Source organism: Nyctibius grandis, chromosome 14 (assembly GCF_013368605.1).
Source record: "Nyctibius grandis isolate bNycGra1 chromosome 14, bNycGra1.pri, whole genome shotgun sequence".
In the NCBI taxonomy this organism is placed as follows: domain Eukaryota; kingdom Metazoa; phylum Chordata; class Aves; order Nyctibiiformes; family Nyctibiidae; genus Nyctibius; species Nyctibius grandis.
Window position 1 is genome coordinate 59337 of NC_090671.1, and position 140559 is coordinate 199895.

Genomic DNA, 140559 nt, shown 5'->3' on the forward strand with positions numbered 1-140559 from the left:
ACATCGCATTCGTCCTTTGATGAATAATCTGTGCCAATAGCTCTGTAACGAATCTGATCATTCTGAATTCCATTGACCAATTATTGCATACGGAATTTGCCTGTCAAACAAAGTGATAATTTGTATTTCCTGATTCAAATCAATACGATGTATAAATTTGGAATATAGCCTGCTTTCTATTTCTGTAATCAGTTGCTGTACCTCTGAAGTAGTGTGTCGTGATGCTGTTAAAGTTGTGTCCCCTGCTAACAATTGGAATATAGGCTGCAATTGTGACAACGTAAGCCCCAAGTACGGCCGTAGCCATAACTTGAGCCTTATGTTCCACAGTACCCACTTTTGCACATGCCTTTATCATAGCATTCAAATCTGTTTTTCCAGGTAAAGCTTCAATGATCTTTTGACAATCAGCATTAGCGTTATCCCTGTTTGCCACAGGTCCAAGGCTTGGCAGCCGCACAGGTTAACCCTGCATGGAAACACCAGTCCTGCGCTCCCTGCGGTTCGGGCTGCGAGTTAACTGCTTAGGCCTGGAACTGGTTGGGAAGATTCATTTGTGTCAGCACACGGTTCCCCCCCCCCCGCGTTCTTTCTCCAGTTTCCCTGCACTCTGCAGCTGGTTGTTATCAGCTGACCTTGAGCATTATACTGAGACCTGCACAGCTTCACAAGATGCCCCAGCTTCCCACAGCAATGACACATCAAAACAGAGTTATTTCTCCCACTAGCTTCAACTTCTTAAGGCAGTTTTTCTTAAAGTGACCTTCTTGCTCGCACGTATAACAACGATGAACTACCTTAACTGCCGCCACAAAAATTTTTGCTAAATACTCCATCTGAAATGTGGTGTTTCCTACTTTCCCACAAGCATCCATCAGCTCAGTTAAGGTGGGGTTACAATTTGCCATTCCTGCAAAACTTTCCTGCAGTCCTCATCTGTGTTGTCCCTTGCTAACTGTAGTAACAATGCTTCTTTTACAATTTTCCAATCTAATGGTTGCCAAATATTTCTTCCCTCAGGACCCGCACCCACAATCACTGGATATGCTTGTGGAATTATAACTCCCTCTAATAACGCATCTCGAATGACCCCTTTCCATTTCACTCCTCCCTCACCTCCCCCCCCCTTCCCCTGTATACGCGGGCGGACGCTGACCCTCTCCCTCACCTCCCACGTTACCAGAGGGACGCAGACCTCCCCCCCCGCCCTGATCTAAAGGTGGAGTAGGGAGTTGTAAAGGAGGTTGAGGTGGCCCTAAAACTTGTCCCAAACACAGAGAGGGGTTTTGGGGGAGACATAGTCACGTGTCTCGAGGCGTTGGCTGAACGATGCTGCTGCAATTCCGTCTTTAATTCTTCCAGTCATCTACCAAGCTCTGTCATGTCAAGTTCGTGTCCATTTCGTGATGGTAACAGTCCTTTAAGTCCTTGTGACTCTGGTACTGCTGATTCCGTAAATGGCGAATCCAGTAAAGGTGGATATGAAGCAGGTTTACCCTCCTTCTTGTCCTCCTGCTCAGCCTCATCCGTAGAGAGATCAATGAGAGGAGGAGGGGGTTTCGGCCAAGTCTCCTGTTCAGCATCTGAATCAATTAGTCCAAATCGAGTTCGTGTTTTAGGGCGCACTACCGGTTCTAATGGATCTGTATCTATTTTACTCGCTCCCCGCTCCTCAGCTTTTTTCAGAGCCGTCCGTATCGACGGCGATAAAGGAGCTGCCACCAGTACAGCCACCGGGGCCGTGGGAGGTGTTGGTCCCGCAAACAGTGAGGGGGTAGTAGACGTCTGTGGTCCTAAAGCTATAGAAGCTGTATGTGTGACTTCTCTTTCTGCTTTTATTCCTTTTAACGCTTCGCTAACCAGCCTCCATGTAGCAGACAATTTAAAGGCTTCCTTATCACCACTTGACACCACATTCCAGAGAGAGTCACCAATCTTCTCCCATAAAGGCACTTCAAAGACATCATTAAAGGTTGTAAAATGTCCTTTATCTTTTGCCAAAAACAGTAACTGCTTTAACACAGCTTCGTCGTATTTAATTCCTCTCTCAGAGAGTATATGTTGGAGGAGTTTCACCACTGTCACTTCTGTCTTGGTCAGGGTAGACCCCATGTAAACACGCCCCAGCCGCATCCCATGTCGCCCAGTCCTCCCGCGCAGCCCGTAGCAGCCACAAGATAACTCCCCATGTTTTTAATTATTTGGCAGAACCCGCTGCCGTAGCTCGCTCAGCGAGCTTCATCAAACACCGCTCCCAGGTATTCGGCTGTAAACAATCAGCCGGTCCTGCCACTGCCCCCTCTTTAACGAGACGGTCCACACACTGGGCTACGTCTTTCGATTTCACAGAAATCTTAAATTCCCCGCCCAGTAACGAAATCACCTTTATCAAGGCTTCCATGGTTCGCGAACCCACTCCGACCGCCTGCGGTCCGCCAGCCCAGCAATCACGTCGGGGTCACCATTTGTTGCCGCTTGTCTGCGGCAAGCTCCGTTCGGTTGCTGGCTGGCCTGAGGCTATCCGCACCCCAGGGCCATTGAGCACTGACACCAATGTGAGGATGCAACAAATGGCGTTTATTTAACTGCGCAACAGCCTTATGTAGTCGTCTTGTCCTGTACGAACTCGCACGATACTTGCACATCCTGCTCCTTTCGCCACGCCTACCTTCCGTTACAGCCCGAGATTTTCCGGTCGCTGTACCCTAATCTACCTACACATTTTTCTCGCTCAGCAATGTCTAGAGACAGATGGACGACTTTTACTTCTGCACACTGACTCGACTCACTGTCTCCCTCAACTGCTTCTGCCACTTGTCACGTGGGAATCCACATGGCAGCTTTCCACTTTCGCTGCTTGCCTACAATGTGGCAAGATCCATCAGTGAACAAGGCATGCTTCTTCTCATTCTCTGATAGTCTATTGTGTGGTGGGGCCTCTTCAGTGTGCATGACCTCCTCCTCTGGCGACATTCCAAAATCTTTGCTTTTGGGCCAGTCCATGATTACTTCCAGAATTCCTGGGCAATTAAGGTTCCCTATTCAGGCCCATTGAGTAATCAATGCAACCCACTTGCTCCACGTAGCATCGGTTGCATGATGTGTAGAGGGGGTCTGTACTTTAAACATCCAGTTCAACACTGGCAATCTGGGTGCCAGGAGGAGATGTGCCTCAGTTCCAATTATTTCTGAGGCACTTCGAATGCCTTCATAGGCTGTCAGTATCTCTTTTTCTGTTGGAGTATAACAGTCCTCTGATCCTCTGTATCCCTGGCTCCAAAACCCCAGGGGTCGACCTCGATTCTCCCCCAGTGCCTTTTGCCAGAGGCTCCATGTAGGACCGTTCTCCCCAGCTGCAGTATAGAGGACATTCTTTACTTCTGGTCCCATCCAGACTGGTCCAAGGGCCACTGCACGGACTATCTCTTGTTCAATTTGTTCGAAAGCCTGTTGTTGCTTCCCCAAAGGAGGAAGGGAATTGGGAAAAAGAGAGGGAGACTCGTGGGATAAAGTTAACCAGATTTAATGAAATGAAGAAAATCAATATAAATGACAACACAAAACAGACAACAGTATACTCAGCCACAGATCACTGGCAGGCTGCTCCAGGAATCACAGTAAGGAACAGGGAGGAAGGAAGAGAGGCAAAAAGAGCAGTGAAAAATGCCCACCTCTTCCCAGCAAACCCTCTCCTTTATAGTGAGCTTGATGTCAATGATATAGAATACACCTGTGAGCCAGCCAGGGTCAGCTGCCCCAGATTTAACTGCTGAGGGCCTTGATCACCATGGCTGGCCACAAACTGAAACCAAATCCCAGTGAAACCAGGACACCTTCCAATTCTCTCCCTCTGTTGCAGAAATTTTCACATAAATTGTTATAGAAATTCTCACAAACTAAGAATAGAATAATAAATATAAGTCTATCTGATAAACACAGGTGGGCTTTCACAATCCGTGAATATTGTTCTCAAAGCTCCTTGTGTAATCCTGACCTATGACTGAACAAATCATCAATCAAAGCTTAATGAGTAGCTAAGCAGGAGTAGGCCTAGAAGTATTACCTTCTAATGATTTTAGTAAAAGGGATGTATGGTTAACCTTTTCTTTACTTTAAAAGAAATATAGGATACTTAGAAATAAGCATTAATAGAAATAAAGTTCTAAACAGACTTTAGCTATTTTAGATTAATACTTAGGAGACACTGGCAGTGGAAACCAGACTCTGGTCAACCCAGATCAATACGGGACACTGATTACAGCAAGAACATTAAGGATGGGGTGTCGACTGGAGCCGGAGTAGAACCAGAACATAAAGATCAGCTTGAAAAGAATGGACTTTTGTGGACTCCTGACAATGGACTTTTGTGGACTCTTGACGAAGGAAGAAAGAGGAATTGAAATAGTTAGTGGATTTTTAACAGAAGCTCGTGAGAAGTTTGTGATGTAACTACTTATTAGTTTCTATATAAACTGATAGTGAATTTGAGTCAGGTACCATTCACTGCGGTGGTGGTCCAACTCTGAGTTGCTTCAATAAAGAATCAGCAAACCTAGAGACGCGGACTCTGCCAATTTTCTTTAACACCCTCATCCCACAGCGGGGCAGTGAGGGAGTGGCCCTGTGGGGCTTAGTTGCCAGCTGGGGTTAAACCACTACAAAGGCTCTAGAGCTTCTCAGTGAAATACTTAGAAAATACTGTCAATAAAAACAGCCTCTTTTTCCACTGAAGCCCAAAACCCACACAGGGCAGTGAAACAGGAGCGGTTTTACAGCTCAATTTACTCTCTCAGGCCAATGCTCAGCCTGTGCAAGTGCAGTGGCAACTTTTAAGTGACCACCTTCATGGTCAGTGAAAGAAGGCAGGAGAGATAAGGAGCCCCCAGGGTCTGAATTTAGGGTCTCCTATTAACTCACTGGTACATGCAGCCATCAAACTGCAGGTTGACTTTTCAGCTTTAACGCGCTTACCTGTTGAAGTTGCCATACCGGATTTTAAATCTGTACACCAGCCTGCCTGCATGAAGAAACCTTGTCTCAGGCAGTGGGTATGTAAATGGTTTCAACGACATCTTTCGTTCTCCCTGAACGCCAGCCTAGGGAAGGAGGAGAGTCAGACGTCAGTCACTAAAACCCTTCACCAGATCTCATGCTGTCACACGAGAAGACCCCACGCCATTTTTCCTCCAGAGGACGTTTGCAGAGACAACAGATTTCCTGCCAGCACCTCCTCCAAGCCAGAGCACCGCGGTTCCAGCGCCCGGGCCAACAGAGACGGGTGTTTTGGAGCAGGATCAGGGGACAGACTCCGAGCCGACAGCTGCCCCGCCTTCAGCGCCGCTGCTCTGGCCATGTCACCGCAGCGGCCCTGAAGCTGTCCCGGCCTCTCGCCCCGGGGGCTGGCCAGAAAGCCCGGGCAGGGCCGTGCCGCAGCCCGGGACTGACCCCGGGCCGTGAAGGGCCCCCCGGCTGAGCGGGGCCCCGCAGCCCCCGCGGGGACGGCCCGGAGAAGCCCGTTTCTCCCCACACCCGCACGGCCCCCGCTGCCCCCCGGCCCCGCCGGACAGCCACCGGCGGGAGGCAGCCCCTGCAGCCCCACAGCCCCGGGGCGGGCGGGAGGCGCCAGGGCCGGCCGGGCCTGCGGGCAGAAGGCCGGGACCCGCCGCGGATCCCGGCCAAGCACCCCGGCCTGCCCCGAGGGGAGATACCTCCGCCGCCACCGCCGCCTCCTCAGCCCCGCTGCCGGCCCCGGGCAGCCACCGCTGCGGGGACGGGCAGGAGCTCCCCGAGCCCGCGCTCCCCGCCGGAGCGGAGCGGGACGAGGAGCTGCAGCACCCGGTGCGCGGGGCCGAGGGGCCGGTTCCCGCCCGCCTTCGCCTGCGGCGGGAGGGGCCGCACGGCACCCGCAGGGGGCGCTGCCCGCCCGGGCCGGATCGGGAGCGATCGGGGGGACTCGGCTCAGTTCGTCGGCACCGCTCGGGTGGGCTCGGTTGAGTTCGGCGCGGCTCGGCTCGGCTCGGCTCGGGTGAATGCGGCGGGCGGCAAGGAAGGCACAGACTCTGAGATCGAGGATGCAAGGGCCTGAAGCCGAAAGGCCTAAGGCTTTTTATTGTTATGCTACTACCCTATTTAACTGCTACAATGCAGAAGCCAGACTAGGCAGTTCAAGATAACATCAACATTCACACGCTAAGCACTCATCACCCATCCTGGGAAGAGCCCACAGTGTCCTGGGCTCAAAACATCAACAACCATTCCTGTTTTCAGCTCTGTGTTCAGAACTGACCTTCAACACATGTTTACTTCTTTCATGCCTCAAAAAGCCCTGGGAACTGGTCTCGGCTCCTTTATCTTAGAAGCAAGCGAAAACTATTCTCAATGCAGTGTTCCCAAGCAAATCTTATGCTCCCCAAGTAAAGCACAGCTCTTTGCAGGCTGAGGGTCTTCCACAGGTGAACTCGGCTCGGCTCTGTTCGGGTAGACTCGGCTCGGCTCAGGTGAACTCGGCTCGGCTCGGCTCCGTTCGGGTAGACTCGGCTCGGCGCGAATGGGCTGAGCGCGGCTCAGCTCGGCTCGGCTGCGAGCTGTGCGGGCCCGGGCCAGGCCTGGCAGAGCGTCGGGGTAGGTGTGGGCGCGGGGGGGGCAGGGGCCGGGGCTGCTCCCAGGGAGCGTGTGGGCCTTGCTCCCGGGGGGCTGCAGAGGCACCAGCGGGGCCCGAAGGGCAGGAACGCCCGGCCGACAGGCCCGAGAGGCGGGATGGGGAGAGGGGCCGGGCTGTGGCAACAGGCGTGCCGTTCCTGCCCGCGGGGCCAGGCCCAGGGAAGCCCTGGCTGCCGACGGGGCAGAGGCTGCGAGAGCCCCCCGGGGCGGGCAGGGTGTGCAGGCGCAGCCCTGGGCCCAGGGCACAGGCTGAGGCCCGGGCCGGGGCATGCTCTCCGGCTGCGAGCGGGACAAACGAGGCACAAACAGCAGCTCTGGCAGAGGAGCCCGACACTCCGCTTTTATTGCCTGCGCGGCCGGGCGGCGAGTGGTGGCTCCTTCCTGAGGGAGCATCGCGCCTGCAGCCTTTCCAAGCAGACCGTGGTTTGCACAGGGCAGAAGACCCCCAGGTGGCCTAATGCGTGGAGGTCCTTGAGGTTCCCCTGCCAACCTGGCCCAGGGGAGAGAGGTGCAGGGGTGGAGGGCACAGCGGGACTCCTGGTCCTGCGAGAGCAGGGGATCTCTGGACTGAAATGGCCCCGAGGAGCCCTGGCAAGGGGCTGTGCTCAGTGCTGCAGAGGAAGGCAAAAAACCCTCGGGGACCTGTGCCAATCTGCCCCAGGGGAAAAAATTCCTTCCTGACCCCAGACCTGGCGATCGGCTGTTCCCTGAGCATGTGAGCAAGACGTCCTGCCCGCCCCTCGGGGCTGACCTGGTTCCAGGTGACACCAGCACTGCCCAACGCCTTCCCTCTCTCCCCTGGAGGCTTCTCAAGGGTTTCCCATCATGGACACCTCTGGTAGGTCTCTGTAATCCCATGTAGCCACCAAGGGCTCCTCCAGACATCTCACTGAGATTTTCGTCCTCTTTTGGAGGAAACTCTCTCCTACAGGATCCACCTAAGACTCCCAGACATCTCCTGGAGACATCTTCTTTATGGACCTGAGATCCCAGGTAGCAGCCCCAGACTCCTCCAAGGAAGCTACCCGAGATGACTTTTCTTTTTCAACAGAAGTTTTCTCCTCCAAGACCCACCCGAGACACCCCCGAGGCATGTCCCAGCGTCTTTTGAACTCTTCTTTAGGGACCTGAGATCCTGGGTAGCAGCCACGGACTCTTCCAAGGGGGCTACCTGGGAAGCTTTTTCTTTTTTGGAGGAAGTTGCCACTGCAATTTCCCTACCTGACAGTGATTTTTAAGATGCCCCACTGTGCATTGGCCCTTCCTTATCAATTTCTGTTGTAACCTGAAAAGACCCAACTGTGAACCCCTCCCTATTGAATCACAGGATCACAGGGTAGTTTGCATTGGAGAGGACCTTTGCAGATCACCTAGTCAGGATCATCACGGGCAGGGACACCTTCCACCAGACCAGGTTGCTCCAAGCTCCATCCAACCTGGCCTTGAACACTGCCAGGGAGGGGGCATCCACAGCTTCTCTGGGCAACCTGGGCCAGTGTCTTACTAACCTCATCATAAAACATTTCTTCCTTATGTCCAGTCTACATCTACCCTCTTTCAGTTTAAAGCTGTTGTCCCTTTTCCTGTCATTACAAACTGTCATAAAAAAGTCTGTCCCCATCTTCCTTATCAGCTCCTTTTAAGTACTGAAAGGCCACAATAAGGCCTCCCTGGAGCCTTCTCCAGGCTGAACAGCCCCAACTTTCTCAGCCTTTCCTCATAGCAGAGGTGCTCCAGCCCTCTGAGCATTTTTGTGACCTCCCCTGGACCCATTCCAACAGCTCCATGTGTTTCCTGTGCTGAGGACCCCAGAGCTGGATGCAGCACTGCAGGGGGGTCTCACGAGAGCAGAGCAGAGGGGCAGAATCCCCTCCCTCGCCCTGCTGGCCACGCTGCTGGGGATGCAGCCCAGGAGCTTTCTGGGCTGCGAGCGCACGTTGCCGGCTCATGTCCAGCTTTTCATCCACCAGGACCCCCAAGTCTTTCCCTGCAGGGCTGCTCTCATTCCCTTCATCCCCAGCCTGACTTGGTGCCGAGGGTTGCCCTGACCCAGGTGCAGGCGCTTGCCCTGGGCCTTTTTGAACTTCATGAAATTCACATGGGCCCAGTTCTGGAGCTTGTCCAGGTCATAGTATTGCCCATAACCAGGAAAAGATTAGTAACAAGTAGCTGAGAAAATATTAGCTATGTACTTTATTGAAACACCATCAGTGAGCAGAGCAAACAGCCTCAAGACCGTAGCAGGGACTGCTGGCAGTGTAAAATTTCCCTGCCTGGTCCTAGATCCCTCTGGAGAGGCTGTGCCCCCAGGAAGCACACAAGGCGGACGGCGAGAGAAATCTCCCACCCCTGCACAGCACAGGCATGGGGACATTTGCTGCGATCCCCATTCACCTCATTACTCTGAGTCAGAAACAGGAGATTGTTCTAGTCTCTTTTCTAGTAAAACCTGGCACTAGACATACAAAGCTTCTTCAATCACCATCTGAACTAGCAACACTAGACCCCTGCCAACTCCCCGGCCATTCTGGGGTGCCATCAAACAGGCATTGGTGTGAGGAGGAGGACCAGCCCATGGGATAGGTTCAGGGACAAGCTGATTTCTTGTGTTAGATGAACTTGTGAGTCTCTTCTCTCCAGCTTGGAGTTTGCACTGAAACGGACTGGACTGCCACCTGTGCAGCAACCCTGTTGAGGAGGCACCAGCTGGATGCTCACCTAGGGAAAGGGTTGCAAGTGTGCTCTGCCTGGTGGAGCCCTCTGGGGCCAGCGGCACAGCCCAAATCCTCCCCAGAAGCCTCGTAGCCTCCATCCTGTGGGCACTTGCACAGCCACTGCGTGGGGCAGCCCCATGGCATGGCCGTGGTTCCCCCAAGTGCAACCTCAGGCCTCCCGAGAGGACGGCACATGGCCACGGGAGCAAGCGGGTGATGCCACCCACCCACTGCATGGGTCACCCAGCAGAGATGGTGGCTCTCAGGAATTGCTTGTCATTCATCCAGCAGAAAAAAGCCACCCCCAGTCAAGGTGGGAGTCTAGCCACAACCAGTGCAAGGGGATCCAGAGAGCTCAGCCAAGAGCCCCGGCAGCTCATCAGGGCAGGGCACTTGCTTGCAACAAAGCTAATGGCAAAACAGCTCCCAGCACAGCGGGAGAGCTGCTCCCCGCCCCCCCCACCTCCACGTGAGACAAGCCCACTTGCCCAAGCCTGGCTCTATGGAGTGCCTCAAGCCCCATCTGGGGACCTCACCTGCACCTGGGCTGGGTTGGGGACAGTGGCTAAGGCCTGGAAACAACACAACCCTGCCCTGGGCAGTGGGGCTGGGGCAGTGTGAAACTCTTCACCTCCTCGGAGCACCACCTCCTCTGCCCCCATCACAGCTCCAGGTGGTAACCAAAGACATCTCCATCTTCTCCTAGGGTCCACCTCATCACCCCACAGCCACGAGGCCTCAGGGAGCCCTCCTACATGCATGTGCAGCACAGCCCCAGGATGTCCTCAGTGGCACCAACATGTCTTCGCTGTCTGCAGCCCCCCAGCACAGGCATCACCGCCTGCTCACAAGCTGCAGCAGGTGTGGAGCACCCTTCCTACTCACCCCGCAGCCTCCTGTGACCCTGAGCTTCACACAGAATGGCAGCTGAGGAAAGGCTCTGCAGTGTTGGGCACACAGGACAGAGGATGAGGAAGACCCAGAAATGTCCCTGATGCCCAGGGAGGTCCTCTTGCCTGGCTCCCAGGTACTTACTGACCATGGTCCAGGGTTCCTGTCAGGGACAGGAACCACTTCACTTCCAGTGAGGGAAAAAACCTCTACTGTGTGGCAGTAACAACAATATGCACAGATGAGATTCAGATCAATGGTGTCTTTATTGCAAGCAGCATAGCTCTTTTTATATCGTACATGTTTCTACTGAATAAGCAAAGCTTTGTTTATTGTTCCATTCTATCTATTGATACACTTTGTCAGTTTATTTTGCAACTATGATCATAAGGCCACATACCGATTCAGCAGTTTCAAGTGCTCCTTTCTCCTATCAGCAAGCTGTAACTTTCTTTCTCTTTCTCATGCTAGCCTAGCACCTGCTTGGTAATCCTCATTGTAGATTCAGCATTTCTCAATCCCTTCTTTGTTATGTTGTAATTTACTTTTGCCCTTGATTTTTCCCGCTAGCTGTAACAATATTGTAACAATATCCCCCAACAATTCTCCCTTTTTTTTAAAAAAAATATCATGGATACATCTGTATTTTCTTCATTCCCATCATTTCCTCAGGCTTCATAGGATCAGCAGATCCCGTAAGTTCTTGAACCATCCATACCTTTTTTATAGCAGATTCTATCATGCTCTGTACACACTTAAGGATACATGGTAATACAAGCGCAATAACACAAAGCATAAGCAAGCCCTTCAATAGTATTTTAATTAATCTAGTGAGCCACCCTCCCAGTCCCAGGCCCTCTAACCACTCAGATAGTGGGTCTGTCTCCTTTGTGATATGTTTCTTGTTTTCTTTCTTTTGGGTCAATTGTTTGTGTATACTTTCTGAGTGGTCAGATAAGTTAAAGCAGCACATTTCCTCAAAATCTTCACAACCATGGTTTTGTGCTAATAGAAGAAAATCAATAGCAGCCCTATTTTGCAGCGTAGCATGTCTAACTGAGTCTACATCTAACAGCAAATTACTTAAGGCCGCAGAAGTAGCATTGGTCTGTTTTGAAAGCCAGCATTTCATCTTATTCAAGGTACTTAATGCTCTAGCAGCAGTTGCTCCAGGCACTAGTAAAGAAGCTGTAAAAATTTTAACCTTATTCCATAGGGTGACCTAGTCATCACATTCCTCAGTAAAGGCATGAATGTTTCTCTTGGTTCGTTTATAGCGATGCTGATAAATCGTAGAATTGTTAGGAGCCAAAAGAGTTAAGTGTCCTAAGCTATATGGTCCTCCTTTTATGTGAGAAGGTATGACCCCCATGCTCGATCTCCACATAGAAAAAATACTCCTGAGGGCAGAGCCAGGGGGATATTAGAAGATCTAGAGATGTTAGTAGAAGTGAAATTACACCATGCACTATCGTTCCTGTAGATAGCTAGACTCGAATTAACTCCCCATGATAAGGTTGATTTTTCCCTGTACAGTTGAAGTACAAGCAATAGTTTATTTTAACTGCCCTTAAAAGTTCAAGCTCCTGAGGTTCTAAGGGTACTCGAGGCAAATAAGGCACCCATGCATCCCAGGTATTTACCAATGATTCATTCGGAAAGATCCCTTTAACCTCTGATGGTACAGGTCACCTATCCAATGGAACACCCACAAAAGAGGTGGAAAAAGGATTCTTAGGGGATGTAGTGGTAAGACAAATAGTGTCCTGTCTTGTGACATTTGTTAATGTGACCCAGACATTGTTCTTCGATTGAGATGGTATCCATGCTGTAAGGTTTGCTATGAGAGTATATAGAAAAACAGCTATATACAACCCTCCCATCTTCAAGTGACTGTCTCCTGATTCTGAGTTACTTCTTTTTCCTTTCCCATGGTGGGACACACACACCTGGCTGGTATCCAACGAGGTCCTACATCTGTGGAAACACAAGCATAACCCTGTCCCCAGGTTAGTAGATCATGTGGTCCCGTCCACTGCCCGGTTTGCAGGTCTCGAATGAGAACTTTTACACCAGGTTCCATCTGCGATCGTCCCCTCATTGATCCAAAATGCATTACAACAGGAGGATCAGTTTTATCAGTTCGAATTTGAAGAAAGTTCAGTACATATACTGCTTTATCCAGTCTAGCTTCAGGTGTCTCACCACTCATTCCCCCTTTTTGTTTTAAAAGCATGCGTTTCAGAGTCTGATGTGCTTGTTGATGATCGCTTGTCCCGTGGGAGAATGAGGGATGCCGGTAACGTGAGTAACATCCCAAGCCTGTAAGAAGGCTTGCACCTTAGCAGAACGATAGGCGGGCTCGTTATCAGTCTCTATCTGTTTAGGGATGCCCGCAGTTGCAAAACCTTTTCGCCAGTGTCGAATGACGTGGCCAGCATGCTCACCTGTTTGCTCTGTAGCAATAAGTAAAGAAGAAAAGGTGTCAATCGTTACATGAACATATTTTAACCTGACGAATTCAGCAAAGTGAGTTACATCCGTTTGCCAAATGTCCAAGGCCTGCAGTCCACGAGGATTAGTTCCTTGTATCTGCATAGGTCGTGGTAGTTGTTGACAACCAGGATACATGGCCACGATATCCCGAGCATCACTGTGTGACAAATGAAATTGTCATTGCAGTGCCCGATGTCCTTGATGAAAAAATTCATGTGATATACGTGCCTGCTGTTTAATGTCCGGCATCTGTATAGTCATTGCAGTAAAATTTGTGGGGTCAGAAACCAAAGAGTCCACTCGAGCATTGCCTTCTGCAATAAACCCAGGCAAATTAGTATGACTTCTTACATGTAGAATATAAAACAATGCAGTTTGGATTTGAATTTCTTGCCACAGAGCTCGCAGCAATTCAAAAACACACTGATTACGTGTATGCTCTATAACAGATCTGTCTAATTGTTTTATAATGCCAGCCACATATGCTGAATCAGTAATCAAATTAAAGGGAATGGGAAAATTCTGAAATACTTCTAATACAGCTCATAATTCTACCACGTGAGGTGAACCCTTTTGTTGTACTACCATAGATTCCCACTTGCCGTCAGAATACCAGGCAAGGCCCGCCTTGCCCGTTTTCCCAGATCCATCCGTAAAAGTGGTAATTCCATCCACAGGAGTGTCTGCGCACAACACTCTCGTGGCAATTGGAAGTTCCGCACTCAATTTTACAACAGGATGGGAGGGCAAGTGGTAAACAACCTGTCCCGAGAAATTCTCCATGGCTGTTTGCAAAGCAAAGCTATTGGCCATACACCACTCAAAGTATTGAGCTGCAATAGGAACAGTTAGTGATGCAGGGATCTCTGGCCACAAGCTCCCGACATCGCATCCGTCCTTTGATAATAAGCAGTGCTCTGAATGCAATAAACCTTCATACCACATAAAAACATTAGAAAAAAATCATACAAGAAAAACAGTAAAACAAAAATTGAACCTGAGCTTGCACTACCAACTGCTGGAGAAAGGTAGAGCTGCTGGATGGTGAGAAAAGAAAGCACAGTATGTTTGCTCATCTTTCATTAATTTTTGAAAACTCTCAAGTCATACCACTATCTCATAGTCATTTTAAAGTGGCATATGTTACCGTAGCACCTGAGTTCTAATCGCAGCCATAACTTGAGCCTTATGTTCCACAGTATCCACTTGTGCACATGCCTTTATCATAGTATTCAAATCTGGTTCTCCAGGTAAAGCTTCAATGATTTTTTGATAGTCAGCATTAGCATTATCCCTAGCTAGTTGCTTAAATGGAGTATCTTGTAAACCAACATCAAAAACTTCTTTTTCAACTGCTTCTTGTAGCCTTTCAACAAAAGGGGCATGCATATGAGGTTGACCCGCTGCAGGATCATTAAAAATCACAGGGTAAGCAGAGGGACCATTGTTAGAGGACGTGACTTCACTTGTTGCACCTCCTGCCGATGCTGCATGTTGAACAACAATGCTTAGGCACTTTTTTTTCTTGCCTCTAATGCTAATACCTCATCTTCGCTTATAATCAAACCACATTCCTTTCGCATATCATAATCATCCCGTAATTGGAAGAACAAATTCACATATGGCGTCTCATCCTACTTTCCCTCTCGTCTACAGAATAGCATTAATTGCAGTATTGTGTTGTAATTTATAGTCCCATTCTTTGGATATTTCTCCTTATCATCTAGGATATACAAAGGCCACCATTGATTACAATATTCTACAAGCTGCCTCTGGGTGAGAGAGTGTCCCCCCACACACCTTTTTCCAATGTTTCAATATACATCCTAGAGGAGATTTTTCAGAATCCCCCTTCCACCAAGGGTTTTTTTACCCATTGCAAAATAATATCAGAACACAAAAGCAGTGTTAAAACACAGAGACACAAAACCAACGACTTAACACAAAATAACAAGATGCTGGGGACTCAAACTCCTTATACCATTTTCAGGTGACTCGAATCCCTTATACCACTTCCAGTGGGACTCTAATCACAGAATCACAGAATCACAGAATCACAGAATGTTAGGGATTGGAAGGGACCTCGAAAGATCATCTAGTCCAATCCCCCTGCCGGGGCAGGATTGCCTAGACCACATCACACAGGAACGCGTCCAGGCGGGTTTTGAATGTCTCCAGAGAAGGAGACTCCACAACCTCTCTGGGCAGCCTGTTCCAGTGTTCAGTCACCCTTACAGTAAAGAAGTTTTTCCTCAAATTTAAGTGGAACCTCCTGTGTTCCAGCTTGCACCCATTGCCCCTTGTCCTGTCAATGGATGTCACTGAGAAGAGCCTGGCTCCATCCTCTTGACACTTGCCCTTTACATATTTATAAACATTAATGAGGTCACCCCTCAGTCTCCTCTTCTCTAAGCTAAAGAGACCCAGCTCCCTCAGCCTCTCCTCATAAGGCAGATGTTCCACTCCCTTAATCATCTTCGTGGCTCTGCGCTGGACTCTCTCTAGAAGTTCCCTGTCCTTCTTGAACTGAGGGGCCCAGAACTGGACACAATACTCCAGATGCGGCCTCACCAGGGCAGAGTAGAGGGGGAGGAGAACCTCTCTCGACCTGCTAACCACACCCCTTCTAATACACCCCAGGATGCCATTGGCCTTCTTGGCCACAAGGGCACACTGCTGGCTCATGGTCATCCTGTTGTCCACTAGGACCCCCAGGTCCCTTTCCCCTACGCTGGTCTCCAACAGCTCTGTCCCCAACTTGTACTGGTACATGGGGTTGTTCTTGCCCAGATGCAGGACTCTACACTTGCCCTTGTTATATTTCATTAAATTTCTCCCCGCCCAACTCTCCAGCCTGTCCAGGTCTCTCTGAATGGCTGCGCAGCCTTCCGGCACATCAGCCACTCCTCCCAGTTTTGTGTCATCAGCAAACTTGCTGACAGCGCACTCCTTCCAGTAGACTGTTTATTTCCCATTTTACAAAGTTTCAAAATTAACACGAATACCCGAATAAAGTTATACAAGTACCACAATTACCACAATTACAAATAAATCTGTCACAGTTTAAAGCCGGACTGGCTGTTAAACCGGTGGCAGACAGCAAATGGCAAACGCCGCTCGCCCCCCCTTTTCCTCCTTTTTTCTCTACCACCTCCCACTCCCCCTCCTGAGCTGCCGATGATTTTACAGCCTCCCAAAATTTCCCAGGGTCCCGAGGGAACACAGTAATTCCCGGTAAGCTAAAGGATTTATCCGGAGGGGCGTCAATCTTAGGTCTACAAGAGGGGCCCTCTGTGATACTTAGCCAATTGAGTGCCTGTGTTAATTCATCTTTTCTAGCAGAAGAGCCTTCTGTGGAGAGCGGAGGTGCAGAGGGATGGGGGGGAGGGCGAGCATCGTCAACAGCTTCTGATATTACTTCGCTGAGCAGTCGCATCGGATTGGAAGGGGATGGTTGCTTTAGGGGTCGTGGTTTCTGAGTTATTCCTTCACTGTTCAAATTCTTGTAGTATTCGGCTGCTGCATGGGGAGCGGTAGGTACAGGCATCGTCACTTTTTCCGGCGCCACTTCTGTTTGTTTTCGCCTCTTGCCTGCTGAGGCACCAATGCCACTGATACATGGCACAGGAGGATTAGGAGACTCCGGATTTTCTCCTTTTTCCTCCTTATCTTGCTGCTGCTTTACCTTTTGTACAGTCTCTTTCATCACGCGCCAAGTTATTAATAGTTCTACAGCAGCTTTATCCCCGTGTGTCGCTGCCTCAAAGAGAGCAGATCCCAAGCCTTCCCACACTGCCGAACTGAAGGCTGTAATAGGGGATGCATCACACCCGTTCTTCTTTCCCCATATCAACATTTTCCACAACGATGGGTCCGGGAGACTTATCCCCCGTTGTTTTAATACTGACTGCCCCATAGACAAAACGGTACTCTCTTCCTTAGTTATCATACCCCCCATCGTGCCCCTGGTGGCTCACCGATTCCACGGTGTCTCCTCACCAAGTTCCCGGGTAAGCAGCTCTGCCCGCTGCTGTTCCACCAACAAAAACCTTCTTCCAAACGTGCCTCGCCGGCCGGATGATCACATCAAGGTCACCAATTGTGGCAGTAACGACAGTACGCACAGATGAGATTCAGATCAATGGTGTCTTTATTGCAAGCAGCATAGCTCTTTTTATATCATACATGTTTCTACAGAATAAGCAAAGCTTTGTTTATTGTTCCATTCTATCTATTGATACACTTTGTTTATTTTGCAACTATGATCATAAGGCCACATACCGATTCAGCAGTTTCAAGTGCTCCTTTCTCCTATCAGCAAGCTGTAACTTTCTTTCTCTTTCTCATGCTAGCCTAGCACCTGCTTGGTAATCCTCATTGTAGATTCAGCATTTCTCAATCCCTTCTTTGTTATGTTGTAATTTACTTTTGCCCTTGATTTTTCCCGCTAGCTGTAACAATATTGTAACAATATCCCCCAACACTACTGGGAGCAAGCCACTCACCACAGCCCGGCACTCCCTCCCTGCTCTTGGCAGCTCTGCAGCTGGCCACCTTGGGACTGAGACAGGGATAGCATCTTCTGCAAGGCTCTCCTCGAACAAGGATGTTTTTGTGGTGTGTCTGAGAGGAGGAAAAGAAAGAAAAGAAAATCTGTCTGAAATACAGAGACCGATCCGTAGGAAAGCAGCCCACTGGAGATAGAACTTTCTTCCAGAGCCCTCACAGATGCTGCTGGCTCTGGGGCTCCTGGCAATCCTGCCTGTTTCCCACCCTTGGCAAGGTTGGGTAAGGGAAGAGTGAGGATGCTTAGTGGGTGCAGTCTCACTGGGGAATGTGTAGACGCTTGACAAGGAGCCCTGCTGCTGCCGAACACTGCGAACCAGGGGGTGGCCCAGCACATCCAGCTAACCCAGCTGCAATTTCCAAAGGAAGCCCACGCTCTCAGCCACATCACCAGCCTTTCCTTCTCCCTTGCCTGAATGCAGCAGTGCTAAGAGCTCGTTCCCCTGCTCCAGTGCAGGCTCACTCTCCTCCAACGCTTGGCACTTAGGGATTGCTTTGTAGGAGGCGGCCACCTTCTCCTTATCACCAGATCCAGTGGGAACAAGGACCTGATGGCTCTTACAAAACAGTGGCCAGGACAGAACAAACTCACTTCTGCCTTTGAGAAAACATAGTAAATGTGCAGGTCTCTGCAGAAAGCAGCGAGAGGGACACCCCGCCACCTCTGCTCCATTCCTCTGTGCTTGAACAGGGAGGCGAGAGCAGGTTTGGTGCTGGAGGGATCCGCTGGAGGAAGGCATGAGGTGCTGGTCAGGAGGTGGGGAATGCTTCACGAGGCCAGGATGTTCTGAGGCTTGCTTCATCTCCTTCCACCAGACCTCCAAGCCCCACTTGGACAAGGCAGTACTGTCCAACACAGCAACACCAAGGAGTGCTTGGTGCAAGACTGAGTGCCGACATGCCTGGAGCAGGGACCTCACAGGCTCCCTTCGATGAGCCCTGCTCTGCTTCCCTGCCATGCTCATCAGGAGGCTTTTGCACCCTTTGCTTTCTGCATCCTCGGCTGCTCATCCTACATGATGAGGAGCGGCTGAGAGACCTGGGGGTGTTTAGTCTGGAGAAAAGGAGGCTGAGGGGAGACCTTCTCACTCTCTACAACTGCCTGAAAGGAGGGTGTAGCGAGGTGGGGGTCAGTCTCTTCTCCCAGGTAACAAGTGATAGGACGAGAGGAAATGGCCTCAAGTTGTGCCAGGGGAGGTTTAGATTGGAGACCAGGGACAATTTCTTCCCCCAAAGGGTTGTCAAGCACTGGAACAGGCTGCCCAGGGCAGTGGTGGAGTCACCATCCCTGGAGCGATTTAAAAGCCGTGTAGATGTGGTGCTGAGGGCCATGGGTTAGTGGCAGCCTTGGCAGTGCTGGGTTAACGGTTGGACTCGATGATCTTAAAGGTCCTTTCCAACCCAGACGATTCTGTGGTTCTATGCCTGGCACTCCACTTCAGTCTTCAGTTCCAATACCGCGCCAGGTGTGTGCTTGCCTTTAAAGGCTGCAGGGACGTGGATTTGGGGGGCACTGCAAGAGGCAGCGTTTTAAACCAAAATCCCCCCACGCTCGCCTGCCATCACTCCTCGCCCGTCGCCCTCAGTGCCCCGCGGGTGGCGTGGGGGGACTCCGGGCAGCTCCTGCCGTCACTCCGCTCCCCGCGCACCCCGGCACCAAGCCGAGCTGCCTGCCTGCGGGCATGGCGGCTGGGGCAGGGGGCTAGCGGGGCAGGGGGCAGCATCCGACGGGGGGGGTGGATGTTGCGCCGGGGTGGAGCGACGGTCCCGGAGCCGCCCCTAGAAGGGGGGTGGGGGGATGGCGGGGCGGGGGATTCCCCTTATAGCGGCGCGGCGGGGCCCGGGGGGCGGCGGTGGCGATGGAGTACGCGGAGGCGAAGGGGTACTACTACGGGGAGGAGACGGCGGGTAACGCGACGGGGGAAGCGTGCGAGTGGCAGGCGGACTGGGAGGCGTCCTTCTCGCTGCTGCCGCTGCTCTACCTGCTGGTGTTCGCCCTGGGGCTATCGGGCAACGGGCTGGTGCTGCTGACGGTGTGGCGGGGCCCGCGGGCTCGGCGCCGCTCCGCCGACGCCTACATCGGCAACCTGGCGCTGGCCGACCTGGCCTTCGTGGCCACGCTGCCGCTCTGGGCCGCCTACACGGCGCTGCGCTCCCGCTGCCCCTTCGGCGCGGCGCTCTGCAAGCTCCGCAGCTTCCTGGCGCTGCTCAGCACCTTCGCCTCCGCCTGCTGCCTCGGCGGCCTCAGCGCAGAGCGCTGCCGCCCCGCCGCCCCGCTGGCGGTGGGGGACGCGGGGCGGCGGCGGTCTGCCTGGGCGCCACGGCGATGGGCTTCGCCGCCCCGCTGCTGCTCATGGCCGTCTGCTACTGCTGCGTGGCCGCCGCCGTCCGCCGCCACCTCCGCCCGCGGCGGGCCGAGGCGGCGGCGCGGCGGCGGCTGCTGCGGCTGATGGCGGCGCTGGTGGCCGGTTCGCCGGCTGCTGGCTGCCCTTCCTCAAGAGCCTCTTCGCGCTGGCGGCTGCGGGGCTGCTGCAGCTGCCCTGCGCGCTGCTGGGGCTCATCGCCCGCCTGCACCCCTACCTCAACAGCTGCCTCAACCCGCTGCTCTACGCCTTCCTCGACGGCCGCGTCCGCGCCCGCTGCCGCCTGCTGCCGGCCCCGCGCCGCCCGCCCGCTGCCGCCTCCGCCCCGCTAAGCGGCGCCGCGCAGCGCTCCGACCTGCCCGCGGCCGCCACCGGGCTGTGGCGGCCCCGCCGCGCCGCAATAAACGCCCTTCCCGCCGCCGCTGCCTCCTTCCTCCGGCTCCGCCCCGCCACCGGGGCCGGGGGTGTCGGGGCGCAGCACCCCGGCCTGGGGTCACAGAATCACAGAATCACAGAATCACACAGAATCACAGAATCACAGAATGTTAGGGATTGGAAGGGACCTCGAAAGATCATCTAGTCCAATCCCCCTGCCGGGGCAGGATTGCCTAGACCATATCACACAGGAACGCGTCCAGGCGGGTTTTGAATGTCTCCAGAGAAGGAGACTCCACAACCTCTCTGGGCAGCCTGTTCCAGTGTTCAGTCACCCTTACAGTAAAGAAGTTTTTCCTCAAATTTAAGTGGAACCTCCTGTGCTCCAGCTTGCACCCATTGCCCCTTGTCCTGTCAAGGGATGTCACTGAGAAGAGCCTGGCTCCATCCTCTTGACACTTGCCCTTTACATATTTATAAACATTAATGAGGTCACCCCTCAGTCTCCTCTAAGCTAAAGAGACCCAGCTCCCTCAGCCTCTCCTCATAAGGGAGATGTTCCACCCCCTTAATCATCTTTGTGGCTCTGCGCTGGACTCTCTCTAGCAGTTCCCTGTCCTTCTTGAACTGAGGGGCCCAGAACTGGACACAATACTCCAGATGCGGCCTCACCAGGGCAGAGTAGAGGGGGAGGAGAACCTCTCTCGACCTGCTAACCACACCCCTTCTAATACACCCCAGGATGCCATTGGCCTTCTTGGCCACAAGGGCACACTGCTGGCTCATGGTCATCCTGTTGTCCACTAGGACCCCCAGGTCCCTTTCCCCTACGCTGCTCTCCAACAGCTCTGCCCCCAACTTGTACTGGTACATGGGGTTGTTCTTGCCCAGATGCAGGACTCTACACTTGCCCTTGTTATATTTCATTAAATTTCTCCCCGCCCAACTCTCCAGCCTGTCCAGGTCTCTCTGAATGGCTGCGCAGCCTTCTGTTGTGTCAGCCACTCCTCCCAGTTTTGTGTCATCAGCGAACTTGCTGACAGCGCACTCTAGTCCCTCATCCAAGTCATTAATGAATATATTGAATAGAACTGGTCCCAGAACCGACCCTTGCGGAACTCCGCTAGACACAGACCTCCAACTGGACTCTGTCCCGCTGACCACTACTCTCTGGCTTCTTTCCTTCAGCCAGTTCACAATCCACCTCACTACCCGATCATCCAGACCACACTTCCTCAGTTTAGCTGCGAGGATGCTGTGGGAGACCGTGTCAAACGCTTTACTGAAATCGAGATAGACCACATCCACAGTTTTACCATCATCTATCCACCGGGTAACATCCTCATAAAAGGCTATCAAGTTGGTTGAGCAAGACTTCCCGTTGGTGAAGCCATGTTGACTGCCCCTAATGATCCCCCTATCCTTGATGTGCCTAGAGACAGCACCAAGAACAAGTTGCTCCATCACCTTTCTGGGGATGGAGGTGAGGCTGACCGGTCTATAGTTACCCGGGTCCTCCTTCCTGCCCTTTTTGAAGACTCGAGTGACATTCGCTTTCCTCCAGTCCTCAGGCACCTCTCCTGTTGCCCACGACTTAGCAAAGATGATGGAGAGTGGCCTAGCAATGACTTCCGCCAGCTCCCTCAGCACCCGCGGGTGCATCCCATCAGGGCCCATGGATTTATGGACATCCAGATTGCTTAATTGGTCCCTGACCCAGCCCTCATCAACCAAGACAGATTCCTCCTCTATCCTGACTTCTTCTGAGGCCGCAGGGGTCCAGGGATCCTCAGGACAGCCTCCAACAGTATAGACAGAGGCAAAGAAGGCATTCAGTAACTCCGCCTTCTTTTTATCCTCTGTCTCCAGGGCCCCCACCTCATTCATCAGTGGGCCTACATTGCCTCTAGTGTTGGCTTTACCTGCAATGTATTTGAAGAAGCCCTTTCTGTTGTCCTTGACCTCTCTTGCAAGGTTTAATTCCAAGGAGGCCTTAGCTTTCCTAGTTGCCTCCCTACATCCTCTGACAACAGACTTATATTCCTCCCAAGTGGCCAGCCCCTCCTTCCACGATCTGTACACCTTCTTCTTCCACTTGAGTTTGCCCAGCAGTTCCCTGTTCAACCATGCAGGTCTCCTGGTACCCTTCCTTGACTTCCTACCTGTTGGGATGCTCTGATCTTGAGCTCGGAAGAAGCAGTCCTTGAACGCTAACCAACTATCTTGGGCCCCCTTACCTTCTAGTACCCTGTCCCATGGGATTTCCCCTAGCAATTGCCTGAAAAGGCCAAAGTTGGCCCTCCTGAAGTTCAGGGTTGCGATTCTGCTAGCTATTCTGTTCCTGCCACATGAGATCCTGAACTCTACCATCTCATGGTCGCTACAACCAAGGCTGCCCTCAACCTTCACCTCTTCCACCAGACCCTCCTTGTTAGTGAGGATCAGATCCAGCAGCGCTCCTCTCCTAGTTGGCTCATCCACCATTTGCATCAGAAAGTTATCATCAATGCACTGGAGGAACCTCCTGGACTGAGGATGGCTGGCTGAGTAGGCCTCCCAGCAAATATCAGGGTAGTTGAAATCCCCCACAACCACCAGGCCCTGTAATTGAGAGACTGCTCTCAGCTGCCTGTAGAAGGCCTCATCACCGTCCTCATCCTGATCCGGTGGCCTGTAATAGACACCCACAACAGTATCACCCCTGCCAGCCTGCCCCTTAATTCGCACCCACAAACTCTCAACTCGCTCCTGATCTGCCTCTGGACAGAACTCAATACATTCTAGCTGCTCACTCACATAAAGAGCAACTCCACCACCTCTCCTTAGTGGCCTGTCTTTCCTGAACAGGACATAGCCATCCATGACCACATTCCAGTCATGCGAGGCGTCCCACCAAGTCTCTGTAATTGCCACTAGATCATAGCCCCCCGACCGAACACGGATTTCTAACTCCTCCTGCTTATTCCCCATGCTGCGTGCATTGGTGTACAGGCATTTCAGGGAGCGAGCTGGGCACACCGATTTCATCCCAGATTCACCCCCTGATTTCACCCCAGGGGGATGGGGGGCCTCCTGGTCTACCTCAACACTAGAGCATTGCCCCAGTGGTGCAAGCCCAGCTACCACCCCATCCCCCTTCGAATCTAGTTTAAAGCTCTCCGAATGAGCCCTGCTAATTCCTGTCCCAGAACCCTTTTGCCCCTACGACATAAACCTTTCCCATGTATCACTGTCACGCCTGGTGACCTGGGTCACCTGGGTCACCTGGGGGCTCCGCCACCCTCCCCGCCCCGACCCGCGGCCACAGCGCCGATGCTGGCGCCGGGCCCCCCTGTGCGGCCCCAGGACCGGGCGCTGCTCCCCGCAGGGCTCTGGCCAGGACCGCCAGTTTGCCAGCCCGGGGGCAGCCCCTGTGCCGGTGGCCCCCGCCCCGTCCATCCCTCACCGCCGTCTGGGGACATGTTTCACCTCCACCGGCATCTGCTTGTGGCGAGGGGGCTCTGGCACGACCGCTGTCAGATTTCTAAGCCACCGCTCTCACGGTCACCCAGTCAGTGTCCCCTCTGCCCTGCCTGCCTTCGGGGCCCATCCAGCCCGTGTACAGCCATGTCTGGAGGCTGCTCGGGTCCTCTCCTCGCAGGCAGTAGCTCCTTGGGGGTTGTCCAAGACAACTGGGTGAGGACACAGGCGTGCTGCCATCCTCCAGACGTGGTTGTCCCCGAGGGGCCCTGCAGTCTGCTGCACCCAGCGTGCCAAGAGACGGATGCATTTTCCTTGAGCTCGTGTGAGCCAGCCTTTCCCCAGGCATGATCTGGCGCTGGAGGTGCCCTCTAGGAAAACCCTTCCCATGTCCAAGGGGTGACACCTGCGCCTCTGGGTGTCCACCTGCTGAGCTGCCACGAGGCAGGCAGCACAGGGGCACACTTGCGTCCATGCCTGTCACCCACTCTGTCCCCATGCCCTCCCTGGAAGGACCACTCTCTGTGTCCCACCCCAGCCCAAGACATGCTCGCTGTCCTCCAGCCTTGGCCCCGAAGCACCTGCCCCACACCAGCCCTGTGGGCTGGAGGGCCTCGTCCTGCACTCCAAGGACAGAGCGGTCTCTGCCATCGCCCTTGCCACCAGGGCTTCCCCCAGGGAAGGGTCAGAGCAATGCTCAGGGTCAGAACCCTTGTGGAGGCAGCTGGGGCTGGCCCTGCTGCCCTCCTGCAGCCATCACAGCCCCTGTCCTGGGTGAAGCCATGTTAAGACCCATCTGTCCTCCAGGCTAGTGGCCACAGAGATCCTGAGCGCTGGTCAGGCACGGGGTGAGCATGGGGACAGGCTGGGGCAGAGTGATGAGTAACCACACCAGCCAGGGCACGTGCTTTCCCTGCTCCGGGGTGCAAGCCCCTGCACAGAGGAGCAGCAGAGAGCTCTGCTTCCTTCCAGGGTTTCTGCTCCATGTGCAGCCACTGCGTTGCACTTGGAAGGTGCATCCGGGGTATCCGTGCTCCTGCTGTCTGTGGCCGCTGCATCCAGCTTCAAAACCAGCTCTCAAAGCTCAGCGTCTCTGGACAACAGATGTACAGCACACTGCAGGATAGGTATGGGGGTGAGATGCGAGGTGGGAGGCTGGTCCTGCCCACACCATGGGGCACAGCAGCTACCACTGTGCCTGAAGGCAGGCACACAGCTCTGAGGTGTGGAGGGCTGCCAGGAGCAGACGGTGCTGAGCCCGTACCCCCAAGGGACAACAAGGCAAGAGCAGGATCTGGGAGGAGCAGTTGGGAGCTTGGCCTCAAGCCACCTTGGGACCCCCAGAGTGGCTTCACAAGTAGGAACAGGGCTGCCCCCCCAGCACTGCTCCATACACTGAATGCTCATTCACATCCTCTCCAATCCATTGCAGCCGCCCTGGCCCCCCGGCACCCCAGAGGGAAATGCTTGTGCACTCCAGGAGGCAGCTGGGCTGACGGTGGGGGCAAGGGGGATGTGAGAAACTGCCTGTGGTCACAGGTGTGGAAGAGGATTTTAAAAAAAAAAAAAAAAACCACAACCCAGCCTGCTCCGGCCATCCTCCCCCCAGCTTGGTGCATCAGGGCAGCGGCTTGTGCCAGGCAGGCAGAGCTGGGGGTCTCAGGAGGGGCAGAGGCAAGAGGGGGGAAACAAGGGCATGTGGAAGTCTCAGTGGCCCAGAGCCAGCACCTGCACCCTGGCACCCACGGTGCTGCACCCAGGGCAAAGCAGCACCAGCATCACCACTGTGCCCCCGCAGCTCCTCCATCCCAGGCTGGAGCAGCTGGGCTGGGCAGAGGATGCCCAGCTGCCTGCAGGGCCCGGGACAAGGAGCTGCCAGGGGCTCGCCATGCTCTGACAAGGGCCCCACTGTGTGCTCAGCCCGGGCACTGCTGCACCTTGGGCCAGGGCTGGCTCCGGGCTCAGAGCCTGCCTTCACTCCTCTGTGGAGATGCCAGCTGACCCTTTCGGGGCGATGGGAGCCGCTTCCAGGCAGCTGCAGCAGGAGCTGGCGGCTGGCAGGAAAAGGAACACTTCATCCCCTTGTCTCCCAAAGAAACGCAGTGGACCCAACAAAGGCGACGTGGGGGGTGCCCTGGCGGGGGGCGGGGATGCCTCTCCTGCCAGGGGATGCTTCCCTGGAGTCAGGGCAGCACCAGGGGCTGATGCCTCCACACGTGTCCTGTGTTCCCAGGCGCTGGTGGCTTCTGCACAGACAAAGAGGCACTTGATGAGCCAGTGGCAGTGCCCTCGCTCAGGGGTCCAGCCATGCAGCCTGTGCCTGGCGGCTCAGCCGGCAGCTTCACAGAACCACAGAATCAATGAGGTTGTAAGAGCCCTCTGGGGTCATCAAGTCCAACCATTGCCCTGACACCACCCTGTCAACTAGACCAGGGCACTAAGTGCCATGTCCAGTCTTTTCTTAAACACCTCCAGAGACGGTGACTCCACCACCTCCCTGGCCAGCCTGTTCCAATGTCTAATGACCCTTGCTGAGAAGAAATGCTTCCTAATGTCCAATCTGAACCTCTCCTGGCGAAGCTTGAGGTTGTGTCCTTTTGTCCTACCGCTGGTTGCCTGGGAGAAGAGGCCGACTCCTATTCCGCTACAACCTCCCTTCAGGTAGTTGTAGACTGCAGTAAGGTCACCTCTGAGCCGCCTCTTCTCCAGGCTAAACAACCCCAGCTCCCTCAGCCGTTCCTCGTAGGTCATATCCTCCAGACCCTTCACCAGCTTGGTCGCCCTCCTCTGGACTCGCTCCAACACCTCAACATCTTTCTTGAAGTGCGGGGCCCAGAACTGGACACAGGATTCAACGTGCGGCCTCACCAGTGACGAGTACAGAGGGACGATCCCTCCCCCAGACCAGCTGGCTACTCTATTCCTGAGAGAGGCCAGGATGCCATTGGCCTCCTTGGCCACCTGGGCACACTGCTGGCTCATGTTTAGCCGGCTGTCGATCAGCACCCCCAGGGCTTTTTCCACCAGGCCGCTTTCTAACCACTCTTCCCCCAGCCTGTAGTGCTGCATGGGGTTGTTGTGGCCGAAGTGTAAGACCCGGCACTTGTTCTTGTTGAGCCTCATGCCTTCACCTCAGCCTGGCCAAGTGTGGCCTGGGGAAGGCAGAAGGTGAATGGCCCTGGTGCCAGAGCCATGCTGGGCAAGGAGGGCACGAGACCACCAGACCTGCAGAACCACAGCTGCCCCTGCCTGCCTTGGTGAGCAAAACCCGAAGCCACATACTCTGAGATTAGATGGGGATGCAGGCCAACATGGTGGCACTGACCGCAGCCTGGCTTCTCGCTGCAGCTTCTCAGCAGCTGTTTGCAGAGCCCAGCCAGACCTGAGCCCACCCCATCACCTGCACACGCAGCATGGGCGCATCTGGGCACCCAGCCCCTGGCACAGCAGCCCTGCACGCAGTAGCGCAGCACCATCGCTGCTTGCTGCAGGCGGCCACAGCTTCTTGGAAAGAAGAGACAGGGAAAACTAAGCTGAACCAGGGCTTCTGGGTTTTTTTTCCTCCAGTTTCAGCTGCCCAGGACACTGGGAGTCAGGTTCCTTCTTCCAAGCTGGGCGGGAGTGTTGATCTCCTGGAGGGCAGGAGGCTCTGCAGAGGGATCTGGACAGGCTGGATCAATGGGCCGAGGCCACTGTATGAGGTTCAACAAGGCCAAGTGTCGGGTCCTGCACTTGGGGCACAACAACCCCCCGCACTGCTACAGGCTGGGGGAAGAGCGGCTGGAAAGTGCCTGGTGGAAAAGGACTTGGGGGTGTTGGTCGATGGGCGGCTGAACATGAGCCAGCAGTGTGCCCAGGTGGCCACAGCATCCTGGCTTGTATCAGTACTAGTGTGGCCAGCAGGAGTAGGGCAGGGATCGTCCCCCTGTACTGGGCACTGGTGAGGCCGCACCTCGAATCCCAGATGCAGTTTTGGGCCCCTCACTACAAGAAAGGCCTTGAGGTGCTGGAGCGAGTCCAGAGAAGGGCAACGGAGCTGGTGAAGGGTCTGGAGCACAAGTGTGATGAGGAGCAGCTGAGGGACCTGGGGGTGTTTAGTCTGGAGAAAAGGAGGCTGAGGGGAGACCTTCTCGCTCTCTACAACTGCCTGAAAGGAGGGTGTAGCGGGGTGGAGGTCGGTCTCTTCTCCCAGGTAACAAGTGATAGGATGAGAGGAACCGGCCTCAGGTTGCGCCAGGGGAGGTTTAGATTGGAGATCAGGGACAATTTCTTCACTGAAAGGGTTGTCAAGCACTGGAACAGGCTGCCCAGGGACATGGTGGAGTCCCCATCCCTGGAGGGATTTAAAAGCTGTGACGATGTGGTGCTGAGAGCCATGGGTTAGTGGTGGCCTTGGCAGTGCTGGGTTAACAGCTGGACTGGATGATCTTAAAGGTCCTTTCCATCCAAACGATTCTGTGATTCTGATTCCCAATGAGAGCAATGGGCTCTGCAGCACCACGCTCCTGCTGTACTTACACAACTCAACATGTCCCTCCCTGCTCAGATGCTTTGCTCAGTGTGTTCAAGTAACCACAGCAGCCTTAGAGGGGCCTTAATATTCCCAGCCCCATCCCCTGCCCTCTTCTGGGGCAGCCGGAGTGGTGGCACCCTGCCTTGGGGCTCCCGGCCGGACAAGGGCACAGTGAATTCACAATTTGTTCTGTGCAGTGGGCTGCAGCCCAGGGAGAAGAGGGAGCATTTGAGGGCTGGAGCGGCCCAAAGCACCTGGTTTCCGCACTCACTGAAAGCGCAGAGCAGGGACCCCGGACACGCACCCTCGGCTCCCAGAGGTCCCCATGAACCTGGTCTCTCATTCCACTAAATGTGGCAGGTGCTCAGAGCCCTCCGGGCCTCCCAAGCAGTGCTGAAGAGCTTTCTTGGAGCCTTCCCTCCAGCGCAGACTTAGAGGAGGGTCTCCTTTGCTCCCGTTGTGCAGGTGCAGCTTTGCTGATGAGAAAGGGTGTAGCAAGATCATTCAAGAGTTGCCTGTCTGGTCTCATCCCATGCAGTGGGCAGTGGTCAAGTTAGGTCACGCGTGACCAGGACGCTGAGACCACAAACAAATTCAGATGTTGCTAAGGGGGATATCAAGGTAACTGGTGCTCTCTTGAGTAGATCAAGATACCCTGGGGCCAGGAGACCAGAAAGACTTTCTTGGCAGAGAAGTTTGCTTTTGGGTGAGGCAGCGGCAGAGAGGGACTGAGTGTGCCCCGCTGCATGAGAAAGAATAGCTCTGTAAGGCAGCTGAAAGCAAGCGGCATCCCAAAGCCCAGCCTGTCCTCACTATGGGCAGGAGGAATGGCTGGCAAAAAACAAGGAAATGTTGATCCTGTTGCCACAAAATCAAACCCTGGATGTGATGCTGGTGACACGGAGCTTCAAGCCTCCATGTAAGGAACGGCAGCGATACGCAACCCTTCAAAGATGCGCAGGCAGGATCGTGTCCCTCACACTGGGAGAGGGACTGATTGCCACGAGCACAGGCGTTCTTGTTCCACTCTGCAAGAGAAACTGGGCGAATCCGTGCGAGGTGGAGGATCACCAACAGAGACCTCAGGTTCCAGGGCAAGGCTGGCACTTCAGCCAGGGAAACAGCAAGGACAACCACGGTCCTGCTGAGAGCAGCCCCCCGAGGCTGTGCGCTACAGCAGGCGAGAGGCCAAGGAGAAGAGCACCTGGAACAATAATCACGAGACCCAAAAGTTCATGTTAAAATCCTGCCTCATTATTAAATACATAAATTAACAACCTTACCAATAGAAATATGTGTGCTATGAAGTAGCAGAGGACTTTTGGAGGAATTTCCAAAATGGAAGACTGGAACGATGGGCATAAAGGAGGGACTGAAGGTGGTCTTTCCAAGAGAGGGGATGTTGTACAGAATGCAACTCGTGTACTTCTTAGTGTTGCTGCTGTAAGAAACAGCTGGAAGTGGAGAGGAAGCCTGAGGGAACTGAGCACACACGTCGGTATCAAGAGTTAACTGTAGCAGGAAAGCCTAACTGCTGAGGCTGCGGCGGGTGAGGTATTTTCAATAGGCAGCTGTAACAGCCTCCAAAGCTGCAACAGGGTGTCCTGGTTTGGGCTAGGACAGACTTTTCAGTTCAGTTTCTATTAAGTGACTGCACTTTCTGGAGTTGACTACACACGCTTGGTGTCGTGGGAACCAGGGTCCCTGTTGGGTCTCTTCGTCTCACAAAGGCAAGGCCGTAACAGTGTCGCACCTGCGGGGAGGAGGGGACAGGACGGGTGACCCGAACTGACTGACAGGGTATTCCATCCCACCCGCGTGATACTCAGTGTAAAGCTGGGGGACCACGAGGGTCGCGCTCTCTTCCCCTGTGACCGACACCCTGGGAGGACCCTGCCTGCGCTCCTGCCTTCGCTCCTGAGCCCCTTTCCTGCTGCTGCTGCATCTGGTTCGGGACTCCCCAGCACCTGCCCTGCAGCGTCAGCAGGGACGTGGGTGTCGTCTGGGGGAGCTCGGTAGCGGGTTATACAGTTCATTATTTATTATGCTCTTTTTTCCTTGGTATTGTTTATTAAAACTGTTTTAACTTTCCAACCCACAAATGTCTCTCCCTTTTCCCTTCTGGGGAAGGAAAGGGTTAATAGCGTCTGTCATCTGCTTGAACGGTGACACCAGGACACCCTTGTTAGATGCAGGGGAAGAACGAACTTACTGAAGAGGTGTGCGATGCAGAAAACTGGTGCAACCTCCTGAATAATGTGAGAGCTTTTGAGTGCACCTTGCTCAGAGCACATGCTTTAGATGTCCTCCAGAGGTCATTCTGTTCCTGTGTTTTTTAAAGGCATGACTAAAACTTGATGTTACACATAGGTCTAGTTAACAAGGTTACAAAAAAAATCAAGTTGAAGCAGCTCCAGAGGACTACCAGGAAAGTTTTGAGAATGAAAAACTTGTTTTATTAGCGCTTCAAAGTTCTGGGCTTGCTTTTCCTAGCAAAATGGAAGTTTAGAGAGGCCACATCAATTATGCTGCTGAAAGTAAATCCAGGGTACAAGATCAAAAAAATGAAATGCCATAAAAACCCAGTTAAAACTGGAAATGAGAAGTTTCCAGAGAACAGAGGAAAAAAACCTGAGTAACACCCTCCTACCAGGAGAGCAGTAGTAGGGGATCAAACTGTGTCAGGCAGCTCAAGAAATGTGTAAGAGCCATTTGCCCCACACTGGTATACTCTGGGTGTTATGAATTACAGCGCGCAAGCAGCATCATCTCTGAACCGTATTTTAATGAAACCTGGTTCTTTAGAATCTCTGCTGGCCACCTGGGAAGGACAAAGATTTATTCTTTTACCTTAATGTAAAACTGAGCTTCTAGAGAAAGATCATTTTTATCCGAAGCCCCAGTGTGCCATCACAATTAACAAAACCTCCAAGATGTGTAAGGAAATCGAAAAGACTGGTGGAGCTTGCTCCGACATTTAAGGAACGCTGCCCCTCTGTCCAGGAAGGTGTACGTGGCTGGGGGGGATGCTCCTTGCCTTCGTTTATACTAGGATGTCCGGGCCCGGCTCCACAATGAAAGCCGTCAGTCTCCCTGCGTGCTGTCACAGGGACCTGGAATGCAGGTCATAAGCAAAAGTCTTCCCTCTCCTGCAGTATGTAGAACTTGGCAGTTCTCCAGGACTATAAACCATTAGTGCTTAAGATTTTCTGTGCAACAGATGTTTAATTTGTATTTTTTTTTTGCAAAACATCTATTAGATATTCAGCTGTCAAAAGAACCCCAATGGTCCATTTCATCTGATGTTCCACAGCACCTCTCAGTCACGCTGTGTTTCTTCAAACCTCCAGGCTGTAGGTAGGGGATTTCAGTTTTCTGAGCATTGAGTTCATGGACGTCTTGTCCTATCAGACCTGAGAAGCTGGCTAGCCAGCGAACTCAAACCGAGTCCCTTGGCCACAAGCGGTCTGCTAGGTGCTGTACTGGAACCTCCAGCTGGGAGGACGAGGGGAAGGCATCGTCCTTGCTGCTGACCCAGGGCCAGATGTGACTCAGTGACGCAGGGCTCCACAGGCTCCACATTCCAGCACTCCAATAAAATTACCTGGAAGAGCAAGTGGATCAAAGCAATGCAAACCTGAGGGGTTGACAACAGAACAGAGGGTTGCTTTATTTTCAGCTGGTCGAGTTCTTCTGCCGTCGCAATTACATCTCAAAGAAACAGCAGCAAAATTGTGCAATAAGGTGACTGCTAGAAAAGAATTTGAACTTCAGCTTTCTCCCTCTGATGATCACAACCCACTGCGAGCAACCTAGGAGGCCATCCTCTTCTAAAAGGATCCTCAGCCCCTGACTGCGAGCATGGTGACAACTCCACCAGCTTACGGACACCTCATACGTGGGAACCTCACTGCACTGGCAATCCCCTGCCCCCAGCCCCCTCAGAACCACCCAGATTTCATCCTCCCCGCTCACGCTCATACAAGCGACTGTGTTTTGATCTCCTCCATGTAGCTCAAATTCCTGACTTGGCTTTCTCTAGCCCAAGTTCAGTATCTTGGAAGTCTTAAGGCCTGACTTCCTCTTCCATAACTCAAGGCTTATTTTTAAGTTACCACCAGGTTCTCACTTGAGACAACCTGCTAGGCAGGATGTTCTGGTCTTCCAGCATATTGATAGCATATGAATATAGCCCAGATGCAAAAAGGGTACTCACACTTTTACCTCACTAAAAACACACAGCAAACCTCCCATCGTATCAGGCACAGTTCCTATTTCTTTTAAAAATAAATATTTATAAACAAAAGCAAAAGATTCAGAGAACTACAAAGTTGAAAATTCTCCTGCCAACAGCACAAATGTCTTTTTAATGTAAAGTCACAAGAACAAGTTGTACACAGACACAACATAGGTATTCTAAAAACTCTCTCTCCTCATCAGCTGCCATAGTCCTCCACTGCAGGAATCACCATCTCCCATCACAGCAGCCAGCATCTCCACACTTCTCTAGGACTTGTCCTGGGGCTGCTCAATCTCCTTTAGTGATCAAGTCCTCGATATATGCATCCAGTTCATCATCTGTATTAATATCAATGTCCTGAAACCAAAGGCACAAGAAATACCAGTGAAAAGTGACTCTTGAAGAACAGTGCAAGAACACACAAGACGGAGCAGCACAGCATCCTCTGCACCGTCTGTCCTGCTCAGCCTTTCCGCCCCGGCTTCCAGCACTCTCCAGCTGCTGACATACGCTGTGAAAGCACCACGAGCTTTCCTTGTCAGAGCCTGACGGACAGTGCCTGGAAACCAGTCAGTGCTTGATGCTCAAACAATGCACTCAAGCAATAGATGTACTGTGCCGAGCAGGGTCAAGTTAGTGGGGTTTTTTTTCAGCTTTAACACACATTTTCCTAATAGGAAGCAACTGCTTCCATCTGCTTTCAGTAGCTTTTCCATTGGGTGGTCTTAATTTTGTTTAAAGTAGGTTTTTTATTTAAAGTTTATTTATTTCAAGCTTCTATTTAAATATACGTTTGCTATTTTAATTTAATATTTAATAGTATAATTAATAGATTTCCCCATAATTTTTTAAATCTTATTTGTTTAAACATTTGCATTTCTATACATGGGATTCAGAATCCAGCACCACGTTTCTGCCCAGGAATGGGGCAGAAATTTCCTGCAGAACACTGCCTATGCCCAGGGAAATTCTCCTGCAGCCCCACGTTTCATAGCTGAAAGCAGAAAACAAAGAGAAGCTGTGCACTGTGTACATGCCATGAAAAATCCATCTGTGAAAATTCACACTTCTCAGGACCCCAGAGGCCTCAATCCCAAAAGGTGGGCAGTGACAGCAGCTTCGCGCTCTGATGGTCTGAGCCCGCGTTGCACCCAATTGAGAAAGAGCTGAAGCCCAGTTAAATGCTGGACTAAAACATTTCGAGTGCCTGGCGGGGTCTGGGGAAGGTTGCTACTTGTGGGGCACCTCCAGTTTTGCACGTCTTCCTCACCGACCTCCTGCACTTTCTGCAGAAGGGCCACGATGTTAGTCCTCAGCTTCTGCAGTTTCTCCTCCGTTTCCTTCAGCTTTCTCTCCGAGTTGCGGAGGTTTTCTTCACAGACTTTGGCCCGGGCGTCAGCGCGTGTCTGATATGAATTGCACAGGTTCTGCAGACCTACCTCATACTGTTTGAAATATTCTTTCTGCAGAAGACAAAACACAAGTGACACGTTAAGAAGCACCAAGTGTCAAGAAAACCCCAGCACTTGCAGCTTGTGGAAGAGTTCAGCTACCAGCACCCCTCGACCGAATACCACCAGCCTAACACCGCACCCCTGCACACCCTGCCGCGGTCGTTACTGTGCTCACATTTACATCTCTGATTTGCCTACTGCAGGCAGCACAAAAACCACACGGGTTTTCACATTCCTCAAAGACCAGAACTGCAATGAAAGCCGCCTGAATTCAGATTAAGGATGCAGCATGTTTTAAAAAGCCTAAAACCACAGTTACGCTGTAGAGAGATCTGACAGCCTCCGTATGCAGTGAGTTTCCTTAGTACAGACCATCCAGACAACACAGCTTATTACTGCCAGGTAGGAACGTCTACACTTGCAGAACACTCCAGACAAGACCAACGCGTGCTGCGGAAGCAGCAGGACCGGTAACTCAAGCAGACACCTGAATTAACAGAGAGAAGAGAGGAGGAGACAAGAGGGACTGCCAGTGAGGGAGTAGGGCACTTCGAAGACTACCAAATAAGCAGTGGCTTTTGTCATTTGGTCACCTGTAGGTGGCTTATGTCACCTACAGATGCCTCCTGAAAAGGTCTCCTGTTGTCAGAGAAGTCAGAGAAGCCAGTACCGTTTCTCCGCATTTCAGCCTGCACTGGACCTCCCAATACCAGCACGCAGATACTGGTGCAGGCTCAGCCCCATCTGTTCCTCGCCCAAACAAACGGAGGCCACACTAAAGGCCTTAAGATGTACAGCTGGCTCACCAGCAGTCAGCTTGCTCACCTGGAGAGGTGTGAGGGGGGTTGGCTTCCGTGTTCTCTCCCATTTTTAAGATTGCTTCCACATCAGTTAGGTTTATGAAGCTGGGGGCAAAACGACCAGGTATGCCTGCATCCCATTTCTACAACCCTCTAACCTGGCCTCTCCTTTTGAAAAGCTTAACAACAGTAGACAAGAAGTTAGGATAGTAGCAGCCAACAGCTTTCCCACACAGATGTATGGTAATTAAAAAAATCCTCAGACAACAACTGTCAAAAGATCTCAGGCATGTTTCAGAGGCTCTCATTCTTTTTCTCAGCTATGTTAGTCTGCTGAGGATTCAAACAACCTTTTGAAGAGTGTGATCTTGCACCAACAGGATGCACACTTCCCATAAGAATGGAATGTGTGTGGGGAAAACCCCCAAACTTTTTCTAGAAATACTGAACTCACCAAGGGAAATGCCAACAACCCTTCCGAGCTCATGGAACTCAGCTCTTCCTTGGACATAGGAAAATTTGGAGGTAAGAAGTACCGCAAACAATTTCTATGCAGGGAAGAAAAACACAAAGCCAGAATTGGAGTTTAAAAGACTAAAGCGATCAAGACTGCAGCAGCTCACAAGAACTGCAGTAGCTCACAAGAACTGCAGTGAACGTACCGAAGGATCTGGACTAATAAGTCTACTGTTTCCTGGCTGCTGCTAGGACCAGTGGTGTCTGGCTCAATTCTGACACAGTCTGAGGTAGAAGGTTCAGCCACAACAACCTCCTCTTCCTGCTGCGTATCTGGATCCTGGTACTCAGGAGAGGGAGGCTTCATCAGCCTCACATCCTCACTGCCCTTCTCTACCCTGAAAAAAAAAATTAAGGGAGAGTCAGATATCTTTGTCTACATTGGCCATACCTGAAACACTGTTAACAGCTTCATCAGAACCTGTACCCAGCTGTCACTCTGAGACCTCTAGATTACACAACAGCTGCCTCCATGGGAACATCCCACCAAAGCGATGGGCAGACTGTACAGAGTCTGTCATACTCATTCCTTAGGAAGCACCTGAACAGTCCTGAGCACACACACACTCCCTGTCATGACAGCAACATAGTTGTCTTAGGCATCTATGGCAGTAAAATGGGGTCTTCCTCCTGAAAGCAAAACAAGCCTCCAAAATCCAGTAGCTAGAGATAGTTACCAGCGATCCCTTGGTGTGGTGTCTGTAGGAACATAATCAAATTTCACCTTCCAGCGTACTGCATGCTTGCCCATTTCCACAGCTGTGACACGGCCCGTGAACCACTCCTTGTTCACACGCACTTCCACATGCAGCCCTTTATCTGCAAGGAGGATGACAGGAAAGATGTTTGCCAACATTCAGATACCAGAGAGCACATTCTGCACCATCGTTAGAGAAGACAGTCACCCTCAGCAGGGAGCAAACCTAAACCTGCGACAATTGCTTCAAATGGTATGTGAACCGTAAAAACACTACTGTCACACAGTTCAACTCCTATTTTAGAAACATTAAGATGTGAGGAAATTACATGGCATTTTCAGACAGGTTTCTCCTGTACCCTGGGCTGTTTGACATGTGCTTTCCAGGCTCATGTTGGTCACTAGGACAATTTGCCACGTGTTCCTAGTGGGTCGCTTTCCAGACAGCTCCTTGGGAACAAGCTGAGGAGGAACAAGCTGCCCTGCTCTGGCAGAAGGTGCAATACCATCCTGGCTATCATCTTTTCCTGAGAGTCTCTCGGCCCTTCTTCTCTCACAGCAGCGCAGCAGGTCCAGATACAGCCCTCAGCATTTCCCAGCTAATGTAGCTCCACGATCCATTCAGTTAGGAAGGGTTAGCACGACATCAGTCTACACCACACAGCCAAGCATCACACCCGTTAACGTGATGCAGCCCTCAGATTACAGATCTTCCCATGCCTCTTGTCTAATCAAGGGGTTCCTGGCCAAAATGTTTCATGTGAGTTAGAGTCATCTCAGGGTTTGGGACCCAAATTTACATTAATTCTTATTTTTAAAAGCTCATTAATGAAATCACACGTTTAACCAGCGAGTCTAGTTCTGCAACAGCTCTTTTCCACTGTCTTAGATACTGGAGGCAGTTCAAGGGTTCATTTCTCACCTTTCTGAGCTTTCTTCAGTTCTGCCAGCTCTTCTTCCCCAGCACTGTCTGTGAGCTGTGAGCAGAGAGAGCTCCGATTAGCTGCCTCCCAACAAGATGATAAACACTTGACAAATACCTTCTGCTGGGGAAACCAGTGCACTCTCACCTCTACCACCACCTCATTGGAATCCTTCTTCTCCTCTTTCACTGCCACAAATTTGCCCCGTTTTGTCTTCTCCTTCTTGTGCTCCTCCTCCTCCTCAGACCCGTCCTCTGTGGTGTCCAGGGTCCTCTTCCGGGTGGTGGAGGCCTGTAGGAAGCAAACAAGCTTTAGCTACAATTCCAGCATGCTACCAACCAAAACCTTCTTTCAGCCAAGTTAAAAAAAAATGCTCAGCATCCAGTATTTCCATTTGATAGTTAATTAGCTTTTCCAGGTTTTAGCAGGTGCTGCACGATCATGCAAACGCTCACCTTGCCACTCCACATTCTTTTTGTCTGTGGAAACGGTCTGGTCTAATAGGAAGGAGATGAAACGAGTCTTCACGAGGGGTGTAGAATGGCACCCTAACCCAAGAGTAAAGTAGAAGTTATCTTGTCCTGTGCAGGGAACACAAGGCAAATCCCATGCGACACAGCAAGACAGGCTACCGGAGTGACCCGGAGCGCAGCGAGCAGGAGCGTGGCACGTCACGAAGGCAGTTGGCACGAGGCAGTTGGCACAAGGCAGTTGGCATGGGGCAGTTGGCACGGGGCAGTTGGCACGGGGCAGTCCACACGAGCAGGGGTGCGAGGAACGCGCCAATGAGCTGGGGTGTCACCAGGAGGTACCTACCAGCTCAGTGAAAGAACAATGGTCTCCACCCAGCAGAAGACGACCAAAATGGATGTGGGAGCCCAGGCAGAGCTCCCATGGAAGGAGGCAATGGTGCAGGTCGCAGGCTGCAGGGAAGCCCCAGCGTGTCCCTGATAACAGGGGGCTGTGTGTGCTGTGAGCAGGTAGATGATCTGCTCAGCCGAGCGGCACAGCTGCAAGGCCAGGTTGAAAGGCTTCAAGCCGAAGTAGAAAGGCTTAGGAGCATTAGGGAGGCTGAAATGGAGATAGACTGGTGGAGCCAGGCTCTGCCCTCCCTGCAACAAAAATGGGAGCACCTGCCGGAGAGCTCCCAGGATCGAGGGGCCCCTGTACTCTGCCCCCCTCAGGTGGAAAACAGTAACCTAGAGGAGAGGAGTGAGCGGAGGCAAGTTTATGGCCGTGGCAAAAGGCGAGTGCCCTCCTTGCCCACCTCACCTCCCCAGCTGCCTCTGAGAAATAGATATGAGGCCCTGGTGGAATACAGCCAGTCCAATGGGGATGTGGTGGATAGGCAACCTATATCAGAGGTCCCACCACAGTCAGCAAAACCTGTCAGGCGTATAGCAACCTCTTCCACAAGGAAGAAGAGTTCTAGTTGTTGGAGACTTGCTCCTAAAGGGAACTGAGGGCCCAATATGCAGAGCTGACCCTCATCACAGGGAGGTCTGCAGTCTGCCGGGAGCCCGAATCAGGGATATCACCAGGAAACTCCCCAGCCTGGTGCAGGCCACAGACTACTACCCGCTGCTGATCTTCCAGACAGGTGGGGAGGAAGCTGCATCCCGTAGTCTGAGGGGGATGAAGAAAGGCTACAAGGCCCTAGGACAGTTGATGAAAGAGTCTGGGGCACAAGTTGTTTTCTCTTCCCTCCTTCCATTTTCAGGTGATGACGTGGGATGGAATAGTAGGATTCTCTCCATAAATGCCTGGCTACGAGACTGGTGCTACAGGCAGGGCTTTGGGTTCTTTGATAATGGCTGGTTTTATAAGACAACAGGCGTGACTGTAATACATGGGAAAGGCTTATGTCGTAGAGGCAAAAGGGTTCTGGGACAGGAATTAGCAGGGCTCATTTGGAGACCTTTAAACTAGATTCGAAGGGGGATGGGGTAGTAGCTGGGCTTGCACCACTGGGGCAACGCTCTAGTGTTGAGGTAGACCAGGAGGCCTCCCACCCCCCTGGGGTGAAATCGGTGTGCTCAGCTCGCTCCCTGAAATGCCTGTACACCAATGCACGCAGCATGGGGAATAAACAGGAGGAGTTGGAAATCCGTGTTCAGTCGGGGGGCTATGATCTAGTGGCAATTACTGAGACCTGGTGGGACAACTCGCATGACTGGAATGTGGTCATGGATGGCTATGTCCTGTTCAGTAAAGACAGGCCAGTAAGGAGAGGTGGTGGAGTTGCTCTTTACGTGAGTGAGCAACTAGAATGTATTGAGTTCTGTCCAGGGGCGGATCAGGAGCGAGTTGAGAGTTTGTGGGTGCGAATTAAGGGGCAGGCTGGCAGGGGTGATACTGTTGTGGGTGTCTATTACAGGCCACCGGATCAGGATGAGGAGGGTGATGAGGCCTTCTACAGGCAGCTGAGAGCCGTCTCACAATTACAGGCCCTGGTTGTTGTGGGGGACTTCAACTACCCTGATATTTGCTGGGAGGCCTAGTCAGCCAGCCATCCTCAGTCCACGAGGTTCCTCCTGTACATTGGTGATAACTTTCTGATGCAAATGGTGGATGAGCCAACTAGGAAAGGAGCGTTTCTGGATCTTATTCTCACTAGCAAGGAGGGTCTGGCTGAAGTGGTGAAGGTTGAGGGCAGACTTGGTTGTAGTTACCATGAGATGGAGTTCAGGATCTCATGTGGCAGGAACAGAATAGCTAGCAGAATCACAACCCTGGACTTCAGCAGGGCCAACTTTGGCCTTTTCAAGCAATTGCTAGGGGAAATCCCATGGGACAGGGTACTAGAAGGTAAGGGGGCCCAAGATAGTTGGTTAGCATTCAAGGACTGCTTGTTCCGAGCTCAAGACCAGAGCATCCCAACAGGTAGGAAGTCAAGAAAGGGTACCAGGAGATCTGCATGGTTAAACAGGGAACACTGGGCAAACTCAAGTGGAAGAAGAGAGTGTACAGATCATGGAAGGAGGGGCTGGCCACTTGGCAGGAATAGAAGTCTGTTGTCAGAGGATGTAGGGAGGCAACTAGGAAAGCTAAGGCCTCCTTGGAATTAAACCTTGCAAGAGAGGTCAAGGACAACAGAAAGGGCTTCTTCAAATACATTGCAGGTAAAGCCAACACTAGAGGCAATGTAGGCCCACTGATGAATGAGGTGGGGGCCCTGGAGACAGAGGATAAAAAGAAGGCGGAGTTACTAAATGCCTTCTTTGCCTCTGTCTATACTGCTGGAGGCTGTCCTGAGGAGCCCCGGACCCCTGAGGCCCCAGAGGAAGTCAGGATAGAGGAGGAGTTTGTCTTGGTTGATGAGGGCTGGGTCAGGGACCAATTAAGCAATCTGGACGTCCATAAATCCATGGGCCCTGATGGGATGCACCGCGGGTACTGAGGGAGCTGGCGGAAGCCATTGCTAGGCCACTCTCCATCATCTTTGCTAAGTCGTGGGCAACAGGAGGGGTGCCTGAGGACTGGAGGAAAGCCAATGTCACTCGAGTCTTCAAAAAGGGCAAGAAGGAGAACCCGGGTAACTATAGACCGGTCAGCCTCACCTCCATCCCCAGAAAGGTGATGGAACAACTTGTCCTTGGTGCTGTCTCTAGGCACATCAAGGATAGGAGGATCATTAGGGGCAGTCAACATGGCTTCACCAACGGGAAGTCATGCTTAACCAACTTGATAGCCTTTTATGAGGACAGATGGATGGATGATGGTAAAGCTGTGGATGTGGTCTATCTTGATTTCAGTAAAGCGTTTGACACGGTCTCCCACAGCATCCTCGCAGCTAAACTGAGGAAGTGTGGTCTGGATGATCAGGTAGTGAGGTGGATTGTGAACTGGCTGAAGGAAAGAAGCCAGAGAGTGGTGATCAATGGGTCAGAGTCCAGTTGGAGGCCTGTATGTAGTGGAGTCCCTCAAGGGCCAGTACTGGGACCAGTACTAGTCAATATATTCATTAATGACTAGGATGAGGGAATAGAGTGCACTGTCAGCAAGTTCGCTGATGACACAAAACTGGGAGGAGTGGCTGACACAACAGAAGGCTGCGCAGCCATTCAGAGAGACCTGGACAGGCTGGAGAGTTGGGCGGGGAGAAATTTAATGAACTATAAGGGCAAGTGTAGAGTCCTGCATCTGGGCAAGAACAACCCCATGTACCAGTATAAGTTGCGGACAGACCTGTTGGAGACCAGCGTAGGGGAAAGGGACCTGGGGGTCCTAGTGGACAGCAGGATGGCCATGAGCCAGCAGTGTGCCCTTGTGGCCAAGAAGGCCAATGGCATCCTGGGGTGTATTAGAAGGGGTGTGGTTAGCAGGTCAAGAGAGGTTCTCCTCCCCCTCTACTCTGCCCTGGTGAGGCCGCATCTGGAATATTGTGTCCAGTTCTGGGCCCCTCAGTTCAAGAAGGACAGGGAACTTCTAGAGAGAGTCCAGCGCAGAGCCACGAAGATGATTAAGGGGGTGGAACATCACCCTTATGAGGAGAGGCTGAAGGAGATGGGTCTCTTTAGTTTGGAGGAGACTGAGGGGTGACCTCATTAATGTTTATATATGTAAAGGGCAAGTGTCATGAGGATGGAGCCAGGCTCTTCTCAGTGACATCCACTGACAGGACAAGGGGCAACGGGTGCAAGCTGGAACACAGGAGGTTCCACATAAATATGAGGAAAAACTTTACAGTGAGGGTAACTGAACACTGGCACAGGCTGCCCAGAGAGGTTGTGGAGTCTCCTTCTCTGAAGATATTCAAAACCCGCCTGGACGCATTCCTGTGTGATATGGTCTAGGTAATCCTGCTCCATCAGGGGGATTGGACTGGATGATCTTTCGAGGTCCCTTCCAATCCCTAACATTCTGTGATTCTGTGACAGGCTATGCAGAACAGTAGGCAAGGAGCTTACAGTTTTCATCCCATCGAGTCTCACCTGTGGGCATTTGTCAGTGGCAGATTTCTTTAGTGCTGGCACCTTGGCAGCTTTTGAACTGTGTGTCTCACGTGAGCTTTTGGCATTCTGCAGGACAGCAGAAGGTGGTTTCGTTGTTGTAGCTGGTTTAGCGAGAGTTTTTAAAGTGCTGTTAGACTTTCCAGCTGTCACAGTGTGCTGGTGAGTCCTGGAAGTGCTGGCCTCCTCTTTGGAGAGCACGTTTCCCAGTTTGGGAGCGCTGATATTTGAACAAGCTGAAGGGCTCTTTTTCAGCTGACTGACGGACTTGGGACGAGGTGGTGGTCGGCTGGGAGCGTTCTTGATTACATCAGGTAAAGGAGGAGATCGCGGGCGCTGGGGTCGGGTCTGTGACTGGGCGTTCTGAAACAAATGAGGGTACAGAAAGAGAAAGGACAGAAGAGTAAGGCACTGCTTTTCAGAGCAGCCAAGTGTAGCACAGAAGAGCACAAAGCCTGCAGCAGTATCGCATTTACCTCCCCTGCAGGCTGTGTGGTCACTTCCAGAGGCAGTTTCTTTACGTCAGCTTGACATCGAATTGGAGTGGTTTTCTATTAAAAAAACCCAAAAAAATCAGAAAGGCCATCTTTAAAAGCTGTCAGGGCCTGCCTGAACCCAGCCTACCAAACAGTTTTCCAGTTTAAAATCAACAGTTATAAGAAGGTGTGTTCTGTGTCCTTCAAGAGACCAGAACACCAGCAGTCACTGCCATTTTCCTAGCAGAAAATGAAATGCAACCTGAGATGCTTGTTTTCCGTTATTAAAACCACCCCTACCTCATGAAGGAGCACAGGTGGCACTAGAGGCTGAGACAGACATGACTCAGCATCAGCCATTTGCATTAGAAGGTCCCTCAGACCTGTTGTGCTTAGCTGGATACCTCCAGATTCACCTGTAGAGCTTCCAGCTTTTCCTGCTGCTGGCGAATTTTCTCTGTCAGTTGTTTCTGCTTTTCCTCCTGTGATTTCAAGCCTTTCTTCAGAGTTCCCAGTGGTACCTTCTGCTTCTGCTCTGCAGCTTCACATCTAGCAAGAAGAGAATGCAAGAAACCTCAGCAAAGACAGCAGAACCTGCATTGTCTCACACACACAGCACTGTCCCCACGTCCAATCCCAAAAGCAGCAGTAAAACCACTTTCCTTTCCGCAGTAGCCATCATCTCAAAAACAGTGGTTTTCTTCTTGGGAAATACATATACAATTTAAAGATCAAAAGCATAGTTGTTAAAAAACAAGCCTGGGAAGTACCAATTCAGAGCCCAGGAGCTAAACAAAGCTTAGGAACAACCATGACTGGTTTTCTATATTGTTTCTGTACTTTTACAGCAATTCTCCTTCCTATCAATTTACATCTTCATATCAATTCCTCTTTTTACAGACTTCCTTTCCATTTATAAAGGAAAGCTTATTACCAGTAACCAGTGATTAAGACATCATTTACACAAGTCTTCCAATAGAAGATGCCCTTCGCCTTGCCACCCAAGGCCAAAAAGTTTTCCTTTGCAATATCCCTTAACTATTTGCTTTTCCCACCCTGTTCAGCTTATGGCCTACAAAACAGTGGTGAGTATCCTGCTCCCTCAGGTCCTCTCAGATGCAGAATCCTGGAAGAGACCTTAACAGAGGAGGAAAATACAGCTAGGAAACACAGGAAAGTGGACTGGCATCACTTTCAAACTTCTGGCTGAGCAGCTGGCCATCGGGAGCACTGCCAGAGGAAGAAGGGGGGACCGAGGGGTTCCCAGGCTCATCTCCTGTCACAGAACAGAGTCACGGAAAGACACACCAGGATCAGCCCCTTCAGGGCAAAATCATGCAGGGATGATCATAGAATCATAGAACGGTTTTGGATGGAAAGGACCTCTAAGATCATCCAGTCCAGCCATTAACCCAGAACTGCCAAGGCCACCACTAACCCATGGCCCTCAGCACCACATCTACACGGCTTTTAAATCCCGCCCGGGATGGGGACTCCACCACTGCCCTGGGCAGCCTCTTCCAGTGCTTGACAACCTTTTCGTTGAAGAAATTGTCCCTGATCTCCAATCTAAACCTCCCCTGGCACAACTTGAGGTTGAGAGGTCTCCTCTCATCCTATCACTTGTTACCTGGGAGAAGAGACTGACCCCCCCCCTCGCTACACCTTCCTTTCAGGCAGCTGTAGAGAGCGAGAAGGTCTCCCCTCAGCCTCCTTTTCTCCAGGCTAAACACCCCCAGGTCCCTCAGCTGCTCCTCATCACACTTGTGCTCCAGACCCTTCACCAGCTCCGTTGCCCTTCTCTGGACTCACTCCAGCACCTCAAGGTCTTTTTTGTCATGAGGGGCCCAAAACTGCACCTCGGATTCGAGGTGCGGCCTCACCAGTGCCCAGTACATGGGGACGATCCCTGCCCTAGTCCTGCTGGCCACACTAGTACTGATACCAGCCAGGATACTGGTGGCCTTCTTGGCCAGCTGGGCACACTGCTGGCTCATATCCAGCCACCCATCGACCAACACCCCCAGGTCCTTTCCCACCAGGCAGCTTTCCAGCCACTCTTTCCCCAGCCTGCAGCAGTGCATGGGGTTGTTGTGCCCCAAGTGCAGGACCCGACACTTGGCCTTGTTGAACCTCACACAGTGGCCTCGGCCCATCGATCCAGCCTGTCCAGATCCCTCTGCAGAGCCTTCTTGCCCTCCAGGAGCTCAACGCTCCCACCCGACTTCGTGTTGTCTGCGAACTTACTGAGGGTGCCCTTGATCCCCTCGTCCAGATCATTGATAAAGGATTTAACTCCATTCACAATGTGAGATAGCAGAGCAGCGTGTAGTACTGAGACAACTCTTGCACAACGCAAGAGATCCAGCTGACTCCTACACTGCCTTGGAGCCAAGCCGTTAAAAACTTCCCACAAGCGTGAGCCTTACAGATAAAGGGAGGACCCCGCTGTCTTTGTGGATGACACAGAGCTCCAAGAGGCCGATGAGAGATGATTTTATCAAGATCTCTGATCCTGAACCTGCCAACTGTGATAAGCTTTGTGAGTGGAAGGGAGCACAAGCAGCAGTTTCTACATCAGCCTCTTCTCAGCTGAAGCACTGCAGGGGAGTTTTTCATAGAGCGATTACTTCCTCGGCTAAGAAAGCATCTGTCATCGCTGCAAAATGACTGCCTGACACCAAAGCTGCAACTCCCAAAGATAAAGCTGAACAAGTGGCACCATATGCAAGTTTCCCAGCAGAGAAATGACATCTCTTATGCCATGGCATGGATTGAAGCTGAAAACATTGTTGAGCTGTATCTTACAGCACAAGAAAGTATGAAAGTTCCCGTTAGTTCTGCCAACAGGAAAAAATTAAGACTACTCATGACAGTCAAAACCACAGATTGCATCACTGAAGGCTGATTGGCAGCAAGTCGGAACAAAGGCATTATATTTGTATTGAGAACAGTCTGCAACTCAGCACCAAGACTTTGGCGATGCTCAAGGAGCTTTGAGCCAGAGAGTCATCTTCAGCCAGTGTTTCAGCCACGAGTCCAAATATCATTTAGGACCCAACTGGATTTTAGGTAGGAAAAGGGAGGAGAGCGAGCCTGACACTGAAGTGTGACACAGACACAGTGCCTTCTCCGTGACAAAGTGAGCAATGGTGCCACTTAATGCTGACCCCAACACAGACCGTGGCACTGGAAGGGGTGACTGCTTTACATGACAGAGATGGAGAAGGGCATTCAGCTCCCAGGATCCGGGACAACGGGCCACCAGCAGAAACTGAGGTGTAGAGGGACAAATCAGAAGGGTGGGGAACAGCTCAGTGCCAACAGCGGACACGATGCAGGCAGAAAATGCTGAGGCGGCCAAAACCACCATGTGGTCTTGTGATGCCAGGAGAGAGTCTGAACATCAACACATTCCCAGCCTCACTATTGCTTCCACCTGGGGGCTCGAGATGTGGCAGCTTCTTCTCAGGCTTGCAGGTTCGGCCCTGCCCCAACAGTTTAGTCAGAGGACATCCTCAGCACAACCACACTCTCCGTAGCTCCACACCAGGGCACAAATACATGAAGCAACAGGGAGGTTAGTGTTGGTATTCTTCCAATGACAGGTGCCAAAAGGAAGCAGTCAGAAAATCAATACTTTCCAAATATCAACACCAACACTTCTTTGTAGCTGTTTCAGCCACAGATGTTAAAATTTTGATTCCAATTAAAAGTTACCACCTGGACTCATTCCCTTTGTCTTTAAGCACTAAGCCAAGGCACCTGAATTACAGCTGAGCAGCTTCCTTGTTACACAACAAAAAGACAAGATTCAGCTTCTAGCAGGGTCTCTCTCCACAGAGAAGCAGCAGCCTAGAGCAATCATTTTCCTCATTCAAATACATGACTAGATTCTACCTAAATTTTGTAATGTGAAACACACTGTTGGTAAATGAATCAATGTGTTGCTCCCTCAAGTGTGCAAAATGTCATTCTTGGGCTCACTGCAACTCAGAGGTGTTGCTGCAGTTTGTGTGTCTAATGGGTTGAAGCTATAGTAGCAATAAAGACAATTGCAAAGACCCCACTGAACGCACATCACTCCCAGCCTGCACTTATGCCTATTCTTCAATCGCTGTCTATGCTACCCACATTAAAATTAACATGCACAAACTAACGCTACCATCATATTTCCAGTGGCAGTGCAGAAAAACCACAAAGGAACTTAATTTCACCAAATCACTGGTTGAGGTTGGAGAGGCCTCTGGAGGTCATCTGGTCCAACCCCCTGCTCAGGCAGGGCCACCCAGAACTGGTTGCCCAGGACCATGTCCTGGAATACCTCCAAGGATGGCGACTCCACAATCTCCCTGGGCAACCTGTACCAGGGCTCCGTCACCCTCACAGTGAAAAAGTGTTTCCTGATGTGCAGAGGGAACCTCCTGTGCTCTGGTTTGTGCCCATTGCCTCTGGTCATGCCACTGGGCACCAGTGAGAATGAGCCAGGCTCCATTCTCTTTGCAGCCTGTCTTCAGGTATTTATATACATTGATGAGATCCCCTTGAACCTTCTCTCCTCCAGGCTGAACAGCATATACTGGTGCCTGGAGTGGTTCCTCCGCAGGGACAGGACTTTGTGCTTCTCCTGGTTGAACCTCATGAGGTTCCTGTTGGCCCATTTCTCCAGCCTGTCCAGGTCCATCTGGATGGATGCACGATTCTCTGGCACATCTGCCACTCCTCCCAGTTTGGTGTCATCTACAAACCTGCTGAGGGTGCACTCTGCAATTTGTATATCGCACAAATGCCCACCAATGTGTCAGCTCCAAATACACACATCATCACTACTTTTTCACAGACTCTGAACACAGCTTAAAGGTATAGAATTACTGCCTATCCCTCCAATTGTTCTCAGAGAGCAGATGACTAGGAAAAAAAACCACGTGCGGATAAGGCATGCTGTAGAAAAGTCTTTATATTAACTGATTCTTACCTGTCTTGCTCAGGATCAGGGTTCATAGAGCACACCCAGCTATCAGGGTAATTCTTCTCCACTGAACTCAGCTGGAATGGGAGAGTCCGCCATTTCAGACATACATCTGTTAGACAAACACTTTGCAAGTCAGAAATACACATCCTGAGCCACAAAATCTTTTTTTTCCATAGCACTTCTCAAGCCCATTTAACACCCAAGAACCACACCAATTTCCAAAGTATATCCAATGACAACAAGACTAGTGGCCAGAAAAAAAAAGGGTGAGACAGCCACAGGATATACGGACTCAATTCTTGCTTCATGCTCACACAATGCTTGGAGGAAGACCTAAAATCTTGTACAAGGCATCCATAACAACAATCTGATGCAGCCTGGTATCAACCAATACTAGAGGACCTCACACTCACTGCTGCAATGATAGCATGTACAAACCGAACTGAACAGCCAGTCTTGAAATCACAGCTCATCTCAAAAGTCAAGTTGTCTCTTACTGATGTCAACAAAAAACAAGTCAGAGATTTATCCTCTAAAAAAAAAAATATTATAATAATCTAATAAATTTTAGACAAACCAGGAAGACAAATTTGGCTTCCAGAGTATTGCTGGCCTACCAGGAAATCAACAGCTTAAATCCAGTTTTGCCAAGAAAATGCAAATGTTCTTAAATCAGGTTCTGGAAGGATGTCAACAGCAGAGGACAAGACGAATGACAGGAAAGCCCCTCCACTTTGCGAGGAACTTGGAAAGGGCTGAGAAAACTTCAAGGCAGGAGAGCCTGACAAAATAATTCCACAAGACTGGCCTCACATTCCTTGCTACATCCTCATCCCCAAGTCCTATGGGGAAAATGAGGTCGAGGGAGTTTGGTGTCTCTCTACCAAGAGGCAAACTGGTTGTGCTGAGATCCCCCTTACCCCAGTAAGGGCTTAGCCAGAGATGTTTAGAGGTGCATGGAAGAGAACTTGCTTTAAATTTGAAAGTTGACTGTAAATGGTTCCCTTCTGTGCTCATACCTAGTACCGATTAGCAGGTCAGCACATCAGAATACAAGTTACTTGGCCACTTTCCATGGCCTACGGGAAAGTTGAGATGGGTAGCTTTGGCCAGTTCCAGTTCATGACATTCCTAAGCCCATTCTCAACACTGCTATTGGCCACACCTGCCTCGTTCTGTAAGGGCACCTGAAGAACTATGTAAACTGTGCAGGAAAGGAACCTTACATCAAGATGTCTAAGTGTACCATCAAGTGCAGACAAAGGCAACTTACAGAAGGAGCCAAGCCCTAGAAGGGGATAATGATAGCAAAGCTCATCTCAAATCTCCTACCCATATAGCTGCTCCCCAACTGCAGCCAGGAGTCCCTCCCCACTTCCCCAGGTAGGAACAGCCTCCTAATCGCAGCCTGGTGGGACGCACCGCACTGAATTGTGGTAGGGATCTCCATGGCTCTCCGGCGTTTGTAGCGCAGTTCACTAGATGGAGGCTGGTTCCAGTTTGCTGACAAATAACCAAATTCATCCCAGAACTTGATGATACCTCTCTGGGCTGGAAAACAAACAAGCCCCTGCTCAGTATGGAGCCATTACCACAAAAATTACCACCTGCACTCTTGGCTGCCCTCCCACTTAGCTGCCTTCTGGCCACCAAAGTTTCCCCTTCCAGCCCATGGTAACTGTGAAGCTTCATTACCTATAGCAACATCCTTCCAATATTGAGCCAGATGCTCTCCCATGGCCTTCAGCAAGTGTCGATATTCTTTGGCATCAGCGAAGTCTTGTTTATTATGGGTTGGCTCCAGAACCAAATAGGGCACATCCACCACGCCTACCACTCCACCACATGCCCTGGAAGAGGGACACACAGTCACGAACATCATTGAACTACCAGGTCACTGCTCAGAGAAACAATATTGAAAACGGCAGTGTACACACACACTCACTCAGCCACCCATTCCTGCAGCAGTATGGGTTTTAATTTATCAGCTTTCTAAATCAGAATTGAGCTGGCATGCAAAAAGTAAGGTGGGCTCAAATATTTGTATTTGCTTTCAAGACCTATTCTCCCTGTCCCTGGAATGAGGCAGTATTACTAGCAGTATTCATCAGCCCCAGATGCCAGCACTGAGCACAAAAGCCTTCTACTGCTGCAGGTATGACCAAAATCTGTGTAGAGCACTCTCTATCAAGAAACCAAGGAAATATTGGGCAATATTAAAATATAATTTATTTGTCAGAATCCAAACTAAAGGCTGACAAAATGAGTAAGCCTCATGCTCGTGAAGAATGATTAATGCAGAACAAGGTTATTGCACAGCCTAAGTTATATGTAGGAACATGCCAGACTTAAGCAAAAAGATCGCTGAAAAATCTCCAGGAACTCACATGCCACCCTCCAGCTGCGGGCCCACCTTCTCATACATCTTTATCAGCCGACTGCAGTTGTAAATGAACATGCCATCCAAATCGCGCTGCTCGATATTCACACCAAAGATAAAATTCAGTTCTTTGGGTTCCTTCAGCGCCCTGTAAGACAATGAAATAGAGCCTCAGAGATGTTGAAAAAAAAAAATATTTGCTGAAATTAGACAGAGGGTATGGAAACCCAGCACCTTTGAGCATTATGGGTTTACTGACACCTGTCCTGTAATCTGCTATTTCTAAAAAACATGACGCATTTGTTGAATGTGCATTACAACTAAACATGAATAAAATACAAAACCTTTGCAACAGAGACAGCAATTTAGGCTGGACAGTATCTGTTCCAATAATTTCATTTTTCCTTTCGATATGTTTTCTCCTTCGGGATTCTGGTTTTTATTTCAGATCTGCTTGTTCAAAAAAATTACAGTCAACTAGTTTTATGGAAGTACGGTTAGGTACAGACTGGTCCTCTCCAGTGCTATTTTGGTTTGTATCTTCCAGATGTAGATCTCTATGCTAGACAAAGCATGGAAATTAAGATTTTGATACAAAACTACAGTCTTGATATTCAGATCTTGTGAAAGTTCTCATAATTACAAGTTTTACAATGCTATTAATCTAAGTTCAAAAGCTGGAAGATACAATACACAGCCCAAGCAGAGCTTTTTTTTTCTGGAAATGACAGGATAGCAATTTGCATGATTTCTACTTTATCTATGCAGCAGATGACTTTAACAAAAGTTGGCCTCAAGTAGGTTTGTGAGTACACACAGATTTCTGAATCTGAATCTTTGATTATCAGGCATTTTCTCTCCTGTGATGCAGGAAGCCTCAAGAGATTTAGACCTCTCTGCATTATAAATCAAACAAAATCCCCTTGTCTCAGAAACAGAACTACTGCTCTTTAACAGACTAATTTAAGGAGGTTCCACAGCTTCCATGAAATCAATGCCGAGGATTTTTCATAATGAGGATCCTCAGTTTCAGGCTGAAGGTACCATCACACATGAGGTCCAAACTTTTACCTATTGCAAGGCACAGTCTACACCACTGTCCTACCCACCCCTCTCATTTTTGACCTCCCTTATTTTTCCCTCCACATCAAATTTTTAGCACTCATGTGCTTTATCCCAATTAGGAATTTGACTTCTCCTTAAGTGATTAGTTGAAGATAGTGGAATTCTTTAAAATGATCTGTTGACTGTCTACTAATACCAGGTATTAAAAGAACCTGAGCTGTGCTTGCATGAGCAATGCACAATAATAATCTGCAGATGTAAGACGTAAGTCTGTCTTAACGGTCAAGCATCTCAAAATAAACCCCTGAAACAGATTCATTTCATGTTCATTTTCTGTTTAAAGCCATCCTCTTCCAGATGGCAGGTACCCTGTAACACACCTTTCTTTAAAACAGATGACTCTAAAATCTAGGAAAACACTTGGAATAGCAGCTTTCAGTAATTTTAAACCTCAGCCTTTGCCAAGAGGTGTTTTGAACACTGCCAACATAGAAGCTGAGCTAGAACGTTACTCTTTTGGCCTCAGCTCATCCGGGTGGACAACTATGACTTGAGAGCATGAGTAACTGTGGCAAAACACCCCTCTCGGGGATTAATTTTCTTTCTCTAACTTCTGGAAAAGGATGTAGAGCCTTAAATTTCAAGTAACAACATGCCCTCACCTACAAAATAGGAAGGGCATCTCCTCATTTCTATCAGAAAGGACAGGACGTCAAATTATCATCCGAACCATGGAAAATAAAGTGGTGGGCCAAAAGCCCAGGATTTTATCACTAGGACTTTAGTATCTGTCCTATCCGCTGGATTTATAACCTGGCCTTACACAGGCTTTGGAAACCAGAGAGCATTTCTTTCATTGATGCACTCAGCACCAGAGAAACAGCAGGAAACTGTCCTAGGACATTCTCTATAACTCAAGAGTTTCCTGAGAGGCTACAGAAATTGTTTCATACAGAAGGTTTCCTATTATACACATTTTTCAGGAATTTCTTCTGTTTTCTGGATAAAGTACAAGATTATGGAAAAGCTTGACCCTCTGAACTGTCTCTGATCACCGGTGACGAATGCAGGGACACAGTGAAAGTCATATGCCTGCCCAGGGCTGGCTGAGCACCTGGCAGCTCTCACCCAGGAGCACAAATGGTTGAATCTGTACAGAAATCTGGACAAAAGGCCTTTTCCTCTGCTGTTGGTTGGCTGTCGCATACATCTATTTTCCTCACTTTCACGTATTTGAAACCTGACTAGAGAGAACCTTTTGATGTATCTAAATCGGGGTATTCTTCCAAACCAGCTGGTTTACATTTTGTGACCTACAGACCTTCTTAGATTTAAATAGAAAGAACTGCCAAAGAAAACTTGGAATCTCTCATTTCCAACGAGTCAATAAAGGGCATAGGGAAGCTATTTTCAAACAAACTTGTATTGTCCAAGTTCTTTCTTTGTTGTCCAGCTTTTTAAAAGGAAAAGGTATTTTGCCCATTGGCAGGAAGGCCAGAAGACCACTCACAAAATTTTACTTTGTGCAGTAATGTCATCAAAACCAAGAATTAAAAGACAAGCTGTGTGTGGAAAAGTACATGGAAGCTGAAGAAAACTGATTCTCCCAAAAGCTTCTGCATTCTTCAGATCACAGCTCTAGCACTTTTAAATTAAAGCTGTATTTATTTCTTTCTTTTTAGTATCTTAAGATGCACTAGATCTATCTCTGGCAACAAGCCTGGGATAGTTCTGACTTAAGCAGACATGTAAACTAGCATGCAAAACAACCAGGTGGGAACAGAGACTTAGTATATACAAATCCCTAACTTTCTCAGACTCAGCATTTGTTTTAAGAGCATTTGTTTCTGGTTACGACTTAATTTGAGAAATGCATATGACAAATTTGAAAAAAAACCTGTGTACAAAGAGCGAAATATTCCTGTGAGTATATTGATAGCGAAGGTAATTGCAACCAGAGCTAAGTTAGAACAATGTCTTGGGATTCACAGCACTACAGAAAAACTCAGCAAGTTTTTAGAAAACATCTCTACAATTCTACAAGCCATTTCACTGTAACTTGCTAACATTTGTTTGCCTCCCTGAATCTTACCTGCAGATGAAAAAGCAGAAGAGTGAAAATAGCTGACGTGAAAACCAGGTAAACATCTACAGAAAACACGCCAAATCCAAAGATGTCTTTCAGCAAGTAAGAGGGGAATAGCTGAAGCAACCAGAATAGCAAACTCAGTCCCCTTGGTTTAACGGCCAGGGAATACAGGATGCTCACAGATATTTAAGCTTTGAGCTGAACTGCTCCATCCACCACACAAGTAAAGAAGGAGAGACGTGAGCATGTGGAGGAGTGAATAGCCTGGGAAAATCAGAGCTTTGAACCACCCTGCACTCACCGCTGCTTTGCATCCTTGATCCTTTTCTTAACATCAGCCTCCCGGCGCATGGTTATTGCAGAGTTTTGGACTTGACGTAGCGTCACCTGCAAACAGGCATCGCACTGTAAAACTGCTGCTGTGAAATTCATGAAATTAACTCCCTTCTATGATTTTTCCGCCCTTCAAGAAGATCTCAGAAAGTGTTTTAAATGTAAAGAATTCACGAACAGTGGAGGGTAACAATCAGCACGCCTTTACATAGGACAGCAATTGCTGTCAGTTACGCAGCTGCTTGGAAGAAAATGTTTAAATGTAACTAAACGTCTAAGGTAACTGAAACCAGAGGGTAACAGAGGCACAGGGAAACAGCCAGGGTACTTGGATACTGTTGTTTCCATTAGATGCCAATAGGAAGTACAGTGATTTTAAGCTGGTGTCACTTGCTGACCCGGCATTCCCACAAGCCCTCCTCCCACCCAGCGGTGGGCTGGGTCTCAGAGTCACAGGGTCATCCGCAGGGACCCTGACACAGGGCAGGGTCATCAAGAGCCACAGCCCAGCTGGCAGGAAGCAAAGAGCCCCTCTCCAAAAGCCCCTGCCCAAATGCTTCGGAGCCAGCTGCACAGGCAGGGAGGGGAAACAGCTGAAAAGCATCCTATTTTACTTCTGTTCAAATACCGCACGTTCCCCTGGCCTCTTCTGCAGAGGCTGACATCAGATAAAACGCCTGGGAGCTCGGGGTTGCCTTCCGACTCAGGTTGTATTGGAGGTTGTGAGCAGGGGAATGTCAGCATGCTTTCCACTTGGGCTGAAAAACACGTGCAGATGTTGAAGCACGTCCAGTGGTGATGAGACCACAGAGCCACCTGAACGCTCCTGGCAACTCACTGCCGACTGAAGTCGCCACCTGCTTAACCTGCACACTGGGTGCTCACCAGCCAGCGCTGCCCAAAGCCAGCGCTGCTCAAAGCCAGCGCTCTGAACCGTCCCTCAGTGCCTAAAATGTGATGTGCTGCCAAAGCACAAGGCTCACCCTCGATTCCCGTGTGAGATCCCCTCCTAGGCGCAGCTCCAGGGCACGGGCTTTACTCTCTGCCTCACGAGCCTTCTCTTCCGCTGAAACACAAGGGAAAAGGACGATGTCAACCATTCAGTACAGACAGAGTACCATAAGGCATTCACCTGAGGAGACTGATTTCCAGAGAGCCTTTGCTGGACTGACATGTACAAGGGTACAAAGGTAACACAAAAAGGTACAAAGTAAAACCTTACATACGAGAGGGCACCACCGACATGCCATCTTAAACTTGCTCATAGGTCACAGTCAACACTGGCATAATAGCAGGGCTACACTCTGCAAAAGGATGTTTAAAAGAATGATCCGTGAGGAAGTTAGCGAGGAACTGGAAAGGGTAAGGATGCAAGTGGCCCTGCCTGCTCTGCCTGGAAGCGTGAAAGCAGAGAAAGGCTTTCACAAAATGAAGACTGAGTTCAGACTTGAAAAGGGGTTACAAAGAGCTCATTTATTTGCAGAGATGAAGGGAAAGGACTACTCTCAGAAATACTGTTATCTTTGATAATTGCCAAATTTTGCCTGGAAAACGAGAAATCTGTGCTACACACAAAACAGGATACAGTTCTCTGAAAACCTGCCGCTACACCTGATCTTCGCACACACAAAGTTTACCCCTTAAAAGAAATTCTCCTTTTCGCTTCTCTCCCAAACTACGAACAAGATTGCCTGGCAATAGGTACACATCACCTTCGTATTGCTTAAGATTCATTCAATAAATTTCATTTTCAGTGAGGAGATCCCTTCTGAAAATTGAAACACAAAGTGCTTTGGCAAATTAGCACCATGTACCTTGCATCTCCATGCTCTCCATCCAAAAGCACATTGGCTACAACCCTCTCACGTTCCCTTTCAGGTCAGAAGCCTGTTCTGCTCACAGCTGTACACGAACTAGCTGAGTGAGTGATCTTCCTCCGTCCCACAGGCTATGATGTCCACGGGGGTAAACATGGACTGGCAAGTAATGCCCTGCTTAGGCAGGTAAAGTTGGAGCTGCAGCTGCCACCTGTAAGCACCCGACTCAGGCACGTGTGCTGTGGATGCAGCACTGACCTTGCCCCAACGCTCCCCACGCTCGCTTCTGAGCACGGAAATTCCTGAAAGAAGATGCAGTGACACTGCCTCCTTCAAACTGTAGAGAGTTCTAACAGAAATAAACTGGTACAAATAAAGTACGAACAGAAATGTTTACGTGTGAGATGACGAGAAGAAACGATAAAGCACGGGTTAAAAGTGTGGCACATGCTGACAGGCACAGACACGATTTGGAAACACAACTGGTATGTGCTGAAGGATGGTGTGGCTTACACCAAGGCGAGCAGCAGGCCTGCAGCCTCATAGCAGGAGGGTGGCAGTGCGGTTGCAGCACACCTTACGAGCCACTTCACTCCCTGCTCTCCCAACAGGGAGAGAGTCTGCGGCTGTGAGACACACAAAACAAGGAAACACAACAGTGGAGGAACGACCTTGCCTAAGATTTACGGAGCATGAGGTAAGCAAGATGACAGGATAACAATTGGCTCCTAGAGATTACCAAGCACCTCTCCAAAAAGCAGCACTCAGTTGGCAGCCAGAAGGAATCCAGACACTGTATCATAGAATCATCATAGAATGGTTTGGGTTGGAAGGGACCTCAAAGACCATCTAGTTCCAACCGCCCTGCCACGGGCAGGGACACCTTCCACTAGATCAGGTTGCTCCAAGCCCCATCCAACCTGGCCTTGAACACTGCCAGGGAGGGGGCAGCCACAGCTTCTCTGGGCAACCTGGGCCAGTGTCTCACCACCCTCACAGCAAAGAATTTCTTCCTAATGTCTCATCTCAATCTTCCCTCTTTCAGTTTAAAACCATTCCCCCTCGTCCTATCACTCCATGCCCTTGTAAAAAGTCCCTCTCCAGCTTTCCTGTAGCCCCTTCAGGTACTGGAAGGCTGCTAGAAGGTCTCCCTGGAGCCTTCTCTTCTCCAGGCTGAACAGTCCCAACTCTCTCAGCCTGTCTTCGTAGGAGAGGTGCTCCAGCCCTCTGATCATTGATCAAACCAGTAATACTGTAACCAGTGTTTGATAACCGGTATCCACCATCCTCCATGCCATGGCCAACATTACTTGTGGAAATGCACGTGTTTGGTGTGTGCAGGTGCGGAAACACAAATGAACACAGTCAACTTAGACCATTACAATAAAAATCACCTTTCCTTTCCATGCAGTGTAACATTTGCATTTTGTTCCACTAATTCCCACAGAAGCACGCTCTGAGGTTCGCAGCAGCTTACCGAGCAAGTCACAGCAGAATTGCACTGTGTGATCTACTTCATCATCAAGAGGCAGCTTGGCTAAACATGAAAACACAGGAGTTTGGAGACAGCTTAAAACACTTGGTCCATTTAAGTCAAAAGCTTGTACGGTAGAAGCTGGTGGGCTAAACGCAACTGTCTAGAGGGAAGAACACAGCGGTGACCCGTAAGTCAAACCTGCTCCACCAACGCAATGACAACTGAGAAGGCATAGCTGACAGGGAATGATTCAGTTACGAGGCTGAGGGTTGAGGCCCTCATACGCAAAAATGCATGCCCTAAGCGGGACGACGAGCATACAGCAGCTAGAGTCCGCATTCACATCCTCCCAGGGGACAACTGGCACGGCATTCCCATGGTGCTGCCAAGCAAGTCACTGGACACACTGAAATACTGTAGACTAATATCCAGTGCAGAACATAGCTGTTAATGACTTGCAGTATTGGGCACCCATGTAATTCCTCACGTTTTCTGTTTGTTTGCTTTTTGAAGTACTGAGGCCTGAGCAATAGGCCCAGAACCAAAGTTGACCTCTAGATGAACCTTCCAACCAAACGTTATAAAATATTAGTATCTGATCATTAGTGAAATATGCACAATCATTAGCGACAGATGTAGCTTGGATAAAATATAATCATTAGTGAAGATGAAATGTCATGAGAATATGTCTCTCTCCTTGTTTAGAGGCAGGTTGTCAAGGCCATGAAACCAGACGTCTGGCCTTGTTTGGAAATATGTGGTCAAAGCCAAATAGATAAAGAAACTCCCTTAGTTCCTCTTTGAGCCCCGGCCAGGCTTTGGGTGGCACCTAACAGAGTGAAACCAGACTTTTCCACATTTGAAGTTCTGTAAGCTTGTTTATTCCGTCGTATGAAAGCTGGGCAGCGACTTTGGAGACCTCACCTACGAGTGGATACACTGTGTAGGACCTCCCAATTGCCGGGAAAGGCTCTCCAAATCCTCGCTGCAACCGGGGCTCCCCAGCGACTGTGGGTCTGGATGATGGTAAAGTATTAGGGCAATTGGTGATGAATCTTTCTTAATCACTACGCTTAATTCTATGTAGTAATTAAGCTTGCTTGGTTTCTTTTTGCTGCTTTAAACTAAAGCAAAAGTAAGCTTATCATTTGAACCTGTTGTCTGTGTCCTTTGTGCTGACCCCGTCCACTGGCAAAACACTCTTCAAACTTCCTAAGAGGATTTCTTGAAACTAGGCCATGAGAACACCGAGATGCCTCAGTGCAGTATTCAGTCGTGGTTCAGAAATATGCAGAGAGCAGCTGATGGCCTGTCACAGGTACCTTGCCCAGGAATGATACTTTTTTCCTGGGTCCATTCGCTCACTTAGGGATCTGGATACTACAGCTTATCAGATGAGGCAGGGAGTCAGTTCCCAGGGAATGAAGAGTAGCTTTTCCTCATCTTAAATATATGTATGGAATATAATATATGTATGTAATATATTATATATGTAAATAAAATATATGTACATAAAATATATGCATGTAATATAATACATGTCTTCACTCCTAAACTGTGGCTCTGTTTGGATACGCCAAAGCTGTGTCACCAATAGTCACAGCTACCCATACGTCTTTTTTTCTTTTTTTTTCCTTGCCCCCCTGTAGCTGTTTTTCATTTATCACAAGTTGTGGTTCAACAAGCTCATAAGCTACTTCCAGAGGCTCATCAATCCCTCAGTAGAGTTCTACAGAATGACAAATTCCAACACATCCCTGGCAGGCAGCCATGGCATACTGGAACTGCAGTTAGCTCAGCTGAGACACACCATTTCTCACAACATGCTCCTAGGTTGGAAAGAGAAAACTGCAAATGAGGCCCTGGTGAAGAGCCCTCCTAAGAGCAGTGTGCAACCTCAAGAGAAAACGTATGCTGGAGATGACAAGAAACTAATCTTTTCTGTCAACAGCAGAACAAACCAACTTGGTTGTTACCAATTAAATTCACTTTCCTAGAAGCAAAGAAATGAGATCTGTGCTGTTGAAGCTGCGGTTAACGCTACAAGAATGATTTAGTCCTGGAGGCTTCATGTGATCAAATCTCTCAGAAAGCAGTCTGAGGTCTGCGGTGAGTTTTCACCACAATGATCCAAGCCCTTTGCTCAGCACCCACCTCACCACCAGAGGCAGTGGGCTAGTTTGGGCGATGAAAACGAGTATGTTTCCGTGCCAATGTTATCTGTTCCTAGCATTGGGACACCGAATTGCAGTATTCTGCAGTGTCAAGACACTAAAGCTCACCTTTTAAACATCATTAAAGTCTCATGGACTGTTGTAAGAAAGAAGCCTCTCTACATCATGCTATTTGCACCTTCCTGAAGGCAATGCAAGTGTGTGCTGAACACCTGCTTTGGCTATAGGACTCAATCTAAAAAATAAATTCATCTATGAGGACTGAGGCACAGGATAAAATCTGCTGAAACTTCACAGTTTCAAGTCTGTCTTGTTAGGTTGTACTTCATAAAGAAAACAGTGAACATAGCAATTTAAACAATTTCATTTTGCTGCTTTGCTTTGGGCAGGGTCAGAATCACGCTGCCCTTAATGACTGCACAGGCTGAACACGGCACCGTCACTCGCATATCTGACCTGCACACACACACGCACACGTGCCTAGAGCAGCTCTTGCACAGAGCGAGAGGACACATGCCTCTCATTGATTTATGAAGCTGATTTATGAAACCTACCAGAAGACATAGGTCAACATGTCTTACAACTTCCAAGATTCCTCCTTCACTACGGCATTTCCCCATCAGGGGTTAGGGAGACTGCTTGGTATGTTAAACTTGTGCAAATTTAATGAAGTTATATGATATATTTATATATGCTTCTGTAATTTCTATATGCTGAATATCCAATAATGTTAAATTGGGCTTCTCCTGAGGACCACAGGACTTAGTGGGAAGGCAAGACTAGATGGACAAAAGGCATGTCTTTAAGGGGGAAAAAGGAACAAACCAGGACTCTCTTGTACATACAGATCAATCACTTTACATCAAGTAACTGCCTCAACAGGGAAGGAGCAGAAGGAGAACAGAACCAAAAGCTAACAATATCCAAACGGTGAGAGCAGAACTGTGGGTGACAAGGCAGCAGCTTAGCCAGGCTTCAGATGGAGCAAGGTAGACAGCTGTGACTCCAAGGGTTATTCTGTACATGTATTCCCCAGCGGAAGCGGTCTTGGGGAACGATGTACGTTCCTTCCATTGCGTGGAAGTAAGTCTGGGTCATCTGTAATAACTAATTTCCTGAGCAATCACAATCATCACAGACACAATCAATTTCAGGTCATATCCAACAAGGCAACCTCTTTCAGTCCTTTCCTTCACTACAGCAAAATCAGGATGCATGCACACCCCGGAGACTCACCTATCCTCGCCATGTGCTCTGCTTTCTTCACCTCTTGTTCTGCACGGGTCTTGAAACGGTTTGAAGTATATTTGTACATCCTGTGATGATCAAAACTTATTAATCAGCAAACTCAGCAGTAAGGTCAAACCAAGGTTTCATCACTGTATGAGAGAATAAGGTCTCCACATGCTACTCTACTCTTCTCAATAGAGTCAATGAACGGAGAAGGAGGTTTACATATCAGGAACTGGGCATTTTTGGATGCAGTTAGGAAAAAACTTTTTAAGTCAGAGATGCTTTAGTAGTAGCTGCAACCACAATATCCCCTTCTGCATTAGCCAGTGGGGGTGAAATATATCCATATTCTTGGAGGAAATCCCAAGGTTTAGAGGAATAACTTCTTCAGAAGCAGAAAGGAGGCGTGAATATATATGTAAAGCTTCTCAAAAACCTCCCATTACAGACAAATAACCCTTCCTTTCTCCTGCAAACAGCTGTCCACAGGTGCAGTCTGACAGTGGCCATCTTCATGCAGTGCTAGCTCAAAGCCTCTAAGTGGCAGAGCAACTCTCTGAACAGAGCTTCAAGTTTCAGCTCTAAAGTTTCAGGGCATTTCTGTATGCCACACATCTGACTCACAACTTTGTAAACTGGGCTTGAGTTGCAGTGGCTTGTTTCACCTTCCCTATGTCACAACATGCCAAATGCGGATCACAATCTGACTGACTGCTGCAGAGGGAAAGAGGCAGGTGTGTTTAAGAGGCAGAAGCTCGTGAGTATGCGTCACCTCTGTGCAGAGGTATGTAATTGGGGAAGAGGAGATGACACCAAGAAGGATGATCAGAGCCTGTAGGAACTCAAACTGCTTTGAGACACAAGGTTTTGAATGTATCGAGAGGAAAATGCCTTCCCAATAACTTTTTCTGAAAAAAGAAACCTCTCCAGCATTTAGCCAAAGCAAAACCCGCTAGAAATGCTGTTTTTACAGGGAAAAGTGGAAACAATAGGACGTAAGGCTTGATTGACCAACTCATTAACGTAGGAGGAACCACATTTAGATTCCAAGGAAAGAAAAGATCCCCCCAAATGGCAGATAATCTATCAGGATCCATGAGAAATCACCTTGCACAGACAAAAAATTTCGTTTAGGTAAGTTTCTGTGGGTGAGCACACATGGACGTCAATACTGACTTCAGAAATAGTCTCACCAACAGAAATCCCTTATTCCCAAATCCGGAAAATTCACACCACAAGCACAGTCCACTTAAACACATTTCTGCATTTACTAAACTCATTTTCTGCTATTCATAAGGATCTCCTCACTGGGGAAAAAGCAGGCAGGTGCTAACTCTTCCAGAAATCACCCAATAACCACGTTAGGAGATGCAGAGTCAGGTTTTTGGTGGCGCCATCTCCTCAAATCTACTTAAGGGCGATTAAAGCTACCTGGGGCCAAGAGAGAAAGAACACATTCTGAAAACTAGACTGCTTTCAACATGTTGGCATAATTAAATTACCTCATCTACATCCCGCCTCACTTTCCTGAGGGGGAAAAAAAAAAAAAGAGAAGCAGGGTGAAGCTGAATTATCTCAACATGCCCAGCTTATGGGGCAGGGCAGTACCCGCAGGGGACCTTACGGACAGCACCCACCCCCTTTGCAACAGGGTGCAGTGTGAGCAATTGCAGGGTGTCCCAGATAGGCACCATGAGCCATCGCTGTGGCCATCTTTCTTTTCCAGCACCAAATGACTTCAGTCACAGGCAGGAAAGCCCCTATTTAAGTGGCCTGGAACAGTGTACCTAGCAAAAACGTAAGGAAACAGACAGACAAGAAGTCTGCAGAACATGGTAGTAAAACACACTCTCCCAGCTTCAAGACATTCATTACGACTGCCTTGGAGTGCCCTCGTGAAGGGACACCCTTGCACATGGCCTGGCTACTTCTATCTGCATGGTCCACCCTGCTAAACAAGCTCAAACAGTTACTGCGGGAGGGAACGGATGGAAGTCATCCTTCAGGAGACACAAGCCGTTCCCAGGGAGGCTGGTACTGTGGCATCATGTCTGCAAACACTGGTGAGGGATCTGCACAAAATCAGCCTACCCCTGCCACTGGGATGTTACAGCCTCCACAAACGTATGGAGAAGCCTCTACCTACAGAAACAGGACTTCCAGAAAGGGCAGATGACAAAAGGAAAACAAGCGCCCTGCTCAGGAGACAAGCTGTGATTCCTGACAAAGAACAGTGCAATGGCTGCAAAACCTCCATTTTCAGTAAAGGTACTTAAATACCCTGAAGCCCACGACGGATTTCCAGTCTTTGTTCTGTAACACCAACACATTAACCTGCAGACAAGCCACGGTACAAGTTTTTACTTCAGAGATGACGGCAATCTGACTTACAGCCACCACCTCCTGAAGGCAACCCTCCTGAGCAGATCCTGAAAGCTGACCAGAGAGCAGAGAGACAAGCCAATGGCTGTACCTACCAATGTCCAACGTAAGGCATGAAAGCATCCCTTCAAACAGAAAGACACCTGGCCCAAAGTTCATCAAGAAGTACATAAAAAGACTGCAATCAGGAGTCATTTGTCAGCTCACCATCAGGTAATGACCTGCCCTTTGCATGCCAGGCTGGTTTATAACAGACTTTGTTGTAAAACCAACAATATGGATGGTCAGAGGTGTCTCCATACTGACAGATGAATGGCATTCCCTTACTGGCATTCCCTCACTGCCTTTATCAGGAGGATATGAATAAAATTAACACCTATTTAGGCTCAGGCATCATGACACTTCCCCAAAGACTAGCAAAGACCCCTCAAGTACGTACCACACGCAGCACACCATCTACTTGGGCTGTCAGACAGGAGAACCTTCACTGCCTGTTACTCATCCCTTTGCTGGACCAGGAGAGTTCAATGGCTACCTGGCCTAGGCTACTGAGGCTCTGCAAAAAACAGCTACGCTAAAGAGCAGAACATCACTGCCGCATCAACTGTCCTCTAAAGGAACATCTTAACAGTGGTACACTTCCCCCGTAAGCCCCCATACAAAACAGAGTTCCTGTGCAACTACAGGGGAGTAGTATTAACCTGCAGGGAACTCAAAGCCCAGTAGCTAACTGGGGATGCGTGAGCTCTGGCTCCAACTCTAAAGGGAAAATCCAGGGCATAAGCAACCCTTTTCAACAGGTTCAGGGAGAAAAAAGAAAAATATCACCTACAGCTGTAAAAGCAGAGTACTCCGCTCTCAGAATGGACTGATTTACTGGTTTTCCCTTGGGAAAGAGCCACCCAGGGCAGATTAAGCTCTGCTCAGGTGCCTGAAGGTAAAAGACTGAGTTTCCACAACCTGTCCAGGGCACAGTGTGGGCACCTACCCCAAGGGCTGTGCTAGGTCTCAGAACCCATGGTGAAGGTTTCGACGGCTCGTCCCGATGGCCACGCAGCTTCTGGAGCCCAAACCTGGTGTCAGGAGTCTGAGATCAGAAAGAGGCAGTCTGGACACTCTCCAGAAAGACCTGGTAAGGCTACGATAATTGCTCCAAGTCCAGGAAGATCTACACTGTGCTCTACAGAAAGGCCTTGTTTGCACAGTCTTTACTACTCTGCTGCAGAAGTGTGGATTTTGAATATAAATGTCTTTACAGCGTTGAGGAATCTTTATTGGTCTACCACCATAAGCAGATCTACAAAAAGTCTGCAAAGACGTGGCACAAGCAGATTTCTTAGATACACCTGCACCAGCACTGATCCCGTGAGCGTCAGCATGGGGCACCTTAGCTCAGCGTTGGGTTCATCCCTCAGCACCAGCTCCGTTTACCACAATTGGCTCCTGAGCACTTGGCATTACACCACTGGTATGAGACAACACCACAGCATTTCTTATCTCATCAGCCAGAGTAAACCGCTCTGCGGCTGGGCCTTCTTGCCCTCCAGGCCAGATCATTCACAAATTACCATTGCTGAGCAGTTACAATTTGTAGTTCCCCTTCAGCACCTGAAACTATTCCCCAAAAACAGCAAAAAGCAGACACATAATTGGTGATAGGGACTCAGAAGAGCTGCTGTCTAAATTGTCTAAAAACACAGTCTCTTTTTAACAGAAAACAGTCTTATGGTATAGGACAAAATTCTCATATCCCTCCCCAGGCATCGACTACTGACCACTTGAAAAAGAAGATACTGAAGCAGATGAACACCTGGGGTGACCTGATCCCTGTTATATTATCATGACACTGCTAGCACCGTCCCACAGCAATGGCATCCTGTCTTGGAGTCTCGCAAGAAGCTGGTCTCTGATGAGATAAAAACCTGTGGCCGCCTCCTCTGTTTTCTCTCTGTAGTACTTTCATTGGAATGCAGCACAAGAGGAAGCAGAACATGGCACTCAGACGTAGGTAAAACGCAGTCAGAAATTCAGAGATTCTCTACTCAGCAAATCAGGATTTACAGTGGCAAGTCAAGCTGCGCCTACCGATGGCCTTCTACAACGGAACGACTGGCTGGGTCAACAAGGGGAGAGCAGTGGGTGTCATGTCCCTTGACTTCGGTCAAGTTTCTGAAACCATTTCCCACATTTTCATTTAAGAAGCTAAGGAAGTATGAGCTTGACAGACAGACCAGCTGCAAGCTGAACTCTGGCCAGGCTCTTAGGGCAGCAATCAGTGGCGTGACATCGGATCATGGTTAGTAAAAGTACCCAACAGGTTGTTAGTGGGGCCGTAGTATTGAAACACTACTGCAGTCTGAAATGCTATACTAAAACAATCTGCAAATACTCTAAAAAATTACTACTATTTTATTAAGACAAATCATATTAAGGTATCGAGAATGCAGCCTGTGTGCTCCCAGGGACAGAACACTATTGCCTCAAGCAGACTTAAATACATGTCTTCCATTCCCGTCCTATCCTTATAACCTTTTCCAATCTCTGTTAAGCCAAATGACAGTACACCTCAGCTCACTTGCAATTTTTTTTTTAAGGGAATTTAAAAGGAAGATAGGGAAAGGCATTTCCCAATCCCTATTCAAACCTAGATCAGCTACATATAAAAGTTAATTTTCAAAGCAACCGCTTCAAAGCACTCAGTCTAGTTTATCTCCATAATTCTAATTAATAATTCTAATACCCACCATATGTATTTCCTTGTCCTACTTAAAAAACAGTTAACCAACAGTTTTGTATGGATATGGCATTTTAAACAATCAGTATCTTCATTTCTTTGTTTGCTCTGACAGGGAGCCAAATGGCACAAATTAGTCATGCCATTTTCAAAGGCATTAGATTTTCCACTATCTCCCTCTTTTTCCATGATGTTAATACCACATCCCATTCTCTTACGATCTGTTTCTGTGGCTTTAACATGGAATTATGCAGGATACACTCAGGGAGCAAAATGCTAAACCTTTTCTGTAAGGAAACTCCAAAAGGTCCCGCATGTCTGCAGACTTAGGGTCCAACACTTACCTCGGCTTGTACAGGCAGCAGGAAAGTCGCTTCGTTTGTACTTTGTGTCCGTTTATGAAGATCCTCATTCTGGGATCAATGTAAAGCACAGCAGCATAGGCACGGAAGGAGCGGCGCTCAGGCTTTCTGCAAGAGAGGGATGCTTACAGAGACTGAGTGGTTTGTTCCACATTTCCCTGTAGGACTACCAGAGTGTAGGACATTCTCCCAGTCTGGTCCATGTAGCCCAAAGAGGACTCCATCGACTCATCCCCTGAGTAATCAGTGTCTCTTTAGTCAGAGTGCTCATCTTGGAGTCTCTTTCAGTCTGCATTCCATTTTCTCTTTCCTTCACAGATTTTTCCCCTCCATTCCCCCCAGTTAAGAGCCACGACATACTACTGTCACAGAACCTCCTCCTCTATCCAAACCAAATGAACAAGTTTCTCCACAGACAAAACTCTTAAGATTCTCATTGCCCAAGAAACTGCTACCCAGGAGCCAAGTGACCAACAGAAGCACCTCCCCACACTGCTCTGCACCACCCCTGATGGATTTTAAGCACCTGTGGCAGGATTCACACCTCATGCAGCTGTAACTGTTACCATCTCAGCTCATAGCCATCTACTTCAAAATGTTCCAAAGAGACAACCTTCAGCAAGAAAGCCAGGCAAAAGGAAAGGCCTTTTTATTTCAATTACCATGCAGCTACATTAAGTGAGGCTTTTCTTTTCAATTTTTTCTACCTATGTCTTCTACAGAGATCTTCTATTGAGCTGTACATTTTAAATACTGTTACAAAACACTGATGCACATATTACTGTAGCTTGAAAAGGATGTTTTGAATACAGCTGGATAATAAAGGTCAAACCTATAAACCGGACCATTTAACACTAAGCGTGTGCCCCACTTTCTACTGCGTTCTCTTACCCTTCGGTTAGTCGGGAGTACGCTCCCACAGAAACTGCACTGATCACACACAGAAACGGAATCAAGGTCAGGAGGAAGAAGCTCCCTCCAGTGATCAGTGGTAATCATGAAAGCTCACCAGCAGGCATTAAAGAAACTGAGAAGCATATTAGATCCCCAAGTTCCCCAAGGACTTTGCTGCACCTGTGTACTCAATAAAATCAAGCTAATACACACAGAGATAGCTAGGTTTACAGTGTTTGAAACTGTATTTCTACGGGAAATTCAAGCACTTCAGGGAAGAAGCATGTAATCTCATAAAAAAGGTAAAGCTTGCTAGGTGTGCCCATGGAGCTGTGGGATTTAATCAAGCATTTGGCTCTGTTCAGCTCAGTTTTTCCTTTTCAGGCTACAAGTGAACAAAGCTTCCAGAAGGCTCACGTCAGAACCCTCCCCGATAAGTCGAGCAAACACTCAGCTCTCCCTGAACAGGGCCCTCTGCTCCTCCAGCTGCGCTCTGGGCACATCCTTCCTCCTCCTCCACAGGGAAGTCCAGGAGCTGCCCCTGCTCCCAGAAAGGCCTGGTGATACACCCCACCTGCACCCCCCCGTACCACTCGCTGACCTGTGCAGCACCTCGCATTTGGCCAGGGTTCATTTAATCACAAAACTGAACATCAGTTTGAGAGCAGCACAGGCTCACCACCAGCTGTCATTCTGAAGAAAACATCTTTGATGAGCGTTGAAAATTAAACCTGTACCTCAGGGCTCCTTTGTTTTAAGGTGCCTAAAGAAAGGCATTGAGCTTGCTGCTTTGACTAAGCTGAGACAACCCAACGCAGGCATTCACAGCAAACACACAACCATAATATCTGCGGGCTGTTTACATGCATGAACTCCAAATTGCTAAAGAACAAACTAAAGATGTGCTGGATTCTCCAATTCACCATAAAAAGAGAAGCTTTTAAAAAACACACGCATACAGCATATAGCCAAACCCTACACATAATTTAATCAGAGCGCAAGGCCCCATAACACCCGTCACACTTACGTTCCCTCTGGGGGTGTTTCTGCCATCTGAATGTCTTGGGGGTCAGAAGTCACATCCAGCTCTGGCTCTCCATTATCCATTAGTTTGAGGTTAAAAATGATCACCAGGGTGCCTGAGCAAGTAACAAGTTGATCAGGTGAATTCCAGCCAAATCCCAAATACCTTGCCCGTGACCAGCACCGTCCATACGTACCTTTCTCACCATGGATCTTATTAAACTGCTCCATCACTTCCTGTTCTGATTTGAAAGGGGAATACTTGTAAATTAGCTCTGTCTCAATACCAAATTTCTCCATGTTGTCAGTCACAGGCTCCCGGCTCCATGCGTTCCAGGTGGGCAGGGGAACGATGACCTGCAAATGGCATCATACCGAGAGCAACTCAGACTCACCCACTCTAGTCAGCCCCTTTTGTGGACCACGGCCCAGCAACTTACCCCTTCCAACAGTCCCCTAAGTCCCTGCAAGAGTCCTTCCTAGCTTTTCAGTGGTTTACACATCTGCAAATGCTCAAGGACCCCTCTTTGCCGGCCTCTGAGTTGCCTTCCTACACCTAGTCCCAGACTGAACCATTCTCAAGTACCCTGTACGGTACTGACTACTCACATGCTCAATGTCTTTTTTTCCCTCCTCTTGTAACCACTTTTATAATACTAAAAAAACACCCAAACTTTGCTTCTTTAAAAATGTCAACCTCTTTGCTTAACTTCTCTCTTGAACTCAAATATCCGTCACTCATATTTATCCTGATCTCACTCTTTATTATTTTTATAGGATTCTAGTAAGGTGTTTTCTGTCATTTAGAACAAAAACACAGAGAGAATTATAGACTGCTGCTGCCTATCAAGGACAGTGCATCCCATCCTCACTTTGGAATTGAGGTCAAGCCAAAATTTCTGGCTCCAGAGCCGCTGTGGGACCTACATCACTGTTCCCAACTTGCTCCAGCTATCACCTGAGCACTAGCAAGCACTGCTCCCTCAACAGCTTCTTTGTAGAGCTCCCTCCACTATCACAATGGAAAATGCTTTCTTAGATACTATTCCAGTGCAAATTTAAAACTTCATTATCAGCCTTGCCTGGAAAATACTTGTGCTTGAGCACAAAAATACTTACATGTTAAGAATGCCTGAATTATCTCTTAAGATACACAAGTTTTCAATAGATAGAACCACACTGATCTTTTATTTAAAAAAAAAAAATCCAAAAGAAGAGACATGTCTGGAGCTTATGACCTGCTGGTAGCAACTTCAATCACACCTTTAGTCCTCTACAGAAAATCAAATCAGAGCAATAAATTTAAATACATCTCAAACTCAAATTTTGTGAGAAAGGGAAAATGCAAGAAGTCTGGGCATGTCCTGAACTCAGCGTAAGCAACTTTAAGTGATTGAAATGAGCCCTTCAAACTTGCTGTAGTTTAGAGAGACCTCTCAGACAGAATAAAAACCAATAGGAAAAAATCTCTTATGACTTTGCAGAATTCCTACAAGTGTATCACCAAAAGAAAACCATACACTCATCCAATCAGAGTGGCAACCAACACTGACACAGACTCCTCTCCTCTGAGAGATGGCGAAGTGCGGATCAGACAGCATTCACTGTATTAGTTCATTACAACAAAGTACATGCAAACCTCATCAATGCCTTCTTCCTCATGGAACGTCCGTGACAAGAGGAGGCAGGTCATAGTGTTGTCTTTCTTCGTGAACAGGATAAAATCCTTCCCAATCCGCATGGAACCCCTGGAAACAGATTTCAGCCTGCATGTTACACCTGATACACAACACTGTCTAGAAAGCAGACCACATCACTGAGTTTTCTTCCTGTTACGTTCAATTATGAGATGCCAAAAACAGGTAAGGCAGAAGAAGAGCTTAAACAGCAACATCTCATTCCTTTCAAAAGGCATCTCAATCTGGACATTTTCATAACATTTCAAAACACTTAACAATAGTCACAATTAAAAGGTGTAGAAGCACAGTGTGGCTTTCCAGGCTCATACCATGTAGAAAGTTTTAAAAAAAAAAAATCTTTGTTTTTTACATCTAAAAAAGATCACTAAGGTGAGATGTGACAATAACCTTCAAATATATGAGCAGAAATATAAGTGAGGAGCAAATGCACACTTCATTTCACTCTACATGGAATGAACAGCAGCAGACAAGTTTCTGGGAGACAGACAATTTATTTTCTAATGTCTAACACACTGACATTTCAGCTAACGCAACTCAGCAGCTAGCTGTCACAAAAAGGGACAGTTCCATCTTCCTCCCCACTCTCTATCCCCAGTAGTGCCTTCTCCATCTTCTCTTTTACCCTATTACCCAACTCATCCAAAAAACCTTAACAGAAAAATGAACACTGCATCAAAAGAAGGATTAGTGTTCTGTCAGTTCAGTTCTCTTTAGATTGGCTTAATGCGATACCAAAGCTCACCTTTCACATGTTTAGGCTTCAGTCTGCATTTCCCAGCTGTAATATAGTATGTCTCTTGCTCAAGGTTAAGAACAGGACAGAGATCTGTCCTGGAAGTGCACAGGCAGGATCTGGGATCTGTCCTGCACTGCAGCTGGATCAATAGTATCTCAAGATCCCTTACATCCCCTTTTTTCCTTTCCCCCTAGATATTTACAGAGTCCCACAGATTTCCCCAGTAGGATGCATGTAAATAATCAAGCCACATGGAACAGCATAAAGCAGAACAGCCGATCACAGTAAGCCATAAAAGCCCTCTAACTTTCCCGAAGACATCAGTTCACCACCATTCTCCTTCCTAGCAAATGCCATTCTCCTTCCTAGCAGATCTCCTCCAACCAGTAAGATTTCCTTTCCTCCTCTGTTCCTCTGCCACTTAATCCCACTCCTCCTCTCACTCCTTCCATCATTCTCCTCCTTCTCCTCCTTCTCTGTGCATTTGGTTGATTTAAGAAAAAAAGAGAAGGTTTAAGTCCATTTGCCTTGCACCATACAACTTTCCTAGTGAGAAGCTGCAGCACTATTTTGCTTCAGCTTTACTGTCTGCCTGCCACAGGCATATTAAGGTTTTGTTTCCTGCTCTGTCATTTTTTTCCCCAGCTCTGACCTGTATCCTCTGCATCATGCAAACATAATGGCAAAACACTGTCATCAGCTTTGGAGAGACTTCTCTGCCACTGAAGAACTACAGCAGATGTTCACAGAGCTCCTATCTACCAAACCATCGTATCTTTATTTAGATTTCATCTGTCTTTTAGATTTCATTTGTCTTTTTTTTTTCCCTAGGAAAAAAGATATACACCTCCAAGCAAAAATACATTTACTATCTCAACTCTAACCTCCGCCATCTCAGGAGGCTGGCTTTTGTTATACCTACGATTTCAAGCCGTTCCCATACTGCCCAATTTGAGTTGACTCAGGTGATCGCTTGGCTGATTTACCGAATTGAATAACACTGGCAGCTTCATCTGGAACAAGAGACAGGAAACAAAAAAAGTTTATTTTAATATACAGACACACACACACACGCATCTTTTAGATAAACTTAGTCACCACGGTCAGTAGCACAGAAAGACTATAGCATGGAAGAGGCGAGGAGCCCACGTCAAAGTCTTATCCTGAAGCTCTGCCCTATAGCCCTGTAAGATACACATTGCTTGATGGCATTTACGTTATCAAAAGCTTTGTACAGATGCCATTACGCTGACAAAAAGAGTTTTAATTTTCAGACTAGCCCAGTGCCCCATCCGAACTGCACAAAGACATTTCTTTTTACACAAAAATGTCCACAAGCTGATCTGTTGTGTCCACCACAGTTATCAACATGCTCATAAACCAAAACATATCACGGGACACTGCAGCTCTGTGGTACTGCGTGTACTGCTGGCACCACAGCCTTGAAACCACTAGCATTAGAGCATAAGTCAGTACTATAAAAAGCATCCTGAATTCGGGATAAACATTACTTTTTCTCCATGGCGTTGAACTGAACACTATGATTAATTAATGCGCTAGTAAGAGAAAAGCTAATTTTCTTAGCAGGTGACTGGAGTACTGACAGCAGGACAGCTGGGGGTGAAAAGGCAGCACTGGCAAGTACCCCAGCAATTAATCAAGTATTCTACTAGCACGGGATGAAAGGAAAGGACACGATGGCTTTGCAGCCGAGAGGGTCTGTCATTTTTAGTTCAAGCCTTTCTATTGTTCAAGGGATAAAGCCTTTTAACATCATCCATAGGACAGAACAATTCCTCTCCCTTCCCCCAAGAGATAGCAATCGTTTCACCATAGATTTTACTGGGAGAAGTGAAATGCAATTCCAGAGACAAGGAACACGAAGTGCCTGAACAGGAAGGCTAATAACAATCAGAGCCCTCAAATGCGTACACAAGCTGTGAGGGAGCAGAGGACATCGCTCACCCCGCCAGTCAGTGATGCAGAGGCTGAGCCCATGGACAAGCTGGATTTAAGCACGCAGGAGACTTACCCAGGCCCCCGAGTACTGACAGTGAGTTTTTACAGTAAGGAGTTTAGTATGAACACTGTTGATCTAACACGAAATCACTGAGTTGGGTGTCAGAATGCCATTTTCCATTGAAATGACATTCAGATTTAAAGCCACAAATTACAATGCGAAAATACAGGAGGACAACTGCGCAAGCACCTCACTGCCTCAATTCAGTATGTTCATAATGGAGGCCCACAACTATTTCAAAACCAGCTTTTGACTGGACAAGAGTACCTCTTCCTTTCCTTCAGCCTACTACAGTATTTTCTAGCCAAATAAAGAAAACATTAGATTATCTCGTATTTGGAGATCTGGGTAAGGATACTGATGATGGTATTATTGTTACTATTATTACTATTACTGTGTTAGTTTTAAAGCCTGGTCAGAAAAGGGGATAGGGGATATTCTAAGAAAAGAAGGCTACTGGAACCCTTTTGCTATATAAAAAATTACATTAACAACTATTTTTAAGAAAACTTTGAGAAGACTAAAAACAGAAAAAAGTAATTGTCTGAAGCATTTCCTTTCTCAGAAAAAGTGACCATATGGTTTATCAATCAATACTGGATGTCCAAAACCACCCTATAAAGATTCTTCTTTCTGGGCAGAGGGTTGAAGGTGATGCTGAGCAGAGCGGACTACTCAGGAGCGAGGAAGTATCTCTGCTCCAGGCTTGCTGTCCTTGGGAGTGATTTAATCTTTACCTCCTCCCAAGAATTAAGGTACAAATGAATTTTTTTCTGGCTTTTTTGAGTTAAGGCTCTGGAGGGAGTTTCACTTAAGGCTATTTTAGTCACACTGTTTTCATTTTGTCATGTCTGAGTTACTGGATTTAAATAAAAAACAAGCTCCCTGGCAACAAAAAGGGGGGTGGTGTGATCTATGCCAAACAGACAAGAGAAAAAACAACCCAAAGGAATTCACCCAAGATGGCAGACTCATCTTCAGAGCCCAAGAAATGGAATCAAGGGCACAGATAAAAAAGTTTCTTAATAAGAAACATCAGATGCCTGGGATGAAGAACTGAGGGATGGAGCTGTTTAGTTCCTGACTGTTGGTCCTCCAGGACAGCAACAGAGCATCCTCCTGAACGACAGACAGGCTGGTACAGCACCCATGTTGGCTGACACACAACACGCCATCGGCATCGCTGCAGGCAGCTGCCTGCTCCCCTGCCATGGGTCACAGCCGTACCTCCCCGCTCCCCCGCCATGGGTCACAGCCGTACCTCCCCGCTCCCCTGCCATGGGTCACAGCCGTGCCTCCCTGCTCCCCCGCCATGGGTCACAGCCGTGCCTCCCTGCTCCCCCGCCATGGGTCACAGCTGTACCTCCCCGCTCCCCTGCAATGGGTCACAAGGCAGCCACTGAAGTCAGACCTGGCTTCACCCTTTGAGAAGAGTCCTTCTGTATTTCCAAGTTCTTCACTTGAGAACACCCTAAAGAAGGTCCCAGTCTGAGCCCAGAAAATTATCCTTCCTGCCTTCTCCATAAATTCATGTGCTATATTTGCATTAGGTGGAGTACTTGCAGTGGACACACCAGCACCCTCAAAAAATATCCTAGAGCCAAAGTATCTAATTTACTACCTGGGGGAAATCAGCCTAAACCAAGATTACTTCCAGTCAAGCTTTCCCCGGAACAAGGGAACAGGGGAGAAGCTCTGAGGTCTTTCATCACCGTTTGATATACGTTCCTGCCATTTATTTCAACAATCTGTTAACCTGAGAGGAAACGTCAATGTGCTACAAGGTTAAAGGGACATTTTCCCCTGAGAAATATGTAGACCACTCCCCTGAGAGTGGTCCCCTGAGTGTCACTGCCTACACACAAAAGCGTGTACACACACTTTAAAATAAGTGCTAGAATCCCAGTTACATTTAAACATCGTTCCTCACCGTTGTGAGCCTTGGATAAACAGGATTTTAAAAATACAAGATCTACTAAACTAACTAAGACATTAATACTTAATTAACTGCATCCAGTAAAACAAAAGCACTTTTGAGCTTCCAAACTTCAAAAATATAGTTTAAAGGAGCAAGAACTGATATATTTACTTCAATCCCTGGGAAAGCAATGGAACGAGTCCTCTTAAAAACTATTACAAGCCAAATGAAGCAGGTGATTGGGATAAGCCAGCATGGATTTACCAAAGGCAAGTCACGCCTGACTGACCCAGTCACCTTCTACAACAAGGCAGCACTTTCTGTCCACATGGGGAGAGCAGTGGATGTTTAGCTGGGCTTCAGTAAGGTGCTAGACACTATTTCCCACAGCCTTCTCCTGGACACACTGGCAAGACACAGATCAGACAGGTAGTCTGCAAGATGGGTAGGGAATTGGCTCACAGATCATGCTCAAAGGGTGATCATTAATGGTTTTTACTCCGGCTAGCAGCTTGTCACACATGGGGTCCCCCAGGGATTGATGCTGTGCCCCACGCTGTTCAACACCTTCATAAGGGATCTGGATGATGGGATCAAAAGCACCCTCACCAGGTTTGCTGATGGTGGTGAGCTGGACACATCAGAAGGGAGAGCCATCTTAGAGAGAGACCTGGACAGACTGGAAGAGTGGGCATGTAAGACCTGCATGAAGTTCAAGGGAAGGGATGAAATAACCAAAGAGCCCAGTACAGGCTGGGATCTGTGTGGCTGGGGAGCAGCCTTGCTGAAAGGGATCTGGGGGTCCTGGTGGACAACAACCTGAACATGAGTCAGCAGTGCATTACTTCAGCAAAGAAGGCAGATGGCATCCTGGGCTACATCCCACTCTACTCGGTGCGTGTCAGGCTGCACCTGGAGTACTAGGTCCAGTTCTGGTCTCCTCAATTCAAGAAAGACGCAGACAGACTGGACAGGGTCCAAAGGAGAAGACGATCAAAGGGCTGGAGAACCTGCCCTATGAGAAAAGACTGAAGGAGGTAGGTCTCTTCTTTCTGGAGAAGAAAAGGCTCAGGGGGAATCTCATCACAGTATTCCAATACTAAAAGGGCAGCTACAAAGAGGATGAAGGCTCTCTCTTCACAATGAGCCACACAGGAAAGACAAGGGGCAACAGGTACAAGTTGCACTGGGAGAGGTTTCATCTCAATATAAGTGTTAAGAAATATTAGTCATTCAGCTTAAATCAGTAAGTTTTAAATAGAATGAATCACTCAGAGTCAACCATTTAGCATTAGGACACAGGGGTTATAATATAATGTTATGCAATTTGGTATACCGCTTGTTTATCACTTACTTAGCACGAGTAGCTAGATTTGCTGAAGCCTTAGGCTGCAAGCTGTGAACTTTCATCTAGATGTGCTTTTGGCTGGGATAGTTGTTAGATTTTCTTCCTAGTAGATAGATTTTCTTCCTAGTAGCTGGTACAGTGCTATGTTGGATTTAGTATGAGAATGATGTTGATAACACACTGATGTTTTAGTTGTTGCTAAGCAGTGCTTATCCTAAGTCTAGGACTTTTCAGTTTCCTATGCTCTGCCAGCGAGCAGGCGCACAAAAAGTGCAAACCAGAAGATAAGGAGGCTACGACCATCAGCAGAAGCTGCAACTCGACAACATAAGAACAGTTAACGGCCTGCATGGAGACAGAGAAAGAATCCAGTAAGGTGTTAGAGGACCCCAGACCAGAAATCACCATTGGTCCACAAACACGCGTGAAGAATGCACGAGGGGCAGGCGCATAAATTGTAAGGGTATAATTGCCTGGGGATTTCTTTGTTCAGGGTCCCTCTCCAGAGGCACCCAGCTCGAGTGTTTTTTTCCAGCTGCACCATCTGAACAAATTACTTTTTTTTAAAATAAGATTTGATGCCTGACACTCTGCTATGGGAAACCTAGGCTCGATCCTGAGAGAAGAGGAAGCACTCGAGAGTGAGTGTGTGTGTGAGTGAGGAGCTGAAGGTGCATCCGTTGGCTCACTGGAGCTACCTGCTGTGAAAGGACTCCGGTCCAAGCAGTTAAAGTCTTGGGTGGTGTGTGTGCGACTCCTTGAATGGTGTGCGAATGGTTGGGCAGCAGCTTCTCTCTTAACAATAAGAAAGGAATTTTGCAGAGTGAGAACAATCAATCACTGGGATGTGGTGGAGTCCCCATCACTGGTGGTTTTTAAGACGTGTCAGGACAGGGTGCTAAATCATCTCATCTAGGCTCCCTTTCCCACAAAAGGTTGGGCCAGATGACCTTTGAGCTCTCTCCCAGTCTGGGCTGTTCTATGGTTCTATGATTCTAAAATGCATGTTAAAGACTTATTTTCTTCTGTCTTTTAAGAATACAATTACAGATCACTTCCTAAATTAGTTGTTATACTTTTTCAACCTACAAGTTGATTCATTGACTCATTCAACCTACATTTTGATACATTAAATTCATGCAGCACCTTCAGAGCCCAAGCAGTAGGTAAAATTCTCAAGTCTAAGTATCCTCAGTAGTGATGCCACTGACAGTATGGGAAATCCTGACCTAAGATGTTCTGCATGAGATCTACTGTTTGGTTTTCTAATTGACTCCTATTTAGTCCCTTATGAAAAAAACAAACTTCTGTATCAGTACTATTATCCTAATATCTCCTTGTGGGATGCGATGCTTTTTTAGAAAAAATCTGTACTGTGGCATCACTGAATTCTCAGATCTTTTCATAACTTATGATTCTACAACGTAAGATGTTTGCAGCTTGAGTACAAATGTATTTTGATCTTCAGACCACACAATCCAGTGTGATCATTAAGAGAGCCAAGGCAGCAGGTTCTGAATGCAACTGTAGTAGGAGTCATTTAACAAACACACCTAGTTTTTAGAAACGATCATCACTTATACCTTCCACTAATTTCAGCTGAGGAGCTGCCATCTGGCTTGACAATCAAGAAGCCATCAGAAAGAGCACTCAAATTTGGCCTACTGCCTCACTATAGCCTTCTCTGTTTTTACAGCTTGCCAGACAAATCTAGAATTGTCCAACACAGAATAAGACCAACGAGACTGAACAGCAACAGGACAAAGTAACACAGAGAACGTGATAATGGAACAGTTCACTTGAGCAGTTCAACTCTTCCCTCTGTGTGAAAGCACCCAGAGATACCTGGGTTCATTTACTCATCCTCCCAGACGATGCCTCACCCAGCCTTCTAAGCTGTCCTTTCAATGTACTCAGGAAGATCACATGCTAGTGTGGGCTCCAACAGCACCATGGCAAGTCACGTAGTTATTCTTTTTAACACATCAGCTTTAGGTACAATAAAAATAATCCCTAATTAAAATTATCATGCGGAAAAATAAAACACTCCCAAGCTCTATGATTTCTGTTGAAGGAAAGTCTGTATGGATGTTGACACTATTTTCAAAACAAAAAGGCAGAAAAGTCCAATAAAAGGTCTTCTGCTGACATCTCCTAAAATCAGCTTTCAGAGATCTTCAAGATGTCTTTAAAACTGGTACGTTTGCATTATGAGAAATTAAAACTCAGACCCCTATAGCTAGGGACAGAAACAGAAAGCGGCCCATGTACGGAGTTAGAATAACAGACTCTCCCCAGGGACTTTTGTCTCTGTTGACAGGCAAACAGTGCAGCAAATGAAATTTCTACCTGGCTGCCCTTGGTCAAGTGACTTTCAAATGCCTATCAAGTTTATTATGACCATCCAGCGTTGAAGCTATGAAGATGTGATCACCAGAGCTACACTCTGCCTCAAAACAATATGGGTCAGACTACTGAAAATTATGAAGGGCTTTTTTGAAAGCGCTAAACAAAGCTGCATACCAATTTTACATTCTGAAAAGCAATATCCTGGAAAGGGACAAAGATATCTTCACAGCCTATTTAAAATAAAATTTTTAAAAAATATTTTTTTTCAGACACAGAATGAACCACACTTCGATGCAAGCATCAAGACAGTCAAAGGACATAAATTATATGGTATTTGCTGTATATGATGCATAGGGCTGTGAAATACCACTACAACCCCAGTACCTGTCGATTTTCTTTACAGAATATCTCACACTAACAAAGTCAGGATAAAATCCTTCCAGATTTAGCAGAAAGATCAGTCAAAAGAAGCAACTTAATACTTAGCCAATACTTAAATTCCACTTTGTCACAAAATCAGCAATACAGGAGCAACAACAGCATAAAAGCTGCTATTAGACTCCGCGGCACTAGAACAGATATTTGTCACCTTCTGCTCTTGATCCAGAGACAAACATGTAGTTTTCAAGACATGCAGAAAAGGTTGTATTTCTCCCTGACCCAAAGGCTGGTGAGAAGGTCACAGTTAAGTCTTTGAACTTGTTTTACAGATGGGGCTTAATTGCTTCCTTCTATTCCATTGGTGACAGAAAAGTACTCTCAGAAGACCTGTTTAGCATCCTTAATTGTATTACAGAGAATACACAGAAGGTATCCAGAGTTCAAACTAAATTCCTTCATGTAGGTCACAAATCTGCATATCAAAGACTAATGCATTTTTATAAGCGTTAATAAACAGAACTAAATGCTCCATATCACAAGAGGATTTTAACGTAATGAAGGATCAGAACAAAAATGTTGATGCTTATTTACCCATCTCGCCCTCACTTCTCCAAAACCTTCCAATTTAGCCCAACTTTTCTCTCCAGTAGAGAGCTCCTCACAGGAGGATCCATCCATCTTCAAGACACAATGAAGGTGGTGTGGGTTGACAGTGCTGTTCACTGATGCTAAAGCAAAGCAAGAAGGCTTTCCTCCTGCTAGATACAACATCAATTTACATCAGTTCTTACGACGAGGCAGAAATATATTGGTTACATTCTTCTCATGCTCCTACAATTGTATATTGTCAAGTATTGATCTCAATCACAATGCCAATAATGAAAAAATGGCAAAATGCTTTCAAAGCTAAGCTTTCAATTTCTGCCATGGCACACTTTCTTATTAGAGCTGAGATACATTAACCGCTTGGCAGCCTCTAATGGGGAAAAGGGTTATGCCCATTAAAGTTTGTACTTATTCCCTTTTCTGGCTACACTATTCTCCCTCCAGCCCCAAGGCCAACTTTGGTGTGCTGGAAAACCACAGACCAGGCTGACTCCACTCTGTAATGCAGCAAAACACTTTTCTTTTGGCCAGGTTATTTTTCTGCAACTGAAGAGGTGAACAGCTCGATATATGATACAGTGTGAAAGAGCCAGTGCAGAGGCAGGAACACGTATTCAGGCATGGAACATGACCCTTTCAACAGAACCAAGCTGTTAATTTAGCTTAAGCCATAACATGAAACCTCAGCTTAAAAACCCAAGTGTTAACTTCCTGTCACTTACTTGAATCCATTCCCGTTCCATCATCCAAAAAACACAGCATAAATCCACCTCGTAGGTCTTCCCGACGCTCTACAAGAGAAGAGTTATTCAGTACTCTCACAAGCAAAAGTTAAAAGCTCCATAAAACGGAATCAGTGTTCACGACAGAAGTAACACAATAAACAGGACTTTCACAACCCCAACATGGCCAAGCTGTAAGAAAGAGCACCAGATTTTTCTTACAGAATGACTAAGAACTTCTCCTGCACTTTAAACTGTATGTAAATGTACGCTACAAGAGTATATTGTAAAAGTGGGTTTCTTAAGCATCCAGTATAAACAGCTACTCACTTTACCTGTCCTCAGCTGAAGGCTCATCTAAGGGCTTACCCAAGTTATTTGTAAAGGTACTGCTTTTTGAAAGACAACAGACACTGGGGTACAGGAGAAAGAGCAGAATCATAGAACCATAGAATTATATAAGTTAAGATCATCAAGTCCAAACATAGATCTAACACTGCCAAGTCCAACACTAAACCATGTCCCCAAACCACATCTACATGTCTTTTAAATACCTCCAGGGATGATGACTCAACCACTTCCCTGTGCAGCCTGTTCCAGTGCATGACAACCCTTTTGGTGTGTGCTGGTTTCGGCTGTGGTAGAGTTAATTTTCTTCATAGTAGCTTGGATGGGGCTATCTTTTGGATTTGTGCTGAGAACAGTGTTGATAACACAGGGACGTTTTTGTTATTGCTGAGCAGCGCTTACACAGAGTCAAGGCCTTTTCTGCTCCTCCCACCACCCCAACAGTGAGTAGGCTGGGGGTGCACAAGAATTTGTGAGGGGACACAGCTGGGACGACTGACCACAACTGGCCCAAGGAATATTCCATGCCATGACATCACGCTCAGCATATAAAGCTGGGGGAAGAAGAAGGAAGAGGGGACACTTGGCGTTATGGCATTCATCGTCCCAAGTAACTGTCAGGTGTGATGGAGCCCAGCTTTCCTGGAGATTAAACACCCGCCCACCGATGGGAAGCAGTGAATGAATTCCGTGTTTTGCCTGGCTTGTACACACAGCTTTTGCTTTACTTATTAAACTGTCTTTATCTCAATCCACAAGTTTTCTCACTTTTACTCTTCCAATTCTCTCCCCCACCCCATCGGGGGAGGGCGAGCAGCTGCGTGGGGCTTAGTTGCCAACTGGGCTTACACCACGACAGTCTTTTTTGGTGCCCAACGTGGGGCTCGAAGGGTTTGAGATAACCATCACAGAATCACAGAATGGTTTGGGTTGGAAGGGACCTTAAAGACCATGTAGTTCCAACCTCCCTGCCACAGGCAGGGACACCTTCCACTAGACCAGGTTGCTCCAAGCCCCATCCAACCTGCCCTTGAACACTGCCAGGGAGGGGGCAGCCACAGCTTCTCTGGGCAACCTGGGCCAGGGTCTCACCACCCTCACAGCAAAGAATTTCTTCCTAAGATCTAACCTAAATCTCCCCTCTTTCAGTTTAAAACCATTCCCCCTCGTCCTATCACTCCATGCCCTTGTAAAAAGCCCCTCTCCAGCTTTCCCGTAGCCCCTTCAGGTGCTGGAAGCTCTAAGCTCTAAGGTGCTGGAAGCTCTAAGGTCTCCCTGGAGCCTTCTCTTCTCCAGGCTGAACAGCCCCAACTCTCTCAGCCTGTCTTCATAGCAGAGGTGCTCCAGCGCTCTGATCATCTTCGTGGCCTCCTCTGGACTCGCTCCAACAGGTCCATGTCCTTCTTGGTCCTGACGACAGATTTGATTGCATTGTGCTAGATCGAATTTATAGCTGTTATTGCTTTTTAGCTGTTAATCGGCAGGCTCCTCTGCTTGCCAAGGGACTTGCTTGCCTTACTGTAAATTAGAGTCTAGTGCTTGCAAGTGGCTGCTTTTTGCTTTCGCTGCTTGCTGTATTGCTGTACTGCTGATCATCTTACTCTGCTGTGCCTGGGAACATTTTGATAACAGCAATGGCGATGCACCTGGGCTGGCAGATGGCCAGGGCATTGCTGCTGTTTCTGTGCTGCTGTACTGGACAGGCTGGAACTCCAATGTGAACTCGAGTCGAAGGGACTGTGACCTGTGGATGAGTCCATGCAGGAGCAGGAAACCCCGAATGGTCTGTGACCATGGATAAGCCCATGCCAGAGCAGGTATATCTCAAAGCATCTGTGGCCGTGGTTATGTCTGTGCCGCAGCAGGTATACCTCTGAAGAGACTGCGGCCCAAGGATAAGTTCATGCTGGCAAAGGCACATCTCAAATCATCTGTGGCTGTGGGTAAATCCATGCTGCAGCAGGTACACCTTGAAACATAAGTGGCTGTGCATGAGGTCATGCTGGAGCACCTCAAAGTGTGTGGCCATGGATAAGCCCACAACAGAGCAGGTACTCCTCTGCAGGGACTGCAGCCATGGGTAAGGCCACGTTGGAGCAGGTTTACTGCCAAAACCAGCACACAGTGAAGAAATTGTTCCTGATATCCAATCTAAACCTCCCCTGGTGCAACCTGAGGCCATTTCCTCTTGTCCTGTCACTTGTTACTTGGGAAAAGAGACCGACCCCCGCCTCGCTACACCCTCCTTTCAGGCAGTTATACAGAGCGATATGGTCTCCCCTGAGCCTCCTTTTCTTCAGGCTAAACACCCCCAGTTCCCTCAGCTGCTCATCACCACACTTGTGCTCCAGACCCTTCACCAGCTTCACTGCTCTTCTTTGGATGCGCTCCAGCACTTCAATGTCTTTGTTGTAGTGAGGGGCCCAAAACTGAACACAGTAATGGGCCTAAACACCCTCACTCTTATTCTACCAGGTACAATACACATTTGCAGCCTAAATCCAAGTTAACTACTGACTTAACTGCTGACTTGCAAGGAAGCAGCAAGAGTGACTTACCAGTATAAATGTCTATTCTCGTGGCATCTGCATCTCTACAAAGCAATAAAAACACAATCAGTATTCAAATGTAAAATAGAAATGAAGCCAAAATCCAGGCACATGCAATAATTTCCAAAATTAACTGGCTGCACAGATAGAAGTCCACACAGGCCCCACAGTCAGCACTAATAGACAAGTTAAAAGACATATTGTTCTACTTTTTGCCTACTTGAACCCAAACTCCAGCACAAGACATTGCATGTCACACAACTAAACCTAGTTACAGTGACTATCATTGGCTTTTTAACATAAGTCACACTGGGGGGGGGGCAGGGGATATCAAATAAACACACACTTCCGAGCTCCCTCCTGTATGAAACAAACAATATCTACATTTTCTCTGTCAAACTACCTATGAAAAGTTTAGTAACTCCGCATAAAACTCCATCCAAATACATTCAAGGCTGTCATGGGAAACCATGTCAGAACAACATCATTTAAGTAAAGCGCTTCATACACTGTGCATCCTCCTCTGTATTTGAAAAAGCAGCACAGACAGCACTACTGCTCTCTTCTCAAAATCAACTTTTTTTTTTTTTTCATGAAGACCATCACATACCCTTGGTTTGCTGATCAGAAGAATGCAGTTGTAGTGCTGTAATAAAACCCCACTTCCCAAAGTCACTTTGTTTTGTCTTTGTATCTCCACCCAAATACAGCTACCTCCTTCCCAGAAGGCCAAGCTCTCTTTTGCCAGAGCAGGAACCATGAGGTTGAAGAGAAAACCACCCATTAATCCCAAAGACGCTACATTTGATTATGTTGTAGAAAAAGTGAAAACAGTAACAGTGTGCACACACACAAGGCTGATACCCTACACAGAATTTTTCCTACACAGAAATCTTCCAGTTTCAGCTCCTTACATTCCAAACTGCATAGTGTGGCAATTCACACTTGATAGAAAATGATCTCAAAATATTTCCATAATGCCACATCAGAATATTTTGTGAAGCTCAAGGATAGTATGCAAGGCTTGGGATGCAGCTATAGCCCGGATTCCTGAATGCAAACATGAGAAATGTGGCCTAAAACCTGCGATCCAAATACCAAGTCTCCTCTCAAGTGTCACAATTGCTCTAACTGTTCTTGCTCTATTTTTCAACATCCCGCTTCTGATTTAATTTTCATCCTATTACCATGCTTGACACTAAAAGTCAAGGATTATTGAAGTATCTTAAGAGTCCCAGCTCTAGTAATTATTATTTTACCAATTCCTTTAAACAAAAAGGCAGACTTATTTTTTCCTTAAATCCATCTCATGTCTTCTAACCATTTCCCCTCCAATCTGAATTGTTCTATGATTCATTCAAATTTACCTTTTCAGGAATAATACTTTTTTTTTTTTTAGGGGGTAGATGTGGCGGTATAAGAGGACCAAGGGAAATATTCCTACTAAACTACAGCAAAGTCTTCTATTTTGTATTTTTCCTGAAGTCTACTAGAAGTGAAAATTGCTCAAGATCAATGAATAGACAGGTTGATTAAATCTTAACCGAATTTACCTTGGGAATTAGGCAGTCTCAGGTACATACCTGGCATTATCTACAAGTTCAGCAAGGGCACCGAACAAGAACTCATGGGTAGTTCTGCAACGAAACACAGAATCACGAGGGTTACACTGACACTTAAAAAGAGATACCTTTAAATAAACAAGAATCTCAACCACGTTTTAAGCAAATCCAATTGTATGTGTACAATACCCACGCCTGCCGCTGACGGCAGACTAGAAATGAGCGTTTTACTGTCTAGAGGCAGACACGCAGCAGACAGGCTGCCCCATGGAGACTCTGACTCAACAAACTGCTATTTGCTACGGTCTAAAAACATTGCACGGTAAACAGACACAACAGAGAAAATTATTGACCTAATGAACCAGCCTATGAACCAGTCAACAATTCATATAAATCCATAATTATTCACCACATTGCCAGGTCTCTTCACGGCAACTAAACACTGCCTATATGTAAAACACAGACAGATGAGTCTGTAAGGTCTGTCTCCCCCATGCATGTATTCACTTTGCAGAAGTTATATCTGACAGGAAGAAGCTTCCAGATCCTGGGATACTTCCAATAGCTGCAACTGCTCCTAATCCAGAGAAAGACAGTCTTCTGCCACCACTGTACCATGCCACCTTCCAAACTCAACGCTAAAATCATCTAGCTAAAATCATTCAGCACAACCTCAAAAGCCACGTTTAGTTTCCAGCCTCTTAACTGCCACTCATTTGAAAGCCATTAGTTATGTGCCTTAACCTTGAAAGAAGATACATGATGAGAAAACCTTAAACAGCTAATAAAACCATTACAATACACTGTGTGCAAACATTACTGTAATATCTCCACTGAACACCCAACTTGGCGACATATCTTCAAAATCTAACAATTATTTCAAATGTAGATGAGCCACATCAACCTTAATAGTAACAGCAGCTACAAGACCTGGAAAAACAGTTACTGGAATTTGTTGCTCATCTAGGATGCTCTATGAAAAGACTGAGTCCTCAGAAACTGTTTTAATCTACATGTTTTAGTTTGCATGAAAACTCCTTACATACAATCTGCTTTCACTACTACACAAAAAGGCCAACAGGTGATCAAACAGAAAGTGATACTTATTCATTATTTTCAGCTTTCGAAGAACAGATACATAGGTACTTCCCACACACAAAATATATAGCTGTCCATGACGCTAATAATCACAAATGAACTTTCATATCCGTCTTCAATATCATGATACCTAACCCACCAACACAGCTCCAGGTAAAACATATCAGCTTTCAAAGCTATCACTAGAACCACGGGAACAGAGATTTCCGTCTCTGCAGGCTCCTATTTGCCCACGCAGAGGCAAGAGAGAGAAGGCAACGGTGTTTTGAAGACTGTCTTCCCAATCAGAAAGCTTCCACAGAAGCTCAAACCTGGTATTCTTTCCTTTGAGCACGATTTCCTGTGCACAGATTTCAAGTGCTCCCTTGAGTTTACGAGCACCTATTCTGCTCCACAAATCAATATCCTAGAATTTTATTTAGGAAGTAACCCATGTCAGGAAAAAAACATAAGCAAATGGATGCTTTAGCACTAGTAACTATGCTTCATTAGCAGCTTTCACTCTACAATTTAAAGAATGCTTCAAACTAAGGAAAAGATGCAAAGAAGATACAAATACGGATTTCCAAAGAAAGATATTGGAACAAAAGAGCTGAAAATGTAGCTGTGCACGATTAAGAAGAGAGGCAAGAGAAAACATGATTTCCACATAGCCTGACACCGTACTCAACTAGAACATCTACCAAAACTGGAACCTCTTGTGCTGACACAGGCAAAGTGAAACCTTCCTACAAGCAAGAGAAATCCACTCCAGCTATTTATCACTAACAAAAATTTATATACACTATAATTATCTTCTATTCAGTATATTAATCGCAATACTTAGACTTATCTTGTCAATATCTAATTAAAGTCACAAGAAGTGCTTTGGCCTGATTCAATCAACTCAGCTTTAACAAAAGCCATGGTCTTGCCTCACGGTCAAAAGTGCCTGAAATACTTCACATCCACCATTATCAACTGGTGACAATTTTCCCCCACCTCCCAATTTTACTTGCAACGTAAGTTTAAAAAAGCTGAGGCAAGCTGTTGACAAAATGGAGTCTATCAGAGTTTGCACATAACCTGGAAACACTTAAGCACGAGCTAGATGGGCATCATCAGAGGCAATAGTAACCTCTAATCAGAGCACTTGAAATACAATTATTACTGGTCATACAACTGATGAAATGACACACGGGATGGCGGGGAAGTGTTATCAAAACCTGTAGTCTCAGCAACAGCTTATCTTGGTGGAAGCAGACTGGCTTGGCCCTCCCTACAACTTCCAACTTTCATTCGAGACAGCTCCATACGGGAGTGCAGGCTTGACAGGGAACAGAACAGGGAAGCCCAATGCTGCCAATTTATTGAAATTTGGGTTACAAAAGGTCAAGTCAGACAACTCTGTAGAACATGACCATCCCAAGGGAAGAAAAGCTTATTTTGTGAGTAGTTCTTAGAGGACCACCCACGTTTGAACCCAGTAGGACTCCAGATCCTGCATAGCCAGCCAAGTACCTAACTACTAATGAAAGACATAAGACTTTATTTTTGTTCTGAAGGAGGCCACATCTGGGAAAATGTTTTAAGTTTGGCATCTGCGTCAGGAACAAGAGCTATCCTCTCAGTACCGTGCTCCGTTTCAGGTCAGAACAGAAAACATGCACAAGAAGAAATGGGAGAGCTTGGCGGGGTCGGGAGATCTTGTTGGCCTGTTATCACTAGTATTCCTCAAGTCATTTTGAACTCTTTCTATTAGAGTGACCTTCTTCCACTCCAGCTGTATTCAATGGGACAATTCTAGTTACAGAAAAAAAACTCAATCCTACCTACTGTTAGAAGACAATTTCAGCTGTTCAACTTTTAATGAACTCCTTCAATTTTGCATTACAAATATTCAAAATATGCAAAAACAAGTTGTTTGGGCTCAGGTGTTACTGTGATGACCTCAATGAATGGCTTTGGAAGTATCTTAAAGTAGCAGCATTTAATTTTTAAAAAAAAACAGTGTGAAGGCAAGCAGATGGCTCTTGGAAGTCATAAAAACAATGCACGGGTAATTTTCACATGCTTATGCACAGCGGTATTCATTCTAGGAACTAAAAGAACTTTCACATAGAATCATAGAATGGTTTGGGTTGGTAGGGACCTTTAAAGGTCATCTAGTCCAACCCCCCTGCCATGAGCAGGGACATCTTCCACTAGATCAGGTTGCTCAGAGCCCCATCCAACCTGACCTTGAATGTTTCCAGGAATGGGGCATCTACCACCTCTCTGGGCAACCTGTGCCAGTGCTTCACCACCCTCATTGTGAAAAATTTCTTCCTTACATCTAGTCTGTATCTGCCCTTTTTTAGTTTAAAACCATTACCCCTTGTCCTATAGCTACAGGCCCTACTAAAAAGTCTGTCCCCACTCAACTACTCATCAGAAAAGCACTTGGAAAGCTTGGAAAAGCACAGTGGTATTTTTACTAAAACAATATGGCAATTGAAGTGATTCAGGTATATGGTGTGAAATTTGCCATCAGACATGGAAGCATTAAGAAGCTATTGAAAAGATCTGCTGCAAGTCCTCAAGTTCAGCGACCAGATAAACTTGCTTCTGAAAGCACTTCAGACTGAGTACTCTGCATTAGACATACTAAAACTTTTCCTAAGGAAAGTCTTGAAAAAGGAGAAAAAAAATAAGTCACGGCTTCCTTATACACCTCAACAGCTGGATGGTTGATTTTTAACTGCAGTTTAAAGAACTTCTATCTCCATGACTATGAGAACATCTTTAGCACTGAAAGGAAATTTGGCCGAGATAGTATGGTTTTCCTCAGCAAGAGAGAATAGTCCAAAAGGCAAGAGTCTTCATTATCAAAAGCCCTATGCAGTTCTTGGGTTGGTTTTGGTTTGGTTTTTTTTCCTCATTTATTTCTTGGGGGAGCAGGGTGGTTGTTCATTTGTCATGGGTTGGCTTTGGGGTTTTTTTTGCTTTTAAAAATGACTTCCATTGTTTCCATTCCCATTCTTAGGGAAGCATTTGGTTTATGCACTGATCCCCATAACCTCAAAATGCTCTTCACTCATGATGGACAAAAAGCTCTGTCTTTGGCTTATTCATATGCATTAGCTTCCAGCTCCTCTTAATAATTTTGCAATGCAGTTATGCATTGCAGACATGTAGCACACCAGAAGTAGACCAGCAGCATAAGCAGGACAGAAAGTATGGTGGCAACATGAAGTAGCTTTAATGCTTGATATTTCAGGGCAGCAACAACACATCAGCCTTTTCTGCAGCACAGACATTATCTTCTTACAAAGACGGCGAGAGTTCTGGTGTTCTGCAGGCAAACACAAGCTGCTGACAGACCTCTGCCATACAGTCTTCTAATCCGTAAAAACGTTTGTTTTCTGCAGCTGCACATGAGAATTTCACCAATTGGCAACAGCACCAGGAACATGACTCAGTATCATCCATCATCTTCAGGCACCAGACTCGTCACTTCACATGTAACCGCTACCAGCCAAGCCAGAGAGTAAAGCCACAGGAGATGGACCCAAGGGTGACATTAGGCTGTTACTAGGTTTCGTCTCCTGTGCAAAACCCATTACTTTCCTGATGCTGAAAAGAAAGGGATCATAATGTTCTTGGCATATGTAAGTGAGATTTGTCTTATCGCTCTTGCAGACGTATCTTGTGTTACTAACAAAACCAGTCAGATCTACTTTGAAATCAAGTCGCCCATATTTCCATGCATCAGAAGTCTTTAGACTGCTGCAGACCGCTGCGCTCCTTCACTCTGAGCTTGCCTTCAGACGTTGAAAAGGGAAAGAAAAAGATAAGCCTGCGCTTTATTTCTTCTTCTATTGATGGTAACAGTAAGAGTCAACTCTTCCATAAAACGCTAGAAGACAATCTTACACCAGTGACCAGCTGATCGAAATGAAGAAATGTCAAGTGTGGTTCACAATGTTCTTCCAGGGCAGTTCAGCCAGAACAAGCTGTTGTGGTTTAGGCCCAGCCAGCAATTAAGCACCATGCGGCCACTCACTCACTCCTCCCTCCATGCTGGTGGGATGGGGAGGAGAATCGGAAGAAAAAGGTAAAACTCACAGGTGGAGATAAGGACTGTTTAATAGGACAACAAAAGAAGAGAAGAAACCATAATAACAATACTACTAATGAAAGAATATACGAAGTGAGTGGTGCACAATGCAACTGCTCACCACCTCATGCCCATCCCATTCCCGGGCCGTGCTCCCTCCTTCCCCTGGCCAATGCTCCCAGTTTATATACCAAGCATGACGTCATATGGTATCGAATATCCCCTTGGCTAGTTCGGGTCAACTATCCTGGCTGTGTCCCTTCCCAGGTGCTTATGAAAATTAACTCTATTCCAGCCAAACCCAGGACATTATCCACCCCTTATTCTACACCATCTAGGTCATGTCCAGATTCTACACTTCCCAATTAATCGCCACCACTTTTCCATTGATGTATATATACACACACAGATATCATTCCCTTAGTCTATGGGCCATCTTTCTAACATGTCTGTTGAGTACATTTATTCCATGACTCTGGGGCTCGATCTGTCATAAGAGTCTTTCAGGGCAGGAGAGGTAACGTGTGGTGTTGGACTGTTGCATGCTGCATCCAGAGCTCACGTCTGGTGTATTTGGTGCAGCCCATGCCCATGGTCTGTGGATTGAAGATGCTGATCTCGAGGAAGTTGCTGAGTGCCAGTTGCTGAAGCCAGTTCTAGTTCCATCACCACTGCACTTTGCTCGGTTTCATCAAAGTCCATCCTTCATCGATTTGTGTGATTCTTACAGTAACAGCATGGATATGGCACATAGCAAGTGTAGTAGCGATGACATACAGTGGCAGGGTTATTTAGCAACTAACATAATACAATTTAATTCACTGGCTATTCTCACCTAATATCAAATCCCCTTGAGGTACGCATTGGACTTCCCCATCCTTCTGCATCACCCACCAAGTCCACCCAGGTTCTTCAGCTAAAGCAATCCTGCGCATGGGTTGCCTTTGCCTGAGGCAGGACTAATCCAGACTGTCTTCCCTAACATATTCTTCATGTGCACTACGGGGACTTTATCCCCTTCTACAGTATGTAAAAGTTCTGATTGTGCAGGGCCAGCTCGACTGGTAGATCCACTAGTGTTAACTAACCAGGTAGCTTTTGCTAAATATGTATCCCAATGTTTGAAGGTCCAACCACCCATTGCTTTCAGTGTAGTTTTTAGCAGTCCACTGTATCGTTCAATTTTCCCAGAGGCTGGTGCATGATAGGAGATGTGATATAACCACTCAATACCATGTTCTTTGGCCCAAGTGTCTATGAGGCTGTTTTTGAAATGAGTCCCATTGTCTCACTCAATTCATTCTGGTGTTCCACGTCACCGTAAGACTTGCTTTTCAAGGCCCAGGACAGCGTTCTGGGTAGTGGCATAGGGTATGTGTTTCCACCCATCTGGTGGTTGCTTCCACCACTGTAAGCACATGGCGTTTGCCTTGGCGTATTTGTGGGCATATGACATAGTCAATCTGCTAGGCCTCCCCATATTTATATTTGAGCCATCGTCCTCCACACCACAAACGCTTTAACAAGCTTGGCTTGCTTGACTGCAGCACGTTTCACAGTCACGGATAACATGTGCAATAGTGCCCATGATCAAGTCCACCCCTCAGTCACAAGCCCATCTACAGGTTGCATCTCTTCCTTGATGGCCTGAGGTGTCATGGGCCCACCGAGCTAAAAATAATTCAACTTATACGCCAGTCCAAATCCACCTGAGCCACTTCAATCTCAGCAGCTTGATCCACCTGCTGGTTGATGATCGTTCGTTCATCTGAGGTATGTTGCCATCTACGTGATGTACTTTTACAACCAGATTCTCTAGCTGGGCAGCAATATCTTGCCACAATGGGGCAGCCCATATGTGTTTGCCTCTGCGCTGCCAGTTGCTCTGCTTCCATTGCTGCAACCACCCCCACAGGGCATTTGCCACCATCCATGAGCCAGTATAGAGACAGAGCACTGGCCATTTTCCTCCATCAGCAATGTCTAAAGCCAGCTGAATGGCTTTCACATCTGCAAACTAACTTGATTTACCTTATCCTTCACTAAGTGAAATGATTGTTTTGTGTATTTACTCTTCCATACAGAGGCGACTGATACCAGCAGAGTTTGGTTCTCTGATTCAGCTGCAGTGCCTGTTGCCAGGGTTTGAGTAGTCACAGTGCCTGTCACCAGGGTTTGAGTAGCCACAGTGCCTGTTGGTCTGTTTTCTCTCCCTTCCCCTTGAAGGTGCTGCATGATATCGAGCAGTGTTTGGTAGATACTGGCCAGAGCCCAGCACAGTGCAGTAAGCTGTGCCTCTTTGGAATAGCCACAGCATTTTTTTTTCAAATATTCTATCACTTCATCAGGGTCCTGTAGTTGTTCGGGAGTGAAGTTCCAAACCATTGGAGGTGAGAAGTTCTCTAGGTACCTGTCCATATTCTCCCACATGCCATGCCACCCATGACTATCCAGCCTTGGGGCAGATCTCAGTGGTAACCTTAAAAATAATTTTTGTAACCCTGAAACACATTCAGAAGACATAACAATAAGAGCATGCTGGCTTAAACATCCCAGGGATATTCAAAATTCTCAAAAGCTGTTGTAATTAGCCTGAAGGAGAAAGGGGAGGTGAAAGAGCGGGAGAAAGTATCCCCCCGTCTTCCCCATAGATTGGGTGCCATTACTAATAAATTCCAAGAGAAGGCAACCAAGGTACTGGCATTACAACAATGCTGCATACAAATACCAGCTTAACCTCATGAACAGTGATGTAATCATATCATAAGTTGATATTACCCAGTACAGCAAAATGATAGCCCTGATCCCTCTCCAAGAGGTGATAAACGTCACCACAAGGAATATATAGTGCGTATAAGGATTTACGTAACACTACCATGTGAACAAATAAACCAACGTTGTGACCAGTGACTATTTAACTGATGTAATAAATGTGTATAACAAATTTGTTTTAACATGCTCTGGTCAGATCTGTCGTTACCTCAACCCTTCGAGCTCCACACTGTGCATCAAAAAGGACTGTCGTGGTTTAGGCCTAGCTGGCAACTAAGCACTATGTGGCCACCCACTCACTCCTCCCTCCCCAGCCCAGTGGGATGGGGAGGAGAATCGGAAGAAAAAGGTAAAAGTCGCAGGTGGAGATAAGGACAGTTTAATAGGACAACACAAGGAGAGAAGAAATAATACTACTACTAATAAAAAGAATATATGAAGCGAGCAATGCATAATGCAATTGCTCACCACCCAGAACCTGATGCCCAGCCCATTTCCAAGCCGTGCTCCCTCCTTCCCCTGGCCAATGCTCCCAGTTTATATACCGAGCACGACGTCATATGGTATCGAATATCCCCTTGGCTAGTTCGGGTCAGCTATCCTGGTTGTGTCCCCTCCCAGCTTCTCATGAAAATTAACTCTACCCCAGCCAAACCCTGGACACAAGCTTTCCTTAAACTCTTCTGTACGTGGCACTACAAGGTTTATGTGCAATAGGGAGGTCTCACATGGGTGCTTAACACTGCTAAGCACCATTTCCTGGCAGTACTTCCTATTTTCTAGATGTGCACTAAGAAGTAACCCATTTTAGAGAAGAATTTTGTCTCTTCTCAGGAGATTTTGAAGGATTCATCACTGACACTCAAAAGCCAGAGCTGCTTCAAAAAGCTGATCAGAAGAAGAATGTCATATTCCTGTTCAATATATACGTGCACAAAATATTTGGGGCACAATGAAATGAGATGCCATGGAGGGATGACAACTACTACGGCCAGCACATGCCCTTCCCCTTGCCCTGCCTTACAGCCAGTTGGGGCTGTAAGGGTATGGCGGCCTAGAGGCTACACCCGCCTCCTCCTGTGAGCTCTATAAACCACAGGCCCGCCCACTGCACGACGACAGCCCTGCCGAGGCGAGGCGGGAGCAGCCCACGAGGCGCCCGGGCCGGTGGCGCCGCGGGGACAGCTCTGCCCCGCCGGGCCGGCGCGGCCCCGGCCGGGCGCACCCATACTTACCTGCCGCCCCAGGCGCCGCGGCCCGGGGGGGCGGCGCGGCCGGTGCCGCGGGCACATCGAGGGCTGCCCCGGGAGGCACGGGCCGCAGCACCGCCCCGCCGCAGCCCTGCCCGGAGGCCACGGCCCGTCGCGGCGCAGCCCGGTACTCACGAGTTCGTGTGCAGGTACTCGAAGGTGAGCTGGGCCCGGTTCAGGCTGCTGTAATTGGCCAGGGCCATGGCGGCGGTGGCCGCGCTCCGCGTGCATCAAAGCCTCCCCGCCCGCCCTCCTGCCCCCCGCCGCCGCCGCCGCCGGTCACCGCCCCCACCGGGAGGCCAGCGGGGCGCACAGGGCCGCTGCTGCTGCTGCTGCTGCTGCTGCTGCTGCTGCTGCCGCTGCCGCCGCCCGCCGCCCCCCCCCCGCCCCGGCCGCTCCCGCCGGGCGCCCTACACGCCCGCCGGCCCCACTTTCTCTCCGCCGCGATGGCGGTCGCGCCCCTCCACCGCCCGCAGCCGCCCCCGCCCGGCGGGGCGAGGCCCGACCGCTCACCGCCCATTGGGCGGGCCGCGGCACGTGACGGCAGAGCCATGGCGCGGGCCGCTGCGGCTTCCCCGCGGCCGCGTGACGGGCGCGCTGCGCAGGCGGGAGGCAGGTGGGGCGGGGGAGTGCGGCGCGCGCAGGCGGCGCACCCGCCCGCGGGTAGCGCACGGAGGCCCCGCGGCCGCCCCCCAGGCACCGCCCTCCCCCCCCCTTCCCCCGGTTCGCCCCGCCCCGCCGTCAGCTCAGCGCTGCCGGAGCGGGAGCGGTCGCCGCGGCCTCCCAAGGGCGGGCGGGCCGCAGCGGGGAGGCCGCCCGGTAGCGGGAGCAGCGCCCAGCCCGCGTGTCCTGAGGAACCCCCGCCGGAACGGTGGGGCCCGACAGCCGCAGGGGCCGGCGGGGAGCGGGGTGGGGGGGGGGCACCGCGGCCTGGTCCGGCGCCGCCCGGCGCCTTTCAGACGGGGCGGGCGGCTGCGGCGAGCGGGGCTCGGCTGGTCGAGCTGACGCCGGACGCGGAGCGGGAGAAGCTTCCCCGTGCCCCGCGGGAGCGGCGGCAGCGGCTGCGGGCGCCGTTTGCAGGGACCGCGGCTCCGTCAGAGGGACGCGGCTGGATGGAGAGACCCCGCCGCTGACACCCGCCCGGAGCCTGCGGCTTCTGGCCTGCGAGAGAGTGCGTGGACTTCAGCGGCTGCCTGGTTCTGCGGCTGGCGGCACGTAACGCTGGTGAAGGCTCTGGGAAGTCACGACGGAGGAGCGGCTGAATGTGCCCGTACTTATTAAAATATATTAATAGAGAGGGTGTATAAAATCATAAATATTCTTGCTTTAATCTAGTGCTTTTGATTCATCTTGAAATCCGAAGGGACTGGGCAAAGTGGAGCTGTCCTCCTTGTATCCTGCGTGCATCTTGCCCCCCTCTAAACCACAGGCTGAACCTGGGAATCCTGAAGGCCAGAGTTGCCCAGTGGAAAAACATAACGAATTCTCCTCCTGAAATAGACTTTAAAACAGGATGGCCGCATCTCCTGTGTCTCAGATAATAGGAATCTGAACTAAAGATCCGGAATCTGAAGGAATTCAGTCTGTGCAGAAACTGATGTGGTGTATCCAAGCTGTGCGGTGGAAAGTTAAATGTAATGATCTATTAATCGTGACTGCTGAATGGCTAAAATCTGAGCTTCATATATGAGTTGCTTGCCTTCAGTTTTGTTTGCAATCCCCTCTGGTCTATGCATTTGTGTGAAATGGGTCCCTAGAGGTATGCAAGCCAGAGCTGACTAGTCTGCGGCTTTGACCCAAGAACTTCACTTCCCAGCACAGCATTTAGTTCTGTTCATCCTCAGTTGAACCTGTTCAGGTCTAAAGCTTCCTTCAAGCCAGCAAGTCGTGTCATTCCTGCTGATGGGGATTGCTCTGTGTGTACATGTGTAGTCATCAAAAAGTCACTGCATATGTGTGTGCAGTGACTGTTAGGCCTTATCTCTGAAAAGCTATGCACAGCAGAACATCAAAGCTGCATGAAAGAATTAGGAAAATTACTGGCGGCAACTGTGTTTAGGTGTTACTAAGTTTATGACAGAATATAACATATCCACTTGAGGCCTTTAGATTGTAGCATCATCTATTGTGCTTAGCTTTTATTTCATCATATTGTAGTCAATACCAGAAGCAATGTTCAAAAGCAGTATAAATCCCATCAGCGTAAGGGCAAAGTAACTACCCAGATACATGTTCCTAAGGAACATGAACCTGAACTTGTGCATCTCATCAGTCTTGCCCTCTTTGGTACTCTGGATATCTCCTCTTTTCCTAACATGAACTTTGTCTCATCATCTTACCTTTGGGGAGGAACCACTGTTCCTTTCCTGACATTAGAGAGGTTGACATCAAGAGAGTACTGCAGCGCTCTGGAACAGAGCAGTTGGACACCATTCTGCTGCTCCTGTGGGATTTCACCTGCTCCTAGGGCTGGCTGGCTGGATGCTAGTCCTTTCCATGTGGCCCTTGGGAGAAGACCAGTACATTGCAGTTCCATTTCATTTGGCCAGTCCCAGGCAGGAAATTACTCTTTTCCATCCCACCATTTGGTGGTGTTGAATTCCATGTCTTTTTCATTTTCTTTGGCAAAAGTGAAGTGAAAATTTAGTTCTTACACTTTCCATAGCCATTCTGAAGTAGGTTTCAGACACGTTTCTGACTTCTGCTCTTTGGTCTCTCTTGCCCAAGTCTTGAAAGGATTATGTTATTGTTCACTGGCCCTTCTGAGCTGCCAGACATTATCCCAAGGAGTAATGAAATTAATTTACTTTTTGCAAAACAGCATTTGGATCACACCACAGCTCTTCCTTGGCCACAGCAGAGCTATTCTTTGGTGGGAACCTGTCTGTCAGTGGGTGGAGAGATGGTATGCTCTTTTGGCCCGTGTGCCACTGCTGCAAACTGTGGAGTTCCTCAGTGCTCTTGAGATGGAAGTCTTCCCACTGCAAATTCACATTAATCCTCTTTCGGGGCAACTGTTTTATCTTGGAAACTCTCTCCAAACTTTGTTTAAGTAGTTCTAGATCTCTCTATTATACTGATTATGACAGACAACTTCCCTTTTTTGTTCCATCTGCTACTAGCACCATTTCCCTGAGTTCCTGTTCAGCACCAGGGTCTCTGCAGCCATTCTCTTACATGAACGGCCAGAACAAGTCTGGCTTCTTATGTGTCACAGGCAATACCCTCTCACCCGTGAGGGGCTCTTGTTGCAGTAGAAAGCAGCAGTTTGCTCTGGTGCACATAACTTTCCTGATAAATGACCTGTGGATTGGTGGTTTGTCCAGCCTCTACATGTGGAGCTTGAGGCAAACTGTACTGCTCTTCTTTAACCTGTGGCTGAGTTTCTTGCTCTGAAATAATCCCCAAATCCCCTTGTAAATCCCCAAATCCCCTTGTCTTTTAATTCCACACTGGTCAAATTTTGTGTTTCTAGGTTGGGGAGTGAGAGTTCCCATGCAGCCCTGTATAGTGTTTGCTGTGTCCTTAGTCTGGCATAGTATTTTTCTAAGCCTCTTTCCACTGGAGTCTGGGCCATAGCCTGAGGTTGTTGAACAGTTTATTTATTGTTCTGAAAATTGGAGAACAATTTCTTCTTCTAACACCTTTGTGGGCCTTGAATGAACAGTTATTCTTTGTCTCCCCTTATTTTTAAGAAACTAGACTTCCAAGCCAGTACTTAATGGGTGAATCGCCATAGTGGTAAGCATTATGTACTCTACCAGGCAAGTGCCACGAGTGTAGCAAAGTGTTTTTTCCACACTCCTATGAGGTTTCCCAAGTTAACTATTAGTGGTTTTATTCTGTGTTTATGCACAGAAAGAAACGTAAACCTTTTCACTGTATAAATGAGCTTTTCACTGTCAGAGTGAAATAATTGACTGCAGGCAGTGGAAGATAAATTGGCGAACATCACCAGTAATCCTCAGGGACTTACTGGTCTTTCCTTTATCCTTCATTTTTCTGGAAGGAAAAAATAGCATCCAACACTGTCTCTGGGTACAGGGCCCTCTGTATACGTTTTGACAGAAGTTGCTGAAGTTCTAGGTCTGTGCTGGTTTTCTACTGAGCGTTCACTTTCGAGATACTTCTTGTAAGAAGTTTGGGTGCAGTTACAGGCCCCAGTAACCTAAGTGGCATGGATCTCTTTTCCATTGCCCCAAATTGGTAGAAGGAATTTCAAAATACCTTCCCTTAATGGGCTGTGAAATCATCACATTGGCTCACAGCTTTTTGGTTCATTCCTTCGTTTTGTGCCACACACTGGCTCTGCTGCATGATTCGCTCTGATTATCTCCCTGTGCAGAATGGAGACTTCCTACCATGAAATATGCTACTTCCTCAAAACAGTATAAGGTGTTCTTCTTTAAAGGGAGCGTGCCTGTCTCACTCACAGAGAAGAGCTGCATTATTCATCAAAACATTCTGCGTTTTCTTGGGCATGAGTAGAATCTCAGGGTCGACTCAATACAATACAAGAATACAAGCCATGAAGTCAAGAATTTAGAAAAAGGAAATGTTTTCCCCTTGGCTTTTTCTAGTAAGGACTTCTACCTTATGTGACCTGGGGTAGACCTGTTTCTTGTGTTCATACATCTGTCCAGTCTCTTCATCATTCCTGTCAAGTAGCAGAGCTATTTGCTGACCAAATGCAAAGGAGTCATGAAATGAGACCTCTCTTCATGGAAATATCTTTTTCTCCTAGGTTGGGAGGCCTAAATCCTGCCTTTCTGTCTCTGGAACAGTCATTTAATGAGCAGTCAATGAGTCAATCCTTACATGACGTACAGACCAAGATGTTCAAATATGAGTACCTAAACATGTATGGGAGGCACTGGCATAAATGTTCAGAGACCTTTTCTGTAGTGCCAAGTGTCAGCCTCTCGTTTCTTTGTCTCCAGGGAAAGTTACACCATGGATTTAAATTCATTGGTTCAGTCTAGGTACCGTTCTCAGTGATACATTGGCTATCAGAAGTGACTTTGTAAATGAGTTTGCAGGAGAATAGAAAGGATAAGAATAGATGAGAGCAGGGAGACATCTTGAAGTGAGAACCAGGAAATTGTCAGCGAAATGGTGGATAGTGAGGATCTTCCTCTACCAGTCAGGCTCCCCCTGTCTTTAGTTGAGCTTTGATTAGTGAACTAAGCAAAGAATGGAATTAACAGACATGAAAAAAATGTAAAATGTCAGTATAGCATTACTTCACCACCTTGGGCCTAAGACAGAAAGTACTCTGTGTCTTTGTGAGAATGACATGCAGAAGAAGAGCCCACAAGAAGCTAGTAGAAGAGGAGCGATGGTGGTGTCTTAAAAGAATTTAGCTGACAAACTTGGAAGAGTTACAAGTGGCATGATCCTATCGTTTGTCAGAGATTTACAGTTTGGCCTAGGTTTCCACAGGGATGCTGAAAAGGACCCAAGCCTGGAGGCTTCCTTCTTTCTAAGCTGTGATTGCATGACATTTTTAGTGGCCTCTACCAATATGAGAAGACATGCAGGCTTCTTAACAAGGTGACTAAGTAGCAGAATTTATTTTTTTCATGAGTAAATAGTTTTCCGTCTCTCATTATTTGAAATGTGTGGACTGTTACCTGTGGGTTTTTGTTCAGTTCAGAGTATCTTTTTAAACCAGCCTGATGGATGTGCCTAACGTGGGCAGCTGAAGTAATTTCAGTTTGGCAAACTTGCAAGAAACCGAAATGTGATCTTGTAGTGAAAAGCTTATGGAAATCACGTGTGAGTGCCTCTTAAAAGTAACATCCGAGCAGATTGAGCTGTGATACGAATGAAGAGATAAACAGCTGTATGACCACATCTGGTACAGAACTTGCTTGGGGAATGCTACAGCGGGAGCAAGGCTCTACAGGTTCTTCCCAGTAAAACGTCTCTCAGTGATGACTGACAATAGATAACTGCTCCTCTAGTGTGTGCTGTGAATGCTACCATGTGTTAAATGTCTTTTGTCATCTCCAAAGGCATTCGTCTCCCCTAACTTTAGATGTAGGCAAATACAGGGTACACCAGAACCCCGGACTGCTCTCCTGCGTTATGTGAAGTTGACAACAAAGAAGACAGACTTGGCTGCCTTGGTGGGAGAGAATGAGGGGAACTTCACAGATGTGTGTCATCTTCTCTGGCATGCAATGGTTTGCAGGAAGCTGGTCAGTCTGACAATTGCAAACATGAAGGCAAAAGGTGGTGTGAGGAAAAAAAGTACCGTAGCAGCAGCCTATAGCAAAAAGCTGTCAGCGCTGTGTCAGTACACAGCTCCAGAGACTGTCCCTAGCCTGAGCAGGGACTGTTAGGAAGCCTGGAGGTTCTCAGGAGGCAAAAATAAAAAAGGCAGCTGTGGGGCAATGGCATTTTTTCAGCAACTTCACCCTGAAGTTATTTGTTCTTGTCACTCAGATCTTTCGTCCAGACATGGTTATTTTCATTACGAGAAAGCAACTCAGGGAAGGTTTTATCAGCATAGTTGGATCGTCTCATGTGATGGTTTGACCAGTCCTCAGCAATCATGTAATCCCATCCGTGTCAAATTTGGAGGATGTGTGGAGATGTCACCATAATTGTTCAATACATCCTGAGCTCCTCTACTTCATGGGGTCTGGCTTTGTCCCGCGCTAATGATCTGGATAGTACATGTTCTTCTCTCACATGAGCCTAAATAAAGACGAAGACCTTTGCTCTGTAAAGGTGGCTTTGCCTGTGTGCCTCTCCCAAACTATTCTCTCCCCTGTCCCCACCTAAGCTGATCTGACAAGGAAGAGCAAAGTATCTGTAGGCTGACAAAGAGTGTGGTAGTGGCACGTTTCCTACAGGCATGTGGGATAGTGGGTATGTGAAAGCCAGTGAAAAGATACTGTCTTCAGCCTACACTGAAAGTCAGCTTAGATGCTGTGGCAGCAGTTGAAACGTAGGAAAATACCAGCATTAATGATATTAGCACAAAGTTGCAGGCGGATGCCTGGCCCTGGCCTGAGGTTAAATGGAGGGGTGACTGCCAGGCGCTGCAGAGTGGAGAGGCTAAAGGGGGGCCAGCCCTCACCCAGGGCTAAGCAAACAGAGCAAGAAACAACCAGACAAAGAGGTGAGAGGTAGTGTCAGACCTGCCCTGGGTGGACAGTGCCTAAGGGCAGTGCTGCCTGACTGGGATCACTCACCAAGGCCCTGATGACTGAACAAGGGTGCAAAATCAGCAAAACTTGAGCCTGTGGGGGAGCAGGTGGGTGGGGGAAAGAACTGAGGTGGGTTGTTCATATGGCAGGGGGAAATGGGGGTAAAATAGAGGGCAAAGCAAAGCATGTGGTTGGGGCTGTTTGGGGCTGGGGCGGACATCAGATCAGGAGCAGGACGGTAAATCTGCTGTGGCCATACGGGTGGGTTTGCCTTGCTTCTGCAGCCAGGGGGGATGGGATGCGGCCCCCTGCACCACTGAACAAGTTCCCTAGCGATTTCCACAGTAAGTGTGGCTCAAATCAACATCTCACTTCATCTGAATCTCAGAAAAGACCACTGAGGTATCTCATTTATGTCCACATCCATCTGCAGAGCCTTTCATACAAAAGGACTGGAAGAAGGAGGAATGTCACAAAGTTCCCCCTGCTCCCATCTCCTGAGGAGGGCTGGCCACATGTCCTTCCCCAGGCTGCTGCTAGCAGTTACACTTTGAATTCAAGGCAGTACATCTCCTCACAGACCCCACCACAGATGCCGCAGCACACCCAGGCGTTTGGCTCAAACTGGGAGGTGACCTTGCCATGAGGAGCCTCCGCCATTTCCAGGCAGCAGGGACATGTGCCATTGGAGCTGTCAGTGCACCTCAGTGCCACCAGAAGCCATCCCGACTCCAACCCTACATGGGGAAGCTGCCTGAAAAATGAGGGAAAACTTTTGCATCAGGAATGACTCAGGGCTTTAGTATGTTGCGTTCTCAAATATTTATTTCAGTGTTCTTATAAATGTTTTATTTGAAGAAAAATATTGTAATTGGCCAATATTCCACAGAATCTAAATATTTTGCTCTAAGATGGTACTTCCTTCCCCCACTCGCAGAGATTTGATTCTTTGCTGATTACGCGGTTCAAGCTCTGGGCATGACGAGGGCTTCCCCCAACTCTGCCGTCCATTTACATGTGACTAAGGTCTTAATCCAACCACTGTCATAGCAAGGGTGAGAAAAGACAATTTATCCGTGGCTAATCCTGAAAAATAGCTTTTCATCTGACAAACTTTTCCACTTAGAATGAGGAAGATGGGAAGAGTGCACATGGGAAGAGGATGGGACAATTCGGGAGCAAAACCCAAGCCTCCCTGTCCCTTCCCTGCTGTTCAGGGAAGGGGGCATTTGCCAGGAGTGAGGTGCCCTTGCAAGAGAGGCCACACGATCTCCGAGCTCGGGCAACACGAGAAGCCCTCGGAGCGGTGGGGAGCAGGCGGTGTGGACTGTGTGCCACACCTGGGGCTTGTCCCTGTGAGCTCCTCCTCAGGGCTTTCCAAAGCTGAGCAGCTTGTGGAGGAGCTCTTCCCTTTCCTCTGGTTTGGCAAAGGTACAGCTTGTTTTCTAGTGCTGGAAGGGTTTCAGGCATGCCCCATGTTTCCTGCTGTGGAGAAATGTCCTACCCTATACCCAGGGCTCTGCTGTGTGCTGGTTTAATGGTCCAGATGTCCACCAGGCAGAGAGGGGTACAAGCCTGCGCTGAGGGCCCCACCTTTGCTGGACTCCCATCAGAGCACATGAGGGGCTGGCCCTGCTCTCCCCTCTCCTGAGCCTGTGGCAGAGCTGAGGTCAGGCTGCCGGGCTGTGGCTGTTGGAACGAGCAGGCAGCAGCTCCTAGGTGTGCAGACAAGTAAAGGACAGCTTGCTTTTAGGAGTGCCGGTAACTGGTAGGATCTGGGCACCTTTTGAGCAAGTGCTTCCCTGAAACAAGGAGATAAATGCAGGGTCTGGGGGCCAGACAATTCAGGGACAGGAGCAACAGCATGCAGCATGTTGGTGGAACCTCTACCCAGCATGGAGAAGCACGCTCAGCTGAGAGTCCACCACCCTCGCCTGCTGTTGAGCTGTAGCTAATGAGTTTTGGATCATCTGGAGGTCCCTGCTGCTACTGAGAGGACACGTCCTTCACAGGGCCACCAGGCTAGGCATGGTGTGTGGTTGTTAAGGGGACCCGGAGTGATGGTGTCCTTAATCACATGTGGTAGTTGGAGGGACTAGCTGCATACTTTTTTTTGCTTCCAGCAGGACCCAAAGTATAGGGCAGTATTTGTTCTGTGGTGCCTCCTAAGTGACCAGTCTGGAAGTACCCACTATATTTATATGGCGTGGGTAGGGAAGTCCGTGAGCATCTTAAGACTTGTGAGGAGTTTTTTGTAACATCAGCTAGAGACTTTGATCCCTTGCATGGTCTCAGTGAATGTTGCTGATATCCTTCATCATTCTGCTAAGTTCCCTTTACCATATGTACCCAGGGCCAGGAAACATCTTCACAGAATCACAGAATCACAGAATGTTAGGGATTGGAAGGGACCTCGAAAGATCTTCTAGTCCAATCCCAATCTTAACAGGTACTGGGAGAAGAGAAAGAAGCTTGTAACAACAACTTGCTTATTTGCAGGATGGCAAAGGCATGTATGTGTGTGAGAATGAAAGGTAAACACTGCAAGTGGATCAGGAGAAGCTTCACTTTGTGACAGCTGGGTTTTGTGTCCAGCATCACAGCTGCTGGAGTGGGGACAGGAATGGGACACATTTTGGGTGGCTGGCAGAGCAGCTTCCCTGACCAGACACATCATGAGGGACCTCCAAATGTGGGCACAACTTGTGATAAATGTCAGAGTTTTTGTGAAAGGTTATTGTAAGATTTCTGCATGTGAAGAAATTGTGTAGTGGCAGGCGATAGCTGTCAGTCACATATTTCTAGCTGTGTTATACAGTGTGTTTTGCTGTGAAACGTGGCTGGTGTTCAAGAGGTGTCTGTGAAGATGTCAAGATAGCAAAACTCCTCAAGAGAGAGCAAACTGCAACATTCAAAACTATGAATGTAAAATCCCCAGTGGCTTTTACAAGTAGAACTGGAAATACACCTAGGAAAAGTCCATCGGCCTTGGAGGGTGCTGTGAGGCATCTGATGCTGGGAAGGCTGGCATTCCGGCAGTGAGGTTCATTTCTCCTCTGCCTAGTGCCAGAGAAACCCTTCACACTCCTTTGCTTTGGATGGAAGATAAATTTTAAAATTACTTCAAAGTCACCTCCACTAACTTCTTTGAAGGAGGTCTATTGTAGTCTTTGTTGCAGGTAACAGTCTCTCCCCTCACTAAGGCTCTCAGTACTGGACTTTTGGAAGGTGATGGTGGCAGGGGTGGGAAGCCAGAGAGACTGCAAAGCACCACAAAGAGGAGGCAGCTGCTCTTCTGTCCCCATGGTATGGTGAAAAACAATGGAGAAACAGTACCCTTCTGGGCAGAGCCTGTATTCTGAAAGAGAGCGAAGAACCCCTGAGACACAAAAGATAGAAGCTCAAGAGCAGGAAGGCCAAGAGGTCCGGCCAGGACGAGGTCCAAGCCCCGGCAGTACGGCCAGGCTCAGGGCTTCTGGAGGCACTCTGCAGCCAGTGTCCGTGTCACTGGCTCAGCCGGAGGGCATGGGGCTGGCTGCGGTGCCGTGGGGGCACTGGCAGCTGGGTGCAGCCACACTCAGTGTAGTGGCAGTGAAGAACTTTGGTGCTCGTCTGCATCCAAGTTCTTTGCAGCCCGGGTGACTGGAGCAGGAGCTCAGCAATCACTGAAGCGCAGGGTCTCCTGTTGGGATTGGGGTGCAGCGGTCAGCTGTAACTGAGTAACAAGGAGTACAGTGCTGGTTTGTGACCTCCACACGCACTGGAACTGCAGATGACCCCAATTTAGTGACTGAAGTTGGGACTTACAAAAATGACCTCCAGAAAAGGAAAGGGTAGGAAAGCACATCATAGGGAGCCAGGAAGCCAGCAGAGCAACGTAGGGTGCTGTTGGGTGAATTTGCTGTGGGATAAGGACCTGTTTGTTCTGGCTTTGCAGTGAATAAGTTAATCTTCTATCTCCAAAGTGAATTTGAGACCACATATGAAATGCCAAATGGTGTGCTAGCAATCTTTTTGTGTGTGGACAGGGCATTTTAATGCAACATAGCTCAGCCTGCCTGCAGCAGGCTAGACATACTGACAAGGATTAAGAGTCCAGTGCAAGACTTGGCAGAGTCACAGCTGGGCAGGCAAGACTCTTGACCAGGCAGCTGTTCACTTCTTTCTTATATAAGCTGTCTAGACCAGACAAGAAGAAACGAAGCCAACCCCGGCATAAGACTATCGCTCCCTGCACAGACGGTCTCCAAACTACAGCTGTCATATTTGAGTTGTGCAAAGCAAAGGGGGGAACACGAGAAGCAGTCAAGCCAGCTACGCATCAGAGAAAAGTCTATGAACAACTGTAAAAATAATGGAAAAGAACAGTAACTAGTGAGATCTGTTACAACTAGGAAAAACATTTGATGTTTTGCACACAGAAGGTACAGCGTTGCCAGGAAATGTCTCCTCACAGTGAGCCCGCAAGACTCAGGTAGTGGAAGAGGACACAGCACTAAGCCGCGGGAGAGAGGAAGGAGTGGCCCCGCAGAGCACGTGCAGACTCATAATTATTTTGCCAAGTTTTCTTGATTCCTCGTGACTGTCCCAGTGGAGAATCAAGTGAATATAAGGAGAAAATATGATCAGAAAAGAGCCTGGTCTTAAAATAGTTCATATGGCAAATGAGACAGAAGGGCCTGTGGCTGGGACAGGTGCTGAAGCAAGCAGAGCTGTCACCAGAGAGCAGCAGAGCAAGGCTTGTCCTCTTGGTCTGTAAGGACACGCTGGTCCTGGAGCATGGGTCAGCCATCAGGGACGGTCAGGCTGAGGGAAGCCCGGAGATGTGACACACAGCCAAGCCTTGCACCGAGTGGCAGGACATGACCCTCTGGGTGCAGCACACCTGGCAGCGCACGTCTGCATGATTTGGCTCATTAACAAATATCAGCACTGGTCTTTTACAGGTTTTCCATAACGTTACAGCTTCCAGATTTCTTGGGGCAATGTAGCACTGGTGCCTGTGCTGCTATTTTCACGCTGCCAGGGGCCCACCAGAGAGCAGCCACTGAGTGACGATGCACAAGGGACTCTGCCTGCGCTTCACACCGGCCCGCAGCCCCTCTGGGGCTGTTCACAGGAGCAGGTTTGTCCCCAACTCCCCAGTCCTGGAGGAGAAGCTGTGCCTGTCGTTGGGGTTGCCTGCAGCCTGCCTGCAGGACCCCTGGGGTAGCCCTGGGCTTGGTGCTGCGTCTTCCTCCACTCAGGCAGTTCAGCTGCTCTGGGACAAGTGATATGTTTGCCGTGGCACGAGGCTGCAGAGAGGACCTGGGGAGTCCAGGGGGTTTGGCCACCTCTGTGCAGGACTGTTTGGCCTTGCTTGTAGCACAGCAGTGCCACTTTCGTGGCTCTCCTCTAGTCCAGGTGACCCTGAGGACCTTCCCCAAACCCATCCCTGCAAGAAGGGTCATCTTGTTCTCAACACAGCTTGTGAATGAAGCCAGTTTTTAGGGCAGTCTGAAAAACTGATTCCTTGGCTCTCCCTCAGCATCCTGATAGCCAGAAACCCTAACTGACAGGCAAGGTCCTCGCAGATGCAGGTGGCTGCTGTGAGGTCTTCTGGGAATCCCTTTGAAGGGCTGGCGTGTTTGGGGGTGCCTGGAGCCTGGGTTTTAGGGGTAAGTTACCAGGAGTGACATCTTTCCTGAACCCCTGTCCTTTTTCCAAACCCTTCCTTTCTTGGCCACAGCAGATCTCAGCATTGTGATTTATGGGCTCTAGAGGTGTCCCAAAAAGGGAAAAAATAGCTGTGTTCACTCAGTGTGACAAAGAAATTGGAAAGGCAGGAGGGGGGGGTGGGTTGTGGGGAGAGATGGGTCACCTCTTAGGAATGTCCTGCCTGTAGAAAGACTGAAGCAGCCTCCCTCCCCATCACACAGAGCCAGGGCCTTGTGCAAGCTCCCAGAACTGAGGCCGAGCTGGAGCCTCCCTCCGGTTTCTCTCCAGCTCCAAGTGAGGCTTTTGGGATGGCCAGGAGCTGTGGTCTCCCTGGGCCCTGGTTTCCACAGCCACTCTAGGTGCAACGCACAGCAGGGTGAGATCCTGTGGGTCAGTGCCCCCGTACTTCGGGAGAGTTACAACCCCTCAGAGGAAGGAGGAAAGGCAGACAAGTGACATTTGGGGGTCTGGGCGGACTGGAGTGGTAAGGTCTGCAGCCCAGCAGCACTGGCTGTGCAGGATGCCAGCGCTGCAGGGAGCGAGGCCATGGAGTGCCCAACAGCGGCAGCTGCGCAGCCAGGACAGGGACCATGTGCTCGGCCTGAGCATGCGTGTTGCCACGAGCAGATCCATCTGGAAATGCCAACGTACAGCAGGGGAGGGAGGTGCCCGCTCTTTCTCACAGGCTGGCATCCCCGTCGGTGTTGGAGATGCTGACACCAAACTCCTGAACGTTCTCAAGCACTCCAGTCCCCCGGACCTGCTGCCAGGGAGTAGGCTGCAACTTTGGGGGCCGTGTCCTGAGCAGATGCCAACTCTGCTCCAGCCTCTGCCTCTGAGCTCCCTCTGCTCCCAGCGGACACGGTGTCCTGCCTGTGGCCATGTCCTGCACTGCGGGGTGCTGTGCAGTGCTGTGGTCCATCCCTGGGCTGCTGGGCTCCTGCAGCACTGGATACTGATGGTGTTTCCTTCTCCTCTCCTTCCTGGGGGCATAGACAAGGTGGATTCATGGCTAAGAGGTCCCCAGGGAGGAGCAGGCAGTGTGGAAGGCACTGCAGCAGGAGCAGATCCAGGCTGCCGTGGTGGATGTGGTACCGCAGTGGTGGATGTGGTACCGCAGGACAGACTCTGGCAGAGGGATCCGCATGGTCCTGCCGGGCCCTTTGCTGTCTCCTTTGGCAGGGCAGGGAGCGGGACAGGCTGCGCTTGCTTCACAGAATCCCTGGGGGACTCCGCACAGGACAAGGGCCAAAGGTGAGCAGAGGGAAAAATCCAGGCAATGGATTAACTCATCTGGGGTTTAACTCCTGCTAGCCAAGGCCGTGGTGGGGCAGGAGCTCAGTGCCCTGGCGCTGCAGCCCCCGCAGCAGGACGTGAGCGGCACCAGGGTGGGCATGGTGTGGGCAGAGAGGGTGTGCTGGCTGACCCAGTGCGTGCATGGGCGGTGCAGGATCCCCCTTCTGCAAGAGGCTCCCGCTGAGGCGTGCAGGTGTGTGCCCCGTGCAGGCTGAGTCCTCTAGGCACTCGCCAGGAATTGCTCCTGTTTGCAGTGAGGCACCAGTGCAGGGTCAGGCCCCTGGCACAGCACCAACGCTCAGCACGCCCTCCTCCTGCAGCACACCTCAGCTGCTTGCCACGGGCGCCCGCAGCTCTGTGGGCAGCATGAGCTGACAGGCCAGAGCCTGGAGACAGACGGACAAACCTGCCTGTTCTCTTCCTTGTGTGCAGGTGGAGAGACACCATGGAGATCCAGCCCTGGAAATCCACACTTGGGGCAAATTGCTTCTGGCTCACAGAGAAGCGGTGTGTGCTTTCCGCGTGCTGGTTCCCGTACGTGCCAGACAGGCTTGACAGCTGGGGTCCTCAGTGCCCGCAACAGCATTGCTCCTCCTCAGGCAGTGTGGTGCCCCAGAAGTGGGACCTTCCTTGTCCCACAGCTCCTTCCCATCCTGGGTGACGCCGCACCCTCAGGTCAGGCAGGTGCCTGTGCCAGCAGCAGGATGTGAGGAATCCATCACACCCGGTCCTGCCCTGGCTCCCAGCAGGACATGAGTCACACCTATGAAATGGGGACATGTGCTTAGGCACAAGTGCCCTGTCCTAAGCAAATGGCACCAGTTCACCAGTTCTGTGCAGGTGGATGGTCCCTATGGCTGGTCTGGCCACAGCAGAGCTGCCATACTTCTGCCCTCTCCCACCTCCACCTGCACTGCTTGTCCCACTGCTCCACGGACACCCTCTCATGTGTCCCCTCCAGCCACCCACCCTGCCTGGCCCAGCCTCCATCCACACCCCAGGGGGAGAGCTGGGGGGCAGCCTTTCACCCATCCCTTGCCCTGCCCCATCTCTGTGGGGTGCACCCACCCCCAGGTCCTGCCACCTCTCCAGGGGAGGGACAGCCCTACATCCGTCCCCGGGCAGAGGAATTTTTCTGACTCCCCAGGAGCTGGGCACTGCCAGGGCCCTCTGCCCTGGGGTGCCCTGGGAAGTGGGTCTGAGAGCCCCAAAACTCAGCCAGCATGATGTCACTGTTTATGATAGCACCGTGCTCCGTGGGAGCTGCCCTGGTGTCATCACACAGAGGAGTGGCAGGGTCAGGCTGCACATGTCCTTCCCGTGGGCAAACAGCACCGTGCAGTGAAGCCAAGAGCCATCCTCCTCCCCCCTTCTCCCTGAGCACATCCAGCTGCTTTTGGTAGCCAAGGGTGGGTGCCTGGCCCAAGCATCCCCCCAGAGTGGCAGGTCCCCCCTCCCTGCCTTCCTCTTGGAGATGGGGCCAGCCAGGTCCAGCTGATTTGTGACCTTGGGAGTGGTCACAAAGTGTTGGGTGTGGGGAGAGCAGGAGCGACACAGGTCTGTGGGTGTCAGGTGTTCCCAGGGAGGGACAAGGCTGGGGAAGCTCCCGTGTGCTGTTGAAGCAGGTAGAAGGAGGGAGGAGAGAGGGGTCCCGGGACCCTCCTCTCCCCACTGCCTGTGCAGCCCTGCGCTGCCTGCAGGTCTGTGCTGCCAGGGCGGCACTGGCAGGACAGCAGGGTAACGGCTGCCCCTGTGCTCCTCTCTGCTGCCGTGCCCAGGGGAAAGGCCACAGCCTCGAAAGAGACTGAGTTCTTGCCTGGCACGGCAGCCACCTCCCTACCCTGGCCTGCATTGTCCCACCCTCGAGTCAGGCCAGTGTCCCCAGCCCCTGGGCCAGACCAGTCCTAGACACATGCTGGCACAATAAAATTCCCTCAGTTGTATTTTAACATTTTGTTTAGCATCTACAAAGGGAATCCAGAGGAATCCTGGCCCTCCTCCCCTTGCTGTGCTTGTCCCCTGGCTGGGGGAGCCCCCAGGGACCAGCCCCACTGCACCCGCCCAGGCCCCTGCTCCCATCTGCCAGGCAATCTGTCCACCTGCGCCAGCACACGACAGCCGCCCTGTGATATCTGCATGCGAGGGAGATTGCACCCTCATCTGCCCAGTGCCGACACGCTGGGCAGCGGCCCACAGCCCTCCCTGCTCTCCCCAGAGCCAGGCCTGGAGCTGAAGCCCCCCGTGCTCCCCAAGGTGTTTGTAAAGGTCTCCTTGCTCCACTTTCACAGAAATAAGGAGGTTTGCTTCTTCGAGGCTGTGCTCGGCCAGTGCACACACACCTCACCGCCCTGGGGAGCCCGGGGGGGACGCTGCGTGGAGCGAAGCAGGGCTGTGGGCTCCCTGCTGCACTGGCCCTTTGCCGTGGGTCTGCGGGGATGTGGCTGGGTCATTACCTGGGGTGAAGGAAACCAGGAGAACTACAGACCTGAGAGACGATAAATGCCACTGAACATGCTGAGAGCTGTGTATCCAAGGCTGCTTTACCAGCATAGCTCAGTGTGCTCCTGCAGCTGGGTGCTCTGCGCAGGAAGCCCAGCATCAACGCTGCCAGCCATGATGCAGTATCCAGTGCTGCTGCCTCAGTGCTGCTGCTGGCAGAGGGGCTGGGGAACAAACCAGTTGCACCTCCAGCAGCTCAAGGTTGCCAGCAGGGTCCCCCACACACCCCAAAGGCAGCAGACCTGCTGCCAGCGGTGCTGCCTGACGGCTCGGAGCTTGGGGTGTGCCCGGTGCTGGCTGCCCAGGCACAACCTCAGCCAAGGGGCTGTGCAATGAGCAGAGCTGCAGGCGGTACAGACCCCAGCGTGGCACCCGTGGCGGCCCAGCAGCACGGGGCTCATCCAGCAAGTGAAGATGATGTTGCTTCCAAGGCTGGCAGAGGGATAGGAAGGATCTGTTGGGCAGCACAGTGCTTAGAGGGGTTGGCTTTAGCACGGTTGCTTGGGAAGGAGCTGTCGTGCTCCAGTGGAGCCTGATGCTGCTCAGGGCCAGAGAGCGGAGAGCTGCCAGGGCACCAAGGGGAGCAGGGAGCAGAGCACTCCAGAATGCCAGCCCGGCTGGAGACCCACATTATCCAACAGGCCTGGAGTGGGACGTCTGAACCAACATCGCTTCTGGCATAGAAACTGCTGGACTCTTGAGGCACCTCCGCTGCATCCCATTTTTCTGGCCTGCAGTGGTGGATCTTGCCCTGTGGCAGAGGAGACTGCGGTCGTGCTCCATCCCACGCACTCCCCCAGAGAGCTGGAAACTCCAGAGGAGCAGTGAACTGGATCTCGGTGCCCTGCTATGAGGAAGCCCTTTGGTCTCTGGGCTGCCAGACAGGGCAGGGGGGCAGCACCTCTTCCCCGCTCTCAGGAGCTGGAAGCAGGTGGCAGCTGCCTGGCTGCCTGCTCTGCAGACCCCACAGCACCTTCGGGCGATCGCAGGAGTGGGCCAGGCTGGGTCCTTTCCAGGGAGAACTGGCCTTTGCCCAGAAAAAAGATTGAGCCCCAGCAAGGGCTGCAGCCTTTCAGGTCGAGGGCTCGGGGTCTCCACTGGATCCTCCCTCCACCCTGACATCTGGGCTTGGCCGTCCTTCTGGCACTGCCATCTGGGGTGGCACGGGAGCCTGAAGGAATGTATACCTCCCTAAACCCCTATATCCCCTGTTGCTCCCCCCCCTGGCTGGGAGAGGGGCCCCGCTGTGAGTGGCACAGAAGTATCTATACCCTGTCCCAGGGCAGCAGAAGTCGGATTGAGAGAGGTACGGGCCAAACCGGAGTCCTGCGGGACAGTGTAGGGCCAGGAAGGGCTGAGGACACCACAAGGAGATCCTGAGTGCAAGAGAGCGCTGGGACCGTGTGGGGCAACACACCTGTGTCCCCAGGATACCCTTGTGGGGTGGGGGGCTCTGGTGGTGCCCTGGGAATTAATCTTGTGGATGTGTCAGGAAGAGGCTAAAACAAGCCCCACAGAGCATGCAGGGGTGCCCCCATGGTGTGATCTCCCCCCAGGTGCAGCGGGGAGAGGGTCCCATATGGGACCTGTCCGGGCGCGGACAGGCTTGGGGGTCTCTGGATGCAGGCTCGGCTGGGCTGACCGAGGGGGAGGATCGCCCTCTCCCATCCGCACCCCTCCGCGCCAGTGGGCAGGGCCGGGGCTACGGGGCCGGGGGCGTGGGGCCGGGGCTGCGGGGCCGGGGCCGCGGGGCCGGGGGCGCAGGGCCGCTCTGTCGGCAGCGCTACACCCGCACTTAGGGCGTTGCTAAAAGCTGCCGCGAAAGGCTGCGCCGGGACGACCCCGCGGGGGAGCTGCCGGGTGCACCGTGACCGCTCGGGGGGGTCCGACCCCCCGCCGGGCCAGCCCCGAGCTCCGCGGCGCGGTACCGCGCGGGCGGGCGGGACCCCCGCGGCAGCGCCCCTGGGCTCCGTGTGGAGCGGGAGGGAGCCCGGGCCCCTGCGGTACGGCGCGGCGGCCCAGCTCGGCTCCGCGGGGCCGGGGCCGGCACCGGGACACCCCCATCCCCCGGCAGCCACGAGGCCGGTGCCCCCCCGCTCTGGGGCGGAGCCAGGCGGGGCAGGGCGGGGCTGGGCCGTCCCGCTGGGCGCCAAGAGCCAATGGCGGCGGCGGGTTCGTGGGGGGGCGGGGCCGGCGGGGCGGGGCGGGGCGGCGGGAAGCGGCGGGCGGGCGCGGAGGGGCCGAGAGCACGGGGAGGCGCGGGCAGGCCGGAGCGGGGCCGAGCCGAGCCGCTCCACTCCAGCCGCCCTTTGTTGTCTCGGCCGCCGCCGAGCCCCCGGCCGGCGGCAGCGGCGGGCCCCGGCCCCGGCGGCGGGATGTCCCAGGAGAACCTGCTCGGCATGGACGAGGGAGCGCTGCGGAAGCTGGTGAGTCCCCGCGGCGGGGGGCCGGGGCACGACGCGCGCTGCCCGCAGCCTTTGGTCGCTTGTGGCGGCTCCCGAGGGGACGGGGCGGTGTGTGCCCGGGGGTGCCCCAGCTCCCTGCGCCCCGCCGAGGGCCGGGAGGTGGCGGCTGTCCGGGGCGCGGGCAGACCGGGCTGGCTCCGGGGGCTGAGCGGTAGCACGGCAAGGAGCTGCTGCAAGTGCTTGGGGCGGGCGTCCCGGGCAGCAGCACCCGGAAGGGCCCGAGCTGGTCTGGGTCGGAGCTCCGGGCACGGGTGGGCTCTAGCACAAGCCCCCGTCCTGCCCCAGTGGCTCCAGAGGCTCCGGCCCCGCTGCTTTGTCCACCCTTGGCCCTTTGCTCGTACCGCGCATCTGTGCATTGGCTCCATCTCCTTGGCCGGCAGCTCCCACCTGGGAGGTTTCCTGGTGCCGGCTCTGTTGCCTGCTCACCGCTCTCCCGGTCCCGGCTGCCATCTGGCCCGGGGCTCTGCTCCCGCGCTGCCCGGGGCTGGCCTGGTGCCCGGGGCTGCTCCCCAGGCTCTGTGCCCCCAGGGCTGGGCATCCCCTCCTGCGCGGCAGCTGCTGGAGCAACGTCCCAGTCACTTCCCTGCTCTATTTGTTCCCGGGGCCAAACCGTGGCCTCATGGCTGCGAGGGCCAGGCAGGCTCATGGGGGACGAGCGCCTGTGTGTCCCCAAGGTGGGACACTGGGTGCTGGGCTCTGCCCGGCTCAGCCAGGGCTGTTGTGCCAAGAAACCCTACAAAGTGCTTTGGGCAGCCCTGCCACCTCCCCTCCAGGCCCGGGGCACCACAGGCTCGGGGCTGGGTGTTCACTGGGTGTCCTGGGGGCTGAGCGTGGAGCAGCCCGGGCCGGCGCTGGGGAATGGTTCCAGCAGGAAGCTGAGTCAGCCGGGAAGGCACGTCTGTGGGAACAGGAAAGAGTCGGGGTGCCGCAGCACCGGGGGAAAGCGGGGGCTGTGCCGTGCCATGGGCAGGAGGTCCGCACAGGGGCTGTGCTGCCAGAGCCTCCTGACATGCCACCCTCAGCCTGCTCTGGGTGACAACGCGCAGACCTGCCCGTTGTTCACGGGCTGAGGACCCCACCGCTCTCCGTGGGGTGATATTGAGGCCAACGGAGAGCCCTGGATGTGGGGGATTTCTCCCTATCCAGGAGCACTCTGGATCTGCCATGTCCCAGCTGAGGTCTCTGGGCTGAGACAGAGCCCCAGGAGCAGTGATAGGGTGCATGTCGGATCCGTGGTGCGGCTGGGTCTCCAGCGCTGCTTCTCCCCGGGGCTTCGTCTTTGACTCGCTGGGACTCTGCATCCCCAGAGCACCCTGCTCGCGGCTCTGGTCTCCCTGTGCCTGTGTGGCGCGGGCTGGGGAAAGCCTGCTCTGAGCTGACGTGAGGCGGGGAAGGAATTATTTTTCTTTCTGGTTAGGTTTTGGCCCTGCTCAGCTGGAAGAGGATTAGCCCATATAAGGGAAAACTGCCTCTCCCACCGCTTCCTCCCTGCTCCTCTGCTCTCCCCAGCCCTCCGCTCTGGGCTGCTTCTCCTCCTCCTCCTTTCTCCCAGCAAGTGAGACCTTGACATCCCTGGGGGTCCTGGAAGAAGGAGGCTGGGGACTGTGAGCAGGTCCCTGCAGCCCCCTTGCTGGGACCGTTGCTGGGCTGGGAGCTGCTGGGGAACATCTGCCCCCCATCTCCCTCCTGTAGGCAGCCACACAGTTCCCTCCCGAGCTGCCTGCTGGTACCCCAGTCCCAGGGAGGCCAGGTGGGACGAACCTGTGGTGCAGCATGAAGGCGACCAAGGGCTTGGAGGAGCCCGGGGAGGGAGCTGCGGGGAGCGGGCTGGGTGCTGCCGCAGGATGGCTGGAAGCAGGGGTTATCTGAGTGCTCGGGGCTGTGCTGAGCTCCAGGCTGTGATGAGCTGGCCCAGGCTGGGGAACGCTTCCCTCTTCCGGCCCCTCCAGATCTCAGCCTGGGTAATTAGGCAGGATGCAAATCCCCTTGGAGGCAGAGGCAGGGCAGGCTTGAGCTAGGAAAGTCACGGCTGGGACGTTCCCTTCTTCTTGCACTCGGTGGCCTTCAGGAAAGGCTTCAATGGTCCTGACTAGTGTTGCATCCCTGCCACGTCCCTGTCACCCAGCTGCCCTTCCTGCTTTCCTCTGCCACGCTCTCCATGGCTCCTTCCAACGGTGACAGTGAAGCCTGGGGCTGCAGGAGGTGCTCGATGTGCCTGGCTCCTCTCCCCAGAGCAGTGTCCCTGTGGCTGGGCTCCAGCCTCCCAAGTGCTCTGTGCTTAGCCACTCTGGGCAGCTGGATGGATGCAGGGCTAATTCTGGCCCTCATGGAGGAGCCACCAGCCGTGCCAGGGCTCTGAACGCTGCTGTGCTTGGGCATCATCGGCAAAAGCAGCCCACGGGTGCCTTGCCAGCCCCCTTTTCACAAAGCACTCTGTGTGTGTGCCGAGGCAGGCGTCTGCTCACACCCATCAATTTGCTGCCGACTGGGCAGGGCCGGTGGGGCCCTGGCATGTGCTGGTCCCTGTGCCTGCCCCTTCCCACCCTCTGGCTCCAGCCGTGGTTTCCGGCACGCTGCCCTTTGCCACCGGCCACCAAGCCTCCAAAGCCACTCGTTTGCCTCATCCTGGCTCCCTGCTGACGTGGGCTTGGGACGAGGCTCTTTCTCTGGCCCGGCTGCCGTTTCTCTCGCTGGGAGAAGCCTTCCAGGACCCGGGTGCAGGTCAGGTCCCAGCTGGAGCCCCCTGGGCAGGGCAGACCCCGGAGCTGGTGGGCGGTTGTCACGCAGCACACGGGTGCTGGGGTGTCCCCTGCTCTGGGGTGCGTGGGGCTGGTGTCCTGTCGTGTCCCCCCCTTGCCGGCACTCCTGGCTCCTGCAGCTGCTGCCCCTGCCGTCACCCTAACCCAGCTGAGGGGCTGAGCTGTGCACTGCCAGCAGCTGATTTTGAGAAGGGCCGGGGCCTCGGCCTCCCGGCATGCGGCAGAGGAGTGTTTGTCTGTCCTCAAGGCCTTTGCACAGCTGCAGGGACAGCCGTGCTTGACACGGGACCTCCGCCTCCAGCCCCTCGTTTTGGGCTGCACCGGGGTCCATCGCTCCCCAGCCATGGGTGCCACCCTGCGCGTGGCGGAGCTGGGCTGGCCGGGCAGCCGCCGTTCCTGCTGGGGAAGCAGGGGAAGGGCCCCATCTCGGTGCGTTTGTCATGGCAGGCAGCATCCCCGCCTTCGGCAGCCGCCCGGGGTGCAGGCAGCCGCCCGGGGTGCAGGCAGCCGCCCGGGGTGCAGGCAGCCCCAGCGCGGATGGGAAATGGGAGGCCCATGAGGACAGAGGGGCTGGTTTCCTCCCCGACATCCCCCTGCCTGGGCAGTGCAGGGGCTCCCGCTCTTCCCAGCCCCTTCCCTGCCCTTGCAGAGGTGCCAGCTCCAGATAAGAGCCCGGGGGGGCTGCAGACCCCAGCTCCGGACTGGAGGCAGATGCTCACAGCGCTGCGGGATGCGGGAAGCATCTGCGGCATGCCAGGAGGGATGGCACTGCCAGCTGGTGTGGCGGGGGCTGCCAGGGTGGGAGGGAGCTCCCTGAATTCAAGCAGCTGCCCCCAAGGTCATGTGTGTTTTCAGGGCCAGGAGGAGCTGCCCTGGGGGTCGATGGTCCAGGCTGCTGAGTGTCCTGCTGGGATCTTCCCAGCTGGGGATGGATAATGGTCCCGGCTGGGCCTCAGGGCTGGCAGGGCTTGGAAGACCACGACTTTGGCTGCTGCTGGTGGGGGGTACATGGCAGCTCTGCGCCAGGTGACTTCACCAGGATGGAAATGTCCACCCCTGGTCTCCAAACCCCCAGCAGGGAGGGTGAAGGGCGATAGCTTTGCTGGGGGCTCTGTGCGGGGGAGTTTCTGCGTGCGGACAGTGGTTTGGGGCCCTTGGCGCTGCTCAGGCTGGGTCCGGCTGAGGGACCAACCCTGGATTCCCGCTGCGGCAGAACCTGGAGAGCCCGGATGGGTGGCCTGGCCGTGGGACTGGGAGGGATGGGACTGATGCTCTTGTCCCAAGGCACGGCCGCGGCTGCTCCCAGCATGCTCGGGCTTGATGCTGACAGCAGCTGCTGTGGGTCATGAGGTTTATTTTTAATGAGCTCCATGGGAAATTGCCTCCTGGGTTCCCAGCACCGGGTCCGTCCTGATGTCCCACAGCAGGACAGTGGGAGGACAGCAGGGCGGTGCCTGCCCTTACTGGCCTCTCCCTGTAGATCCAGCTGCCTTCTGCCCTGCTTCAGCGTGGAGGGGGGGCCTGTGTGTGGCCCCTAGAAGCACTTGGGCCGGTGGCAGGGCTGGGGCTGTGGACCTGAGCTGGAAGAGGGGAAGCAGCTCTGGGTGCCCATGCCAGGTCCCGGCAGGTGGCCTTGGGTGGGCTGAGGAGCACCAGTGAGATGTTCGTGGGGTGGGGTTGAGGGGGGCTGTGGCCATGCTTCCCACATACAGAGGTTGGACTTAGATTTAGGACAGATCCTGCTCACAGATTTGGCTCTGCCCGCCATCTCCTGGGGCTGGGTGAGGGTGGGGAGGGCTGCAGGGGGTACGCCTCCTCAGTAGGGTGCTGGGACCCTCCTGGGCACCGTGGGGGTAGGAGGGGAACACACACTGCTGGCCCACCCCCCTGCTGCTGGGGGGGCTGGTGGTGTTGGGGGGGGCTCGTGCCTGTGCTGGTGGCGTGGGGAGGGCAGGGCTGCAAGTCCTGCACGGACCACAATGGGTGTTCATGCCACGCGCCCCTCCCGTGCCTGCAGGTCTTGGTACCACCGCAGCAGCCCCTCCTCACCATGGCTGGTTCCAGCGTCCTGCCCCTGAGGGGGCCGTGCCCGCTCCCCGCGGGGCCAGGCGCTGCCGGGCAGCGTGGGCCCGGCCGGACAGACAGCCCCATTGTGCGGTGCGTGGGCAGCCGAGCTGGGGGGGCCACAGCCGGAGCTGGTGCTGAGCCCTGCCCTGTCACCTCCAGCTGGAGGCAACGCTGGACCTGGCCGAGCGGCGCCGCATCCGCTCAGCCATCAGGGAGCTGCAGCGGCAGGAGCTGGAGCGGGACGAGGAGGCGCTGGCATCCAAGCGCTTCCGCCCCGAGCGCGGCAGCCACCGGCAGGACGACAAGGAGAACTGGCCGCGGTGAGTCTGGCGTAGGGCCGGGGTCCTGCTCACCCACTGCCTCTGCCCCAGGGGACCGTGGCTTCCATGCCTGGCCCCAGTGCGGCTTGGACAGGTTTGGGTGGGCACGAAGGTGGGAGGAGCCGAGCGGCTTGGCATGCGGGGGGGCCCTTGCCTGAATTTGCTGGCTGCCCATGAGGGAACTTTGCTCCTGAGCACCCACGGCAGCTCCCGGTCGGCCGCTCTCGCCCCCACGCAGATCCCGGCGCCTGGAGGAGGAGCAGCAGGCAGCCCTGGCTGCCTTGTCCCGGCAGCTCGAAGCCATCACTGATGTGGAGGAGCTGACAAAACTGGTGAGCGACCATGTGCCGGGGCCAACCGTGTGCTGGGGTGACCATGTGCCAGGGTGACCCTGCTTCTCTCTCGGGTCTTTCCCTCTCACAGCTACGGGCGGCGGGTGAGTACGAGGAGCGCAAGCTGATCCGAGCTGCCATCCGCAAGCTGCGGGCTGAGGAGATCGAAGGTGAGGCACCATCCCTGCGTCCCAGGGCGGTTACCCCGGCGAGCCCGGGATGCCAGCAGCTCCTCGCTAAACACTGCCTTTGCTCCCATCCAGCCGCAACCCTGGCTGGGAATGCGCAGAGCAGACGGAGGGATGGCAGCGAGTCCCCCGCCGTGCCTGGGGACGTGACAAGCAGCCGGAGGGATGATGCTGAAACGCCAGCCCTGGCCGGGAGCGGGGAGAGCTGTGATGAGGGCAGCGCTGAGCCCCTGGCCGCAGCCGGGCACGGGGAGAGCAGCCAGCGGGATGATGCAGAGCAGCCGGCTGGGCTGGAGGGGAGTGGCCACGGAGACACTGTGGAGCAGCCCCCTGCTCCGGAGCCCACAGGCTCAGTGGTGAGTGTGCAGGGTGCTGTGGGGGGGATGGGACCACCGAAGACCTCCTCACCCTTCCCTTGGGCACCTGTGCCAGCCTGCCAGGAGCACAAACCCCGGGGCACCTGAGGGGACCGGGGCAGGCGGAGCTGGGGTCTCTGGGGACATGGGGGACACGGCTGGGCTGTGCCAGCGTGGCCCCAGCAGTGGTGAGCTGGGGCTGTGCCCTCAGGCCTGGGTGCTCCGGGCTTCTCCCTGAGGATAAAGCCCAGGCGAGGGGTCTGTGGGGCCCCTCGGTGCGCTTGGTGCACCCCTCCCCACTGCGGGGACGGGGCTCTGGGAGGCGATGACTGCTTGTCCTGCCTGCATCGGTCCCTTTGCACAGGCAGAAACCTTGATCCCCTTCGTTCCCCTCCCCGTGCTGGTTGTTCCTGCCGGCCCTCGAGGGGCCGGGGCTCACCCTGGTGCCCACCAGCCATGGTGGGGGGCTCTCTGGCCCTGGGGAGGATGAGCTGTGGGCAGGGCTGGGAGGAGCAGGCGCAAGCCGGGGTGTCCTGGCAGTGGCGGTGACCCTGCAGGGGATGGTGGTTCTTGTGGCAGCGGGGGGTCCCCACAGAGACATCATGCAGGGTTGCCCTTTGGGGGAGAGGGTGAGAAAGGGAGAAGCAGGGGTTATAACCACAGCCGAGCAGGAAGATGTGTGGGTCCGTGCATCTTCCTCCGCTCAGCCCAGCTTCCCCCCCGCCTGCCCGGGGCTATGGCAGGGGGCTGCAGGGGGGACGTGGCCATGTGCCACCTTTCAGCACTGTCTGATGTCCGGATGTGCTGGCACACTGCCCCCGGTCCTGGCCGCGCTGGGACGTCTCCTGAGCAGCTCCATGACTGTTCTGCTCTGCCCGGCTGGTCACTTTGAACCCGAGGCTGTTTTCCTTAATGGCACCTGGGTTTGGGCTCCTGGGTCCCCTGTGCCCCTCCAGGGTACGGGCCCCTCTTGCCTCCCCCTGCCCTGGAGTCACGTCAGCACCTGGAGCCTGCGGTGCTGAGGCACCGGCACAGCCACGACTGTCACACTGTGCCCTGGCTGGTGACACTGGGACACCCTGGCCCTGCTCAGGCGTGTGTCAGGGCCGTACCTGTCACCTGCGTGTCCCTGCCTCTCTGGTGTGAGCGTGTGCTCCTGTGCCCAAAGCATCCCATCTTTTGCCGAGCAGAGCTGCCAGTGCCACGGGCAGGGATGGGTGCTCCTGCCTCATGGAGCCCTGCAGTGCCTGAGTGGGGGGCAGGAGGGGACAGGGGCACTGGGCAGGGACTGTCCTCTCCTCCCACCTCCTGGCATCAGTGCTGGACAAGGCTGGTGCGCTCGTGGCAGATGCCAACGAGGGACCCAAGAGCCAGCTTCTTGCTGCGTGTTCTGGTGCTTATCAGCCCAGTGCAGAGGAATGCCAGTAGCCCCAGGCGTACGCGGGGTTTGGGCCTCCCCTTCAGCAGATGCAGCGTCCCCCTCCCTGCCTGGTGGAGGCAGCGGGGTGTGGGGACACGTGACCCCTGTGCAGGAGGTGGCTTGTCCATCCCCGTCAGCGTACAGGCAGGGACCTGGGTGGCATGGGAAGAGGCCACAGCGGCATGTCACTGGCTGGGTGGCAGGGATGGGACAGGGTGACCCAGTCAGAGACTGGAGCAGGGCTGGCCCTGCTCTCCTCCCCTGCTCTCCCCAGGCCCACGAGCCAGATGATGCAGTGGAGCAGGAGCACGTCCCACCTGGGGTGCAGGAGCTATGCAGCCGGCAAGAGGGGCGAGACCTCCAGAAACCCAGCACACAGGGTGAGTCCCTGCGAATGCTGGTGGCAAAGCCCCAGCTCGATGTGTGCACAGGGCCAGAGCGGTGCCATGGCCAGCACAGGCAGGGGCGGGAGGATGGAGAGAGCAGCATGGCATCTCCTGAGAGTGCTGGGTGGGGAGCAGGGGTGCTCTGCAGGCTTCCCCCATGACAGACCCTCTTCTCTCTCCCACAGCCGTGGTCTCAGAGACCCTTGTGCTCCTGGAGCTGCAGCCAGCTCTGGAGCCCGATCCAGAGCCCGAAGCTGGCGGGAAGGAGCCGGAGCGGGGGCAGCACCAGGAAGGGAGCGCGGGCAGCACTGCCACCCCCCGGCACCCTGACGGGGGGCAAAGGCACCGGGTGGAGCAGCCCCCACCGGGCCAGCCCGGTGCTGGCAGCCAGGTACAGAACTGGTGGCGTGGGCTGGGGCCACCACTGTCCTCTTCACCAGGGGCTGGCGGTGCCAGGGGTGAAGGCAGGTTGATGGCATGGAGGTGGGGAGGTGCGTGTGCCCCCCCCAGCTGACTGCTTTGCCCCTTTCCCTCCCTGCAGCTTGGTGTTGGGGTGCGTGGCCCGGGGCCAGCCGGGAGGTGCGGGGAGCTGCCAGCAGGTAAGTGCAGCCCCGTGGGGAGGGAGCGGGGGGACCATGGTGCCCCCCAAGCTGGGCAGTGCTGCCCCAGGGGGTCCCCCCTGCCCTGCGTGCCACATCCCTGTGGTGCTGTGAAGGGCGTCAGCCCCAGGGACGTGACTCAAACCCCTGCGGGCTGGAGCAGGAATGTGAGGGCAGGACGCGGCCAGGCCAAGGGCCATCGCCAGCCAGTTGCCACCCATCCATGGGTGCCTGCCCCAGCGGGGTGCAGGGGAGCGGGGTGCCAGGCACGCTGTTTACCAGTCCCCCAGCTCCAGGCTGGGCAGCAGCAGGGCCATGAAAGGGAATCGGTGCCGGCAGCAAACCCCGGCCTTTTGCATTCTTTGTCCCAATAAGGCCGGGAGCCGGGCACTGGCTGGCCCTGACCCCCCCCGAGGCCATGCTCGCTGGCCCAGCCGGGGCTCAGAACCCTTCAGGTCCTCCCTGCAGCCTTGAGGGCTGGCGGTGGCCAGCAGCTGCCCTCGTCCTACTGCGGGGAAAACCGTCCCCGCAGCTGTGCTGGGTGGAAACAGGGAGGGGAAAAAAAACCCAGAAAGCAGCTCTGTGCCTCCAGGGTCAGGGTTCCCCCTCAGAGCCACCCTTGCAGGCGCAGGTCTTCTCCCTCCATGAAGCCCGAGGGGGGCTGGTGGCTCCTGGGAAGGCAGAAACCCTGAGGAGATGCTGAGGGGTGGTGGGCTGCAGTGTGGCACAGCCCCGGAATGGGGGGAAGTGTGCAGGACCCAACCCACCCCCTTACTTCACCTGGGGGTTCAGACATGGGTGCTGGGGAAAGGCTGAGCCCCCGCACTTGGGTACCGGTGACTCCGGCCCCAGGCCAGAACACTGCCTGCTCGGTGCCAGCCTGCACCCTGGAGGGGGGGGGCTAAGTTGCTGGGCCCCCCTGCCCTTCTCTCCAGAAGTGATGCTGGGCTGCCCCTGCTGTGCCAGGGCTGGCGGGTGCAGGGGTGATCCCGATCTCCTGGCACAGACCCCGGGTACCCTCACTGCCCCGCTGGGGTGCAGGTACCCCAATCGCTGCCTCGCCCCACTCTGCAGCGTGGTTTGGCACTGCAGGGCAGAGCCGTCTGCCTGAGGGACAGGGCAGCTCTGGGGAGTGTGGGGTGATGGGGAGGGGGACCTCAGGGTGCTGTGCTTGGGGGGGTAGTGGGGGGTGGCAACAGCACCCTACGCCACACTCACCCTCTGCTCTCCTTGTCCTGTTCCTTGCCTATCTGTCCGGTCCCTTCCCAAGTGGCAGGGCCCACCCAGGACATAGCGGGGACCCCGGCTCACCTGAGCACTCACCGGTGGGAGCAGGCACCCTCCTCCCCGTGCCCGGCTGGCACCGGTAAGGTCCCAGCGTCAGCTACCTCCGTTCTCTCCACTTCCCGGGGGCAGGAGGTCCCCGGCAGAGCCTGGGCAGGCGCTGAGCTCTGCCGTAGCAGGGTGCTGCACGGTGCTGCTGGCCGAGCGGGGCTGGCTGCTGGCTGCCCACCCGCCTCCCTGCCCCTCACCCAGCACCCATCCCTCCCCACCCCGTGCCCGAGCACCCACGCCCCAGCAGCAGCTCTGAAGGGCTGCAGGCACCCCGGGAGGGGCAGCGCGCGTGGCAGGGCAGCGGAGGGGCTGCATGGGCGGTGGGGTCTCTGGGGGCTGCGTGCGTCGCGTAGGCACCGTGGGGTGCTGCGTGCGTGGCAGGGGGGTGGCAGCGTGCACCGTGAGGCACCCCGGGGTGGGTGGGCATCGTGCACATAAAGGGCACCCCGGGGGGCTGCGTGCGTGTGGGGCCGGGGAGGGGGCTGCGGCGTGGCGTGGCGGGTCGCTGCAGCCCCGGTGACCCCCCGCCCCTGTCCCCCCAGAGCCCAGCCCCGCGGCACCATTCCCTCGGGCCACCTCGGTGCGGGAACGCGCCCAGCGCTTCACCCCGGCAGGCCCGTGCCCGGCCCCCAGCACTGCGGGGGGGGCGGGCGGCGGGGGGGGGCGGGCCGGGCCCGGCCAATGGCATCGGGGGCCCCGCACGGCCCCGCCGGGACCCGCTCAAAACGCGCGGGGCGGAGGAGGAGGCGCAGAGCAACGCCCGGTCCCCAGCCCCAGCCCCGCCGGCCCTGGCCTCGACAGCATGAAGACCTACTTCACCATCGAGATCAAGGATGGGCGCGTGCAGCCCCTCACACCCCGCGTCGTGACCACCCCCGGCAGCCAGCGGGCAGGTGGGCACCGGGCAGGGGCACCCGTCGGGACGGGGTGAGGAAGGCGGGCAGGGGCACCCGTCGGGACGGGGTGAGGAAGGCGGGCAGGGGCACCCGTCGGGACGGGGTGAGGAAGGCGGGCAGCATGGGCATGTGGCATCCAGCGGGAGACTGGGTGGGGAAGGTGGGCAGCGTGGGGCACCTGTGGGGAATACGGGATGGGGCAGATGGGCAGCACGGCAGCTGGGCACCATAGGGATGATGGGCACGAGCGGGTATCGCTCAGGGAGGTGGGACCGGGAAAGGTGGGGAGGCGGGCACCATGGGGGCAGTGGGTGCCAGCAGGCAGGTGGGTGCTGGCAGGGCCATGAGCACTGCGGGACAGTGCTCCCAACAGGATGGTGTGCGCAGTCGGGCAGCGGAGCAAATGTGGGGAGTGGGCAGGTGGGCACCGACGGGGTGGTGGGCACCAGTAAGCAGGTGGAAGCCAGCAGGGAGGTGGGCAGCAATGGGCAGGTGGGTAGCGATAGGCCAGGCAGGCACTGCTGGGATGTGTCAGCAGCAGCGGTGGCATTTGGGCACTGGCGGCCTGGAGGCTGAGCGGGGCACTGCCAGGAGAGCAGAGGCCGAGGGCAGGAGCGTGCCTGGCAGCCCGCGCCCTTTGGCAGGGACGCTCAGCCCGTTCAGGGCATCTCGGTACTGTGAGGCCATCTGGCCCTGCAGCCTGTCCCTGTCCCCGCCATCCTGCCACATTCGTACCCGAGGTCCTGCCCCATCCCTGTGACCCTGCTGCATGTTCATGCTCTGACCCCCCCGACCTGCTGGTCCAGGGGAGTCCACGCCGTCCTGCCCCATCCTGTCCCCACTGCTGCCTTGGGGGGCTCCTGGGGCTGTCCCTCGCACTGGGGGGTCTGGGCTCCAGCTGGAGCCCTGCGGAAAGTGCCCTTCCCTGGGGAGGAAGGCGAGCTGGGGGTGAGGGGGGGCCTGGCTGCCCCGTCCCTTGGCTGTCCCCAGAGCCCACCGCTGAGGCACGGTGCATGCAGCAGCCAGGCAGCCTGTGCAGAGCCGCTCCCTGGGCACAGGGCTGAGTCTGCGGGGCTGGGGCTGGGGCAAACCCCGCATGCCTCTTGCTCCCCTTGCAGAGGTGACCCTGGGGCTGCGGACCACCCCCATCCGCATCACCACTGTCCCCAGCAGCAGTGTCATCAGCAGTAGCAGCAGTGTCATCAGCAGTGGCAGCAGCAATGTCACCAAGGTGAGTACCCAGAGGGGCCGGGTGCTGTGGCACTGTCCCTGCCTTGGGCATGGCCTGGGGGGTCCTGGGCTTGGGGTGGGGGGAGCAGTGACCAGGGCAGGTGGGTTGGTGCTGGCACCAAGGTCCAGCAGCCCTGGCTGGTTGGTTTTTTTTTGGTTTGGGGGGGATTTTTTTGACAGAGACCCTGGGGTCTGCACGTGGACTCACAGCCCCGGCCATGTGAGCTCCCTGCACCCTGGGCTATGCCACTGTCTGTGCAGACACTCGGCGGGGTGGGGGGAGATGGCCTGGGAGCCTTTTGTGGGTCTCCCTCTGTTTTAAACACCCTCTAGGGTGGCAGCAGCTCAGGGAAAAACTCATCACCACACACCCCTCTGTTTTCCCTCCTGGGAATGGACCTTGGCTGTGGTGCTGGGGTGCCTGCCTGGGGGCAGGGGGTCCCCGAGGGACTGAGCTGCAGGCTGGGGTCCTGCCTCCTGCTTTGCAATCCTGAGCCGACAGGGGAGCGGCAGCCCCGGCCCGCCTGGCCTGGAGGGATTCTTGTGTGTGACTGGGAAAAAAAAAAAAAATCCCTCTGCTCTGTTTTAGGAGGTGAGCAGGACACAGGTCCCCCGGGTGCTGGGGGCGGTGGATCTGGGTGCATGCAGGAGGCAGCCCTGCGCCTGCAGCCCTTTGAGCACCCGTATCTGCTCCTGCCCATCTAGGGTAATGCGAGGCACTTGTGCCTGCGGCCTTGGCAGGAGCCGCGATGTCAAGTGCGGTGCTGCCTCGCTCGTGGCCCTGCGCGGGCATGGCATTGGCCATGGGGCCACTGCTGGCCGTGGCACCGCTGGCTCGCCCGAGCCCTCGCAGTGTGAAGCAGGCAGTGCCTGCCGCCTGGCAGGGCTGCCCTCCGGTGCTGCCGGCAGCTGCCCATGGGCAGCTCACTGCCTGCGGAGGCGCCGTCCCCACGCTAATGCGCTTGGGCAGGCCTGGCCCCGGCAGCCCGTCAGCGCTCATTAAGGTATTAGTGGTGCTGCCGGGCGGGCGGGGGTCTCAGGGACCCATTGGCTGCCTGGCAGGAGACACAGCCTCCAGGTGTGCACGGAGGAGGAAGCGGTGGCGGTGCTGGCAGCCCTGCCAGGTAGGGCTCGGTTGGAGGGACCGGCGGGGCACAGGGATCTGGGGACAGTGGCCACTGTAGCGTGTCCTCTGGCTGGTGGGGAGCTGTCTGTGCCCGCTGTGCAGGGACCTGCTCCCACGGGGCAGTACGGGGGGACAGGGGCCCCCAAAAGTCATGACTGGTGGCTGAGGCCCTCGCACCAGCGCCGGTGTCAATGTGTTGTGGGTGACACCATCCAGGAGCAAGAGGGCACTCGGGCGAAAGAGTGCACGGGTGGTCCCTGGCGCTGGAGCGCACCCAGCATGGCGATGGTCTGGGGGCTGTACCCCACCTGCAGGGCCCCAAAGCCCCCCCAAACTGGTGTTGCAGGTCAGGGTGGGGGCCCTCAGCAGGCCTCCCCCTCGCCGAGCCGCCTGGGCCTGGGGCAGGAACCGCTGCCAAGCGTCGGCGCCTGCCTCGGCACCCCTGTGCGGGACCCCCAGCTGCCGCGACAAGAATAGCCCGGCGGGCGCGGAGCTGCTCCGGGCCGGCCCCCAGCCGGGGGGGTGTCCCCACGCCCCTATAAAGGGCAGAGGACAGCTGAGCGGGTCAGGCCGTGGCGCCTGCCAGCACCGCTGCCACCGCCATGCCGGGGGTCAGCGTGGAGGGGCTGGCGCAGGCCGGGGCGGCCGAGCTGGCCGAGCTGCGGCGGGAGCTGGGGGCTTTCCGGGGAGCGGTGGAGGGGCAGCTGGAGCGGGCGCTGCGGCGGGTACAGCCGCTGGCGCGGGCGCTGCGGGCACTGCAGGAGGAGCACCTGGAGCTGCGGGCAGAGCTGGCGCGCCTGGCCCGCCGCCTCGACCTGCTGGTACCGCGGCTGGGGCTGCGGGACCCCCCCGAGGAGGACCTCAGCACCCTCTTTCTGGAAGCACAGGACCCTTGCGCCCATTTCGAGGGCACCGAGGAGCCCGGTGGCGCCGTGGCCCATCCGCCCGCTTTCTCCAGCACGCGCCAGCAATCGGCCCTGCACCTCTCCCGGAGCGACGGTGGCGTGAGTGCGGGCAGCCCTGCCCAGCATGGCGGGGCGGGAGGGTGGCGCCGGCCTGCAGGGCTCCCAGGGGAGTCTGGAGCCAAGGCGAAGCCCCTGGCGTGAGATGGGACCAGGGCTGCGGTGCACGGGCAGCGCAGTGTCACCAGGATCTGCCACCGTTCGGGCTTGCTGCTGCGGGGGGCAAACGCCACCTGCCCGCTCTGCGTTGCCGGGGGGGCTGTGGGCAGCTGTCCTGCCCACACACAGCCGCGCTGAGGCGCAGGCGGTGGCACGGGTGCACGAGATGGTGTCACCCGGGTGCCAGGCAGGGGCAGCGGGACACGGGATGGGGCCAGGTGTGTGATGGGGGCTGCTCCAGCCCCGCGCTGGCACCTCCTCTCCACCGCCTCCCTACCCTATTCCGGGCCTGGCCCTCTGCCGGCTGCGCATTGCTGGGGGGTCGTGCTGAAAGGGACTTGGCGTCCCGGCTTTGCTCCGGCGGGGCCAAGCTGGCCTAGATCCTGAGCAGGGATGTGGGGGAGGCTCTTGATCTCCTGCACATGCTCTTCTTTCCACTAAGTCCTTTAATCCCCTGGAAATCCCTTGTGCTGCTAACGGTACACACTGGCCTTGCCAGCACCTTGCCTGGAGCATCTGGGCAGCCCCTGCCTGCCGGAGGGCCCCGGCACCCTGCGGTGATGGGGGGGGGAATATCTGGGGACATTTTGGCGGCCGGACTGGGAGCAGGTCAGAGATTGCCGGGCTCTCCCGGGGCAGGGGGTGCCGCAGGGGGGGATGTTGTGCTCCCCTCCTGCCTCGGTCACTGCAGGTGCCCGCGGCGTCCCGCTGGCTGTGAGCTCTTGCACCGCATGTGGCATGTCTTCTCCAGGGTCCCTGCTGCCTGTGGCACTGGGCAAGTGTCAGGGCAATGGGGGACATGGACCCTGAGCAGCATGGGGTGGGGGGCGTGAGCTGGCAGAGGCTCAGTCTCACAGTGCCGTCCTTGGTAGATGGAGCCAGAGGTGGTGGAGCAGCCCCAGGCGCCAAAGCTGGAGCCAGAGCTGCCCAACGGCACGGAGAAGGTCCAAGTGAAGGAGCAGGAGAGAAGGAGCAAGCTGAACGTCGAGGAGCTGAAAAGGATCGAGGATGAGGATGTTCTGGATAAGATGGTACCTCCTCTGCCGCCGGGCTCCTGGGGGAAGACGAGGGGACCCTGAGCTGGTGGCAGAGGGGTGATGCTGACCTCCACCTCCTCCTGCAGCTGGATCGGACAACGGACTTTGAGGAGCGGCGACTGATCCGAAACGCCATGCGGGAGCTGCGCCAGCGCAAGCGAGGTACCTGGGGACGGTGACCCCCGCGGGGGTCAGGGGTCTGGTGGTGGCATTGCAGGGTGCTGCAGCAGGGATGTTCAGCTGTGGTGAAGCAGGAGGGTGCATTAGGTCTTCTGCTGCACCTCTGGCTGTGCCAGGATGAGGACATCATCCTTCCCACGAGCCGGTTCTGGACCGGCAGGATGCCAGTGTGGGGACCATCCCCGCCGCCCCTGCCTCTTGCTGCTGACGCCATCTCCCACCCACATGTGCAGACCAGCGGGAGAAGGAGCGGGACCAGCGGCTGCAGGAGATGAGGAGCCAGGCTGCTGCAGGGAGGGGCGGCCCCACCACCGAGACGACCACCACCACGCAGAGCACCCAGTCGGCCGACGGCTCGGCACGCAGCACCATCACCAAGACTGAGCGTCTTGTCCAGTCTGGTACGGGCTGGGCTGCGGGGGCGCAGGGCTCGCTTGCCCAGCATGGCCGGTATGCTGACCCTTCAGGAGGCTGTGCAGAGTCTTTCCTGGTGCTCTGCCACCACAGCTTCCCTGCCACTCTCGCCACTTGACCGCGCTGGGAGCAGGACTGCGGTTCAGGGCTGAGTTTTGCTGCATCTCCTCTAGCTTGCTCAGAGCCCGCCTGGGGGTCCTTAAGGGATCCGCTCTGGCGACTTTCCATCCGATCCTCCGCCCTGTCGGGGTGGCAGGGACCCTGTCTGCACCTCAGGCCTGTCCCCTGTACATCTGTTCTCCCAGTCCCTGGGTGGCTCAAGCCAAGAGTCACTGAAGGGGGTTGAGGGATGCTCCAGCTCCCTGCTGCTTCACACCAGCCTCTTTGCTCTGCCTGGGGCATCCTGTCTGTCCCCCCTCTGCCTGCCCTGGCCATGGCTTTGCCACCCGAGACTTCTCCTTGTTGCTCTATGTGGACGCGAGGGTGCTTGGCAGCAGCAGGTGTCTATGGGTGCCGCTGCCCCCGGCCCTGGCTGATCTCTCGGTGCCTTGTCCCCCGCAGGTGATGGCACCAAGACCTCCCGTACCACAACCATGGAGTCGAGTTACGTGAAGAGATCGGACAGTAAGAGCTTTTGCTGCCCTTTCCCCACGGCATCCTCTGGGTGTTAACCCCAGGTGCACTGGTGCCGCTGAGCCACCCCTGCCTGGGGCGCGGGCAGAGCCCCCCACCTGCCTTGCACCGCTTCCCTCAGCTCCTGCCCAAGGCCTCTCGCTTTCTCTCTCTCTCTCTGCAGATGGCAACAGCACGTTCGTTCAAACCAAATCATCCTACAGTTCCTCTTCCAAGAAGACAGGCAGGTGAGCGGTGGTACCTCCCCGGGGCCAGCGCCGAGCGGTCCCTGGCAGCCAGCTGCTTGCAGAAACCCCCTCTGCCCAGCTTGCCATGTCCCCATGCAGGGATGGCCCCAAAGCCTCCTGATCCTTGGGACATGCTTGCTGTCTCCAGCGGTCCCCATGGGTCCCTCCATGGGCATGGAGAAGTGTCTGCCAGCCAGGGACCTTAAGCCACCCCTCTTCTGTCCCAGCCCTGGAGTTGGCAATGGGCTGAGGCCACCACATGCCCTTCCCTGCCCTGCCCACAGACTGCTTACCTTCATCCATCTCTCTCCCAGCATCTTTGACCGTGAAGACGAAAGTGCCTCCAGACAGAGCAGCCTGGCCGCGCTCGAGCGGCGCCAGGCTGAGAAGAAGAAGGAGTTGATGAAAGCTCAGAGCCTGCCCAAGACATCGGCCTCGCAGGCTCGCAAGGCCATGATGGAGAAGCTGCAGAAGGAGGGCGGAAGGTGAGACTGGGCCAGGGGCAGGCTGGCTGGGGCGGCCAGCGCTGTGTGGATAACACCCCACGTCCTCTGCCACAGCTCACCCAGCCCCGCGGCAGCACGCTCCTCCAGCGCGCCCGTGCAGCGCTCCTCCAGCTTCGGCGTGCCCAACGCCAGCAGCATCAAGCAGATGTTGCTGGACTGGTGCAGAGCCAAGACCCGGGGCTACGAGGTGAGTGCCACGTCCTCTCCCCATCCCCAGGGCCGGTCGCTCTGCCCCTCGATAACTCTCCTGCCCTCGCAGCATGTGGACATCCAGAACTTCTCGTCCAGCTGGAGCGACGGCATGGCCTTCTGTGCCTTGGTCCACAACTTCTTCCCCGAGGCATTTGACTACAGCCAGCTGACACCCCAGAACCGCCGCCACAACTTCGAGGTGGCCTTCTCCTCCGCAGAGTACGTAGCTCTAGTGCTGTCAACATGAGCTTGGGGGTGGCTCGGGGCGGCTCTCCCACTCGCCTGGGGCTAGGGGGAAACATGGGCAGGGGTGATGGCGCTGGAGGTGGGTGCCCATCAGCATCGCTCCCCTCGTGTCGTGCAACAAGGTTTAGGCACCGGGGGAGAAAGCAGCAGCTGTGTGAACACAGCCACGAGAGGCCAGCACAGCCCAGTCTGATGTGGCAAGGGTGGGCATGGGGGTCTGGGCTTCCTCGGAGTGGGGAAGGCAGGGCAGCAGCCCCCCAAGCCTGCCCGGTCGCAGGCAGTACATCCCATCCCGGGGTGCCGGGTGCGGGACCGCAGCCCCTGGGGAGCGGGGTTTGTCCATGCCAGGTGCCTCCTTTCACAGTCGTAGGGGCTCAAACACCGTCGCAGCTTCTCCAGTCTCTTCCCTTCCCCTTTTGCTTCTGGTTTTCCTGGGTGCTGAGAGACGGGAGAGCGTCCAGCTGGAGGGCTGGCAGCCAGCCCCTCTCTCCTTCCTTCTGTCTCTCTCCCACCCACTCCTCCTCCCCTCCAGCACCCTGCCCAGGGGCAGGGCCAGGCGGGTGGGGGTCCCATCCTGGCCACTGCTCAGGGTGATGGTGTGAGCTGGGAGCTCCCAGGAGCTCCCTGGGTGCCGTGGTGCTGTTCAGTGGAGTGAGAAGGGGGCTGCCTCTTGGCCCTCCTGATAATGGACTTTTTGCCTTAATTGGGGAACCGGTGCGCGGACTTGAGAGAGCCATCGATCTCTCCAGCCTGGAAGCCAGGTGGCCTCTTGTCCTTCCTCCTCCAGCTCTTGTGAGCGTCTTCTCCCGAGCTTCCTGCACCAGGGCTGTGCCGCGCGGTTCCAAGCGGGGCCGGGCAGGAGGGCTGGGCTCACCCCCCATCCCATCCTCCCGGCGGGTCTATATAGGGGCTATATAGAGCGCTGCTCCGCTCTGGAACCCGCTCCCCGAGCACCCGTCGCACCAGAACACCTCACTCCTCCTCCTCCTCCTCCGTCTGTCCTTCCCTCTGGACCTCACGCCTCTCCACGCCGCTCACTCGCCCTCCCCTTCCCTTGCTTATGCCCCCCCCAAAATCTCACTGAATGGCCTTGGCGCGGCCATGCCTGGAGCCCCCTCTGCATCCTGCACCCCCAGAGCATGTGAGAGCAGAGCAGCATCTGCCTGGGGCGGGTGGTGGGACGGGAACTGCATTGATCCGTGTCTCTTGTTTTCTCTCTCTTCCCTCCCCTCCCCGACTGGGCTGCGGTCACTGGCTTGCCCCTCTCTCTCCCTGCCCCCAGGAAGCACGCGGACTGTCCGCAGTTGCTGGACGTGGAGGACATGGTCCGGATGCGCGAACCAGATTGGAAGTGTGTGTACACATACATTCAGGAATTCTATCGCTGCCTGGTCCAGAAGGGGCTGGTAAAAACCAAAAAGTCGTAGCCCATTTTCACCCCCCCATGGGAGCGATGGTGAGAACCTTCCCCTCCAACTACCTGCCCGTGCCACACCGCTTGGCCGAGGGGCCGGGGAAGAGGCTGGGGGATGCCGGTGGGCGAGGGGCGAGTCCAGTTGGTGTCGGCCGGTGGGGCCAAGCTGTGGCCAGGCAAGGGGTGGAGGTGGCCATCTGGCCTCTGGCCTTCCGGAATGGCACCCGTGGGGTTTGGGGAGGGGGGACTGTCACCCTGGGGGGCTGTTGGCTTTTCAGCTGCGGGGATGGTGCTAGCGGGAACGGAGCTGCTGCAGCTCTTCATTCCCCGTGGGCTGAGCCCCACGCCGGGGATTAGCGACTGGGGCCACGGCTCTGTGGCGCTGCCGGGGTGCGGGTGAGCCCCCCCAGGCTGCCCCAGCATCGCTGCTTGCACTTGCTGCCTCCTGCCCCCTGCCCTGGGGTGCGCGGGGGCTGCCGGCCCCGGCCCGGGGCGGGGGTCCGTGGCTGCTGCTGCAGGGCAGACGTGGGCGGCGTGGCCCTGCCTCCGAGGTGCTGCCTGCTCATATATGGGCAAGAGCGGGGTGCCTGGAAAGTGTGAGTCAAGGCTCGGCTCCTGCCTCATCTTGCAGCATTTGTGCCTGTCTTCAGGGGCGGCCCAGCTGGCCCTGGAGCCGCTGCTCCCGCCGGCCTCCACACCGGCACACCGGGGCTCAAACAATGGCTTTATAAGGGCAGAGCCGCGCTCTTCCCGCTGCTGCCGCTTTGCCATCGCCCCCTGAGCCAGGGCTGGCGATGGCACGGGGCCGCTGGAGCTCAGGCGGGGGCTTTCCCAAGGCCCTGAGCATGGCCCCCATTCCCCAGGGCGGCTGAACCATGAGGTGGGGCCAGTGCTGGCCAGGCCCTGGGCTCAGAGCCCATTGCCTCTGGTGCAGCAGAGGCCCCAGGGGAGAGCTGGGGTGCAGGAGCAGGGTCCTGGGTGGCTCTCCTTGGCCCTGCTGCTCCCCAGGGTGCTGGCACCAGCTGGGGCTCCCTCCTCGGCTGTGCTGGTGCCAGCCCCGGGGGCTGGGGTGGCCTGTGCTAGGGGGCTGAGGTGTGCAGGGGGGTTACTGCAGCCTGGAGAGAAGGCTTGGGGGTGTTGGGGTGCAGCTTGGGGTTTGGACCTTCCTTGTGCTCAGAGCTGCCCCGTGCACCCCATCATTGGAGCAGAGCCCCCATGGGAGGGTGGCCCCGGGCCCAGAGCAGCCACGATGGCCATGGCATCAGTGGGGGCTGCCAGTTTCCTCCAAGCAGCCCCCAGGTGCCAGCGCAGCCCCTACCCCAGGTGCTCACGTCTATGTTGGCCATTATGGCAGCAATACCTGGGGTGCCTCAGCACTGCCTGTACCCTGGTGGGTGCTGGCACCTGCCACGCTGCCTGGCAGGGCTGCAAGGGACCTGGGCAGTGCCAGGCGGGGTGACAGCCATGGCAGGGTTGTTTCTGCACCCCCCCACCAGCCCAAAGGTGAGAGGATAGAAGTTGCCGGTTCCCCTCTGTGCCCTGCCTGGCTCTCACAGTGACTGCCCCAACCGTGCCACCAGCCCCCTCAAGCCAGATTTCCCCCCCGGCTGCCCAGGGAGCCCAGCTTGGGGAGGGAGATGGCGCCTGCAGTCCAGGGAGCTGGGGGGTGGTGTGGGCAGGGCTGCCCCCCGCAGCGAAGGGGCAGCGGCAGAGCCCAGAGGCTGCGGGATGGGGCAGCAGCCGTGGTTGCTCTGCCAGGGCCAGCCAGGGGGGTCTGTGCTCCCCAGCACAGCACTGGGGCCTGGGCTGGGGACACGGTGGGCAAGCTGGTTGAAGCTGGGCAGTGCCTCCTCCACCAGTGGTGCTGGCTGGCATCCCCCTGGGCTCCGGTCCAGGACAAGGGTGGGAACTGGGCTGGCAGAGCTGGCAGGAGAGCAGGGCCAGGGCTGGTAGTAGGAGTGAGGGGCAGTGTGTGACCAGGACCCCTGTCCTGCCTTTCCCAGTGGCGTTTGGGGTGGGGGCACAGCACAGAGACTGTGGGCAGGCAGGTCGCTCCCTGCAATGCATCAGGTGGTGGAGGAGGAGGAGGAGGGTGGGCACAGGGGGTGACTACCAGCACCAAGAGCTGGGGCAGAGAGCACCGGGGGGGCAGGGGTGCAGGCAGCACATGCTCTTCCCAGTGCCAGGAGCAGCAGGACTGTGGGTACCGCGGGGCGGGCAGGAGCTGAGCGGGGCTGAGGGCAGCGGTGCCTAGCGCCAGCAGGCCCTGGGTGGCAGGGGTCCCCCATCCCAGCCCCCGTGGCGGGGCAGCCCCCGGGGCTGTGCTGAGGGCTGCGTCTCCGCAGGATGCTGGCGGACTGCGTGCCCTTGGTGGAGGTGGAAGACATGATGATCATGGGGAAGAAGCCCGACCCCAAGTGCGTCTTCACCTACGTGCAGTCCCTCTACAACCACCTGCGTCGCCACGAGTTGCGCATGCGGCAGAAAGAGTGCTAGAGCCTGCCCTGCCCACCACCCCGCTGCCTCCCGCCCGCAGGGCTGCCGGCGGCCAGGGGAGCTGCCTGCTCCACGAGGGGCCGGGGGCGGTACGGGAGCGGGGGGCTCTGCTGCCGGGGCAACCCCACGCCTCTGCCTCGCCAGAGCTCCCTCTGCCCCGGCCGGCTGCGGGCTGACCCCGTGGGCAGGGTAAGGCCGGGCCAGGCAGGCGCTGCCGGGGGTGCTCCCCAGCTTGGCTCGCCTCCCGCGCTGCAGCGTGTTTAAGTTATTTGTTCTCCAGGAGTTGGTTGTCCCGCGGGCAGCACCCCTCCGTCCCCAGGGAGGCCCGGCCCCGGCTGCGCCTGCGGAGCTGCCGCGGGCCCTCGGGGATGGCGTGGGCTGGGTGCTGAGCAGGGCCGTGCAGCCCGGGCCGGGTTGCAGGGTGCTCCGCAGGCAGCACGCCTGGGAGCTGTTCTTGGCCCCCTGCGAGGAAGCCCCTCTGCCCTGCTTGGTGCCACCTCCGCGGGGACAGCCCCGCGCTGACACCCTGCTTCCCACTGTGCACTGCACCCTGGGGCACTTCCACACGGGGGGACTGCAACACCCATGTGCCAGGGAGCGGGCGGGGAGGCGAGGGGGTCCCGGGGCAGGGAGGGGCCCAAGGAGCAAGCCAAGACAGCAGCCCCCGCTCTCCTCCCTGGCCCGGGGCACCACGTGCTCAGCACCGCTCACCCCTCCATCACCGTCTCTACACCCGCGTTGACGTGTACCAACACCAGCCAGACAATAAAGGTTTATTCTATAGGGTGACGCCTCTGCCTCGCGTCTTTCTCCCTGCCCGCACCGCTGCTTTGTGCCACCAGGGCCTGGGGGGTGCTGGCAGCCCTGCCCGCTCCCGCACCCCTCTGCCTGCAGGCCCACTGCTCACCCGGCCTGGGGGGACATGCAGGGCAAGGGCTGCTCCTCCTGCTCAGGGACAATGCCCGGAGCCGAGGGCACTGTCAGCGTCCCACCTCAACCAAGGGCTGTTGGTTCGCTGCCCCTGCCCCCCCCCCAGACCTGGTACAGGGAGAAGACCCCGCGCTGCCACCGAGGCTGCATGGAGCCAGGTCTGCAGACAGTGCAGCTGCACCCTGCTCCCTTCCCCGGTCAAGGACCCCATGTCCCCGCAGGGCCAGCGCAGCCATTGGGCTTCAGCTCAGCAGGAGCCAGTCATGGGCTCGCACCCACCCCCTGCACCCCGGAGCAGGAGCTCATCCCACGCCATGGTGCCCCATCCATCCAGTCATCCCTCGCGCCAGGGAGGGGGTGGCACAGGGACAGCCCTGTTGGTCTGTGGGACAGTTTGTCAGGTTGCCAGTGATGGCTGTCACCCTGCCATCCCCTCCCAGCTCTGTGAGCAGCTCTGGGGCACCCAGCTCATCCCGGCACTGAGCAGTGCAGGATGCGTCCCACTGAGCCCTCCCTGGAAAGACGACACGGTGCAGCCGATTGTGCACAAGCTTTACTGGGGGGCTCGATAGGAGACAACCCTGCTGGGGTGTAAAGCCAGAACTCCCCCACGGGCAGCTCTCCCACCTCTGGGACGCAGCACATCTACCCTCAGCACCTGGGGCTTTCTGCTGAGGGCTTCATCCTGTCCCATGCAGGTAGGATACCGCTGCCCAGCGCCGGGAGGCAGCTAAACCTTGGGGCACGGCGAGGGAGCACCAAGACCGCTGCGCCTCCTGACCAGCCGGGGATGCCGGGCTGCAGGGGAGGGAGGGTAACACCAGGCACACGGGACCCCCGGGATGTCCACAATGCCCAGGAAGCCCCCGCTCAAGGCTGGAGCTGCTCAGGGCATCCTCGGGGCAGAGCCTACACAGCACCACGCAACAGCAAGGGCACCTTCACCACCCTGTGGCACAGTCCCCAGCTGCCCTAACGCCCTCATCCCCGCATGCTGGGGATTGCAGGACCCTCTCCCGAGCGCAGCACCCCTCGCTAGAGGTCTGGGTGTTCTCCCTCAGCACGTTCGGGTGGGGGCTTGCCATGGCGGGGCGGCAGGGTGGGCAGAGGCCTGGCAGGGGCAAACTGGAACTCCTCTGGCACGGGGGCATCAGGTGTCTCCTTGCGGTAGAAGCCCAGGTCCTGCACCAGATGGTTGATCTCCTCCCGGGTCATGTCGCTCAGGGGGATTCTCTGCACACAGACGGCGATTGCAGTCCGGCACCTGTGGGGCACCCCCACCCCGACCCTGCTGCGGCCGTGGGTGCCGCACTGCCCGCTCACCTCCAGCTCCTCGTATCGGTGGCTGAGGAGCACGAGCTCGGGGTCAGCACCAGCCAAGTGCTTCATCTCCAGGTTATGGCTGGGCGGTGTGTCAAGGAGCAGACAGTACCGGGCAGGCCCATGCAGTCCCAATCCTATCCCATCCTCCGACACATCTCATTCCTCCCATCCCATTCCACCCCATCCCGTCCCGTTCTGTCCCCCATCCCAACCCATCTCATCCTCCATTGCATCCCATCTCATCCTGCCCTGTCCCGTCCCATCCCCCAACCAGCCTGTCCTCCACCCCTCATCCAATCCCATCCTCCACCTCATCCCATCCTCCATCCCATCCCCTCCCAACCCTCATCCTGTCTCACCCTGTCCCATCCTCCATCCCACCCCGCCCAGTCCTGTCCTGTCCCATCCAGTCCCGGCAGGGCCTGTGCCCAGGCCGTGGCTGCCCCGCACGCTGCCCGCCGAGCAGGGGGTACCGCAGCCGGCGGGTACTAGAGGGGGATGTCCTGGGTGACGAAGGCCTTCACCTGAGGGCACAGCGCGGGCCCGGCCCGGCTCAGCGGCGGGGCGGCCCCGGCACCCCCGGCCCCGGCACCCCCCCGGCCCCGGCCCCGGCACGTACCTCCCGCAGGCGGTTCAGCCGTCACCCGCCGCAGGTCTGTGAGAGGGGACACCCCGTCACCCCCGTGGCGCCGCCGCTGTCCCCGCACCCCCCCGACCCCCGTACCCCCCGCTGTCCCCGCACCCCCTGCTGTCCCCGCGCCCCCCGCACCCCTCGCGCTCACCTCCACCTTGCCCCGCGCCAGGTCCCGCAACTCGGCCCCGCGGAGCCGGGGGGGTCCCGGGCCGCCCCCCGCCGCCAGCGCCGCCGCCGCCACCAGCAGCGACAGCGACAGCGCCCGCAGCATCCCGCCGCCACGTCACGGCCTGTCCGCGCGCGGGGTGCCCCGCCCCGGCGGGCACGCGCACGGGCACGCGCACGCACACGGCGAGCACGGACGCGCTGTGCACGCGCAGAGCAAACACGCGCACACCGTACACGCGCACACCGTGCACGCGCACCACGAGCACACGCACGGCGTAAACGCACCGCGAGCCCAGCGCGAGTGCTCCGTGCGCACACACCCCGCGCGCACCCGCACCCACCCCCCGCACCCACCCCCCGCACCCACACACCCGCACTGCGCACCCCCCCACCGCACACACCACCTCTGCACACACACCACGAATGCACATACCACCCCCCCACACACACACACACGCACCCCCAACACACGCCACGAACACCCGTACTGCAAACACCCACCCGCGAGTGTGTCTCAGCACAGCAAACGCACACACCACACGCGGCAAACACGCTCGTTGCAAACTGAATGCACACACGGGCTGCACCCACACGCACACACACACACCGCCACACACGCACCCCCCTCCCCCCCCACATGCACACATTGCACGCACGAACACGCACACAGGCAGCGGCACGACAGGGCGTGTGCGTGTACGGCTGTCTGTTGTGCACGCAGACAACGGCAGCTGCACGCACACCCCGATGTGCGCGCTCACGCACCCTCCTGTACACGCAGCTGCACGCACACAAGCGCAGCTGCATGCACAAAGCTCTATGTACACGCAGCTACACGCAGTCCACACACCAGTGCACAGACACAACTGCACACACACACACACACACAGAGCTGCAAACACGCCGGCAGAGCTGCGCACAGCTACCCCCACACACAAGCGCACACAGCGTGCCTGCGCCCAGGCACAGACACACGCGCACTGGCGCGTGCAGTCATACATGAAACACCGTGTGCAGTCACACGTGCAGCGGTGTGTGCGCACAAAGCTCTACCCAGCTGTGTACGCACACACACACACACACACTGCACACCCCGCCCGCACATGTACATGGCTACGCATGCACGAAGCAGCGTGCACCCCCCCCGCGCACACACGCAGCTGCACGCAAACACCTGCACACGTGCACGTCCCCCCTGCTCACAGAATCACAGGATCTCAGGCTGGTTGAGGTTGGAAGCAGGTCTGGTGTCCACTGGGACCAAGCCCCTGCTCAAGCAGGGCCACGCAGAGCCAGCTGCCTGGGACCATGTTCAGTCGGGTGTTGAGTAGCTCCAAGGATGGAGGCTCCACAACCTGCCTGGGCAAACTGTGCCAGGGCTCATTCGCCCTCACAGGGTGAAGGTGTTTCCTGACGTGCAGAGGGAACCTCCTGTGCTCTGGTTTGTGCCTCTGGTCCTGCCACTGGGCACCACTGGGAAGAGCCAGGGTCCATCCTCTCTGCACCGTCCCTGCAGGTATTTGTGTAGATTGATAGAATCACAGACTGGTTTGGGTTGGAAGGGACCTTAAAGACCGTCTAGTTCCAACCCCCTGCCATGGGCAGGGACACCTTCCACCAGACCAGGTTGCTCCCAGCCCCATTCAACCTGCCCTTGAACACTGCCAGGGAGGGGGCAGCCACAGCTTCTCTGGGCAACCTGGGCCAGGGTCTCACCACCCTCACAGCAAAAAATTTCTTCCTAAGATCTCATCTAAATCTCCCCTCTTTCAGTTTAAAACTGTTCCCCCTCGTCCTGTCACTCCACGCCCTTGTAAAAAGCCCCTCTCCAGCTTTCCTGTAGCCCCTTCAGGCACTGGAAGGTGCTAGAAGGTCTCCCCGGAGCCTTCTCTTCTCCAGGCTGAACAGCCCCAGCTCTCTCAGCCTGTCTCCAGAGCAGAGGGGCTCCAGCCCTCTGAGCATCTTCGTGGCCTCCTCTGGACCCGCTCCAACAGCTCTGTGTCTTTCCTGTGCTGAGGACCCCAGAGCTGGACGCAGCACTGCAGGGGGGGTCTCACGAGAGCGGAGGAGAGGGGCAGAATCCCCTCCCTCACCCTGCTGGCCACGCTGCTGGGGATGCAGCCCAGGACATGGTTGGCTTTCTGGGCTGCAAGTGCACGTTGCTGGCTCATGGTGAGCTTCTTGTCACCCACCACCCCCCAAGTCCTTCTCCTCAGGGCTGCTCTCAGTCCATTCTCCACCCAGCCTGTGTTTGTGCTTGGGATTGCCCAGACCCACCTGCAGGACCTTCCACTTGGCCTTGTTGAACTTAATGTGGTTTGCACAGATACCCCTGAGCTTCCTCTGCTCCAGGCTGGACCATCCCAGCTCTCACAGCCTCTCCTCATATGAAAGATGCTCCAGCCCATCATCTTTGTGGTCCTTCCTTGGACAGCCTCCAGTATGTCCATGTCTATCGGACTTGCTCTTGAGAGCCCAGCACTGGACACAGCACTCCAGGGGTGGCCCCACCGATGCCTCCTCGACATCCCTTGACCTGCTGATGACACTCCTGATGCAGCAGCCCAGGACACCATTCATCTTCTTTGCCCCAAGGACACAATGAACTCCTGGTCAACGTGGTGTCCACCATGGACCCCCAGAGCCTTTTCTGCACAGCTGCTTTCCAGCCAGGTGGCCCCCAGCATATTCTGATGCCAGTGGTTGTTTCTCCCCAGGAGCAGGACTTTGCACTTCCCCTGGATGAACTTCATAACGTTCCTGCCAACCCATTTCTCCAGCCTGTCCAGGTCCTTCCGGATGGATGCACAAACCTCTGGTTTATCAGCCACTCCTCCCAGTTTAGTGCCATCTGCAAACTTGCTGAGGGTGCGCTCGGTGCCATCATCCAGGTCAGTAATGAAGATGTTAAACAGGACTGGAGCCAGTGTTGACCCCTGGGGCACACCGCTGGCTACTGGCCTCCAGCTAGACCTTGTGCCACTGACCACCACCCTCTGGACCCAGCCATTCAGCCAGTTCTCAATCCACCTCACCACCTGCTCATCCAGCCCGTACATCAACCGTTTCTCTGGGAGGATCTGATGGGAGATGGTGTCAAAGATCTTCCTGAAGTCCAGGTAGACAACGTCCACTGCTCTCCTCTCATCTGCCAGACCAGTCACTTCATCACAGAAGGTGGGTAGGTTGGGCAAGCAGAACATCCCCTTGGTGAAGACATGCTGACTCCTGATGAATTTCTTGTTGCTCATGTGCCTGGCAATGGTTCCCAGGACCAGCTGCTCCATCACCTTCCTAGGGATGGAGATAAGGCTGATCAGCCTCTAGTTCCCTGGGTCCTCCTTTATGTCCTTCCTGAAGACCGGAGTGACATTTGCTCTCCTCCAGTCCTCTCACAGCTACCATGATCGATTGATCGCAGATTATTGAGAGTGGCCTCGCGATGACAGGAGCCAGCTCCCTCAGCACTCGCAGGTCCATCCCATCAGCGCCCAGGGACCTGATCCTCTGCCACCAAGACCCTCCTCCGCGCGGTGCTTCCAGCCTTCCCCGGGCGCTGGGGCTCCTGAAGGCCGGTCTTGGTACAGGCTGAGCTGGAGGCGTCTGGGACCTCCGCCCTCTCCACGCCCTGTGTCACCGGGTCCCCCCCCTCCTTCAGACACACAAGCGTGTGCGCCCCCGGAGCGCGCGCGCACAGCGCCGAGCGCGGCCCCGAGAGCGCGTGTGCGCCCACCACCGCGCGCACACCCGCAGCGGCGCACGGCGGCGCGACCTGCGCAGCGGCGTGCGCGGTGTCACACGCGCAAAAACGCGCACGTGCTCACACGCGCAGGGGCGGCCCCGCACCCCCCCCCTCCCCGGGGCTGCCCCGTCCCGGTGCTCGTTGCGGGAGGAAGGAGCGGGCTGGGGGGGGCAGCGGAGGGGGCGGGGCCCATGCCGGCACGTGGGCGGGGCGGTGGCAGGTGCGCGCGGGGCGGGGGCGGGGTCGCTGCCGCCGCTCCTGCGCCTTTAAGGCGCCGCGCAGGTGGCGGGGGGCGCTGACGTCACGGGCAGGGGCAGGGCCGCAAGGTGCGCGGGGGCGGGGCCGGGGCGGGGCCGGGGCGGTCTCCCGGGTCTCCCGCCGATGGAGCCGGCCCGGCGCGGCAGCGCCCCGGGGCCCCGCTCCGGCCCCCCCTGGGGTCCCGGGCCCGCCGCCTCCCCCGCGCGGCCGGTGCCCTTCGGCCCCGGGGGCTCGGCTCTGCCGCAGCCCGACGGCGGGGCCCCGGCGGCGCCTTTCGTCGGCGGCGGCATCCCGGGCGGCCGCAGGAGCTCCCGGCCGGACTCCACCTGCGAGCCCTTCCCCTACGGCTGCCCGCGGCCCGGGGGCGCGCAGCGCGGCGGGCCCGAGGAGCGGGCCCCGGGCCGGGCTGCCCAGCCCCTGCCGCTGGAGGTCGGCCGGGC

General features: G+C 53.0%; 5 protein-coding genes across 14 annotated transcripts in view; 3 read left to right on the forward strand and 2 right to left on the reverse strand.

The window, feature by feature from the left end:
• The first annotated feature begins 19162 nt into the window (after window positions 1-19162).
• LOC137670219 (apelin receptor A-like) lies at window positions 19163-31587 on the forward strand. The gene is given in 4 exon segments (XM_068412921.1): window positions 19163-19581; window positions 19623-19792; window positions 19795-20182; window positions 31449-31587. Coding segments are annotated over 4 exon segments (1092 nt in total). The 5' UTR covers window positions 19163-19186.
• On the reverse strand, window positions 31542-92715 carry MORC2 (MORC family CW-type zinc finger 2). 7 transcript variants are annotated; one of them, XM_068412750.1, is made up of 27 exons: window positions 92603-92715; window positions 83291-83344; window positions 81717-81751; window positions 78811-78879; window positions 70389-70479; window positions 68670-68778; window positions 67228-67387; window positions 67035-67146; window positions 65096-65221; window positions 59639-59718; window positions 53918-54000; window positions 52903-52988; window positions 49455-49595; window positions 48763-48917; window positions 48490-48618; window positions 47071-47176; window positions 42512-42644; window positions 42096-42170; window positions 41602-41982; window positions 37123-37164; window positions 36815-36958; window positions 36667-36721; window positions 35725-35866; window positions 35194-35385; window positions 34986-35079; window positions 33552-33740; window positions 31542-32634 (listed from the first exon to the last, which is right to left on the reverse strand). In XM_068412750.1, exons 1-27 carry the CDS (start codon window positions 92668-92670, stop codon window positions 32566-32568), a joined length of 3120 nt encoding a protein of 1039 aa, XP_068268851.1. In that variant the 5' UTR covers window positions 92671-92715; the 3' UTR covers window positions 31542-32565. The 7 variants fall into 7 exon arrangements, with proteins under 7 accessions (XP_068268851.1, XP_068268850.1, XP_068268854.1 ...); XM_068412749.1 differs by having other exon boundaries at window positions 42500-42644; XM_068412752.1 differs by lacking the exon at window positions 37123-37164 and having other exon boundaries at window positions 31543-32634.
• Window positions 92716-111384: 18669 nt separating this feature from the next.
• On the forward strand, window positions 111385-133853 carry SMTN (smoothelin). 4 transcript variants are annotated; one of them, XM_068412252.1, is made up of 22 exons: window positions 111385-111545; window positions 116570-116730; window positions 116969-117062; window positions 117154-117232; window positions 117326-117606; window positions 119301-119406; window positions 119598-119803; window positions 119954-120011; window positions 121282-121377; window positions 121889-122239; window positions 123361-123473; window positions 125486-125602; window positions 126592-126750; window positions 126843-126918; window positions 127170-127337; window positions 127912-127974; window positions 128147-128210; window positions 128525-128695; window positions 128771-128903; window positions 128976-129127; window positions 130437-130610; window positions 132914-133004. In XM_068412252.1, the coding sequence occupies exons 1-21, from the start codon at window positions 111495-111497 to the stop codon at window positions 130579-130581; spliced, it is 2844 nt and encodes a 947-aa protein (XP_068268353.1). In that variant the 5' UTR covers window positions 111385-111494; the 3' UTR covers window positions 130582-130610; window positions 132914-133004. The 4 variants fall into 4 exon arrangements, with proteins under 4 accessions (XP_068268353.1, XP_068268352.1, XP_068268354.1 ...); XM_068412251.1 differs by lacking the exon at window positions 130437-130610 and having other exon boundaries at window positions 132914-133853; XM_068412253.1 differs by lacking the exons at window positions 125486-125602; window positions 130437-130610 and having other exon boundaries at window positions 132914-133853.
• Window positions 133854-134530: 677 nt separating this feature from the next.
• On the reverse strand, window positions 134531-136222 carry SELENOM (selenoprotein M). Its single transcript, XM_068412775.1, has 5 exons — window positions 136100-136222; window positions 135937-135972; window positions 135807-135841; window positions 135318-135396; window positions 134531-135227 (listed from the first exon to the last, which is right to left on the reverse strand). Exons 1-5 carry the CDS (start codon window positions 136220-136222, stop codon window positions 135030-135032), a joined length of 471 nt encoding a protein of 156 aa, XP_068268876.1. The 3' UTR covers window positions 134531-135029.
• Window positions 136223-140242: 4020 nt separating this feature from the next.
• Window positions 140243-140559, forward strand: part of INPP5J (inositol polyphosphate-5-phosphatase J) — a 9444-nt gene continuing 9127 nt past the window's right edge. The window contains exon 1 of the mRNA XM_068412645.1: window positions 140243-140559. This exon is cut by the window's right edge and continues 459 nt beyond it. Within this exon, the coding sequence (XP_068268746.1) occupies window positions 140243-140559 (317 nt within the window).

Excerpts from the sequence above, each read along its gene's own strand:
- MORC2 (XM_068412749.1), bottom strand. The coding sequence starts at position 92,670 with ATGGCCCTGGCCAATTACAGCAGCCTGAACCGGGCCCAGCTCACCTTC. Across the intron at positions 54,001-59,638 it reads AGAGCACATGGCGAGGATAG|CGGAAGAGAAGGCTCGTGAG; the intron begins GTGAGTCTCCGG and ends CTTGTGTTTCAG. Across the intron at positions 48,619-48,762 it reads TTGGAAGGATGTTGCTATAG|CCCAGAGAGGTATCATCAAG; the intron begins GTAATGAAGCTT and ends TTTGTTTTCCAG.
- SMTN (XM_068412251.1), top strand. The coding sequence starts at position 111,495 with ATGTCCCAGGAGAACCTGCTCGGCATGGACGAGGGAGCGCTGCGGAAG. Across the intron at positions 117,063-117,153 it reads TGGAGGAGCTGACAAAACTG|CTACGGGCGGCGGGTGAGTA; the intron begins GTGAGCGACCAT and ends TCCCTCTCACAG. Across the intron at positions 121,378-121,888 it reads CCCGTGCCCGGCTGGCACCG|AGCCCAGCCCCGCGGCACCA; the intron begins GTAAGGTCCCAG and ends CTGTCCCCCCAG.